At 35.1% G+C, this 144,179-nt stretch overlaps 3 protein-coding genes across 3 annotated transcripts in view; 2 read left to right on the top strand and 1 right to left on the bottom strand.

Moving 5' to 3' along the window:
• The first annotated feature begins 11,498 nt into the window (after positions 1-11,498).
• Smp_063420 (putative chaperonin containing t-complex protein 1,epsilon subunit, tcpe) lies at positions 11,499-16,361 on the top strand. Its single transcript, XM_018799401.1, has 5 exons — positions 11,499-11,629; positions 11,666-12,090; positions 12,127-12,468; positions 14,537-14,900; positions 15,897-16,361. The coding sequence occupies exons 1-5, from the start codon at positions 11,510-11,512 to the stop codon at positions 16,281-16,283; spliced, it is 1,638 nt and encodes a 545-aa protein (XP_018651193.1). The 5' UTR covers positions 11,499-11,509; the 3' UTR covers positions 16,284-16,361.
• A 34,271-nt stretch (positions 16,362-50,632) lies between these two features.
• Positions 50,633-116,186, bottom strand: Smp_156360 (putative pyruvate kinase; the record flags this gene model as incomplete). Its single annotated transcript, XM_018799400.1, has 11 exons — positions 50,633-50,907; positions 51,742-51,860; positions 56,318-56,496; positions 58,323-58,626; positions 60,858-60,976; positions 61,010-61,116; positions 61,149-61,380; positions 61,417-61,628; positions 93,414-93,983; positions 114,623-115,673; positions 115,926-116,186. 11 exons carry the CDS (start codon positions 116,184-116,186, stop codon positions 50,681-50,683), a joined length of 3,381 nt encoding a protein of 1,126 aa, XP_018651192.1. The 3' UTR covers positions 50,633-50,680.
• Positions 116,187-140,217: 24,031 nt separating this feature from the next.
• Smp_156370 (hypothetical protein) overlaps positions 140,218-144,179 on the top strand; it is a gene marked incomplete at both ends in the record, with an annotated part of 11,572 nt that continues 7,610 nt past the window's right edge. Inside the window, 5 exons of the mRNA XM_018799399.1 lie at positions 140,218-140,244; positions 140,278-140,355; positions 140,399-140,760; positions 143,157-143,309; positions 143,986-144,160. Of these exons, the coding sequence (XP_018651191.1) occupies positions 140,218-140,244; positions 140,278-140,355; positions 140,399-140,760; positions 143,157-143,309; positions 143,986-144,160 (795 nt within the window). The remainder of the gene's footprint in view (positions 140,245-140,277; positions 140,356-140,398; positions 140,761-143,156; positions 143,310-143,985; positions 144,161-144,179) is intronic.

Below are 144,179 nucleotides of genomic sequence, written 5' to 3'. Positions count from 1 at the left end.
ACGTCCACTACACACTATCGTTCCCATATTTGTATTAATTCATCAAATATTTCTGAAGTACTGCTACTCTGTCTGGTCTACCCAGTGTATCACAGAAACAGAATATATATCACGATAATTTAAGATTGTTAATTATTGTTCATAAGCTTAGTAAGTGTACAACATCTGATCTGTTCACAAAGGAAACTTCATTGATAAGTATAATTTATCTGTATAATACGTTGACTTTCAGCAGACGTTAATTTAGTCACGAAATTTAAACTGCCAAAAAGATCATGGACACAGTGTATCTAAGAAACTAGGAGTGAATGTAATACAAGTTCAACCAGATTATTCAGTAACAATATCTTTGCTGTTCACTGTTTCTATATGCTTCCATTTCTCAAGGCGTTTACTCGTTCAATTCTTTGTATCATACTTCCTGACCAGCATAATAATAATTATTATTATTGTTATCATACCAACCTCGGTGAATTGTTGGAATAACAAGTTAGTTGACGAATGTATTCATGTTAGTTTCTTCTTTGTTCTATGTCTTATTACTTGGTTACTTTTATTACTCGTGCCAATCCCGGATTTTATTAGCTGGATATTTGACAGTAACTATTAACCAAAAACTATTAGCAGATTTAACTCTCTTTCATGTAAATGAGTTTTGTTATATGAGTATAGTGAAAGCTTATTTATAAGTATCTGAAAGTGAAAAGAACAATAGCAAAACTGAAATCAATAACTCAGTGACTAAATGCTATGGAACTACTTTTAAGACTAAAATCAATAAATCATAATTACTAGTGGATTAGAAAGGAATTCAAGACAGTTTAACCATTGAAAGTAGGAACAGTTAGGTTTAAGTCTTAAATATACTGCACAACCCTTGACCTGACGAAGGTCCATTGTCTCAAGGCATGCGTGTGCGTGAAGTTTGTCATGGCTATTTATGGTGTGAATACGAGGCTAGTGAGTCAAATAAAATGAGATGACTGAAGTATATTAGATAGTTTTGTGATTTCTTGGAAACACACATGAGAGTTGATTGGTCAGGAATAACAAATACAAAGACTATGCTAAGTCAGACTTCTTTAAAACTGTCTTTAGATATAATAAGTAAATGCTATAAATTCAGTTCACACTTTGATCAATATTGTATTTTCACTCATATATCCAGGTTGAATTATAGCCTAAACATATCACTTTCAATGCGTAACTGATTACGTACTATGATACAACATATACTTTTAAAGACTAGATTTTCTTCGACAAAAGGTTTTCTTTGGATTCTGGACCTTTGGATTACTTTTTGCAAAATAGCATTTTTACTACTCTCTTGAATGGATTTAGCTAGTTCGAGTACTCTGAGATAGTTTTTTAAATGCAAGGATTTTGTTATTTTTCTAGACAACATCATTACCACGAACTTTAGACAGATGTGAGCTTAATGAGATTTTCTACAAGCTGTTTGTTATTCGTGGAGAAGTTCCAGTAGCTTACTTGTGTCTGAAATTCTCATTGATAATAATATCCAGAAAGAATAGTGTGGGCTTCTGAATCAAAACTTCCACCGAAAAAAAAAGCAGATTCACTGAAATTATTCTCATGAGCTAGAAATCTCCATTCTCCATCTTCTGGTTGACATGATGAAGAGATCGCAGTAATCTCTGTCAAAAACTTTTCATAAAAATATATGCTACTTACAAGTAGTGATAGAATATATGTATATAATTTCAACCTGCAAATTGATTGCAAGTTGTGTTAGTGACACCAAGCTCACTGAGATTGATTGTTAAGTGTTCATTGTCTTTCTAAACATTAGCATTAACTTCTGCATTGCATATATGTGAAGTCCTTGGATATTACAGAATTATCAAGTCATTCCTTTCTTAAGGATTAGTAAGAGTTGGTTGTTATGATTTATTCCTTTATTAAAATTAACTGTCATTTCCAGTTAACCTCTATGTGGTTGATTGACATTTTTCATATGAATTAATAGATCTGAATGTAGTTCTCCTAGAAATTCTTTGTTATCCTTAGACTTCCCTTGATCTAGAATCTTCACATTTTCCAAGTGGAACTCATGCTAATAGTTGTCTACGTTGGACAAGGTGAGAACAAAGGAATATGGAACATAAAGAACTACCCATGAGTGATAAGACAATTTGAAAATTTCTGATGAGTATTTATTGAATAATTGTTTCAAGGCGTTTCATATGATCCTAAATGTAAGCACTCATTTAAGCGTTGTTAAATAGTTTTTCGTTCATAAATTACGGTCGAGTAACTTTTAATATATTACTGAAATTTGTGATAGAAAAATATTCTATTGATGATCCTATGGAGTTTTATCAATCTTGATGGTTTGTTGCCTTCTATTTCGACCGTATGTAATCACGGTTGTTAGTCTAAATGATAAAGATACTTGTGACCAATTACATGACTTCCTAGTATTCTGGTTGGAGGTTTGATAGTATGAGACCTTACATGGTCTATCGACCACATGCCGAATGCAAACACCTAGTTATTGAAAATTTTGTTCTTATGGATAAGAACACAACAGCAATAATCTTATAGTATGGTTTGCAATAATTCAAATATTATCGCTGATAAACTCAAACAGACAGACAATACACCAAACCTTTCGAAACTGCTCAACTGCTGTCGGCCGCTAGGAGCACTCATCACTATCCTAAAAATTTATCGAGTGAATCTCACAATCTAAGTGCGACTGTTTTTTGTGTACGTATTGACCCTGTTTGGACAAATATTTCCGTCATTGTAACTAAAGAGGAAAATTCATTAAGGCTGTGGAATCGAGTACAATGTCTTTGAATCCGTCTTCGCGCACAGACAGGTATGTACAGATCTTTAGAAAACTTAGGTCTCCAGTATTCTAAAGGTCCGATTTTGTTGAAGATATTTCTGGTGTTGTGATAGAGTATATTAGTTAGTGTATCAGTATTGTTTACAGTAAAGAGGGTTCCCCAATCAGTGCTTATTAGGTAATCGTGAAAGTTTTTCCGATAGACCTTGCGATAGTTTCTACGAAGTTTTGCAATTTTACGTCTACCGGCTGTGGTTTCTATATTGAGGCTACATATGACAATGTTGTGATCGCTACCTGGAAACCTTTTTCCAATATACACAGTAATGGAGGTGCGGTCAATGGCAAAGACTAAGTTCGAGATATTTCAATGTCTGGTAGGGCTACTGACATAATGACTCCACTGTCCAAGCTCTAGAAATTCAACAAATGATTCATAACGTTTCGGCGCCTTGACTGGAAATCAAGAAGTTTCAGTCATATTGAAGTCACCACAAATAGGTTTACATGTAAATGGGAAGGATGATGCTAGTGTGAATACCTTTGATAATATTGCTATCTCACCTGTTGATGCGTTAGGTTGAAGGTAGACACAGCCGGATAGTAAGAAGATAGAGTTTGAAGGCTTTAAAACAATTCACACCGAATCTTAAAGTCTGTTTAGTTCAGGAATATCGCATAATAGTGTGTTTAAGCTAGATTTAGCGTAAATAAGACATCCTCCGTCTCGTCTTTTCAACCTATCACTTCTATGTAGGAAATAGTTAGCATGAGATATACTTAGGTCATAATGATTACTATTAGTCCATGCTTTAGATATCATTATAAGTGGTGGTTGATAAATGGATACAAACAGAGACAAATCCGTCTTTTTATTACAGATCGACCTAGCGTTAATAGGACACATATTTGTAGTGACTTACTTTTCTCGACGAGGACACGATTGGAATAATGGAGACAATTATTATTATAACCAATTGTACCAGTGATTGTTTTACCGTACTCGTTGTTGTTTAACTGCATCAAAGTCACTTCTCGTTCCGCTATCCATCTTGTTGGTTCAAACTTTCTTACGCTCTGTTCTTATTGTCTGTAATCTTTGGTACGTCTCGGTATTCATTTGATAACACGACATTGCCAATAAATAAACTCTATCTGGACGAGTTAGTCTTCTGGTTTGCGAGTTATCAAAGGGTCCAAGTCGTTTTCGGGCGCGTAATCTTACTGTAGTGGTGATCATAGTCAATCGCGACTCGACGCCATCTACATATTAAACAAATGGTCTTCTAAGTTAAAATGCGTGAGAGTATATTGACTAAAATTTTCATAACCCTTAAGGGTGTGATACGGGTTTAAAGTGAGAGATTGGTTGTTCTTCAATAGCTCGTTATTTTGATAGATATAGCTAGAGGAGGGTATGTCAAATGAGCTAGTGAAGTTGCTTGGAAAGTTTACCCAGGAGGAAAGGGTGGGAATTCTCTCTGATCATAACTGAATGGAGGAGGCAAGTTTTGTTCCGCATGTGGCTTGAAATGGCTTGAGCTATATGATTCAACACAGGTGCCACTAGGGGCCGTATTCCATAAAAAATACTGTTAAAGGATGACTGCGAAATGTACCGTTATTTGCAAAATGGTCTTGGTAGTTAAGCTTGTAGCCTCGGTTGCCCGAGTCAATGAACTTTTTAGCATCGTTACAACAGCCAAACTTAGACAGGAGGGAGCATGTTGATCTATGACTTTTTTCAGGTGCACGACTTGGCAGTTGACGTTTAGCATACTGCATTCTCTAGGGCAAATATCTCTTAATTTATTGAGTGTGTGAGGCCAGGAAGATTGTATGCAACTGCATTGTAGGAAACCATCACTCGTTTCGTCACTTCTTCAACTACAAACTCGAAAATACACTCAGTCTTAGTGAGTCGTTCAAGAGTTTTATAAGTATTAAGGCTCTATATATGTGTGAGGGGTACTAATTTGTTAGGTCGACTATTAATTTCGGCTACAGAGTTTTGTAACTGACAGATATCAGTGCTATATCGACCAATATTTTCGTATGTGTGAGATAAACCATAAGATTCTTCGGTTTTTACAATTTTCGGTTCACGCTTTAAAAAAACGTGGTCTGATAGACTGTGCTGATTTTTGATGCGCGTGTGCATTGTGCCTTTTATGTTAACCATTCTTGCCATTGGCATACTGCACGGAGACAAAGGGGTAGTTGTAACAGCTTAGGTTGATTAGTTAAGAGTTTACCTCAAACAATTAAGTATAGGTCAAAACATTAGAGCTCAACTATTCATTCACTTTCTTATTTCCTATAGGTATCATATTTCCTATTATCTTATATTGGATGTTGAAAAGCTTTATGTGTTTGAACAGCTAAACCATCGTTCCACGATCTAAATAAAGACCTATTTACTAAAAGTCTGGTTTCTTCTATCAATAGGACGAGGGTTACCTACAGGCACAAAATCGTTACTCGGAGAATCAGGTAGTGACTGTGATATTTGTGGATAGGACTTAGGTTCAGAAGGCGTAGGCTTAACATTGCCAGTTACTGAATCGTCAGACATAGGGGTTACAGATTTTGACCTTTTAGTTGGCTTAGAAGTTAGTGAGATTTCCCTTTTACCACAGTTATGGGCTATAATTTGAAGTTGCGTGAGTATAGAGCCCGTTTAACTAAATAGAGCATATAGTTATTATCATTGTCATTATTAGGTATTAACCAGGTTGATACTGGGATCAGAGACTATGGGTATATAATGTATTTCAGATATAAGATATAACGTAAATAAGTAAGAATCAGTTGAATATTTATATTTCAATTGGTATAACCTAAAGATAAAGACGCCTCAGTGTCAACCTCCGGGGCTTATATAAGATATATGGGAAACGAGGTCCACGATAGGTATGTATTAACTGGTAAGTGTCCGTCAAAATTATTTCCCCAGGGTAAAATATTCTCGATATACAAAATAGGATGATAATCTCAGTATAATACACCCTACAAAAGAACAAGTCAAAAAATTCTTAAAACGCGTGAAAAATATTACCATTTTCAAATTTTTCAGAAGTTTATAAACTGCTGTTATAAATTGTTATTCATGCCCGTAAGAACGGCATGTAACTTCTATGTTAAAAATATATTATTATTGTTAGCTGTCACAGTATTAAAGCCTGTTGACTAATGATTATTTTCCAATTTATACTTTTGAATATTTACAGCATGGTAAAAAAGCCAGAGCCTTTCAAAGCCGCCCGCCGTTTCGTTTTAACGACCTTGAACAGACTTACAAGAGGCGGTCATTCTGTATTTGAGATGTTGATGGTCTGTTGGGTGTCCGTTGGATTGCACGAATATCAGGTTTTCTCATATTTGAGTCGTGTTTTGCTGCAGTAAATTCGCGAAATAAATGTGAGATGCAATAATTTAGCTTTCTCTGTTTTGTAGTATACAGTTTGGCTCCATTTTTGCTTCATAACTTCGCCTAGGATACCAAGTACCCCACTGAACCTCACTGTCCTTAATTAAAATTTGGTGGGATCCACAAAACAGCATATTGAGAATAACTTAACAGTCAAAGATACTCTGAGTTTGTGTGAACCGTTGTTTTCCTCAAGAATTAGTCAGTTTGCATTGATTCTACGTACAACACCAATAATAAAAAGTATTCATGTTTTTTTTCAATTCTACCTTGTGAATATTCATTATTCCAGTTGATAATAAGGGATAATTTCGGACTGGGGCGTCCTGTTCAGTTCGCATGGACGTGAAAAGAATTTCGAGCAGATACAACCTGGATAAGTTCAGGAGGCGAACTCTTAAAGGTAAGTTTAATCAATTACGAAGTAAATAAACTAAGTAGCTCATCATATTCTTAGACAACGCAGTCGATGGAACATAAATAACACATAACTTCCATAATAACACAACGAAATCATTTCCCAAACAGAGCGAACAGTATATATATGGATTCAGCGAAGCTAAACGATGCACAAACAACAGATTATTGAGAAATATAGTGAACAATTTGGGATGATGGTGGAGAGGGAAGTCGACAATTTTTACTTGAGAATTATTAAGAACTTGGTAGGACTGAAATTTTTCAAGCACTTATCTTTGTGCAGTCTCCTTTACAATCAAGAATATGGTTCAGAATGTAACAAAGTGCGGAGACGTGACAAGAAATGTTCACTGTAAAACGTTCTTCGTGTTTGTGCTTTTGATCTCACTATATATACAACTCGTAAACTGATTTCTCTGCATCAAATGTTGCTTTTTTGTACCAGTTGTAATGATGCATCAATAAGCTTTTGCCCAATTTTTATTTTCGTCTTCATACTTTTATGGGGAGGTATACCGACAGTTTTAACGGCTGACTGTTTGTGAGAATAAAAAGCCACCATATGTGTGCTTTATTAGTACCAGTTTCGTTACGAAAACTTGTAGTATTGCATCAGTTTAGATGTTTCGCTACAATGTTGCGTTGTATGCATAAGTTTTCGCACTATGACAGTATATTCAGATGAATGCTTGTAGTGGCATTGTTTCACAACCACATGGTTTCCAAAGCCAAGCATGTAATGGCTGAAAAAGATGTATATCCGATATGTACCGCTTGGAAAAGCTCGGCAATGGTGGATGTGGAGACATTCATTCAATCGGATGGCATGGCTCAACTTTGCAGACGTGCTCATTATGTGTAACTTACTATTATTCGCATTAAATATATTATTCTATCCCCAACACAGATATGTTCTTCATAAGTACTAAGTATCATTGTTAATTGTCACAATACGATGAGTCAGTGCGCATAATGATGCGACTTGCACGTAAAATCTTACAGATTAGCCAACCACACGATGAATTTACCGTTTTCGGACTAGTTCTATTATCAAATTAGGATTAGTACCGAAATAGACTATAAGTACACATACTAACAAGATTTATAATGCAGAAAAAACCGTACAGTTGTTATTTTTAGATAATTCATTAGATAAATAAACATGGCAGTAGTCAATATAAAACACAGTTATCGTCAATTCGTAAATTGTTTTTCCTCATAACCTTCCATATTCAGAAGTTCCCTAAGTTGTTTACCTGCATAGACTTGATTATTAGGAAGGTTTGAGCCTTTCAATTAGTTGGCAGAAGTAATTATTTGTATAAAAGAAAACGTATGGATAGCTTCCTAGCTTACTGAATGCAATTCTGAAAAACAACAAATCAATCGTGAAACAAACGATTAAACTTCGTTATCAGTATCAAATTCGATAAGTAAATGACAAGATGTACTTATAAGTGTCTTTCTTGCTGTAAACAGTGCTCTTCATTTTCCAACCCTTCTAGAATTTCATCCAGTTATTTTCTGCTAACAAACAAACTGCAGGCACCAAATAAACGGATTTAAAAACTTTAATTAGCAGTATGAAGTCTGATAAAAATCCAATTACAACGTTCATAATGCTGTTAGCAGTTCACTGTTTACATACAATGATGAAATAACTGGTAATCGCTATTTAGGTTTTACTCGTCAACATGCATTAAGACTTTGTTTATGATTTCGCCAGTGATTTCGAATTCTGTTAAAAGAACTTTATTTGTTAACACTATAACAGTCATCAAAACTAGTACTAACCACGACATGTTTTAGTTACAATGCTCATAACAAACACGCGTCGCTTCACTTATGAAGAATATTTGGCTAATTTATGTGGCACTCACAGTAATGTTATACACAATTCCTATAAATGCCCAGAAAGCGGGCACAACATACCATCAACGTTAATCGTTACTCATATAATTTTTCTTCCTCAGATACCTTACGTAATAATATATCAGTTCAGTCGAAAACGATGATACTTATAATGGATAGAACTGTTTACGGCTGTCTATTACTTAATTATATAATATTCATAAATAGTTTAACGCTCAATTGTTTCAATCTACAATTTATAAACAACTACCAACACCCATGTTCATCACTACCATGATTAGGAAGGTGAGTCATATGTATATGGTTTTGAAGTTCATTTATGCTTGAAACTCTGATTTCGGTTTATTTTTGACTTCATAAATGGTGAATTTTACTTGCCTGAGTTTGCATTGTTGCAAACAACCAACTTAGACTTACTAAACATTCACCCAGGTTGTGAGCAACAAATACGTCAAGCTACTAATAGACTGGAATAAACGCTGTGCAATAAGCCAAAAGATTACGAAAATTGACGTGACGGAAAAAGTGCTGTGAATAGCTGATAAATAACGACATCTAAAATCTTCGACAACATGTACTATGTGAGCGAGAACCAGTGGCACGACTTTTTGACTATGCCAATATTTACTGAAGTTCATTTTCGTGTTAGTCGTTCAAACATTTCTATTGACGCTCAGGATTGAAACTGATCAGCTCTTATTGGCATATATGCATCCTGTGCGGATTGTCTCGATGTAAACTTAAGTTATAAGTATTATATGAAGAGATTGTGATGGCTGGCAGTGGAATTTAGAATGCATATTTCGTTCTACTCTGGACTTGTCAGCTGAATGTACGTGCATCTCAGAGTCAGCGCTCGATACGATGGTGTGTTCCAACGCGCTGTGGATTCTACTTCCAGAAACCATCATCACTGCTTATTTACTGAACTGTTAATGGATTCATCTGAACGTAAGGTCCAGGTACTGGAGATGCGTTTCTCCGCTGTCGCCTGAGACAATACTGTTGTTCACTTGTGCACAGAAAGATCGGAACTGGAAAACTGCCCCACATTTTGTCTAGATCCCCTTACACCCACTTCATTGCTGCAATAACTCGTTGAACTACTTCTGAGCGATTTGGTCCCCACTAGATTTTCTAGAATAACATTACTATCAAAGTCAGCAGTAAGACGATTGCAAATCAACATTCATTCAAATATATGCTCCTACATTCAATACCCCATCGGATTGTGATCGAGTGGCTCAAGGTTGTCTGTATATTACAATTTAACCGAATGAGATTACTTAGGCCGATGTTGAGATAACAATACCTTTAGTCGCATGTAGTGATCGATTTTCCTCCACCCATTTGTCAACTGAACAACTCTCATCATATACTACCGGTCACATTAGCTGGAATAATGTTACATTTTACACAATTACTGCGAAGCTAATCAGCCTTTATGATGATATTGGTGGTGTATAACAGATAGCTTTATACATCATCTACATTTGCCATTGACGTTTTCTGGTGGATTTGTAGCAGTAGGTCTGAGCTTCAGTTAGTTGTAAGATTTTATGCACGCTAGAAACACTTTACTGTACATAATGTGGTACCAGCACTAGTCAGGTTTCGCATTCTCATGTAATTAGGGGGATATTTTAGGCAGAGTTTCTTTTGGAGTTCATGGCCGCTCGTGGCTACGTTCGTAGATTAAAAATTGTGTAAGTCGCAGCTGGGCTGAGAAGCACAACAACTGCTCAATCCAGTGTGTAGGGTGATTATTTATAATCCATCCTAACGCTATGATACATCTTAGCTGGTCATTTAGGAAATTTGACTTGACAGCAATACCGACTGTCGACAAAAGTTGATAACCAGATCAAACGATTGTCAGTTATTCACTTCAGTTTGTAGGACTCACACACTGCTTTCTAACTACCTCACAGTAAGTACTCTAGCGTCAATTAAAGCCCCTAAACTAAACGCGACCCAAAATCTATCCGTTGGTGTAGTTAGTTCCTTTGATGCTATTTCAGGATTTCAGGAGTGAAGTGCTTTCTGGATAAACCATTATAGGCTCTTTCGTCTGAAAAATCCCTTCAACACTGAAAACATTCAAGTTACCGGTGTATGTCTTAACTCTGTAAAGTGGAGAATTTCGTCTCAGCTAGACCTTTTCTTTTAGGGACAGCCCTCTAACTTGTTTAGTAGGACACTCTAAATCCGTTGGCCAGACACCATCAGCGACACCCTACTGGGACACAGAACAAACCAGCCTCCAGCTGAGAGGGGAATTAGGAAAAGGAGCTGAAGGTGGATAGGGTACACACCGTGAAAATCACCAAGATGCATCACAAATCAAGCTCTACCTTGGATTCCGGAAGGCTAAGGGAAAAGCTACAGAATAGGACGTGGCGAAAACTACAAAGAGTAGATAAGGACAGAGTAATTTGAAGATTGTTGACAGTGACCTAAAATCCACGACGGGTGACAGATGTATTCAGGTAATGGTGTCAAAATTTGGCCACCAAAAACATAAGGTGTAATGTACCTATTCACCACTGCAAACAAAGTCACATTTCAGGTTGTAATGTGAGGGACATAGGAGTTTGAATTCAACAGTGTTTGCAACCCTCAAATGAGCAGCAACAGGCTTATAAATTTCACAGAGATTAAGTTATATATGAATAACACCACGACCAAAAAAGAAGAAGGAAATGACCACAAAGCACAATGTATTTTGTGCTCTGCATGTTACTACAGAAATTAGCTAGTAAACTTGATAAGCAATATATAATAAAACTGATGCGTTCCGACGAAGTACATTGTATGAACGTATATATACACATTCAAAGTCACAAAAACTAAAGATACAGTATTCCAATGAAAAAAGAAAATTATTGACCTTTTTTCTCACTACAGTCTCAATGTATTGAATACAGAATGTAGTTCCCTTTTCAAATCTTGAGTCTCGTTTTGGCGGCATGGCAACATTCCCAGGGAGAGCACAAGGACAGCTAGCTTTCGATGAATATGGAAGGCCGTTTATCATATTAAGAGACCAAGAGAAAAAGAAGCGCCTATGTGGTATACAGGCTCACAAGGTAGGTATTATTATCGTTCAGTGGTTACAAAATTAGTCTCACATAATGGCAGCGAAAACAGTAGCAGGGACTCTAAGAACATCTTTGGGTCCGAAGGGTTTAGACAAACTTCTTGTTAGTCCGGATGGAGATGTAACTGTTACTAACGATGGCCGAACAATTCTCGACAAAATGGATGTGGAGCATGAAATCGCTAAATTACTTGTTCAACTTAGTAGGTCTCAAGATGATGAGATAGGAGATGGTACTACGGGTGTTGTTGTCCTCGCGGGTGCACTGCTGGAACAGGCTGAGCAGTTGCTTGACAAAGGTCTTCATCCAATTCGCATAGCAGATGGCTACGAACTAGCTGCTAAACATTGTCTTTCCACCCTAGAAGAGATCAGTGTTCAATTTGAATTTTCTGTCGACAATCGAGAACCCCTCATCAAAACTGCTATGACTACTCTTGGGTCGAAAATGTAGGTCGCTCTCTCGTAATAAGACTAATTATTTAGTGTCAACCGTTGCCAAAGAATGTTTGCCGAAATGGCAGTCGATGCCGTTTTATCAGTTGCTGACTTGCAACGTCGTGATGTGGATTTTGAACTCATCAAAGTTGAAGGAAAAGTTGGTGGTAGACTTGAAGATTCATTGTTGGTGAAAGGTGTAATTGTTGACAAGGACTTCTCTCATCCTCAAATGCCGCGTTCAGTAGAAAATGCCAGACTAGCAATTCTTACGTGCCCATTCGAACCACCAAAACCAAAAACAAAACATAATTTGTTTGTAAGCTCTACTGAGGACTACCATAAGTTGCGAGATTATGAACAAAAGAAATTCGAGGAAATGGTAAAAAGGTTAGTCCTCTCCGGTTTAATTGTATCGAGTCTCAAATCTTTCATCTATACTACTGCTCATTGATTTTCAAACGTGTTTTCCACACCACTCTACCTAATTACTATTTTAAAGTGGCAACTGTTGTCTATAAATTACTGGACATTCCTTAGTACTTCATGTAGTCCTGATTTTTTCAGTCACAAGTTAGGTCCTTGAGTTTAATGTATACGTAAACTGTCACAGAGACTAGTGCTTGCATTGTTGATATATTGTAAGTTTTGACGGATTAGTACTTGTGTATGCATTACTTTATCTGTCTATCGGTATCTTCTTTCCCCCGACATACCTGCTATGTGTTGAAATTGACCACTAGTGTTGAACAAACCAAACCAAATCAGTCCTTGTTTTTTAATCTGCTTTTACTCCCGAGAACAGCATAACATAAGCAGTTACTGATTTTGTTTAATATGCTTTAACCATTCCGGTGTACAGTTCGCATCTTCAGATGATTGATCACCACCAAGTATTGTCTAACATCGGAATTGATCACCTAAGGTTTTGGGCTTGTTTTAGCAGCCCTTCAAAGGTCCCGACTATCTGATACATGTAACAATTCTTTTTATTTCATTAACCCTTTTTGGCTGCCATGAATTGTCACAATGGCCCGTTTTACAGTTTATTTCTATCGTCTTCAACTGACGATCCTAATTGAATATGCAGAATTTAGTTTTCGTTTTCGGGTTATGCGACTTCACCTGTCCAGTAAAACTAACGACTCAAATGAAGAGTGCAGCAGTTCACCTTATCAATAACTTCGTTTTCTATGGTGAAGTTGGAATATAACACTGACAAGGACCCAGGCATAATTGTTTTCCGTCTTTGGGAATTGGTTATCTAGAGAGATTGATAATCAGAAATAGGCAGTCAATCCAGAAAAAGCCATCAACCCGTAGTCAATTTTTCGCCAAATTTATACGGAAAGTTGTGGTTATTTTAAGTTGCATTCGCAAGAAAATTAAAACTGGTGACTAATAAAGTGGGGTTGCCATAAAATCAGTTGCTTATAGAAACGTATTCATTTGGTGTTAATCCAAATTTTGAAGATAAACACCTTTATGTTCTGTCTTAATTAGTTTCCGCTTGGTTATGTGGTTAAAATACAGTTTTCAACCAGTAAGTCTCATATTTGAACCTTGGTGCGTCTACTACAGTTTGGGCAGTTGAATAGTATCTCTAGCCTTTACACATTATGTTCGGATCCAAGTACAAAACAGCTATACTTGGTTGACTAGTTAGGTACTTTTAGGTAGGGATGTGACTACCATAGATTACGACAATTGCTCGAATTTAAATCTGATTACTTCGCTTATCTCCCCTTTGTTACAAGTGTTGAAAATTCATTCATTAATTTCCTACTGAACTTCCTTTACTGTTGATATAATGTGTAACAACTTGAGCCAACTCACATTGGCCTTGGATCCTGTAATATTTCTCTTTATTGTAAATATTCAGAATCTAAGTGTGACTATCTGTACTATTTCTTCCTACCAGCTCTATAGATGCATAAATGGTGCTACTGAGATAAACGTTAGTCACCTGTCATAAGACATACAATAGAAGAGGCATAAGACTTTTCTTATGTGTCAAGTTCGTTTTTATCAAAATTGGTAAAAGTTATTCTAGTATAAGAAATTTATTTGGCTGTAGCATCTTATCATATTATCTTCAGTTAGGACAGTATTCTCTATTTAGCAGTCAGTAAAGATCATCATTTGTGAACTTTCACATAACATCTATTTCTAAGGCTACTAGCTTGAGTTCAAGCGCATCAAATCACCATGTAGCGGAATAAAACTACTGAAATTTCTTAAATTATCTAATTGTCTGTTGTGAGTCTTTCGATTCGATTATTTTTGCGCTTTTCTTAATGTCTTACATATTTCTGTTTCTATATTCTTGTCATGTCTTGGAAAGCAATTTTACCTAAGTGAGTAAATCTAACCTTTCCATAAAGTTGAAACATTTCCAGTGATATTTTGGCAGATTCAGAATAAAATTTAAGTTCCTGATCACATTTATATTTATCAGGGTCAAGGACACTGGTGCTAATTTGGTTATTTGTCAATGGGGTTTCGATGATGAAGCCAATCATTTACTTTTACGTGAGAAGCTACCCGCTGTTCGCTGGGTTGGTGGTCCTGAAATCGAGTTGATTGCAATTGCCACGGGTGGAAGAATTGTCCCCAGATTTGAGGAGTTAACCAAGGAAAAACTAGGGAAAGCGGGTCTGGTACGTGAACTTTCATTTGGCACTACTAAAGAACGTATGCTTGTAATTGAGAAGTGTGAAAACTCAAAAGCAGTGACCTGTTTTATACGTGGCAGTTCTCGAATGATTGTGGACGAAGCAAAACGTTCTTTACATGATGCTCTTTGTGTTGTTCGCAATTTGGTAAGCAGTATATATTATCTTTGGTCCAGCAAATTTATGGAAATGTATTTTTCACTTAGTTGTAACAGTGTCGCATCAACGTTAGTGTTTTATCCTTAGAATTACTATTTAAATTGTTTGCTCCAAAATAATAAACCATATATGGACGAATATTGACCTAATGAAGCAATACTGCTGTTTATCGTTGTAAAAAGATCGAACATATAAACTATGATTCCAGAAGGAAGAATAAAGTCGAGGATCAAGGAGAATAAGATGATGTTGAGACTCAGTATTTAATGAGAGCTAGAGGATACGTGTACCTAGTTTCTCAAAACAATTTTAAAGTTCATCGCCCATGGGTCCTTAGCCATTGAGCACGTTTATTGTATCAACTCCAATCAGTTATTTTGCGTCTCTCTAAATGACTCAGTTTCATGGATGGATGGTCATTCTTAATTTGGACGTCCCTAGCTTCTTTCCAATCTACCCTTTCGCCAGTCAGGATTTCCCTTCAACGTGGGCGTTAATTGAGTATATGCAACACTCAACTAAATTCGATAAAGATTCATAACCTCATTAACTGATTTGCTTTATTAACTGAGTACTCTAACGTTGTAAAAATTTTCTTAATCCTGTATTTTTCAAAAAAACGTTTTGTGTAATCGAAAAAAAATACACGAACCTTAAGTTGTTTAGCAGTTAGTTGATTATGTACAATTTATGGCCAAGTACTTTTTACTTCAGTTGCATGTGACTCATATCAGTTACTACCAGCAAACAGTTAACCAAGACAATTAAAATTACAGTATGTAATAGTATTTTGCAAGATTTACAAGTGTTTACTAGACTAGTTATTAAAAATGAGCACCAGTTACTTGATACTCCCATATTACTTAAGTCAATAACAGTTATTTTGTGGCATCCCTACTGTTAATATGATTATTTTACGTTACGCTTGAGATTAGTTTATAGTCACTTATTTCTTTATGTGATCAATTACTTTTCTACGCACAGGTTCGCGACTCTCGAGTTATTGCTGGAGGTGGTGCCTGCGAAATTGCATGTGCCTTGTCAGTTGCTGCTGAAGCTGACAAGATTGAAGGTCTTGAGCAGTATGCTATGCGAGCGTTTGCTGATGCTTTAGAGGCGATTCCAATGGCTTTAGCTGAGAATTCAGGTTTGCCACCAATTGTTACAGTCTCTGAACTGAAAGCACGGCAATTATGCGAACATAATCCTCGTCTTGGAGTAGACTGTCTGAATGTTGGTACTAATGATATGTATCATCAAAACGTCCTTGAAACACTAAGTTCCAAGCGCGCTCAAATCATGCTAGCTGTTCAACTTTGTAAAATGATATTAAAGATTGACGATATTCGTGTGTCTGTGGATGAACTATAAACATTTATTTTAGGTTTGGTTTTGCTATCAATGTGTAAAAGTTTGCTTGTGATCAAATATAAATGGCGAACGTAAATTATAGTTTTAATTTCTCAATTTGCGTAAAAGGACTTCATAGAACACCATTTTTCTGAAAAATCATTTTTGGCACCAATAATATACTAATTGCTCTTCCTGGTCAACTTGAGAAATTATTTCGTAAGGTTCCTGTTACATTTCAGATAAGTTGTAAACACGATAGTAATTGTGCAGTTCATCCTTCGTAATGATGAGCAAGATGTCATTTCTCTAGTAGAATGCATCCAACATTCCTGTTTCATCCATCCTATGTTTCACAAATAATCAAAATCACCTTGCTCAGTCAGTCACAACGTAGGACTTTCTATGTACGTACATCAGTTCGAGTTGCTATACCACATTAGCACAGAGATACAATCGTCGATTCAAATCCCATAGTGATAGAAGTAGTAAGAGTATAAGCAGTAATCCGAAAGATTAGCGTCTGAAGATTTTATTCAAGGAGCATAATCCAGTGAAATAAATTTGGAAAAAGAAAAAAGAGGAGCATGAAATAAGAAGATTAGAATTCGGGAGAACACAAAGAGTGGATGCACCTTCGCCATTCTAAACGATTTGGAGCCATTTCATTCAAGGTCTCTAACCATCGGTTGCTATCATCTCGAGGATCACAACCAGATAGTCTGCACCTACCAACATGGCTCAGTCCACTTGTCAGTGACTTCATGGATTTGTGCCACGTTTTGGTCTGGCCGCCCCTAGCTTTCTTCCAACCTTCTCTTACGCCATAAAACATTGCACGTCGGGACAGTCGGTGTTTGGGCATACGTAATACGTGTCCCAGCCATCTCAACTGATGAAGTTTCAGTACTTCATCAATCGATTTGTCATCCTTACCTAGTACCCGTTTCTTAACAACTGCATTACTTACTCAATTGTCCTAGGATAAACGAGCAATGGTTCGAAGACACCTATGATTGAATACTAGCAGCCTACGAATATCCTCTACTCTTACCGGCTATGTTTCACTGCCATAAAGTAGGATGGAACGAACTGCTCCTCAGTAAACCCTTATTTTGGTTGGTAGACGGATATCTCGCCTACACCATAAATGACGCAAGTTGGCGAAAGCTAGATGAGCCTTCTGTATCCATGTTGAGATTTTGTCACACTAGGCCACAAGGACTGATGAGACTCCCAAGATAAATGAAGCGGTGGACACGCTCAACTACTTCACTCCCCATCAATAGTTCAGGTGCCGATGCAACCCAATCCTGAAGTAATATTTTTGCACTTCGAAAGGGAGAATCGCATCCAAAACATGCTTGTATTGTTGCTTGCGGTGGTCGGAAGACGGCATTTTGTCAGTGTCTTCACCAAATAGAACTATATCATCGACATATTGCAAGTCAACAAGTGAATCTTTCGGTAAAAGTTCAACTTCTGGAAATTTAGATTAGGAAAGTGTTATTTCTATAAGCATGTCAACGACAAAGTTAAACAAGAATGGACCGTCCTGACAAACACCGGTTTAGGTAATCAATTCTGACGACAGTTCGCCATAAGCTCTCACTCGGCCACTTGTGTTCGAATAGAGAGCCTTTATGAGTTTAATGTACTTCTTTGATACTCCTTTCAGTGACAAACACTGCCACAGAACCTCACGATCAACAGAGTTGAATGCCGCCTTAAGGTCAAGAAATACTACTATTGTGGGACGTTTGAATGTGTGTGTTCTAGGATCTCAGTCAATTTCACTGCTCATACTGAACCGCCATCCTTAAAAATCTCATGAGTAAACCTGTCAGGGCCTGCTGCTCTCCCACGCTTCAGATTTCCTATAGTTTTTTTCCAACTTCATAGAGTTGGAGGACTTACATCAGCTTCCCATTCAGGTCAATTGGAGATTGTGGGGAACCAAAGTGTGGCTGAAGGCTAGTCGAACTTATCCCCAAAGTGTTCTGCCCATCGATCCAATCTCCTGGATTGAGAGCGAATATGTCAATCTTTTTCCGAGATAGTTTCTCTAATAGTTGTATTTCTAATACCAGTTTCCTTGACAAGTCTGACCAGTTGTCTGCTGTTGCCTATTGCCACTGCCTTTTCCATTTCTCTTGCTTTCGCTACTCACCACTGTTCGCGATCATTGCGTAGGCTTCTTATCAGCCTGTGCTCAAGCTGACTCCGCTCTTTGTCATGTTCAGAGCCAGGTAGGATGAGTTTTCGAGCATCTATCAGTGTGGTAGATGCTGCTAAAATCCAGTGTTTCTCCTTAACCTTATGGTTTACCTTACTAGTAGATATCACTGCTGTTTCCACAGCTTTTCGGATGTCATTCCACGCTGCCTCGGGGTGGGCACAACTTACATGGCTGCCTAACTGTTTTTCTAGTTGTTCCTGAAATATATTCTTAGCTTGCCTATCATTGAGTAGAACCCTAAAAGGCTTCCTTGCAGCGTCTTTCCTACATCCAGTAAGACGGAGACAGATACGTACTCACACTAGAGCATGATTTGAATATAAGAATGAGCAACGGTCTTCTATCGAGGCCCTCCATCGGTGGCTGATAGCGATGTGATCTAATTGGGTCCAACGTTGGGGCGAATCCGGGGGTCGCCATGTCAAAAGATGTTTTTCCTTATGCTTAAAGTTAGTATTTGCAAGAAATATACGGTTATCTGAGCACAGCGGCAACAGACGGTCGCCATTATCTGTTCTTTTAGCCACGACACCATAAGATCCACTAAGGTGTCTTTCCCTTTCACTTAGTTTACCTACTTGAGCATTAAAGTCACCTGCCACTATTACTACATCAGAACGCCTAGCTTTTCGGAGAAGGTCAGGAAGTTTCCTGTAAAACTCATCTTTTACATCGTCTGAGCTGCAGTCAGTGGGAGAGTAGGCAGAGACGACGAAGATGCAACGACGAGTTTCCCTATCTTTCCGAGTCCTTACTGATCCGTTTAGTCGGACAGCGCATAGACGACTGTCTACTGGGATCCAGTCTAAAAGAGCTAGTTCTGCCCTAGGACTTAATGCTATACCTACTCCAGCGAGTCCACGGGAAGCAGCATCAGGGCTTCCAGATACACTAAGCGTGAATTGAGTTGGTTTTTTATTTTGACGTTGTGGGATCAAATGAATGACGCTACTAGGATCCTGTATGCGTGTTTCGGAGACGCAGCACATATCGATGATGTGAGATTCTAAAGTTCTAGCTGAGGAGGCCTGTGTTCGGACATTAAAAGCTCCTACATGTAGTTTAGAGCGTGGTTTCATGAGACCAGAAATAACGTTCCGCGTACTTGAATCGTTTGCCCTAGCGGTGCGAGGTGATAAAGGAACGCAAGAAGGGTTAGTCGTGGAGATAAGAGAGTTATTAGGAGGTGTAGGAAGGATTCAATTGTGATCAACTTGGTCTCGTTTGCTGTTACGAGTATGAGGGCTGAGAATTCTATATTGTATCAGATTATAATATTGAATAAAGCCATTCATAATAGTAATATCACTTTCCGGTTGCCAACACTGTGGAAGGGTATTTCTTGAGAAACCTGAAAAGGAAGTTCGGTTAATATTGGTCTTAACGACCTGGGAGCGTGACCGCAGAGCCCAAGGGACAACTGCTTTAGGCCGGTCGCGCACGGCCATTTTGTGGAAGGTTTTTGACGTATTAGCTCCGTTCTTAAAGGGCCTTACTACCGGAAACGGAAATCCGTGAGGTAAGGTGAGGCGTAACATTTTTGGGGTCGACCTTTCTTAAACCCTTCCTTCCTTGTGAGAAGGTAGCATCGCTGCAGATGCTGGTTGTCCTAGGGAAACACCTTACTGCTGTCACACCCCTCTACAGTCGAGGTAGCAGGTACGGTCGGGATCTTGTTCAGTCTTACATGTGGTGATCACTTTTCAATAGTTTATGTAGTACTTTAGTAGCCATAGATCTGACTCCAGATAGATCGCTTGCTGCTTGTTATCGAAATATACATGTCGGCTTTCCTCATATATAATCATCAAATTAGATCGTGTTAGTGAATAACGGATGGATTTCATACAATCATTGATTCAGCCAAACGATTGAAGAAAGGAAATGATAGATGGTGGAGAAGGTAGTCAAGCCAACTCGATTTAAGCATGCGTGAATCGATATTTGTAGTCAGCAAAAATAAGTTACAGACATGTAATGAGTAAGATAAGAAATGCACACACATACGCTTACATAAAAACAGTCAAGGTCGGTAAGGAAATAAGTGACAAGGTCCAAATGTAGCTTGAGAAGAATGAATAGATTGATCTGTCCAGAGGCTAGAATAACCTACGTGAGTTTGACATAGTACCAGCCCCTACAGTACTGCTAAATTATTACGCCAATGACAGATGTTACGCAAAAAGCTTAGTTTAGAACAATATGTAAATTTGGACATTTTCCATAAAACAAGGTTTTATTGAAATTTATGTTGCCAAACGTCTAGTATTCCTTGGCCACTATACTTCGCTCAGTTAGCTCTAAATCAAAACATAATATATTCAAAATAACTGGACAATAAGAGATTGCATTAGTAAAGGGGAGCTTCTTGTATATTCGCAGTTCATTCTCTAGCACTGATTGACTGAAGGAGGACCAATCGTTATGTTACGATTGGGTTTGGATTGGACATGAAATTACCAGGATTCTATCCTGCTAAAAATGCCACATTCACTTTCGGATTTAATTGTAGAATTCAACATGTATGTCTGGATTGTCTTTCAAACTACATATACAAATAACATGACTAGTCAATTGGTCATAGTCGGTGTAGAACTCAGTATAGTTGTCCATCGGTTACTAAAGCACCACGACAAAAAGTCAATCAGACGAGAAATAGGATGTGAATGACTATCGAAAGCAGTATGAATCTTAACATTAAAAATAGCACACTGAAGCAGGAACAAATGCAATCGGAAGATTGAAAGTTCGTAAGAATATATGAATCAAGATTTAGAGAATGAGTTAAGCGATTCCATTCGGGACGATTTCGCATCATTTCATATGATTTCTAGAGCTATTGACCATGGGTATTACGTTGACCTCAAACGCGAAGTCTACACCTTAATATACAGATCCGAACCGACACTCAGTAACTTCGTGGACTGAGGCTATGTTCTTGGTTTGCTAACCTTTAGATTCTTTCATTGTAGTCCTGTTTCATTTAATATGGCACATTGGGATAAGTAGTGGTTAGTCATTAATATGTTAACTATCTCAACATTACTGATAAATCAATGCTCACATCAACTTTAACTGGATATTATATGAAATTCACTCGTCAGTTATTATTTATTTGGGCTGTTAGTGTTGTTACGTTTTTCTCAACGAAGCATATCGTTTGCATGTTATGGCCTCTAATCTGTTGGTTCGAAATGATGGTTTCTTAAACTAGTGTGAATCTTGAGTTATTTGCCAACAAGGTATGGCTTAGATTTAAGGGAGACCTCAGGTTATTCGTTTTTATCTCACAAATATTATTTAAGGTGAATTTCTTTCAAAATAATAATGTTTAAATGGAGTATCTTTTCATCACCAAGAATATTGCAATCATTTTATTCATTATAAGACTAATAGGTACACATGAAAAAAATTTAGGTCACCGTAATGTATGTAGAATAAGAAAAGCCGAATATCGAAAAGTGAAGAAGAATTAAGAAAAGTTCGGCGAAGGAAATTTTCTTTTCTACGGTATCATTTATTCAGGCTGTACAATTGTTACTTACGCCTGTTACCCCTCGTGTAGGAGCATAGGCCGCCTACCAGCATTCTCCATCCAACCCTGTCCTGAGCAATCCTTTCCAGTTAACATTCATCCTTTTCATATCTGCTTCTATTTCCCGGAGTAATGTGTTCTTCGGCCTTCCTCTTTTCCGCTTCTCTTCCGGATTCCAAGTCAGGGATTACCACGTAATGTAGTTTGATGATTTCCTTAATGTATATCCTATCCACTTTCAACGTATTTTTCTAATTTCCTCTTCAGCTGAAATAGAACGATTACATTTTATCAGGTGTCCCAGAAAATTGTTTAATAATCGAGAATTGAAGACAGATAATTAGATCAAATCAAATATGTGAATGTTAATTGTTCAGTGGACGATTATAAGAAGGGTGAAGAATAGATTAAAATGTGGTGAATATAACGAATAATTAAAATTAAGAATATGAAAAAACATTAGAAGAACATATCATAAACCGAATGATCATGTATGAAAATTAAGTGTCAGAGTCATGGGAGAATGGTGCCGTGCACGTGACCCTTTAGTTACAAAGTTCAGATTTGTAAAGATGGTTTGCTAGCGCCTCTACAGTGTTTAAGTTATTAATTTGCGCTCCTGTCAAATTAAAGTTAGATGGACAGTTTTGATATGAAACACGAAAATAATAATTTTGTCGGAAACCAGCTCCAGTTGATATAAACCGAGTAGGTAATGATAATAATTGGCAGTTGCCAAGGTGTGGCTAGTTGTACTCCATCTTTTACGTTCATATTGTTCTGATCAGTACATATATACAATTCTTCTATTGGTAATCTTTCTTTGTGCCAGCCAAAACCTTTCTGCAGTATTTTAGTCCTTTCAAAACTGATCTTGTTTCTAATGAATGCTATTCTGTTATTAGGCTCAAAGTTTACTGAGGAATCAGTAATATGTTTCAAACACTTTGTTTTACTTCAACCTCATATTCAGCTGTCAGAAAATTTCTTCCAAATATACTATATTACATTCATGGCACCGGATTTCACAGTGTTCTATCTGTAACCTATCCTTATATTTAACTAATGCCGATTTTGTGAAATCACTAGCACGGAAATGAACTCTTACGTCATACTGACTTAGAATCTTCTCAATTTCCTCCGATGTTTCTTTAGAACACAGGGTGACTGTGATATTTATCTATTTTATTGATAAACTTGGTATAGCTTATCAGTTTTGGTTGTGAGGAATCCAACTGAAGCCGATAATTAATTAAACAGTAATCCAGTGATCACTATTAGCTTTGTTTGTAAATAAATATCATGAAATTCCGGAAGAAAGCTGCACAAATAACCTGGAGAAGTCAATCTAGTCAACCTACCGTTCTCATTTTTTATGTGATTATACCGATAAACTAATTAAGAGCAATTTAATTATTTGAAAAATTCCCATATTGTGATTTAGAACAACATATATAAGCGAACAATATTGTTTTCGATTAGATCCTCACCAGGCTTTACTCTAATATACAGTAATATTTATATGCATATACGAAATTATTAAACCAATCATGGCAGTTTATGAGTCAATTATAACAGTGGAATAGATTACATAATTAAAAATAATAATAAGTAAAAAGCACAAATTGGTAGTGCAATGACAGGTGTACTATTTGTGATACCGCTCTTTACCTCGAACGAGTCAGTGAGTTGTCCTCCATGAGTGACTTGGCAGTTTAATCCATCATAGGAGTTCCGTATGATATTGACTATCTTCTCAGGTACCTCGTAGTGTCGAAGAAGCCTCCACAGTGTTGTCTTGTCCACACTATCGAATGTTTTCTCGTAGTCAATGAAGTTGATGTAGAATGATGAATTGTTTCACAATGATCCGTAGAGTTGCGATTTGGTTTGTACACGATCGATCCTTACGAAATCCAGCCTGTTGGTCTCGAAGTTGGGCGTCTACAGAGTCTCTCATTCTGTTTAACAATATCCTGTTGAAGACTTTTCCTGGTATTGAGAGAAGATTGAGAGAAGAGTGATGCCCTTGTAGTTGTCACACTTGCTGAGATCGCCTTTCTTTGGTATCTTGGTCAGAAGTCCTTTTTTCCACTTGTACTTCATCCCAAATCTTACTGAATAGAATGTGGAGTATCTTTGCAGTTGCTGCTTTATCTGCTTTCAGTGCCTCTGCTGGAATGTTATCTGGTCCCGCTGCTTTGCCGCTCTTGATTTGTCTGGTGGCCATGCTGATCTGTTCAATTGTTGGTGGGCCAACAATAATTGGGAGGTCCGTGAGTGCTACATCGATGTTGGGTGAATTCAGTGGAGCTGTTCGATTCAACGGTTCTTTGGAGTGTTCTACCCACCTGTTCTGTTGTTCTTCAATGTTAGTGATTACCTTGCCTTCCTTGCTTTTCACTGGTCGTTCTGGTCTACGGTAATTTCCAGCGAGTTTCTTTGTTGTGTCATACAGTTATCTCATGTTTCCTTCTGTTGCAACCTTTTCTGCCGTCATTGCTAAATCTTCTACATATTTACGTTTGTCGGTTCTGATGCTTCTCTTCACTTGCTTGTTTACTTCTGTGTATTCGGCTTGGGCCTTTGCTTTTTCTGCTCTTGTTCCTCCTTTATTCAATCTTATCCAGTGTACCAACAGTGATCCATTCTTCGTGATGGTGCTTCTTGTGGCCCAGAACCTCCTCACATGTTTAAGTGATTGCCTCTTTTATCTCTTTCCAGTTGCTCTCCATAGTAGTTTCCTCCCCTGTAAGTAGATCATGAAAGGCCTGGAACTTGTTGTTGAGGGCTATCATGAATTTTTTGAGTTTGTCAGTATCCCGAAGAAAGGTCGTATTAAACTTTTGTGATGTTGTCCACGCCGTTGCCCAGTGCTTCTTCAGTTTCAACTCATCTTGGCGACAAGCAAGTTATGATCTGAGGCTATATCAGCTCCTCTCATGGTTCTCACATCCTCCATCGTCCTCCTGAACTTTTTGTTGGTGCAGATATGGTCGATTTGGTTCTGTGTAGTGTGATCCGGTGAAGTCCATGTGGTTTTTCGGATGCGTTTGTGTGGGAATATGGTACCTCCTATGAACAGTTTATTGAAGGCACATAGGTTTGCAAATCTCCCACCATTTTCGTTCCTTTCTCCCAGTCAGTCCATGTCGTCCCATGATGTCTTCATATCCGGTGTTGTCCATTCCAACCTTGGCATTGAAATCTCCCATCAGAATGGTCAGGTCCTTTCTTGGGCACTTGTCGATGATCGACTGCAGTTTATCGTAAAATTGGTCTTTAGCGTCTTCATTGTGGTCGTTGTTAGGCGCATAGCATTAGATGACGTTCATTGTAATGCCCTCTTTCTTCGTTTTGAAGGAGGCTTTGATGATTCTTGGTCCATGAGATTCCCATCCTATAAGTGCGGTTTGTGCTTGTTTGGACAGCATTAATACAACTCCTTGTGTATGTGGGGCATTTTCTTCTTCACGACCGGAGTATAACAGCAGTTCCCCTGAAATTAGTCGTTGTTGTCCAACCTGCGTCCAATGTGTTTCACTGATTTCAAGCACCTCCAGGTTGTACTTTTTTCATTTCTGAAGATATTTGGAAGACCCCTCCGGTCCCCCACATTTTCCAGACGTTTCATGTACCTATGTTAATTGTTGCTCTGGTTGTTAGAAGTGGCATCGGCCTCGTGACTTCCGAAGAATCTCCGCTTTCATCATGAGGCGTCATAATTCTTCCTTCAACTCCCAGAGTAGATTTTGAATGGTTTGAATTATTTTTTCTGGTTAGTGTTTTTTTAGTGAATTAGTATTCTACGGGATGGGGTCGCTAACTCCATGTCTAACCCTCCTCCTTTATCCGGGCTTGGGACCGGCAGTAACCCCCGGAGGGGCGGAGTTATGCATTGAAGCTATTAAAATAAATGGATGAAAAATTAGTGTTTATGATTGACAAAAACTGATTAGATGAAATGGGATTTCTGCCTATCACAATAAGCCTGTTTTTGGATCACAAAGCATTGATCGAATACATGCTTTGACCTGTAAGTTGTGGTGATATGTGCTTCGAAAAATTAGAAGTAACAAGCACATATGAAAGCCAATATTTTTAAAGAGATTTTGTTAAGGTACTAAGCTACAAATGAGTAGTATCAAATGTTTTTTTTCAAATCTTATAAGCAGTGTATCATTTGTTTGTCTCACGGTAATTCTAACAATACGAGATCGATTACTATTTTTACGTGGTAATCGAGCTCTCCTATTTTGAAGACGAAATCAAGCTGTAACAAATGGAATTTTCATTCGTCAAGATATTTGGCTTTTCAGTATGTTAGTAACAAATTTCAGGCAAAAAATCAAAATCATAGAATTGACTGAGTGGAAACTCGGTAGTATTAAGTCGCTTTTCATTGATAATCAGCTACTGAGAATTTTCTTCGTCATCAGTTAAAGGATAGAAAAGTTTGCGTATCGCATACGGCCTTCGTTCTACAGATTTCTGGTACTGGAGGACATTTTTATGAACTGCAGGACCTTGGAAGTTTATCTTTTGAGTTCTGCTGCCCAGTTTACAAGTCAGTAGTTCTTCCATGAAGAAATAAATTCCCATAGTATGGGAAGCTTGGAGGCATCACTAACTAGTCAATTCTACTAAACGATCGCCTTACTAATTTTTTAGATTGCTTTGTCTATTGGACATAAGGCTTTTCTGCTTAGGCTCATCTTCCTCCACACATCCAGCCTCTATTACTGACTTCAGTTTGTGAAATGGTATTCTTAGGTTTTTAAAACAGCACTCAGAATAGTATATTGAGACTTTAGAAGAATCCAATGTGAAACCAGTGAAATAAAAATAAGATAATAATAGTTAAAAGTCATGATGAAGACAACTATAAAACGTAATTCTTTTGCATATTCAGATTAGACTTTATTTCATGAATGTTAAAAGCTTCTGTTTTAAGGAGTTGAATACAAAAAAATCTTAATGAACGTATTCCATAAACAACCTTGAAATCAACCTTTGGAGTAATCAGAATTAATTACAAGTTCAAAGATAGAACCCTAACCGTTCTCCTCCATCCTTTGTAGAACCACATTGGAATATTATTTGTGAAAATTATATATTTGAAATAATCTCAGCGATTGAAATTCAAATAATTCCAACTTTTCTTCCATCAAAGAGCATCTGTTTAACAATCAAATCAAATCTTTGCTGTGCTTATCCAATCATATTTAGATGTTGACTTTTGCAAGTAGGATAACATGAATCAGCTATATGTGGGTCATGTGAAAAGTTCACAATGTGGAAATAAATGAATGAATTGTGTAAGATTGAGTTAATAATAATTGATACTTAAGCCAAGTAAAAGTATCTATTTTCCTACAATTGTTGAACACTTTCGATCGATGATCATGATTAAATCACTGATTATTCGCTATTTAGTGAAAAACCAATATTTTATATTTGAAATCATGAGTCAATTGAAGCTAGACTACCATGGAGAACCTGGAAGCACTGGACGGCCGTTTCGTCTTATTGTGCGACTCCTCATCAGTGCGCATCCACGATCATAACTCGCGAGGCTCGAACCCAGCACCTATCGATTTCTCGCGCGAACACTTAACCTCTAGACCACTGAGCTGGCCGTCATCCAATGATATTAATGTCTAACTTCAACCAATCCACGAAATTGAAGCCAGTCACTAGTGAGAATATGATTATTATCAGAAGGGCTTCAAGAGATATTTCCCGCACTTCTAGTGAGAAGCAGTGACCAATGGAGTACAACCAGGTCTGTTGTGAGATATCAACTAACTGAAGACAATGGTGGACGGTTGCTCAATTTCGTGGATTGCTTGAAGTTAGACATTAACACCGTTGGATGCCGGCCAGCTCAGTGGCGTGGAGGTTAAATGCTCGCACGCGAGATTGATTGGTGCTGGGTTCGAGTCTCATAAAGTGGGATCGTGGATGCTTACTGCCGAGGAGTCCCACACTAGGACGAAACGGTCTTCCAGTGCTTCCAGGATTTCCATGGTGATCTAGCTTCAATTGGCCCATGATTTCAACTATAAAATTGCTAAAATCTCCACAAACCCCCTGATAAAAACCAATATTTGTGAATTAAGTAGTGTGTTAGTACGGATTTTGATGTGAAAACGGTATATACTCTTGAAACATTCTTAGGGGTCTTAACTTTATTATAAGTAAACATGTCACTGTGAAGATAAGCGAATAATAGTAACATAACGATAAAGAAAAAGGACCATCCTTAACTTTAAAAGTGCTTGAAAATAAATAATCCTACTTTTCTAGTGAGTCATTCTTTTCTTACTATGATCATATGATAGTAAATACGTAAACAATCTGGTATTCATTTTGTCAATCTTGTCTGACTTCATTGAACATATGAGACACAAACACATTAAAATGGATTGGGCTTGTGATAGTTCTTCGTTACATGACCTTTTTCATGTCTATGTTTGTCAAACCGAAGGAAACACATGAAATCAAAATTAATTAATTGAAGTACATCGTTAAAAATGATACTGAGTTTTGAAAGGTCGTACTGACCTTTTTAATTCATATGTATCTGTTGTTTGGCTCATATTAATTGTTTTGTGTAAATAATTGTGATTAGAAATAAGACGGTTCACTTAGCATTTTTATTTGGATGTATTTAGGCTTGTGTTAGGAAACTACGGATAATGATTAAATCAATATAAATTGGTAACAGAATAGTCTTGAGATTAAAAATATATGAGGATTATTTAATTTGAAGATACTTTATATTACGAATCGGTTTTAACTGAAAAAACCATTGGATGCTGAATAACTATTTTATCTTTATAAAGGACTTGTCCGCAGTGTATACAACGCCATCAGTGGTGGAACCTAGTACTTTCATGTTGAGATGAGTAACTTACCATGTCGACCGTGAAATTGCTGTCCACTGATTTATAAATATTTGCTTAGATGATAATGAAATTTAAGGTAGGGAGGGAAATGAAAATCCAGTCCTGTTGTTTTGTTCCAATTCATTAAATAGTAACTATCAAATATCAACTAATTACTACTATCTATCATGTCAATTGAGATCTGCCTAAGTATGAAGAAGCTTGGCTCTCTGATTTACTTTATATGACTAAAAAATGTTTTTAATTCAGTCACAATCCATTTTATGACTTATTTCAATGCTTCCAGGTTTTCCATGATGTTCTAGCTTCAATTGACTCATGATCTCAACTATTGAAATATAGAACTGTAAGCTAATTTATTTTGAATTTTTTAATAGTCAGTTAAAGTTTCGATGACCTGTTTCTTTACCTTCATGGCGAACTGTTCGAACACATTTTCTCCAGTTTATGTAATTTCATAGACTAAGATATACCATCTTTTTTTCTTCTCCTATGTGTTAGCTATAGATTTCATAAATACTGAACTCTGTAAATTATAAGAAAAACCAACTTCGATATCATACCGTTATAGTATGCTTCAAGGGTACTTTTATGGGAAATTCAATTTTTTTCACTAAACATTTTTAAGTTAATCTATCTTCTTTAACTTACCTAATATGTTTTGATATTCATATTGTTGACTGTCAAATGAACATATACGAAGGATATCTTTAAAAAGAAACATTGATATATGCATCCATTAGTTACTATTTAAAGAAAAATTAACTTTTTCAGTTAAATATTAATAATTTATTAAATTGAAATATAGTTTTCATTAAATTTGAACCAATGATCGAATGAGATGAGAGAAATAAGAGTGCAATTACAACTTCGATTCAATGTTCAGTAGAAGACTATATTGTGTATAAAGTTATTACTAAACTGAATCATGAATATTAATTTCAAGTTTAATGGAGAAATCTATAAACCCGCGGATAGAGTTGCAATAGGATCATCATTGGGTTCCATTCTAGCTGACATTTTTCTAGATAAACTATAAAATGGTCCATTTGAAAAGTTTATTCACAAATTCACATTTTACCGCCGACATATAGATGACGCACTCACTCTCTGCAAAGATACTACATCATAACTAGAGGCTCTTAGACAATTAAATGAAGTACACGCAGCCGTCACGTTTACTTCTAATGTATCAGTAAGAAGGAATTTAAACAGGAGATGTATCTGGACAGGGCAATACACACATTTCCTTAACTTTGTGCAAAAAAACCTGGTCAAAACTTAGTCATTGAATGCGTACTAGCTGACTGATATGTTTTACGAATATAGTTGAAGAAGAGCTAAACGCCTTGCGTAATACACTTGGAGAGAATAGATACCTTGGAAAGTTTGTAAACAAATATATAGTCACGAAGGTTAGAATAGACGAAATACAAATGGTGAGTAAGAAATTTCCGTTCATGAACCTACAATTCAGAGGGGGTGCAGATGGCGAAATATTAGTCCAGAAACTACACAGAACAATCCAGAAAACACTCAACTCCGGAAAACTACGACTAGTGTCTTCTACGTTCTCAATAGTGATACCGAGGCTAGAAGATGAATCACATTCAGTGACCACCTCATCTTGTATTTATCAATTTGATTATTCTTGTGAAGAAAGTTATATTGGTTGAAGTTCTAGGAATTTACATTTTCTTACTCGTGGATACCTCCCAGAGTGACTAAGAAAAGGTATAGAGAAGAAAGTGAACAATATGATATTGGCCCATTTACACCAAACTGGTCAAAATGCCAGTATTTGCGGATCTTTTTCACTTATTTATCGGGTCAGTAACTTCCTACCAAAGTTTATCAAACTCAAAGTCCTTCAAAAGACAGAAGCAGTAGCCATCCGGATAGAAAAAATCCCGGAGTTATCTGTACAAAAGAAACATATTTGACCGCTTATCTTACCTTGGCCAACCTCAGGGCCAATTAATCAATGGTAATCTTAACTATTGGATGATCTAACTTGATCAATGTGCTTATAACCTTTCTTAGTCAAACATAAATGCATTTGTTATCTTTATTCACATATCTTTGTATTATTATTATTATTATTTATACGAATATTCGTCAAGGTTAGAACGAATAGTTTGACAAAAATTGGGCGCCGAGTATAGAGAAGTCATTATATATGAAAAAATTATATTTGAAATAGTCTCAGCGATTGAAATTTAAATAATTCCAACGTTTCGTCCAGCTAACTTGTCTGGACTTCTTCAGGGAAATAATCAAAATCAAAAACATTATTATTATTATTAGCTGAACATCATTATTAATCTACTAGCTCCCAACCCACACTGTTATTTCTTATTTATTCAATAAGAAAAAGAGAATTCAGCGAAGAAAATTTTCTTTTCGACGAAATCATTTACTAAGCTGTACATTCATATATATATATAGGAGGCTAGGAAAGTTGGCATTATAAATTGATTCGAGAACAAATAACAAATGAGGTTACGTACTAATCAAGGAGTAAGGAAGAAAATAATTTATGGGTTAGATAATAGTCGAATTGTGACAAATATGAAGAAAAGCGACAAACACAAAGGTCATAATAATGAACTGAATAATAATCAAGAAAACTTGTATAAGGTAATAATAGTAACTGATTAGAGTTAAAAATGCAAAACAATAATTCAAAAAGCAAAAAAATCGATAATAATCAAATAAAAGTACGGAAAAAACAACAACAATCAGAAATATACCCATTAAGGGAATTAGGGCCAAGGAAGGGTGAGAGGTTGGATAAATCGTTTCCGCACGCATCGAGTGTGTTGAAATTCACTGTTTCATGTTTTAAGTTAAATTATTTGATTAAACTTTTTTTTACCTAGTGATTGGTTTCAGTTTCTATCATACCGTAACTTTAAAATCACTTGATATTGTTGACTTGAATCTTTTCATTGATGTTTGGGACCGCAATTGATCAGTCCCGGAGTGAACATCAACTCTGGGATGCAGCCACTATCCATCTTTGCTTAGTATACTGTAACTTTGTTTGGAGTTTTAGACGGGGGATGAAAATCTTTTACAGAAGTTACAGACCAACATCAACCTAGACAATCAATCGCTTCATATGTTGCACGTAGCTAATAATTTTCTATTATAGCTTATGATAATCACTTTAGTATATTTATTGGGGAAGAATAATCAAAATAGCCAGAAAAGTTAATGATCTCAGTCTACGAGGCCAACTGTTATCAGGATGAACCGGGACATATGAGTAAAATTTAAGTTAACTATTATGCAGTCACTCTTTGCTAAAATATCAATAATAATCATTGTGTGTGGATGAACACTAAATAGGAGCTACACACTAGGTCGGGACAGTTGCCCAATATATCCTGGTTACCAGTGGTTGTTTAAGATGTAAACTATGAAACACAACAATATATACTAGATGCAAATTATCAAACATTAGTAGTCCTATTTACATCGATCAATACCGAATATAAAAGAAGAGAAGATATGAGTGTACTTAAAATGAAGAAATTAATCAGTTAGTGATTCAATGTTAACTTAAAATACTTTTATCGAATTTTGGATAAATTAGTAGAATGACTTGATCTAAGTAGCCATTGTCAAATACGATTAATTCAACACATCTTAGGAGAATTTGATTGCAACTAAAATCAAGATATTTATATGAATATTCATCAAGATATTTGAACTAATAGTTTGGTAAAAACTGGGTGCCAATTATATAGAAGACATTATAGATAAAGTCTAAACAACAGTTTGTCATTTACCGTTCACGTATATTCATGATTTCAACTATGATAATACTGAAATCTCCACAAAACCCCTTCTGATCTATAATTATATGCTCACTGGTGACTGACTTCAAGAGATATTTCCTGGAGTTCTAGTGAGAAGCAGTGACCGGTGGAGTTCAACCACGTCTGTTGTAGAGATATCAACTCACTGAAGGCAATCGGTGAACGGTTGCTCAGATCTCGTGGATTAGTTGAAGTTAGACATTAACACCGTTGGATGCCAGCTCAGTGGTCTATCGATTAAGTGCTCTGGCGCGAGACTGGTAGGTGCTGGGTTCGAATCTCGCGAGGTGGGATCATGGATGCGCACTGCTGAGGAGTCCCATGGTGATCTAGCTTCAATTGACTCATGATTTCAACTATGAAAATATTCTAGATTGTTATTATTCATCTTTATAATTTCAATTAGAATCACCTTTTAAAATGTCGGAGAACTTATAGGTTATTTGGTGGAGATTAATGAATTTGTTGGCTGTTGTTTTAAAATTCTTTAATCATACTTTGATACCCATGTTCAAATGAATAAACATACTTGTGAAGTTTTAACACATGTATCTTCTCTCATGTGTAAATAATTTCGATAACATGGCCTTTCATATACATATTTACGAAATAATCTTCCCCAAATGTGTGCTTAGTAAAATGTTATATTGTTATTGGTATGTAAACAAATGTATTGGGTTAGCATGACTCACTGTTAGTGAATGTCAAAGTTAAATTTATTTTCCTTAAGTAGCCAGAATTTAACCTTAACACAAATCAATACTTGAAATATCAATAGGAATCCTATTGGTTAATTTTTAGAAAGTTTATTTTTCCACCTATTTTTCAGCAAACCCATTCTAATTCTCATAAAAAACTGGAAGTATAAAAAATTCCCGTTGTGTGAAATTAAAAACAGTATAATTGTTTACAATTAGACATTCATTTGGTCTTGGTGTATAATACTTAAGTAGTTTTCTTGGTTATTAGCTTAAAATGGTGTGACACTAAGAGCAGTTCTTGCCCATTTTCTTTTCTCATTTCTCCATGATCTGCTGTTTTCTACAATAAAAACTCTTGTTAAGTATGCCAAATATCTTATTGTATGTACTCCACTTTCTTCCTCTTTAGATTCCCTTGAGATGAAAGGGTTCATACGTCACATGGAAAGATAGTGTATTTTCTATAGTCTTACATATTTACCTACTTACGCCTGTTACCCCTCACAGAGGAGCATCAGCCGCTCACCAGAAATCTTCATCCAACTCTGTCCTCGACAATCCTTCCTAGTTCCTCTCAGTTGCTATTCATCCTTTTCATATCTACTTCCGATTCCCGACGTAGTGTGTTATTCGGCTAACTGTGTCCACCCGACGCGGATTGAACTCCACTGGTCACGGCTTCTCATGGAGAGACTGAAGCCAGACATTAACATTGTTAGATGCCGGCTCAATGGTCTAGAGTTTCAGCGTTTACGCACGAGACCGAAGGTATTTCAGAGAATAAAGAAATAAAGTTGTTAAGTGATAATCAGTATGGAGGATTTGTGGAGATCATAGGATTTGCATAGTTTATGAATTACTAACTGATCTTAGATAGACCATCATTGGAAACCTGGAAGCAGTGGATGATGTTGTCGAGTGTGGGACTGATCGGCAGCGAGAGTCCACGATCACATATCCTGGAATAGAACCATGGACTTCCTGTTGTGACTAGGAGTAACTCCGTTTGGCTTGGTGAGTTATGCTTACTCCAGATTTGTATCTGTTTGTTAGGATCTGAATTTCGACGAACTTATATTTATGCGTAAAAAAATTTGTAGATTATTTCCAAAGTGCCAACATGTGTGTTGACTTTCCGAGATTTGAAGCTTATCCTCTTTCAGTAAATAATAGAATTTTAGTCACTGTTAGATGTTGGAAGTGTTCATTAAGACTGCTGTCAGCTTGGAAGTCTATAAAAAAGGAATTGAGTATTCAGTAAATTAAACTGTGTTCCAAATATTTAGAGATTGAAAACTTATTCTTAAGCTCTAAAATCTGATTATATCAAGAATATAGCTGTTTGATTAAACAAATTATAACGCAGTTAATAAGAATCAAATTGAACCACTATAGAATATATTATACAAGATTTAAATATAATATTCGATGTTTCAAATAATTTCATGTATGAAAACTTTCAAACATCTTTCTGTATAATCTGATAGATTGTATTTTACCAGGTTCTGTCTAGGAAACTTGATATTCATTATTGTTAGAAATTTTTTCTTTTAAACTTACATTCCTATTAAAAATCAACTTAACATGTTCAATTTTGTTAAAATAAATTTTTTTAAAAATTAACATAACAATATGTTTATAGTAACTATGATTACTTTATTTTTGTAATTATTATATCCCGAAGAGAATTATGAATGGTAACTCGGAGGACTATTTATGGACCAATAATGATATGTATATTTCCTATTGTATAATTGTTAAGTAACTAAACTATTCATATTCGTATCCCTCTTATTATAAGCTTTGTTTTAACCTATGGACTATTACTATAAGATTTACCGTTCTTGAGTTATCCCCAGTCTATTGATTACTGCCCCCCACATTCACAGCCACTTCGGGCTGAGTCTTGTGGTACGATGTGGTCTATTTGATTGGTATATAAATCCAGTATGTTTGAAATAAACGATTTATACTACAGAGGCTGTTATTGGTGTTCTGGACTTAACTGGCTGGACTAGGCAGATAGCAGGACCGACAAGTGCTCTAAACTGCTCGTACGGATTTTGTGTGCCACTGGTCCGATCACTAAGTCGCTGCTCTCTTATAGGCGGGTACAAGATATAACAATTGTCGGCACAATATATAACAGTAATAGAACTAATGATAAACCAGTTTCCTAAGTAAATATTCCGTTTGGTTTAAATCATTTAATTATTAATTTCATATATTTTCACTATTATATTTGTTAATTATTCAATTTAAAACTTTATAAAATTTAAGGTACCTATTTCAAATAAATAAAAATAATGTTTTATAATTTTTTTAGTTTCAATGAATAATCAACATTAATACAATTCAAATTTAGTGCTAAATAAAATGGTCAATTACATTATTATTATTATTATTATTATTATTATTATTATTATTATTAGTAGTAGTAGTAGTAGTAGTAGTAGTAGTAGAAGTAGGAGTAGTAATAATAGTAGTAGTAGTAGTGAAAAACCATTAAATATGAACTTCAATCTGATTAATTATTCTTATTATTTTTTTAATCATTCATAGTCATATTATAGTTGGATTGCATTCTAACAAAGTTTTGTAATGTCAATTGCACAACACTATCAACAGTAAATGTAATGAGAAACATTTTTCGGTATGAGCTTTCTTTTTTTTCAATTACATGTTGATACTAATCAGTGAACTAAAAAAGTATAAAAAATACCTGTTTCGTCATAGAATATTACTTGTCAATTGTAATGTAATTGATTGGTCGCACCTAATATTCGTGCTGCTCCGTCGTACTGTAGTAAACAGAACACGAGTGGGGACAATCAAATGTATTTAAGCACAAATTACAGACTATCTCACTAAATTCTGATAACCATACAATGAACAGTTAATTTGCAAAATAAAAATCAATTGTCTCAATCTTCACTGTTCCTTCTGCAAATATCAGTCCGTCTTCTCTGATTTCATTATTCATGTATTTTCATACCGATTGCGCTTCATTCCTATTCGTTCCTTATCGATCTTCTACCAAAATACATTCAACGTCTGACCATCACCATACACTACTTATATGGATATAAGTAAACCACACCACAGTACTATTTGAACTTCGATTAATGTTAATCTGGTTATTTATTCTCTGAAGAAGTGGCTTACACCAAGTCAGGAAACTTCAGAAAATCTAATTTTTCTACTCATTGGGATATTACAAATACATTAATTTATTTATAATAATCTACCCGATGCTCAATTTATTCAAAATTATCAAATCAAAACTTGATAATGATACCTACAATTGTGTTTACTGTTAGGATAAGATAATAGTGTAAGATTATACTTTCAATCAATGCAATATTTGTTCCATATATTAATTGTTTTAATTGAGTACAAAAAGTATTCAGTACAATATTGCTTTGTATTCAGTTATTCTTTGAATTTCGTTTAATGTAACATGCATGATGCGTTTTTTTTAAAATATTTGTTCCATGTAAAATCTATCATTTTATTTCCCTTATTTCAGTTATGATTGATATTCGTTAGTCAAATACCGATACAATCTGTATAGAAATAAGTAAATTTGGTTAATATATTCTTTTCGTAGTTGAAATCAGTCAATTGAAGCTAGACCACTATGGAAAACCTGGAAGCACTGGACGGTGGTCTAGCTTCAATGGACTTATGATTTCAACTACGAAATGTCCACAAAACCCCTTCTGATCTATAATATATTTTTGGCATGTTTTTGAAGAGTAAATAAAATTTTCACTTAACATTAATGTTTGCTTTGTTTCATGGATTGTACAAATCTCAGTGTTTCCTTGTTTTAAGTACCTGTATACCTAATCCTATTATAGTATGGTGTTTCAAATTTTCTCTAATAAATGTAATCTTCAAACACTGTATTATTGACTATGAGTTGAAAGAGGTTACTTTTACCATTATATGATGTAAAAAACTTGGGTCTTTTGGAGAAATTAAAATAACTTACTGGGAACGTATTTATTCATTAGCTTTGAGTTACTAACACCCTTTTATTTAGAACAACACATATAAGCGAACTATGTTGTTTTCAATTAAATTAACAATAGGCTTTACCCTGATATACAATAATATTTATATGTATGTATGAAGTTATTACATATCCATGTGTATCTATGAGTCCAGCTGCTCATGAGGAGTAAGCTAGATTGGGCGCATAACCAAATAACTGAGCCAACTGGTTGAACCCCTCCCTTCGTGGTTAGGAAAGAGTATCATCAAAGCAACAAGCAGCTCTGTTCTAGTACATTTGATTGAAAGCAATCATGTAGTAGACAGAAATAGGTTACTTAAGGTGATTTATCGTATTCCTAAAAGTTCTCTACATGGAGTTCGATTTCGTCTCTTATACATAGCAGAAGCGATGAGGATTTGTGCTAACAATCCAAGTTTTTATATCCAAAAAAAATTTATAACATAGTTATCTCTTCATTGTCTGAATTAGCCTCCACAAACGACTTTATTTGTTGTCATTTTTTTATAATCTTTGTCCATTTATTTTTCGTAATCCCTCATTTTACAAATATGTTCTTCACTGCCCAATTATCTGAACATGTATTACTAAGTATTCTTATAATTTTAATGGATGTTATTTAAGTGTCTATTCTCTTTAAGTCATTTGCCTACTTCCTAATATGATTGATTCAAACCTTCTCATCACGACTAGTACACCTGTCATCACACTATCAATTTCCAATTACTTACTTGCTTACTTACTCCTGTTACCCCTTACAGAGGAGCATAAACCGCCCACCAAAAATCTCCACCAGACTCTGTCCTCGACAATCCTTTCTAGTTCCTCTCAGTTTCTATTCATCCTTTTCATTTCTACCTCCAATTCCCGACGCAGTGTTATTCGACTTTCATTCCTTTCTCCTGCTTCCCTTCAGAATTCCAAGTTAGTGCTTGCCTCATGATGAAGTTTGATGATTTCCGAAATGGATGTCCCATCCACTTCCAACATATTTTCCTAATGTCCTCTTCAACTAGAGGTTGGTTTGTCTTCTCCCACAGTAGGCTGTTGCTCATGGTGTCCGGTCAACAACGGACATTGAGTAACTTACATAGATAATTGTTTATAAATACTTGCACCTTCTCGATGATGGTTGTAGTAGTTGTCCGAGTTTCAGCTCCGAACAATAGAACTGTGTTGAGGTTCGTATTGAATATTGTGACTTTGATATTGGTTGACAGTCGTTTTGATTTCCATATGTTCTTCAACAGTGGGAATGTTGTCCTTGCTTTGCCAATCTGTGTCTTTATGTCTGCATCCAGTCATCCTTTTTCATCGACAATACTGTTGAGGTACGTGAAGGATTCCACATCATCCATATATTCTTTCTCAAGTGTGATTATGTTGGTATTGTTCGTGTTGTAATTGAGGATGTTGCTTTTGCCTTGTGTATGTTGAGGCCTATTGATGTAAAGGCTCTTTGCCATACTAGTTGTGTTCATCTGTATTTGTCCATGTGTATGGGATAGAAGGGTCAGTTGATGTACGAAATCCAAATCTTTTAATTGATTCTGAGATGTCCATTGTATTCCATGCTTTGTCTCAGATGTTGAGGTCCTCATAATGCAGTCGACCACCATGAAGACGAGGAAGGTGTAGAGTAAGCAGCGTTGTCTGACTCCGGTCCTCATTTGTAATGTATTTGTTAACTGTCCTGTATGCACGACTTTGCACTGTAGTACGTTTTATGAGTTCTGGATAATGTTGACAATCTTCTCAGGAACTTCATAGTGTCGAAGAATTTTTCATTGTTTGGATTATCTCTAGGGACAGCGTTATGTTATAATTTTCAGTATAGTTGGCATGCGGGTATCAGTGAAATCTAGGACTCTCGCTTTTTCCTATCAGGGACTCATCCATTGAATGAACCTACTTCTCAGTGTCTATGTTCACATTGATACTTGATACTAATTCATCTCACATCAAATACCATTGCTTTATCCACGAAGCTACAGAGTATGAATAGCCAGTAGCCTGTTCAGTAGGTATGATGGTGTTGGTAAGGGTCCTTGCTTTCATGTTGTTTATTTTAGTGATTGAAGTCATTAAATAGCACGTTGATGTTTGAAGAAACTGGCGTTTCGTGTCATCATAGATACCAATAATGTGTTACAGCTTCATCCAACTATTGAATTACAGATTCCACAGAACGCATTGTTGCTAGCCACTATCCAAAAATCTAACAAACTCATAACCAAAAGTAACATCATTACATCCATTTAAAGAACCATTTGAGACAGCGATTGATTGAATCCGATTATAAATACTAACAATTAAAGGACACAAATTCCGACGAGTAATAACAGTTTATCTGATTTCTAAACTACATATCTTCCGATGATACTCACTAATGGAATTTTAAACGCAAGTAAACAGTTTTTTGAGGACCTGATATGTGACCTCAATAACTTTAATTTTTATTGTGGTGGGGGTTGAGTATATTTCTTTTAGACAAAATTAATTCATATACAGTCAGTTCAGTGGAGAGTAGGTTAACCAGAGTATAGCTCTATTCTACAAATAAAATTTATCAATTAAATACCGAAAACTAGTCAGTTGTCTAACGATCATATTTCCATAATTACACATAGACTTATTGGCACACAAAATAACCTGATTGAGTGTAATAAATCTATTAATGTGGTAAGGTATTTCATTTTAATGACCAAATTAATCATTCCAATCATTTTTGACTGATTATTTCATAGAATTACTATTAAAATTTTGGTTTATCTATAAATTAATCGATAAATTATTGGTGGCCAATGTACTGGTGATCGATTTCTATTGACCGAGTTGTAACGTGACCACACGTCCAATTGATTCGACATCTGAAACACTATGGTTTGATGTCAAGCGGTTGGAGGTAGTCAGAGGGGGACTGTGGACTTAGTTTTCGAACTAGGTGTCACTCGTTGGTAAGGCGTATCTTCAGTCTTTGAGGAACTGATACATTTATTTGGTTCTTACGGTAATTTATCTTAATTTACTGGTCATTGGATATTGACTTAATGGTTAAAGTACTCGAGTTTTAGCTAACGTGTGGTAAATTAGAATACTGGTCAACTTATTTTGATCTGAACACGTGGGTAGAATATCGCTACCTGTTACACAATTAAAGGCTGACTGAAAGCTATATACACAAACCTATACTCGAGAAGTGAATTCCATCAAATTTAATTATTACTTTGATGTTTCATTGCATAATCCTTGGTACCAGTCTATCAAGTTTCAATGTAGCCACTAATTTAGGTGACTAGGAATCGTTTACCTAGCGTCTTGGTATTAAGGGGTTATAAGCGACTGACGAAAAGCCTTTGATCCAAATCATGTTACAAATTAAATTCATCGGCAAAAGCATCCATGTTTTTAAGAGAACTGATGCTTTGGTTGGGATTCAAATCGGCTTTCGACTGGTCACTACCAACCAATCATATCATACTTACAGAATCAATAAAACATGCATAATTAATGTAAATTAGCCTATAGTTTGGTTTTTCTCACTGATTTACAGTTTATCTTGAATTTGGTAACATGCAAATTGATATCAAATGTCATCATTTATGAAAAGGTTGATGAATGTGTTATTTATTTTTTTTAAAAAAACTAATTTTTTTATTAAGATTTAAAAGATTGATAATCGAAATAAATAACACCGATCATCTAAAACATTCACGGTTGTCAGTAATAATGACGAACAGAAAATTTGTTGTTAGCTTTGATGAAAGACTATAATAGGCTACAGAACCACTGAAAGTTAGGGATGATTGAAAAGTAGTTTTTTTTAGTTTCGGATTCCATATGCACTACAAAGGACAGAATAATTTTAAGTCTCATAGTGAACACGATCTCTTGAGATAATCAAGTTGGAATTCAATGAACTACATTTTTGGTTTCAGTTGATTAGCAAGTGTGGTCAATCACTAGACCTCATCTAGTCAGTACAGAGAATCTAACGGATTTGCCCTCCATGTATCTGGAGGCTTGACTTCAACTTCTCATGGCCTCGTTACTGTTGGTATGACACTAATTTCAAAAGCAGAAGAAGCTCTCCTGATTAGGATTCGGGTAGACAGTAGTTTGTGCTGTTTAACTACGTGGGAAAGTGAGCACACAGAAAGATTCTCTATATCACCTCTTCCGTGTTTCCACTTTCTTTCTTACTAACTGCAGCTCGGATAAAGTAAAGGATGTTATACTGACAGCTGTTTGTTCTCTTACAAAAATGTAAACGCTCAGACGCCGTAACTGTAGCAAGAGATTTTAACACTCAAAAAGATTGTTTAAAATAAATTGAAAAACACTTTGGTGGCTCTAATGGTGTCCTAGCTTAACCAGCAGACAATGACTACTGGCTGCTGCTACCAACTCCGAGGTGGATAGGGATGATATCTTAAGAGCCGTGGAAATAGAAATGATATCTACTGGTGATTATAACCAAAACGTTAATAAAAACAAGTGGATTTCAGCAGTTTTTATGAACTGATAAATACTCGGAAACCTATCCCGTCAGGCGAATACTAAGAGAAGCGAAGGCAACTTAAATTTAGACTGTCAGAAAGTCTACTCACTGGTCGTGAATAGTATTGGGCAGTTAAGACCGAAGCAATAGGGAAGGTGGGGACTATAAAAAACAGTAAACAGCTTTTCAGATATACCAAAGAAATGGGTATTAAGAATTCGCAAGTTAGTGAGATTATGTCTGAAAATTATAAAATAATCATTTACTCTCAATCCAGGAGATTGGAAAGATAGATCAATTTTAAGGACAATTTAACTACTTTCTAGATATTGTCTAGTTCCCTGTTTATGCCAAACAACCTGAACGCGGTGCCAACGTACCCCCCCACCTCTGATTTTTTAATGAAGTATAAAGAGCTATAGCTAAATTTAAACAAGGGAGAATGACATTTCCTGATGTATTAAGCTCAGAGTTCTTTTTGCATGGTGATATAGTTTTAACTGTTAGATTAATTGAGATTGTAGCTGGAGCCTGGGAACTGGACATAATTCCATCTGACTAATTGCGGTCGCTGATAGTTCCAGTCTATAAGTAGGGACAAACATGCTTTTGTGATGACCAGTTTGACTAATGTAGTATCTAAAATATTACCCTCAGTAACCATCTAATGCTTTGCTAAGGTTTGTGAAAAGCAAACGAGAGAAAACTAGGCTGGTTTCAGACCTGGATGTGAATGTGTACGCCAAATATGCTCAAGGTTTAGACTCACCTACCGACTCCCGATCACAGATGTATTTCTTGACTTTAAGTTGGCGTTGGACTCCGTAGATCAGCAGGTTTTATGATAGAGTCTGTCATTGAAAAATGTGCCAAAGAAATACACTGACTTTTTATAGAATCTTTACTCAAACAATATTGGTTAAGTCAGAGATTATGGCAAACTGTCATCTGGATTGGTAACTTCGAGTAGCGTTCTTCAGGGAGGAATTCAGAAAATAGTTGGTTTTTGCCGACCTGCATTACTTATGGCGTGAGCAAAATACCCACTCACTGAAGGACGAGTATACTGGTCAGTATTTCAATCCATTCTGCTTTATAACTATGAAATGTAGCCCTTAGAAGTAGAGGACACTAGATGACTTCGAAGCACAGATCATATAGTTTAGTACCATAGAGTTAGCAATTCTGAGGTAAGACGTAAGGTACTAGGTAAGAACTGTAAATCGATTGATGACGTGGTAAGTATTTATCGACTGACTAGAAAATGTATTACATGTGTCTATCCATAGACTACTTCCTTTGGCTATGATGGCTGGTGTAGAAGTAAGCTGAAAGAAAGCTAATGAGGCGGGGCCAAACCAAGATATGAAATCAGTCCATGAAGACGCTGACTGTTAAATAGAGCTAAGTGAATAGGTCTAGACTACCTGGCTGGGATCAGAGTGATTATCTCAATCTTTGGGTGAAATGGCTCAAAATCGTTCGTAATGGTGCAGATGCACTCGCTCTATCTGTCCTTAGATAACAGTTTAGTGTTTACGTTTATACAGCAGATTGTAGTATTAATCATTATCTTTTTCTTGTCCGATGACCAAATTAACTGAAGAGATGATCGGGTTATTTATAAACGTGAGGAGGGTTGTGGGATTGGGTCAGCTTTACTGACTTCGTATAATTATTTTTTATCAATGAATGACATAAGCTTTATATTTTTTGCTTTATTCTTAGCAGACTAAATTAGATTACTGTTAATTATATTTGTTTTGACCGCTTAATCGACCTATAAAATACTGGGGGAACTAATTATTGATTATCACTATAGTGAGCTAGTCAATGAATATTTTCTACTCATTACGTCCGAAATCATATTTTCAATGGATAGATATTGGAAGAAATAATGTTTGGTCGATTAATTAAATATAGATCAAGAAAATAAAACAGTAGTTTACATAAAAAGTATTTAAGGTTTCTGAAAATATTATCAAAGAATCGTGAAAGTCATTTAAATCACGAACTGATTAAAGGTAGAAACCTAGAAGCACTGGACGGCGACTTCGTCTTGGTATGGGACTCCATAACTACAGGAGGGCATTGAACTCAGGACTTCCAGTTCCACAGTCGAACACTTAGTCTCTATACCACTGAGGTGGAATCCAATGGTATACAAGTTTAAATCCAATCAGTCCACAGTGGTGTGGGACTCTTTTCCATAGTCTTCGGTGGGTACACTCCTCATATCCGAAATTATTTTGAAAAGAATTGATACATTTTAAAAAGCATAAAGGATTAAGAAATGAGTATTCCTATCTAACTAATTTCGATGGAAGTTAGTGATCTGAGAAACCACGAGCTACCTATAGATATGATCACCATTGGCTTTAAGAGAGGCTTCGATAAATCCTTACATATCACATAAAGTATGGGACATTAACATCAGGATAAACGACTAAATACTTGGACTGAAGCAAATAGTATTAGTAGTTTGCTTTTATCGCAACGCCAATCACATACACTTATAATTCGGGGACTTCTGATTAACGCACTGTATCTATAGATTAACATCAAGTTGTCTCGCACTAAGACACTATCTAACGCCATTCCTAGGAGTACGGATTTTGGCCCAAGATTATTCCTTTTATGTTAAGATGCTCTTCCTAAACTTCTTATGTCCTCGGTCTTGCTTTATCCATATGAAGGGCAGGTTAGTGCAAAATGAGGCGAATGTTAGGGCATTTAAGAAGAACGCAACTAGATTCGATGAACAGTTCAGCATTCGACTGATGTTAGTCAATGACTCAAGGTATATTAATATGCATATTGGCCATCGAGATATAAATAACTTCATTGAATTCTGTCAAATTACACAATGGGTAGATAAATATTGTCCTAAGATTAAGTATCGTTCGCGACTTTCAAATCATTATACATTATCAAATAGAATTTGATAAAGGTTTCAGGACCCTTTGTAAATGCTATGGTGTCCAACTACTTTAATATCGAGACGCTTATTAGGCTATATACAGTATTTTTTCTACTCGAAATTCCCTTATTGGAGACAGACTGGTTGGTCCTTATATTAGAGAAAAACGATGAACCACTTAAAAAAATTCAAGAAAATTTAACAAATGAATAACTAATAAGTTGTACGACGTTAAACTGTTTGAACTTAGTCAATTCCACTTATTTCATAGAAATACTCTGATTGTCTTGATTATAGCTTTCAAATTTTTTAAATACGATATGCCTTTCTTGACTATCGAAGTGATGAATTTTCAGTAACACACAAAAGTGCTTATAGGGTAAATGTTAGCTAGTTTCCATCTGACTAGGGACTCTACCTCTAGTTATCAACTGGTGGAAATCTCTACCTTAGCATGTAGATGCTTTCGAAGAAGGTAAAATCAACATGCAGATACAAATATTCCGGATTTATATCCTTATCATGTGAAAGCGAATCATTTTTAAAGCTATATAATGAATGGATCACTAATAGTTGCACAAACCATTTTCGAAACGCTAAACTAAACATCATTCTGCCTGGTTATCTAAAGCACTATGAAAGTTAGTCGAAAGCTCAATGCTAAAATATTTAGCTAATTATGGTTAAGCTACTTGACCAGAACCTTTCTTCAAAACCATTTATAAAGTTAGAAGAATCGATTCGAAAGGAATACAAATTGAAAACCAATGTATAGTAGAAGCTCTAGCTATCTGTCAATTTAAACTTAATCTTTGCTCACAAAATCAGTATGTTCAATATATTACTCCTTTTTATAGTCTTTACATTCCTTTCTGTCTTTCATAATTTTTCGTCTCCTCTATTATTGCCTAATTATTTTTTCACAATTATTATTTAGTCATTATTACAACAATGAATTCTTCTGTTCTTACTATTTATCAAGTGGACAGTTATCGTTCCTCCCTAAACTATCTTCATCTTGACGTTTCTTAGAAGCCGTTGACTTATTATATAGTTGCTTTTCAGTACTTGATTTTTATGCATAATTTATGACACAATATCACAGCGAACTATTAAAATTACACAACACCTATTTTACAATAGACTACTATGTTTAGTAAATAAATGAACTGTAAATAAGATTGTACAGATGAATTAAATGAGAATGTCGAAAAGTAAGTTGTCTTTACTGAATTATCCTTAATCTCGTTTATTAACAAACTTTCAGTAGTATGAAAAGATTTCAAAGTAAAATTGAGAATAATATTTAAAAAGATATTTATAATACGCATTAAGATAATAATTGTACCTATCAAATGTGACTGAAACAGAGAATGGGTTTTATAATGACCCTGTGGTAGGTGGTTATGGGGAGGGACTCAGATATACCAAGTAAATATTTTTAATTCTGATTATATATATCTTAGTTATGTGAGGATAATCATACAGTTCTAATTTCAATAAAAGCGTAATATCTAGTATTTCGCTGTACATTTATTGGGGGGGGTGTGCTAGATAAAAGAGCATGATTTTCACTAGGGATCGTATTTCAATCATCTGAAGCCATCTACTTAAGTCTTGTATAAACAAACCACTGTAGTGTATTCCTACTTCCCAAATGATAAAAGCAAGTAGGGTCAAAGTTAGAGCTCTGAATGAGATCCTTAGTGAAAATTATGCCTTTACATGCACCACTCGCCTACTAAATTAATGGAAACTTGCTGGGAAATGCCTGATACTGCACGCATATCGAACATTAAAAAGTGGAAGCACTATAGATTCGCAGACACGTGTCCTAACCCGTCTTAATAATTGTTTTCTAATCATGTTTGTATACGAAAATACACTTGCAGTAAGCATAAACTTCCAGCAAGATTTGAGAGGACAGTTTCAAAAAATTGTAAGTCAGGTACACACATATGGGAGATTCGATTTCAACAGTATTTGTAGACATTTAATTTGTAACAGTTTGGATTACCCCGTTGTTAATAATTTTAGCCAAAATTTGATCAGTCTAAGTTGATATAGGTGAAGTTTCCTTCTGTTTAGGACTCATCAGCTGAATGTACCTATAGCCAATGTTGAACATTGGCTACCATGGGACTGTATCTCCTAACGTTGCTCTACTGAACTGTGGATTAGAAAGGCTCATGAAATATCCCCCTAGGAAAATCACCTGCTTCAGTTTGAGCATCCAGACAGTATCTCGGCCCACACATAAATTTGATGAGAACTACTTTGTGTGGCGCATATATATTTTGGTGCTCCTTCGTACCAATGTTCATGTCTAATTAGTAAGCTGATCCTAAACCTACTAAAATACAAAATCTTTGGGAGCGAATAACTCTTTAAAATGAACATTTCGATTAGTATGCAACACTTGTTATTAACATACTTAGTTATAATGTGTTGAAATACTTAAATGTGCAGCGTCAGGCATTGATAACATTTTTGCTAATCCACCGTGCATATAAATATCTGGCTGCTCGCTCTCCCCATTTATCCACTGTCACCAGCAAATAAACAAATGGTTATCTCCATGTCAGTGTTGTGTACAAAATATCAGGGTATAAAATATCATTGGATTTTACCAAGCTGGCAATAAACCTAACTATCAAATTCTGTCCAGTACCTTGTTTCTCATATGGTGATTTGAATGGGACATAGTGGGAATCTTTATGCTAACAAATGTTTTATTATTATACTGATTAAATAGAATGATTATATGAGGATATGTCTCAGACATTTATTTAGTCCGTTTTGTTTTAACTCCTTTTAACTGCTAAAAGCAGTAATAGTAATTTTTTTCAAAAAGAACGATTTGTACTTATTATAGAAAGGAATTTTGAAATTTATCCTAAATGACATATTCCAGAGAAACTAAGGTGACAACAATATAGTCTTCATTATCTTCTCTTAAGCAATTCGGTTCTCAACTAACTGATAACTTTTAAGATCATCCTAAATTTTCAACCTGGAAAGCACAAACCATCTTGTTACAGATTGTTGCACAAAAGTGGAGATTAGACGTACGCGATTTTATAAGCGATTGTAAACCATTTTGGGATTATCCTTATCCATGGTTTAAGATTTTGGCAACATGACTCAAAACCAAAACCTTCCTCTAAATTTCGAGATTCAATACTATCTCACAGTTATCATTTCCTTATTTTCACTATTTGGTATTAGCTGGACGAGTATTTAGGAAGTATAACTCGTGGGACTATCATTTATATTTTTCATTATCTAGTTAGTAGATGCTTGTATTGTCATATTTTCCTATTTTTAAACTTTCATTTGACTTATAAATCGTTTTCATATTTCATAGTATTTCAGAATTATCATCAGTTAACTATTTATCTATCATTTCATTTTCGTATCACTTATGTCTGAAGCACGTACACATTGGAATCCCTTAATTGTATCACTGTGTGGTCAGACATCGCAAGTATATTTTTGTATGGGTTTTGAGTCACGACTGAACTAAGTGTAATGGAGAATTGATCACCTTTCTGTCTTCGTCTTCTGATTGGTTAATGGGTTAGAAAAAGCTCGAGGATCAATAAGCGTTAAGATCGCGGTTACCGTTCATTGATGGTATTTGGTACATAGGTCATTAATCCTATAGGTGAACTAATTGATAATCGAACTGGAGAGAGAACATACAACTGGTTTTCTGTCATTACTACCGGTAACCAATATCAATCCAAGCAATATATCTTCTTCCGATATAACACAATCCTTTCTGAATTGTTTCTCAAGTTCAGTTGTTCACTGTTATTGAACTAGGGATCTTCTTACTTTCCTTTAGCAATGCTGTTATATAGCCTGTGACAACTTGAACTATTTTAGGTACCGGATTTCAAGTTGTTTATGATCAACTGATTAATTCTCTCTGATAGGAATAATCCGGGTTTGATTGTGCAAATTATGGCATACTTAACGATTTGAACATGGGTAGATGTTGACACTTATAATAATAATGATCAGGAATGTTGATTGAAATAAAATAGATATTAATGAAATTGTGGCTTAACCGTTTTTCTCTCATTTAGTGAACAAATTTTCTGTACTATTATTAATTAGTGTAGTAATTAAAATAATACACTAAGACTTCCGGTATGAATTCTTCTCTAGTGACATTTTTCGTTCTTTTGTATTGAATTAAACTTTCTATCATAATTAAATCAACTTACCATCAGATATATACACTGACATTATTTCACTATTTTTGATGATTTAAATGTAAGAGACTAACAAAGTTAATTATAAGTAAGTCTTTAGCATCTACGGTTATTTTCGGATAGTGCATAAAAGTATTTCTTTACTATCTGAAACAATTTCTTAATTAAATTAAAAATATTTTTTTAAATTACCCTCCATTTAATAGTAAGTATTTAATCATTATATCTAAGATTTCATCCATGGCATCGGGTATATTGATCATCGAATCAATGGTCGTTACTAGGTAGATTAGATAACATTATCCCATCCCCAACACTAAACACCAGAAGTGTTGTAGGATATGCTAATGACACTAGTCTCATGTTAGTGTAGTTACAAAGCCTACTTTACATCCTTCCTTTCATTTTGAGGACATCTAATCTAGATGTACAACAGAAGCTTGTTTAGCTCTTTTGTCATTGTACCTTGAATTTTGTAAATAATCTCATGTATTGCTTACTTTCTCCATAGTTGACTTCTACTGTTCCTCTTGCTGATCTGATGATTATGTTATCATTAGATCGGTTTAAGTTGTTACCAAATTATTAAAACGATGTAAAACTCTTCAAGAAGATACATATTCGAAACCAAGTTCCCAAATTTTAAAGCTTGCAGTAACGGCAAGCATGTGGAATAATTCGTAAATCCATTTAGATTTATACACTACACGGTGGCGGAGAGGCGTGTGAAGAACAGCAAAATTTAAAGTATATACTCCTTCAAACCAAGATTGTTGTTGGTACGGAATAGATGGAATGTGAGTAACAGTGGGATCCAGGATGAGAATTTCGTTCTATTTGGGACTCATTAGACGGATGTATCTGTATCCAAGAGTTGATGTTCGCTCCGGAGCTCCAACGCCATTGCGCTATCCACTTAGCTACTCTTTGAGCAATGTGTCCTGTATTCCATTGCTAACTAAATTCCATCTACTTTACACCAACTTTTTTCATAATGGCTATATCCAGGCAATCCATACAAGGTATCCATAACCCAATCAAGACTGACCGAATTCCAGTCAAAAGTATTAACAACGGGATAATCCAAACAATTTAAAACGATCAAGATTACTTTTATTTCACGAAGCATATTGAATATCGTTTCAAACTTCCCTAGAATAACTTGTGAAATATAACTATAGATACTTACAGTTTATGACTAACTATCATCTGGCCCTAAGTTTGGACTGGTATAACAGTCAATTGAGAACTTAGATATATTTTTTACTTGAGAAATAGTATTCAAAAGTAAACAAGATATTTTTCAAAATATTTTTTAGATAGAACATAATCCAAAATATGTACTATCAAGTTCACTATTTTAAAATTTATTTAAGTACAAATCTAAAAAACGAAGACAAAATTAAGTACTAAAACATGGGAATTCAACTTATCAAAATTGTCAGATTATGTTAGTGTGATAGCAGAAATAGGGAATGGTAAGCATAAAAGTACTGATATATTTTCATTTCGGAAAGTAGAATGAATATAACTCAAACAACTAGTTTTCAGAAATGAAAGAGGATTGTGATTTAACAACAGATAGAGGAGCATTTTCAGGCGGAACTTCACAAATGCGCACAGTATTGGTAGAACCACTTCCTGCCTTTTGTCCAGTAACCACTATAATTTGATCACCAGCACCAACGAAACCTCGCATTTTGGCAAAATCTAATGCTGCATTCAATCGAACATCCATATCATGAGACCATTCACATAATTTCTCGCCTATGGAAGAAATAATTTGGTTATATTACATTGAAATGGGAAGAAAATCAATAATTCATTCAAGACACGGTGAAAGTGCCTGTTTTAGCATAGTAAAATTGGCAAAGTTTACAGAAATTAGGGAGTATTTTCATCATTTTTGTGTAGAACAACTCTTTGCTGCAAATCTGCACGATATATAGACTACAATGTTTTCTGGTCAGTAGATCAGTCCCTAGTGCAATGACGTATGGTTACAGACTTTTTAAATATAATGCTCACTGTCAGAATCAGCTTTGTAGGAACGAACATGAAACTTTATTATGCCGAAATGCAAATTAAACGAGATTCGCATGGAAAATATCTCACGTATATTTCATGCTTACTATTCCCCTTTGTTAACACATTTCAAATAGCTAGATTCACCTTGGTGCACTGGGTATTAATAAAACATCAGTTACAGGTGAATTATAAATTGCCGTTGGTGCACTAAGACTATCTGCTTGTGCATTGTAGTCAGGTACATAAATTAAGAGTGTGGGATTTTTCGAAACACGATCATTTTAATTGAACAAAAGTAGTTTAGGTACTTGTTCACCAAAATACTTGGACCATTATTAGTGTGTGGTGGGACTGTTGAATGAGGTGTCTTGTGGAAGAAATCTTGTTGGTTTGGGACGTTTGACTTCCTTTCAATTAAATGGTTTAGTAATCTATACTTAACTATCATAGGAGAAAGTCACTTTTAAGTTATCAAGACATTTGGGTTATGAGTTTTAAAAACTTGGCTGAAGAAAATTAGATATGAACAATGAACTAAGGGTACAGGAGGTTGATCGATTTATAAATACTTACCCGTATAAACAAATGGATGTATGCCACGAATGGAATGACATTTTCGTGCTATTTCAGGTCGTCTCATGATTGCAACAACTGGACAAGAAGGGTGAAATGATGCTATGGCTAAGGCAGAACTAAAAAAATAATATGAAAAAGTAATGTATAAATTAACTGGTATATTCACCATAAAGCTAGTTGACTTGTGAGAAGTAGGAATTACTAAACCACAGACAACTGCTATATTGAGTGCAAAAATTACAGTTATGAATGACATATAGGCTAGGGTTAGGTCGATAAATAGACACCATTCACCGATAACGAAGAATTTCTAATAGTGCGTGAACATCTGGTTACCATAGGGTTGGTTGCATTTAAAAGGATCGTTGAGTGACCAACTTTTGAGAAATGGATAGATCTCTTTAAATAGAAAGGGTCACGTATGTGCTAACCGTTGATACTTAAAAAGGATTCCATGTTAAACAAAATACTAGCGAAGGAATTTTATGATCATCAGATGAATTTATGGAACAACCTTAAAACACTCCATAAATTTAGTGATAGTTATAAAGTTAAAGACTGACTTTTAAAATACTGTCTGAAGGAAACTATGGGTTACAATGGAATGTCTCAAGTGAGATGAAGAATCCCGACCGTTGCTGCTACCTTGACGTGGTGGTCGGGCTTGCCTATCGTGATGAATCAACCGAGCTATACTGGCTGGAACAATCGTTCCTCAAGGTCCTACCATGCCAGGCAGGTCGTTTGAAGAGCGGTGAGACTAAAAGCAGCAAACCCAAGGTCGAAGGCGGAGTCGTACTGCTGACTGTACAGAGGTGTGACAGCAGTAAGGTGTTTCCTTCAGACAACCAGCATGACAGCGATGCTGCCTTCTCACAAGGAAGGGTGGGTTTAGAAAAGGTCGACCCTAAAAATGCACGCCTCGCCTTATCCCACGGATATCCATCTCCGGCGGTAAGGTCCTTTGAAGAACGGAGCTAACACAAAAACTACCCACAAAAAGGTCGTGTGTGACCGACCTCAAGCAGTTGTCCCTTGGGCACTGCGGTCACGCTCTCAGGTCATTAAGACCACTTCTAACCCAATTTCCTTTTCAGGTATCTCTAGAAGAACCCTTCCACGGTGTGGGCAACCGGGAAGTGATAACTGCCCTCATACCTCTGAAAGCACTCAAGACCACTGTATTCATAATCAATCTCCTTCTTCAATTCATACTATTCCTTCTACCTTGACTTTCAACACTAAACTTCCTCTCTCGGTTTCCTCCTCAAGTGTCACCATGGCCAACGATTCTAGTGCGCGAAACGCTGTTTCAGGTCTACTAAAACCTCGCTCCAAACTACACATTGGAGCCTTCAACGTACGTACCCTATGCCAAATCGGTCAACAGGCCTCCTTAGCTAAAACCCTAGAATCTCGTACCATCGATGTATGCTGTGTCTCCGAAACACGCATACAGGATCCCAGTATGGTCATTCACTTGACCTCACCTCGCCAAAATGGACAGCCAACGAAATACACCCTCCGTGTATCTGGCGACCCGTTGGCTAGTTCTCGTGGACTTGCAGGTGTAGGCATAGCACTAAGTATAAGGGCAGAACAGGCACTACTAGAATGGATCCCCGTTGACAGTCGCCTGTGTGCTGTCCGGCTAAATGGCTCCGTAAGAACTCGGAAGGATAGGGACACACGTCGTTGCCTTTTCGTCGTTTCTGCCTACCCTCCCACTGACTGCAGCCATGATGAAGTGAAAGGTGACTTTTACAAAAAGCTCTCTAAGCTTCTTCAGAAAGCTAAGCGCTCAGACATAGTAGTCGTAGCGGGTGACTTTAATGCCCAGGTAGGCAGCTTAAATCAAACAGAAAGACATTTAGGTGGGTGTTTTAGTATTCCGGCTCAACGAACCGATAATGGTGATCGTCTGTTGCAACTATGCTCAGACAATCGTTTATTTTTAGCAAGCACTAATTTTAAGCATAAGGAGAGACATCGTCTAACATGGCGACCACCTGCACCAAACCAACGATGGACTCAAATAGACCATATTGTCATCAGTCATCGTTGGAGAGGCTCAATAGAAGATTGTCGCTCGTATTGGAATACTTGTTTAGACTCTGATCACGCTTTAATACGAGCGCGCATTTGTCTGCGCCTCAATGGACGCAGGAAAAGTACACTAAGAAGACTCATTAGGATTGAACTGCAGGACGAGAAAGCCAAATGCGAATTCCAGAAACAACTGAGTTCACATCTAGGCAGTTCTGTAAACGAGACTGACCCAGATGCTGCTTGGAAAGACATACGAACAGCTGTGGAAACAGCAGTAACATCTATTAGTCATTTAAACCATAGGGCTCCAAAAAACCAGTGGATTTCCTCTAAGTCTATTTCACTGATGGATTCGCGTAAACTCATCCCATCAGGCTCTGAACATGACGAAGAGCGTAAACAAATTAGATCTAGGTTAACTAAAAGTCTAAGGAACGATCGTGAGCAGTGGTGGGCAACGAAAGCAAAAGAGATGGAAAAGGCAGCGGCTGTAGGCAACACCAGGCAACTATTCAGACTAATAAAAGAAACCGGAATTAAGAAGTCAAGTGTAAGTGAGACAATCTCGGAAAAAGACGGAACCCTTATCTGCTCTCAACCCAAAGGTTTAGAACGATGGGCGGAACACTTTAAGGAGCAGTTTAGCTGGCCTTCAGCTACTGCACAACTACCCTCTATTCCCAGAAAACCTGAATGGAACATTGAAGTAGGCCCCCCGACCCTACTTGAAGTTCAGAAGGCTATAAGTAATCTGAAACGAGGAAGAGCAGCTGGTCCAGATGGATTGGCTCCAGAGGTCTTTAAATATGGTGGTCCAATTTTAGCGATTAGGTTGACTAATATTCTGGCTAAAATCTGGGAGACGGACGTAATCCCATCTGACTGGTCACAATCTCTGATTGTCCCAATATATAAAAAGGGGTCAAAATCATCCTGTGATAACCATAGAGGGATTAGTCTGACTAACATAGCATCCAAAATACCAGCCTCAATAATTATCAGGCGCCTAACTAAGACTCGTGAACTGCAAACACGAGGAAATCAGGCTGGCTTCAGACCTGGTCGTGGCTGTATCGACCACATATTCACCATTCGTCAAGTTTTAGAGCACAGACACGCTTATCGGCGTCCGACAATGATAGTTTTTCTTGACTTGAAAGCAGCATTTGACTCTGTAGACCGAGAGGTTCTGTGGCAGTGTCTGTCATTGAAAGGTGTACCTCAGAAGTACATAAACCTTGTAAAGGCTCTTTACTCGAACACTATTAGTCGAGTGAGAGCTTATGGCGAACTGTCATATGATTTTGCAACCTCAAGTGGTGTCCGTCAAGGCTGTCCACTATCCCCATTTTTGTTTAACTTCATTATAGACCTGTTGCTGGAAATAACACTCTCTTCGACTGAATTTTCAGGAATTGATCTTCTACCAGGGGGACCACTAAGCGACTTAGAATACGCAGATGACATAGTCCTGTTTGGTGAAGACGCTGACAAAATGCAGAGTCTTCTGTTGGAACTCAGTAATAATGCCAGGATGTTTGGGATGCGTTTCTCCCCATCCAAATGTAAATTGTTACTCCAGGACTGGCCTGCGTCAACACCCGAACTAAGGAGTGAAGTGGTCGAACGCGTGAACAACTTCACTTATCTTGGAAGTCTGATCAGTCCTAATGGGTTGGTGTCTGACGAAATCTCAGCACGGATTCAAAAAGCTCGTTTGGCTTTTGCCAACTTACGTCACCTATGGCGAAGACGAGATATCCGTCTATCAATTAAGGGACGAGTATACTGCGCAGCAGTTCGCTCTGTTCTACTTTACGGCTGCGAAACATGGCCATTAAGAGTAGAAGATACTCGTAAGTTACTAGTATTTGACCACAGATGCCTTAGAAATATTGCTCGCATCTGCTGGGATAACCGGGTAAGTAATAGTAAGGTTAGACGCAGGGTATTAGGAAATGATGGTAAATCAGTTGATGAGGTCATGAATCTTCATCGACTGAGATGGTTGGGCCACGTGTTACGTATGCCTGAACACCGATTACCACGACGCGCAATGCTGACTAGTATTGGGGATGGTTGGAAGAGAGTTAGGGGCGGCCAAACCAAAACATGGCATCAGTGCTTGAAGTCACTAACTTCTAGCCTGAGCCATGTTGGCAGATGCAGACTACCTGGTTGGGGTCCGCGTGACTATCGTAACCAATGGTTGGAGACTCTGGGTGACGTGGCTCAGAATCGATCACAATGGCGTAGGTGTATACACTCTTTATCTTCCCTTAAACCTTGAGATTAAAATTGCTTCATAACTTTCTTCCTTCCTATACTATATCCTTATAGACAACCTATAATTTATATACTACCACCACCACCACTAAATTAACTACTATGAATCCGGTGTTGATCTTGTTGTACTAACGAGGTATGGCAACTTGGACCGATGCATATATGTGCCTGGTCCTACGTTGTAGCTGACTGACTGATGAAGAATGAAAATTTATACTTTATGCGACCTTACACTTACCGTCCAGAAGTAGTTACTACAAAAATGGCGGATGAATTTGACGTCGTGGAAGCCTCAACAGCAGCTAAACATGCAAAGTATGCTGGATCCCATGTTGACAATCCTCTTACTTCTCGAGCTGTCTTAAGGTCTATCCAAAACCTTTCATGAAAAATAGTGGACTCGGCTTCACGACAAATCTGATCAGAAAACAATTTATGAAAACGTAATCAAGATTGGAAGCAGATGAATAAAGTTAATTTTACGTAGTTTAGGTGAACCGACTTGTTGGAATAAAAGTAAGAGACACTTTGATACAAATTGTCATAAAAATATTTTTAAGAACTTTAATTTTTCACTATAGAACTCACCATTCTGTCTTTTTAGATATTAGATAAAAAAAATTAAGGCTTAAAAGGTTTCAACATAGTTTTACGTTTAATTCGTCAAGTTAATATGTCCCAAAAGCTAATTATAACGAATTTTTAACTCAATTTACAACTAAACACCAAGTGAATAAGCAATCACCGAGAAAAGCAAGAAATCAGAGACGAATCCTGGGGTCAAATTTATGGTTCTGAATTAATCATTCGGTAGAATGCCACAGATTTACCAAGTAACCACATTCGTTCTCACGAAAGTGTGTTGAATATTCTTTGGTTACTTTTTATAATTACACGTCCAGCTGAATATGTAATAATTACACTATTCATAGAGACATCATAGTGAGTCAATTTATATAATATACCCTCTTGAACCAGGGTAGTTTTATATTGATTTTCAGAAGAACCAGACACTATCCAGACTTTCACATCACATTCCAAACAGTACAGTTCAATCCTGTTTTACAGGAGAACGAGACACTACCCAGGACAGAGTCCGATGGAGAATGCTGGTGGGCGGGCTATATTCCTCGACGAAGGGTAACAGGCGTAAGTAAGTACGTAAGTAAGCATAGCAGGTCGAAATAAGGAATGAAGTAATACCCATAAGGGGATACTATACATCGCTAACTAGGAGTACTGTGATATCAGTCAGTTTTAATAGTTAACGGGCAAAATAGAGACGAGAAATCTTCCCACATATTACGCACATAGCATTTTTAGGGGTGATAGTGGACATGACAGGGAAACCGATAAACGTCCCATACTTATACAGTGATCTCAGCTATAATACCATAAAACAGCACAATCAAGTACTAAATTGTTATTACTAAGGCAGTATTATTTATTACTCTCATTAGTCTTTTTGGTACATATTCTCTTGTTGTAAACTGCGATTCTTATTACAGTGATTAAAAAGGCTGGCTCCTTTGACATGCACTCACAGTTATCCTGTCTTTCAAACACTAGGTTTAGCTAGATATCAATAAACTTTTATGTAATAAACTATTCTACTAGTGAAAAAAATAGACGAGACAATTATCAGATCCAGTGTCACTTTGGCACGTTTTGTACCATAAAAAGGACGATGAAGTACTTTTTAAAGCTAAAATACCAAATTCCGAAATAAATGTACTACTGTCTTATGTAAACCGGTCTTTGAAGAGAATACTGTATTCGACTCCAATAAACAGAAATTAGAAACACTGTTTATGTAGGGTGTCATGCAAATAAGACACGGTTTACAAGACTAACTTTAAAATCATGGTCACGAGTGAGTATGCACTAAGCTTAAACAGAAATCTCAAAAATTAAAATAATCCAATGAGTAAACATACGAAGAACTCAGCAAAGAAAATTTCCTTTTCAACGAAATCATTTACTTAAGCTGTACATTCGTATTTATACTTATATGGAAAATAAATGTCTATAGAAGGATAGAAAAGATTACATCACAAATTGATTCGAGACTCTTATTATCAGATGAGGTTGCGCAATAATCAAGGGGTAATAGGAGGATATAAATTCGAAATATCAGAGGTGTATAAAATCAGAGTAGTAAATCGCGACTTCGGTAACTTATTCAACTATAAGGCTCTACTGAAATCGACAAAATGGCATTATAAACGTACAAACTAACATACCTTATGTAAGACTGTCAGCGATTCTTTGGGAAACAATCCTTTGGAAGTTTCAACAGTCAGTATAAGTCCATCGGCACCATCGAGAACGGCATTAGCAACATCGCTTATTTCTGCTCTGGTTGCACGTGGTTTAAACCTCATTGACTCAAGTAAGTGAGTTATAACAAACACAGGTTTTTGGAATATATTACATTTGGCAATTATTTGTTTTTGTAACTGAAAGACTTTTTCGTTTGGATAACATAAACTGAGGCTACCACGCCCGATAATGATTCCGTCAGAACATGCCATTATATCATCTAAGCTGAAAACGAGGATATTGATTCGAAGTAGAAGTTAGAAATTACACTCACTATTATTATATTAATTTGTTAGGAAGACAGTGTAGTAGTACCATGTTTAGTAAATGAGATTACCTTAGGAATTTTAGTACGCAAAGCTTAACTAACGAAAATATGATCAAAAAACGTGCTGTAATTCATACTTGTCCAAAGGTAAGCGATATATTTTTAACGTGTCAAGTAAATGGAATGGGTATGAAACGACTTTAAACAATGAACTACTGACAGACATGGTTAATCACTATAATAAGATAAGGATTACTAAGTAATGGTTAATTGATTGACTCTGATGAATGCTGTTGGCGCGATTAAGCTTATGATATATTATATGTTCGAATTTCATAAACATCTTTACACAGCAAAGTATAATTGGACAGACTGATGTGGCTTACCTCATTTAGAGATGATAATGAATAATAGCATGACATGGGCAGCGAGATACTGAGCAGTAATTATTCTTGACAAAATAAACTAAGACATTCAGGCTAACTGATTTGATGAGGTGGAAAGCAAGTGCCCAACATACACTGAACTGTTTATTGATATATATATATTAGCGTTATGTATGGCTGTAAATAAATAAATGGCTCTGTAAGTACTGGATATTAACTCTGATCTCTTTAATCTACTGGATACATCTCTAGCTGAAGGCACTTGGTCAAACATCTGCACCAGACTACGTTTAGGTACGTCGTGATGCTCATCCCTTACAGCTAGTTAGCTTAGATTACATACGTCTCGACTTATCGACTGTCTTCTAAATATATCTTCGAAACCCTTCTTTCCTGACTTCTAGTTTGACTGGCTTTGGAACCCTAGACTACAATGGTGTTCTAGACAACAGCGTTGTCAAACACTGTGTATCCGTGACATCAATAAGTAAGAAGGAATTTATAGGTTTTGAAATTACAACTATTGTTGTGAAAACCACGATAAAAATTAGCGCTGCGTAAGAGATAGTTAAAACTGGATTAACTTGTGATAGGTAAATAACATGTAGGCGCTACACATTATAAAGTTTTATGTAGCTGATTCTAAGATGCAATTAATAAAGTGTGTGTGTGAATGTTGGTCATTTTGTTCCTTTCAAGAAACGTAGTAAAATACTAGTTCCACCATTTGAACACCTAAGCAATAGGAATAGTAGAATCATGATACATTGCCTATATGCAATTTAAAGAGTCTAAAATATGCAGAAGTGGCGATAAGTTCTTGGACTAAACTTTGACTTATTTATTTATTTGAACAAAAATATTGGTACAAAGGGGGTGCCGAATACATATGAACCACACAAGTCACTTGATTTGTGTGTGGGCTATGATACTGCCCGGGTGCCTAAACCGAAGCACGTGGTTTTCTTAGGAGACCACACTCGGGGCTTTCGACCTAATTTATTTATTTAAACACATAAATATTGGTACATGGGGGCAACTAAAAGCCTGATCCACAAGGTATTGGACCAACGTCAGGGGATGCAGTCCCATGGTAGCCGGTGACCAATAATTGGTTCGTACGCCATTTGTTCCCATGCGCACCCTTGGTTTGGAACCAAGGTTTTCCAACTCCCCTAGGTCGACCCTCCGTGTCTACCAACCCGGTTAGAGCACGGACATTCGCTCTTCGTCCTCTAAATTTCGTAAACAACACCGTGGACTCGAGAAGGCAGTGAGTAGGACTTCCCTGTCAGTGGCTGTATACGCGTGATCACGTGAGAGCATTTCGAGAGGTAGAGTTGGCTCTTCCCACTGTCGGTTGAACATAGCATTAAGGGGCCCGAACTAAACCGAATAATTGTCACAGGCAATGTGAAGACATTGTGGACGTATACTGAAGCCAGGTCTAGAAACAGAAAAGCGTTAAATGGATGGATAGATTTAGGACTTGTTTTAGATGAAATTTGTGAACTGTGTGCCAGACTTCTAGAATAAAGAAAAGGTTGATGGAAGAAGCCCTATGTAATCATCAAGATCGAATCGTTATCTTGGATTAGAAGTTTTAGTTATTAATCTAATTAAATAATGAACGAAATGAACTCTCATAAATAGATTGTTTTCGTAGAGAATCTATTAGTTAGAATTAAATGAAACAAATATGTAGATCTGGATAGATGTTAAGTTTATTGTAATAAACTATTTGAAATATGATATTAATTACACAATCACATATGGCAACGGAGATTACGAAAATTACTTACTTTTTAACTGAGTTCTTGGTTTCTATCTTTGCAAAGAGTAAAATGTCTTTGCCCAAAATATTTTTAGCTTGAATAATATGGTCGACGTTAGTGGAATAACCGGTAAAAACATAATCAACCTAATTATAAGACTGTTATTATTTGGATACAACCTGGCACTGAACAGCAAATTCTAGGTCACTTTTATAAATGCTATTAAATGTTGCTTCGTACATCCTTTCACATGGGAACTGAACTCGTTTGTAACTTCCAACCTCACCTACAAAAAATTAGGTCCGGGTGCGAAATTACCTCCTTGTTCAACAAAACAGCTTATGCTATCCACTTCAACATCACGAACAATCAAAGATATTATGCCTTCATCAATATAAATTCGATCCCCGGTTGCGATAGATTGAAAAACAGATGGAAAATATAGTGAGTTTATCCAAATTATGGAGCTCGTCGTCTTATCTTCATATTGGCTGTCGATTGTTAATTTGACCATCTGACCCTTCTGAAGGACTATAATACCATCAACACTCTATCAAGTTGGTAAAGTAAAAAAAATGTAACATACTTGATTCACAAGCCCTGTACGCACAGGAGGAGCTGACAGGTCTAGTGCGATTCCGACAGATGGATTATGTCCATAAGATTTCTCTAGACTCCGTACTCGGCGAATAACTTCTGCATATTTTTCTTTCGATCCCATACTCAAGTTCAGACGCAAGATGTTCATTCCACCTTTAATCATCTGGTCAATTTTTTCATCCGAGTCCCAAAGTTCACCTAGTATAAAGCCCAAATAACGACAGTGACGTACCCAATGTACAAACTAAAGTGGTATGTCTTACGAAAAATGGGGCGTGGTCTATACTTTGTCTGCTTATATGTTGCATCCATGAGCGAGCGTGATCCAGATGCTGCTGTTGTTGATATTGTGTTATGTACGTATCTGAGGGAACTTTCAACTCCATGTTGATCGTATCTTATTGATAAAGTAAATTTTTAAAACTTTTAGGTCGTTCCGTCTGGATTTTAGTAACTGGACTGCAATATGCAATTGCTGTGACCCTCCGAAATTACCGCCAAAACCAATGAAACTTGTCGTGTTGATCGTCCTTCAAATAACTTAATTTTAACAAAACGGCTAATTTTATTAAAGTGGCACAAATGGTCGTGAACAAGATACAGTAGGCTTTTGCCCAACGGCCTTTATAGGATTTCAGGTTCATCCGTAATTTATGTAGCGTCTAGTACTAATACACTGGTGATTTACCCAAGATTTTGAACAGACACTAATAGCTCAGACAGCATGTGATTATCGGTTCATTCTTACCTCCATAATAACTTTATCTTTTTCCAGTGAAACTGAAATTTTCATCTCGTATACGAGTCTTATTTTAATGCCTAGGCGCCTTATATGTATTTGTTTGTGTACGCAAATCACTTATTTTTTATCCAGTCTTTTGTAGTGGATGTCGAGTCGTGGACGGACTATGATCACCACTACTATTCGATTACGCGTCCAAAAACGACTTGGTTCCCTTGATAGCCCGTAAATCAGAAGGCTTTACTAGTCCAGATCAAGTATATTTATTGGCGATCTCGTGGTATCGAAATAATACCGAGACGTGCCAAAGAGTACAAGCGAATAAGCAGTGCGTGAGCAAGCTCGAACCAAACAAGGCGGATAGCGGAACAAGAAGTGAAACTGATACAGTTAAACAAATACAGTAAAACAATCTCTGGTACAATTGGTTACAATAATAATAATTGTTTCCGTTATTCCAATCGTGTTCTTATCGAGACTGGCCGGTCACTACAGGAGCCCCCCGCTAGAAAGGGTTTACACTTTCGATACGTAGCGGTTTCGTTCGTGGGACTGATCGCGAAACGTGCATTGTAGGACGAAGGCGTTGGCAGAACAGGAAGTGATCGTTGATCCTCGAGTTGCCACCAAAAGTCTTTGACGTAGAACGGTACCAGAAGGAACGTACTGTGTTGATTGTTTGGATTAGCATGCTACACCAGAGTGGTTTGTATCCAGAATCTGAAGATTGCGTTCGTAGAGGTCCGGACCAGAAACGCTGCAGACGTAGGACGAAACCAGATTGAGCTAAGGAACCAGATGCGACCAGGATAACCATGTTCGGGACCAAATGTATATCATACGTATTTGGAGTCAGAGAGATCGACTGAGTGCGTTGACTATAGCGTGGGTGATCAGGCCAGCTTTCGCCAAGATTGACTAAAGTCGACGATACCAGAACAGCGATGGTCAGAGGCGTAGGCTCGGGGTAAAGAAAAAAATGAAAGAAAAAGAGAAAAGTGTAGCTTTCGTGTAGTATAGGGGTAGATTCATATACTGTATCCGTAGTTGGTTATGAGGTTAGTCGAGAAAGCGTACGGGTAAGCGTACTCGGCGACCGGAACGTGAGACGGTAGTCTCGTTCGAACCTCGTGAGCCTGCAATCTCATCCGCAGTCAAGGGCGGTGTGGTCTGCAGGTCTGGACGTGAGACGGAAGTCTCGTCCGTAGACGGGGCAGATGACACGTGCTGTTGACTGGGACGTGAGAATGAGGTCTCAGGTGCATCTAGCGTGGGATCCGAAGTAGATGTAGAAATCCCGCTAGAAGCTTTGATGGGTCTAGCATTAAGTCTCGGCTTATCAGGTATAGCACTGTCATCGACGTGTGCTGGCTTGAGACGATCAATGCTGACTGTTTCGATGCGGCCACGTCGATCAACCTTGAAGGTCTTTTCGTGACGGAAAATCACGTGAAAAGGTCCCTCGTAAGGCTGTTGTAGAGGTTTGCGTACCGAATCTACTCGTATGAAAACATGTGAACAGGTAGATAACTCTCGAGGGAGAGCGACCTGTCGATGTTGTATACGAGTTGACACCGGAGTCAGTGTTCGCATGAATGCAGACAGTCGTTGGACGTAGTCTGATTCGCCGAACTTAGTGCTGCTCCGTGGTGTGAAAAATTCCCCAGGCAGACGCAATGTCGTGCCGTAAACAAGTTCAGCGGCGGAACATTGAATATCTGCCTTTAGACTCGTTCTGATTCCCAGGAGGACGAGCGGAAGGGTTTCGTACCAATTGTTGTTTTCGTGTGCTCGAAGAGCACTTTTAAGTTGGCGATGAAACCGTTCAACTAAACCGTTTGATGCTGGATGGTAGGCGGTAGTGCGTATGCGTTCCGTACCAAGCAGCCGTGTTAGTGAGGAGAATAATGCGGACTCAAATTGTTGTCCTCGGTCAGTCGTGACAGTCGAGGGACAACCGTACATAGCTATCCATCGTTCTACGAAGCGGTGAGCAACTGTCTCCGCCGTAATAGACGTGATGGGAATAGCTTCGGGCCATCTTGTGAAACGATCAATGCACGTGAGTATGTGATCATACCCGTGCGATGACGGTAATGGTCCTACAATGTCTATGTGAACGTGATCGAAGCGAGCATCAGGCGTAGCGAAAGTGCCAATAGGGGCAGCTACGTGCCTGTGCACTTTTGATCGTTGACATTGTAAACATTGTTTTACCCACATACGGACATCTTTATTCATTGACGGCCAGACGTATCGTGCAGCGATGAGGCGTAGTGTGGCTGCGATACCAGGATGAGATAGACCATGAAGGGCATCAAAGACGAGACGGCGATAAGCGGAGGGTACGATGGGTCGAGGGAGGCCCGTGGAAGTATCGCATAGGATAGTACCTGAGCTAGTAGCTAGGGGTACTGCCCGGCACTGAAGGGACGTAGACTGTTGTGCTTCCGTGCATGAAGTATCGTTTGCTTGGGCGGCGGCTATAGCAGGTAGGTCAAGCATTGGCAAAGTAACTGCATTAAGTTGGATACGTGATAAAGCATCAGCAACACAGTTCGACTCGCCTTTGACGTGACGAAGGTCTGTCGTGAACTGGGAGATATAGTCCAAATGTCTGCACTCTCGTGGTGAGTAGCGGTCAGACTTGGTATGCAGAGCATACGTTAAGGGCTTATGGTCGGTGAATAAGATGAACTTACGACCTTCTACAGCGTGCCGGAAATGTTTGATGGCGCAGTAGGCTGCTAGCAGTTCGCGACCAAAAGCGCTATATCTCGTCTCCGTGGGAGTGAGGCGTCGTGAGAAAAATTCGAGGGGCTGCCAACTACCGGAGATATTCTGTTGCATAACGGCTCCTATGGCGAAATCCGATGCATCAACCGCTATACTAAGCGTGGCTGATGGGTCAGGATGCACGAGAAGTGTGGCTTGAGCTAGGGCCGTTTTGATATCTGAAAATGCAGTACGTGCGGCGTCGTTCCATTCCAGTTTGCGTGGATTACCGCGAAGTAAATCGGTTAACGGTCGTAACTGTTCTGCCGCGTGCGAAATGAAGCGTCGATAGAAGTTGACCAAACCGAGAAATGCCTTCAGTCCCTTGAGTGTGGACGGTACAGTGTACTCCATTATAGTACGTACTTTATCCTCACAAGGTAGAATACCCTCATGCTTAATAACATGACCTAAGAATTTTATTTCCTTCTTCCCGAGTTCACACTTGTCGGGGTTGACTATTATTCCATTATCCGAAAGGCGCTGGAATAGTAGCGTCAGGTGTTGGTAATGTTCATCTACGTTTGATGATGCGATTAGCAGGTCATCAATATAGACGTGAACAAAATCTAGGTCTCGTACAATGCTATCGATAAACCTTTGGAAAGTTTGAGCAGCATTCCGTAATCCAAATGGCATTCGTAGGAACTCAAATAAACCGAAAGGAGTCGTGATGGCAGTTTTCTCTATGTCTTCAAGAGCGACTGGGATCTGGTGATATGCTCGTACCAGATCGATCTTGGAAAAAATTGTCGTGCCCTTGAGTGATGCCGTGATGTCATGTATGTGGGGGATGGGATAGCTATCGAAACGTGTAGCTGTGTTTAACGCTCGGTAGTCTCCGCATGGTCTCCAACTAACCCCATCCTTTTTTCGAACCATGTGGAGAGGTGAGGCCCAAGGACTGTGAGAAGGACGAATAATACCAGTAGCTAGTAAATTGTCAAACTCACGTTTAGCGAAAGCTAATTTGTCCGGTGCCAGTCGGCGAGGTCCTGCCGTGACTGGTGGTCCGCGGGTGACTATGTGGTGTACCACACGATTGGTCACCGATGGAGTCTCCTCTAGAGGTTTAGTTAATTTGGGGAATTTCTGAAATAAAACGTGGAATAAATCGTCACGCGAATGAAATACACCTGTGATTCGGTACGCGTTTGTGTGGGCTTTAGAGCCCATAAAGTTGCTGTTCGACGAAATATCAATTAGCTGCAGCCTACGTGAATCGACTAGCAATTCATAGTGCTGTAGGAAATCGATAGCGAGTATAGCTGTGGGAACATCGGCAATGATGAACGTCCACAGATACTGTCGTCGGTTGCTCAGGTTGACCGTAAGTTGTCGTGTACCATAGGTGGGAATGACTGAGCCATTCGCAGCGCGTAGTCGAAGCATAGTGGCTTGAGACTTACTGTTACCGATAGGTACGACAGAAACTTGGGCACCCGTATCCACAAGGTACCTAGCGTTGGTGCGATAATCGTGCACGTAAAATAAACGGCCAACCTGAGGTGAAGTGCCGGCGAGTACGGCCGCATTTATTCGCCGGCTGAGAAGTTTCCCGCCTTGTATGAGCAGGGAGCTCGACAATGACGGGCACCGGCTCCGAAAGCACGGTGAAAACAGCACCAACCTGGACTCGCTTCCGAAACCGCCTTCTGGCGTGGCTTGGAAGATGCCCGCTTGGGGCGAGTCGTTATGGCTTTTCGAGATTGTGACCTGGGTCGGGGGACGTAGGGGGCTGGCACATTTGCGCGGTCTCGAAAACTGAGACGAGTATGGATACATCTGTCCCTATCCCCATGAGCCGGAGGTCGTCTAGCATCGAGATCAATGTTAGAACGGGAAGTACTAGCAACCAAATAGTCGTCTTTGGTGTTAACTCGTGCTAGAATCTTATCTGCTATGAGGGCCACCTTGTTGAGCGGGGTGTCCTCGAGCAGAGCCGTAAGGGTTGGCTGGATACTGACTGGTAAGGCTTCGAACCACAACTCTTTGACTATCTCAGAGTCAACTGTCATGTTTCCTGCAAGGGATTGCAGGCGCGTGAGGTGGTGGCTCGGCTTAGCATCACCCATAGGGTGACGTGCTAAAAGTGTCCTCAATCGTTCCTCTCTTGATGGGAGGAAATGTCGAAGGATGGCATCCTTAAGACGGTCATAAACGTTTGGAACGTTGGGATTGAGGACAACCTCACGGACAGCGGTTAGGTGATCCCCGGGCAATGATTCCAAAGCGTAGGCGTACTTCTGCCTTTGATTGGTTATGCGGCGGATCTCAAATTGAGATTCCAGTGCCGCGAACCAGACTTCTGGATCATGAGGGATGAAAGGAACCGGTCGAAAACTGATAACCTGTATCTCGGAGTCTATCATATTTATGTTATTCTTATCGTTATCTACCATATTAAGTTGCCAAAATATTATATATTGAAAAATATCAATACGAATATATGCAACAGATGTGGATAGATAAATAGACTCACCGGATTGATCTGGTTTGGAGAATTGGCCAAGTTTGACTTGTGCTCGATGGATTGGGTTACCAGCTGTATTGCGTGTTCCAAATACGGCTCACCAGTTGTAGTGGATGTCGAGTCGTGGACGGACTATGATCACCACTACTATTCGATTACGCGTCCAAAAACGACTTGGTTCCCTTGATAGCCCGTAAATCAGAAGGCTTTACTAGTCCAGATCAAGTATATTTATTGGCGATCTCGTGGTATCGAAATAATACCGAGACGTGCCAAAGAGTACAAGCGAATAAGCAGTGCGTGAGCAAGCTCGAACCAAACAAGGCGGATAGCGGAACAAGAAGTGAAACTGATACAGTTAAACAAATACAGTAAAACAATCTCTGGTACAATTGGTTACAATAATAATAATTGTTTCCGTTATTCCAATCGTGTTCTTATCGAGACTGGCCGGTCACTACACTTTCATTTTGCCTGACGATAGATTATCTATTCTGAAGTATAATAACGCTGGTAACATATGGTCAATCGATTTCGCGTGTTCGCTCTCTGTGGTCTGCTTTTTCACTTCGTTTCTCTCACTGCCTGTCTGGGGGAACGAATCTATGAAATATGCGGATCCTTAATTCATACTCACATTAAAGATATTTTATTCTGCTATTAAGTAACGCGAACTAAGTCGATAATTATATACGAGGGAAAGCGGCATGTATATTTCGTTGACATCATACGATGAAATCGGAGTCAGATAAACAAGCCACTATAGGTACTTTGTGCGCAAGTAGAGAATGAAGTGCAGCGTGAGTGAGGAGAACTGGAAAAAACAAGAGTAGAAGGGAAAATATGCTGACGACCCAAAAAGCCCATGCATCTCCAGAGACAGGAGTAAGGAATAGCACAGATCTCAAATTGAGACTATTTCGAATTCAAACTGGAAGAAGATTGTTTGGTTAGCTGTAGATCAACAATGCCCCCAGGTAAGCGGGGAAATAGGTGTGTCGAACATTAAAAAAAGATATATCAATGAATAAGAAAGATATACTGATTTGAGTCCGTAACTTTGTAGTACACTTCCTCTTGAAGGTCATCACCGAACTGCTTTACTCTAATGGATGAGGATCCAGTGATTTAAGCTTGAGGATGTCACGGGTACACAGTGTTTGACAACGCTGTTGTCTAGAACACCATTGTAGTCTAGGGTTCCAAAGCCAGTCAAACTAGAAGTCAGGAAAGAAGGGTTTCGAAGATATATTTAGAAGACAGTCGATAAGTCGAGACGTATGTAATCTAAGCTAACTAGCTGTAAGGGATGAGCATCACGACGTACCTAAACGTAGTCTGGTGCAGATGTTTGACCAAGTGCCTTCAGCTAGAGATGTATCCAGTAGATTAAAGAGATCAGAGTTAATATCCAGTACTTACAGACACATCTATTTTGTTGCTACAATTTGTTTTTGGTAAACTTTTAGATTTGAATCCTAGATTCAGTTATGTGGGCCACCTTTGAATACATTCCAGGTTGTTCATATTCTTATGGAATGCATAAGGGAATACTGTGCTTTCGTCCTCTAAATGATTTTGAGTGAAGCTGTTAAAAATCAAATGTAAATTTCTTTTCTAGAGGTGACCGAAAGTGTGCTACCTGGGTAATAATGAAGCCTTTTTACTTCAAGTCAATTTTAAAACATTCGGTTCAAGACTTTGTATCATATGGTTACAGGATATTTAGCTCTTTTTTAATATCCTAACACTCCTAAAAGTAAATCGTCAGAGTTATGTGTGTATTTTGTGACATGCCCTAGGTGGACTGTCTGACATTCCTACGTCATGGAGGTAAATTTGTCGTTTTCGGCCCAACTATGAAGTCATGTAAGCTTGAGGTGTTTGTGCGTTAGCAGTCATTACGTTCGGTTCGAAACAAGTTTCTCCGTGTTATTTTTCATCTCAATGGGCCTAGTGTGTGTGGGGAGGAATTCTTTTTATATACAGACTTTTGAATGGGTGTCGGCTGACGTTCAGAAGTGTGATAAGCGGTCTCATTCTGTTCCTGTGTTTAATCGTGGCATCATATGGCTTGTTCAGGGGTACGTGAATTCCAATTGATTTACGACGTCCGTTGATCTGATACGCCTGAGAAGTTTCAGACACCATTTTGGATAGAAGGAACATAGATTTCATTGGCTAGAGTTTGATATCCCCATCCTTTTTATATTGTTGTACCACATCCTGGATCAGTGTATTATTAAGCTGCGAAAACTGCTTTAATAACGCCCACTTTTGAATACAATAGACTGCATCTTAAAGGCGTGTATTCTCTCGAACACTTTTCTAATATCCGTTCTATTAAAGAAGGTCTGTTGAGTTTCTTTCGGGAACTTTCCACTGAGACCGAGCTCTGAAAATGGAATGTTCTGCAGTTTTTCCATATTATTCTTTGGCGTCGGTGAGTGGCTGGGTTATAAAACATCTTTCAAGTCATCACTACTGATAAACGTTGATGATGCAACGTATGTTCTAGTTTTACAACTAGCTACCAGTAGCACCTTCTATATTCGATCGTTCCCAGTCAGGTAGAAATCAGAAGTCAGACGAGAAGAGGCAGGAAAGATATATTTGATTCGTTACCAATATATCGAGGACCTTTTCTATAAGCTGGCTAATGAAACGTAGGAGCTGTGTCCCACGCCGTGTTGCAACGTGATCTGGTACGGATGCATGACCGAAAGCCTTCAGTTAAACAAGTCCACTTAAACAACATGGTCAGCATCTAATGTCGAACACTTAATGAGCTATTGATTTTGGGGAATTATTTACAGCTACAGATCACTCCCCCTAGTGAGATAGTGATGCCCCTAAGACGTGACCAGCCAGAAGTTTAAACCCAACGAGTTTGTCGTTGGTGAACACTCTTCTGATAGCTTGCTTCGTTTAGCAGCGTCTGGTCGTCTTTCCTTAAACTATGGAACCAAAATGTACAACATAGCAATAAAGAAATAAAGTACAATGAAAAATTCCGGTTCCTTGCGAAACTTCGTCGTTCTTTTCCAGCCGTCCTGGGAAAGAGGAAAAATAGAACGTGTGAGTGCATGTCAAAAATACACTCGTACTTGCGTAGGGACACAAGATGAGCGGGAAAAAAATGAATAAACTAATACACTTACAAAAAGCGTAAAAGCGATCGGAAAAAATGGTTTTCTTTTGGTTTTTTTTTATATATAAAAATATATATATACGCTCAAAAAAAAAGATAAAATTGTTTTTTTTTATATAAATAAAAAAAATGAGCATATTAAAAAATTTTTTAGAATAAACTATGCAAGGTTAATTCAAGATAAAGCTTATGTCCTACGTGCAATATTCGTTAAGATGTTCTGGAAATTTTACTCGTCTTCCAGAACGCGTTGTTTTAGGTTTATTTATCGACGTTGACGAAGTATCAAGTTGTGTGTCGGCTGTCGTGTAGGGTACTACGAGTGTAGTAGCTGTGTCGTTTGCTTGTACCGAAGGAAAATCGACGTAGCTAGGGTTTCCTTCTAAGTACGCTGCTTTGAGTCGGTCGATACTGATGCTATCGTTCGTACCGTTCTTATCTACTACATAGTACTTAGGTTCGCGTTGAAGAACTTTGAAGGGTCCTTCGTATGCTGATTCGAGGGGTCGTCGATGTGAGTCTCGACGAACGAAGACGTGTGTACTATGTCGTAATTCGGGTTGAACGAAAACATCAGTTGATTGAGGTCGAGTGTGAGCAGGTTTAACTGAACGCATAGCGTTTGAAAGCCTACTCGTGTAAGAGTTTAGATCCATGTTCAATGAAGAAGCTGAAGGATCCACGAATTCTCCTGGGAGTCGGAGTGTCGTTCCGTAAACGAGTTGAGATGCCGTGTATCCAATGTCAGCTTTCACTGCATTGCGGATACCTAGCAAGACGAGTGGAAGAGCGTCTGTCCACTGTGAAACGTTTGAAGCTGATAATGAAGCTTTTAGTTGTCGATGAAAACGTTCTACCAACCCGTTTGCTTGTGGGTGGTAGGTGGTCGTTCGGAAGCGCGTGATTCCTAATAGTGTGGTCAGACAACGGAAAAGTCCAGATTCGAACTGGCGTCCGCGGTCTGTAGTGATGGTTGAAGGGCAGCCGAAATTTGCTACCCATCGTTCGACGAAAGCGCGAGCCACTGTTTCAGCAGTAATGTCCTTAATCGGTACTGCTTCTGGCCAGCGAGTAAAACGGTCTACGCATGTTAGGAGATATGAGTATCCGTTCGAGTCGGGTAAGGGTCCTACCAAATCTAGATGGACGTGGTCGAAACGAGCGTCAGGGGTCTTGAAAGAGCCTAAGGGACATTTGTTGTGTCTTATGACCTTAGGTTTCTGACAGCTTACACAGGAGCGTGCCCACTCCCTCACGTCTTTATTCATGCCAGGCCAACAAAAGCGTTCGGCTATAAGTTTGACTGTTGCACGAGCACCTGGATGAGAAAGATTGTACAACGTATTGAAGACGTTGCGTCGATAATGTTTTGGTACTATTGGACGATTCCTACCCGTAGATGTGTCACAAAGTAAGGTTTCCTTACCTGTTCCCATCTGCTTAATACGTAGTTTAAGAGTTGTCGAGGATAACTCATGCTGAAGATCAATGTCTTCTTTTTGAAGCTGAGCGAGTTTAAGAAGGTCGATTCCTTGGAAACTGTTCAAGGAGCTAATTCGAGACAAGGCGTCTGCGGCTACATTGTTAGCTCCAGAAATGTGTTGTATATCTGAAGTAAACTGCGAAATGTAGTCTAGTTGTCGAGACTCTCGCAGTGAGTACTTGTCTGAAGATGAACTTAAAGAGAAGGTAAGATGTTTGTGATCGGTAAAAAGCGTGAATTCTTTTCCTTCGATGGAATGTTGGAAATGTCGTACAGCACAATACATAGCTAGGAGTTCCCTACCGAAATTGCTGTACCTAGATTCCGCGTCTAGCAACCGTCTGGAGAAAAATCCTAAAGGTTGCCACGAGTTGTTAACCCATTGTTGTAAGACTGCTCCGATTGCTGAGTCGGATGCGTCTAATGCGATACTAATGGGCGCCTGAGTGTCCTGATGAGCAAGCAGGGTTGCTTTAGCGATGTGTTCCTTAACTGTGGAGAATGCTTTTCGAGCAATGTCGTCTAAACTAATTGATTTTGCATTTCCACGAAGCTGATCGGTTAACGGTTTCATAAGGGATGCGCATTTGGGTATGAACCGTCTATAGAAACTTACAAGTCCGTTAAAAGTTCGTAAGTGCTTGATCGTGGTCGGTTCTGGGTAATCCAGAATGGCCGCCACTTTGCTCCTAAGGGGTCGGATGCCTTGGGCATCAATAGTGTGTCCTAAGAAGTCTAAGGAGTTAGTCCCGATTTGGCATTTCTGAATGTTGACAGTAATGCCACGCCTTTGGAGTCGATCGAAAACAATGTCCAGATGCTTGAGATGCGGTTCTCTGTCCGGACTTGCTATTAGACAGTCATCAACATACGCATGTACGAAGTTGAGACCTCGGAAGACATCGTCTATAAACCTTTGGAAGGTTTGAGCCGCATTTCTTAAACCAAAAGGCATTCGTAGAAATTCGTAAAGACCGAAGGGAGTGATGATGGCGGTTTTAGGAATGTCGTCAGGTGCCGTCGGGATTTGGTTATAAGCTTTAACCAAGTCGATTTTCGAAAAGACAGTTGTACCTTTCAAGGTAGCTGTCAAATCGTGAATATGAGGCAGCGGGTAACGATCGGGAATGGTTTTAGCATTCAGACGCCGATAATCACCAGTTGGCCGCCAATCATTGCTGTCCTTTTTAGGGACCATGTGCAATGGGGATGACCATGGACTATTCGATGGTCGAATTATCCCTAGGTCCATCATGTGGTCGAATTCGTTTTTAGCTAACCTAAGCTTCTCGGGAGCGAGTCTTCGGGCTTTCGAAAATACGGGTGGTCCTGTAGTCGAGATGTGATGTGTAACATTGCTGGTTACACAAGGCAATTTCGATTGCGATTGGTGTATCCCGGGGTATTTGTCGAGTACTGATTGGTATGAGGGGTCTATGGTGTGCTTAATCGTGACTGGGGATAACCTGCAACCAGAACAAGGAGTTACGCAAACAGATAGTTTAGTGTTTCCATCTATTAACCTTCTTGAGCGTGTGTCGATGAGTAGATTGTGGTGTTGTAACAGGCCTATACCAATGATTGGCATAGAGACATCTGCAACCATGAAAATCCAGTGTATGGGTTTGCGTAAACCCACGTTAAGGTAGACGTACCTTTCACCGTAAGTAGCGATCGGCTTTCCGTTTGCCGCCTGTAAACTTAAAACAGACTCGTGAAGTCTGTCGTCGGGATTTGCTGGAAGGACGCTAACTTCTGCGCCAGTGTCGACGAGGTAGCGAACTTTCATAGTCACATCCGTGACATATAAGAGGCGGCTATGTTCGCCGGCTACGGTTGCCGTTAACGCGTGCCGGCTGGGAAGTTTCCCGAGCTGTTTTTCGTGTCACTCGATTTTGGGGTCGGATAATTGCAGGGCTTCCTGCAATTTCTGGAAGACTTACCGTACTGGTTATGATACCAGCACCAGTCGGGGTTGTCTGTCTCTCGACCACGAGAGACAGATCTCTTACGTGAAACGCTCCTACGTGGGGATTTTGACCGACTACGGTCATTACGAACTCTAAGATATCTTGTAAGCGTGTGACATAGTTCGGCCATGTCAGTCGAGGTTGATTGGGGTTTTTCTTTGATGGAAAAACCTCGGCCTTAGAAAATTTGGTGATTTCCAAGATTCGATCGGCAGATGCAGCTAGTTCATCTATGGCATTGTTTTGAAATGAAACAAGCACTGCCTGCACCTGTTGAGGGAGTTTAGACAAGAAAAGTTGTCTAAATAGGCCATCATCGAAAGTTCGTTGGCCGATGACTTCTCTCATTCTAAGCAACATGTCCGTCGCAGAACCATGTTGCAAATCGATATTATTAAGGAGTTGGTCTAACCGTTGTCGATCAGTTAGGTCTCCGCGTTTTAAAATCGATAGTTTGAGCGTTTCATAAGGTTCGGGAACATCACTAGTAAACATACTAGGTGTTACGTACCTGTTAAACTCGCGCGGTAACGCCTTAACTACCGCGAGGAAACGTGTGCGCGAGTCCGTGATTCCGTGCATGCAAAAATCGGCTTCTGCATAGCAGAACCAGGACTCGATATTGTCGGGCCAAAATGGCGTTAACTGAATGGAAATAGGGGGAATAGACTTAAACTTAAGAACCTTAGGAGAGTGTTCCGTCATAGTAATATAGATAACGAAAAATGTCTAATTAAAATATATCCGAGAAAACAAATTCGCCAAAAAAGGTATATCACAATATATAAAATTTAAATAAAGAATAACAATGAATAATAATATTCCAAAATGGAACAGACTCACAGTATATTGACTTGGTGTACCAGATCACGTCGGTCTCACCAATGATGATGCAACGGATGTTCTAGTTTTACAACTAGCTACCAGTAGCACCTTCTATATTCGATCGTTCCCAGTCAGGTAGAAATCAGAAGTCAGACGAGAAGAGGCAGGAAAGATATATTTGATTCGTTACCAATATATCGAGGACCTTTTCTATAAGCTGGCTAATGAAACGTAGGAGCTGTGTCCCACGCCGTGTTGCAACGTGATCTGGTACGGATGCATGACCGAAAGCCTTCAGTTAAACAAGTCCACTTAAACAACATGGTCAGCATCTAATGTCGAACACTTAATGAGCTATTGATTTTGGGGAATTATTTACAGCTACAACGTCATACAGTCTTAAATGATTCACGTGTTTGTCAACCTTCTTTTGACTAAGTCATATGACTGTTGATGGTTCGATTTTTGGATGTTCGAGTTTTCTTGCTTGAGAAATCCTCCTGTTTTGGTCCTATCGACTGAGGAGCAAGTCATAGAGATCTTTTAAGCTCGTTATGATTAAGAAACGGTCAAAATTATTGGTTTCTTCTCTAGGCTTTTGTTTATGTCGGGGTTAAGATAAATTTTCGACTGTTAAATTGCTATTCGGAATTCCGGATATTTTTTGTCAGTTTAACAACCCATGACTGCAACATCAAGTGAGTTTCTGCATATACCAAGGCCATTTGTCCCTTTAGACGGTGACACTTGATCATATTCAAACCTTTTTACACGAGTTCAGTCTTCCCAGAAATCATAATTGCATTTGTAAGGACTAAGTTCAGAAACATAAGTCTAATGAGAGAGTTTAACACAGTTGATCTTATTGTAGTGCTGGTCTGCAACATATTCCTAATGCTGTTGATGTCTAGCCACCATTTCTGGTGAATTTATGGATCCTCTTCGCCTTAGAGCTCATATTTGTTTAATTAACCGTGTTGGAACTGTTTTGTTTCGCTTTCACTGACAAACGTTTCCGCGGTTATCAGAATACTAGATATATTGCCTAAAGTGTCTACATCATTTGAACTGTGTGCTACACATCCACTCGGGATATGAATTACATAGTCTCATGTAAGCGGTTACTATGAAATCTGCACACGTTTAATGAATCCATCTCCAGCATTTGTCATATTGCGTACTAAGGGTGTTTGGGAAGAAGTCTAACTCCTCATTTATCCCCCAACCTGTACATATAAAATATAATTAAGTAACACGGGTGACTGATATGCTGTGAAGTTATTGTAATGAGTTGAAGTATTTGAATTATAGTATGAACTAGTAATCCCAGCAATAACGTAATTTAATCAAGAAGTATTAGATGAGCACGAATGAATGTACTGCATTTGGAATTCAAAATCAAAACAGTAATCAATACAAGAGAATCATTGGTTTATTCAAACACCACAGTTATTCTTACCTACAGAATATACTTTTACACATTATTGTCATGCCCTTCTTGATTGCCTTCCTTGGTTAACACTTTACGACACAATAGTATGCCATTGTTTTCAGATTCCTCAGTGACTCTTCTTCAGGAATACAAGAACGTCTGGTCTACGACATACAATTCCAAAGGCGGATATATCTCATGGAACCTAGTCAAACATATTATCCGCTAACATTCCTTTCCTGGGTACAAACAAGAAACTATTACTTCTTACACCTAACTTAACTACAGGGAATACAAAATAGAGGTATATATCATAGGATTTTCGAATTTCTTTATAGTAACAAACTTGTTCATTTAGGCACGGATGGAGATTCATTGTGGTTCATGCTCGTCTACGGTCATGTTAACTGGCACATGACTTGTCCATGAAATAATCTTAAACCTTTGAAATCTGATCACACAAACCTATTCAGGAGAGGAAATGAATCTTCAAAATGCTTATTTTTTAATATCGCTAGTTTCCTTTTGCATAGTTATATAATATGCCTTCGTGGGCCAGGGTGATTTTGTATTGGTTTTCAGGAGAACCAGACACGATCCAGACTTTCACGGGTTAAGTCAGAGGGCGGTGTCTGACTCTCTTGGATTGTCACGTGAAAGTCTGCATGGTGTCTGGTTCCCCTGAAAACCAATGCAAAATTACCCTGGCCCACAAGGGTATATTATATTATATAACTGTTTCCTTTTGCCCTCTACGTAAATAATGAGTGTAGTTTAAATATAGAAAACTGTGAGTTACGCTGGAAAAGATGTTGACGTTTTCACTTCGGGGTGCCAATAGCAACTGAGAGGGAGTAGTAAAAATGCAAAAGGTTAATATGCCTTCGTCATTAACAGGACTTCGAAAAATGAAGTACAGTATGTGTCAATCAACAGTAAGAGATACATATAAGCGAAACAAATTCGTAATTGTAAAATATGTTTTGATTAATAATCATCCATGTAATAAAAAGTGTCTCGAAAACAATGTTGTATTAACGCCTTGATGAAAAGAAAATGTAAGTTGTATAGCCAACGACAACAAGTTGATTTATACCTAGTTAGATAGTAGAATATATGAACCGGAACTATGAAGAGAGTATGACAATAAAGGACGGGAATCTATTGAATAATGTAGTTAAGGACAATTAGTTGGCTTTCGGGACTTCGAACCAAGCTCTCGATAAGTTGATCGATAGCCGTTTGAATATCATCATGAGAAAACCAATCTAAAAGATCTTGTATTATTCAGCACATTTGAGTAAACAGAAACGTACATAAGAGTTACAGAGGTAGTTGACATAGATTCAGTAGTGCAATAAGGAGTAATAATGCTGCGTAGAATTGTGGTGATCCAAGTTTTAATCCTAAAACAAGTGTGATTTTCCAACCATAGCACCAAATTTACATTCTGTGACACGTGGTGATCGAAAAACTATCTGGTGAACAACGTTGCATCAACAAACATATTCAGTTTTCTAAGAATTGTACACCAACTTCATTTTATGCACTTTCAAATATTTATCTTAACTCTTAAAAAATGTACGATTGTTTGCTTGGTTAGTGATTGAATAATTACCTTCTTCATTCCTACTTTGAATTGTGTGTCACTGCGTGAAGGATATGCTTTATAAGCCCCTCACAGGTGTATTTGAGTATTTTATGTGATGTCATGTTATCTGTTGAAAAAAGTTAGTAATAAGCAACCGAACGAGTGTACGTAGTTAGATTTCAGTCTTTAAAATCTAAACACTTTTTGCATGGCAACTAATCAAACTATCTTGTAGAATAACAATTTTTGTCAAAAATACACAGCTAGTTCGATAGAAACAGTTGATGCACCAGTAGTACCACTAACCATAGATTGAAAACATCAAAACATAACGCTGACATTATGTTATAACGGGTTGAATATTGGAAAAGTTGAAACTTTCGGAACTATTTCTCGGATTATTATTGTTCTTAATATCTTTATTGTACAATTAGTAGGTAACTTTATTATGGCACTTCTATATTATTCTTATTGTCAGCTTTCAGTAAATTTATCAACCATTGTTATGCGTTTTATTACTCCGTAATTATTGTCAACTAATTACGTACTGTTTGCCCAGGACTCTACTTCTTGCAATATGACGTGTTTAGAGTATGACTCCATATATGATGTGGTATGTAGTCAGGTATTATAAGTTTATTGAATGAGCCTTGAGTTATATTTAAGTACAATAAAGAACCCATATAGCTCCTAACTTCATCTGATTGGCGACTGAATTATAAGGAGCTCGAGGGTCAATAAGCGTTAAAGTCATCCTCGTTGCTCATTAGTTGACTTGTCAATCAATAAACAGAAGAATACCTATCCTGCCAACAGTATAGGTGAACTAATTAATAATTGGAATCTTGGTTGGACAATATCGCATGCGATATCATTTAGCAACCATTTTATTTAGCTATAAAATGTAAAATAATTAACGATAGTTGAGGTGATCTAACAATAAGAATATTTTTCAAAATTTTCGTCGGTCGAATGGATGTATACTAAAAAACAAAGGAGTCTAAGATACACTAACCACCTCGAGTTATTCAAATACAGAATGCCGGCCATCAATTCAGACTCTCAAGGTTGTGCAAACGATAGGTGATTTCAATCAGGGTGTGATTTTTATTTTGTGCTTGGGTCGATTTGTATGTACTATTGTGGTGTGTGCTACTTATATAGACATAAGTAGTATATAACGCTAGCCTTGCAGCAGAAGATTGAGAAGATCGAGAAGGGAAGAACGGAAACAGAAAGCAATTAGTATGGAAATGCATTAACAATAAAGTCTGAGACGATTGACTGATATTTGGAAAAAGGAACAGTCAAGTTTGAGACAATTGATTGACATTTTGCAAATTAAGTGTTTACTGTATGGTTCTCATATTTTACTAAGATGCTCCGTAATTTTATGTTCAGATACTTTACACAAAATACACTTTCCAGTAAGTCTTCCTAGTTGACTCTTGGTTTCAAACTATTTGAAAAGAGGTAGATTAGCAGCATTGAGACAGAAACCTGAATGATAGCACTTTTTGAAATTAATCAGGTCAATAGATGACAAATCATAGCAATAATGTTATATATTTTTTCACAAGAAGATATCTATAAGAAGCGTTTGTGAGGAAAGTAATTCACCAGCTTTACAATTCTTATCACATTATTTGCGGGAAAATCACATCAATGTTTCCTTAAATTGTTAAAGAATTATCTTAAGAATGAAGCAGATGCCAACAAGATATTTGTTAAATAAACTGATATAATAGATAGTTTCAAATATTTCCCTATGGCTTTTAGGTATACAACGATAATACGTCAATACGATAATAAGACTAGTCACGTTATATCAAGTCTAGGATGCACGACTCGGAATAGAGAACCAGAGTATAGACTAGATAATACTTTGTCCAGCACGAATTACAAACAGTCACTATCAGTGAGTCAGGAGTTGAAATCAATGACAGGAAGGGAAATCACATATTTAACAATCAGTAGTAGGCTGTGCTTGTTTGTTCACGTTTAGTGATCAATCAAATTTTACTCTCACTACCACACGTCATAAAGTCAAATGGTCATTGAGACTTCGAAAAAAGTAGAAAAAAATATAGATAACTGAAACCTGTTAGTCAATAGTGCATTTATTACATCTCAATTAGGATCTAGTATGAGAGTGAAACAAGAAAAAAATGCAGGCCATAAACATGAGAAAAAAAGAATATGACTGGATGAACTGAAAATAATCACCAGTCGTTTGTTCTACAACGTATAGGTAATCTCACCGAAGCGCTGAATTCAAGCAATCTCGTGTGAAAAAGTAGGAATATGTTATGAAAAGTGAACAGTCGGAATCACAAATAGAAGTTGAACATAATTTCAAAGTAACTGATTTGAGTCATTTAAGAGTAGTGAGATGAACAATTCAGCGAAAGATTTTGATTTCCTGGAATTATTCTGTGTTCAAATAATGGTCTGTTTAGATATTTGGGCTAATTACTTGTTGTTAAAACCATGGTTACGTAATGAAATGAAAAATTGACCAAGGAAATTAACTGAGAATTCAAGTTCTTGAATCACCCTCTATATAGTTAAAGAAATCGTTGTTTTCAAAGAGTAAGGATGTAGGTGTGAAAATAAAAACAATTCACAATGGTGCATAGATCAGAACGACTGATAATGATCAGGTAGTTTAAGCAGAATCCCGGTCACGTTTGTGAGTATAATTGCGTAAAAGATACTGTGTTAAGAATATCCTTGTGACCATTCCTGACATAATTCCTAATGATACACAGCTTCCAGAAGGTGAAGCAAAGTAAGTAAAATATATTTTCCCTACGATCAGCCTAAACGATGAGACTAGTAAGCATTCGGAAAGGGAGATAAATAAATAAATATTATAGCTTAATGTGTATGTATATATAAATAGGTCACCCAGTGTTTAAGTAATTATTTATCCGGATATGAGAATCAAATGTGTAGGCTAGTACAAGCTGTAAATCATCTACTTTTATATTTACAAGCGTAAAAAAATATATTCAAAAATATAGGGGAATCATTGTGAAATAAAATAAAACGATCATTCTGAAAAATAAGTTAAAGTTTCAACATATACAAGGTTAGATGAATGTAAGGCAACAATAAGCGAACAATTATAACGTTCGAACTTGGGATCGTGTAAATTCTTGAGATTGTCAAAAGTATTTTCCTTGTCCTGTATATTATTTAACATTGTTTTCATATGAATAGTATGAAGACAGAACAATAAGAAACATCGTATATGTCTTAAAACATCAGAATTTCAGGTTCATAACAGGTAACCATATGAGTATTTGACTTAACCTCTTTACTCTGCTATCCTTAGTTAATCGAGTTAAAATCAATTCCAGATTGATAACATGTTTACTACAATGAATAGGAAGTACTAACGACGTGTTAACAGTTTGATAAGCAATGTTTCTTTAATGGTACACATTTCTGATAAAGTTGACTAATCAAACATTTTATCGTTTCCAAAAAATGCTAATTTCATCTGAACATATGAATTTACACTTATACCATGACAAAGATTGATGGTTTGGTCCTATTTTTAAACAAAACAATTGAAGTAAAGACGTTGAACATGTGGTGTACCAAAAAAGATTATAAAGGGTGTAAGTGTTTATCTCTTCTTAACTTAAATCATAATACCAAAATCTATTTTAAAAAAAGTAAATCTCATCATTAGAAAAACATTTTGATGTAACATTCAAAGTTCTTGATAATTATTCATTTGATTATAAATTTTGGTATTATAACTGGTAATTCTTAAACGGAAAAGAATATAGGACTATAACATAATGGTCCTGTTTAATTATCTTTATTTCTCTAAAGAATATGGCTGCCATACGTCTCAGTTTGCTAACTCAAGACATAGATTACTTCTAGCTGATCTATCTAGTCTATGATTGTGACACCATGATACTGGTGCAATTCTTTCAGAAACAGTCATTGCATTAAGTCCGAACACATGTATTATTGATGAGTATTAACTAAGGTGAAGCCTATGTTCGGGGTTTCTTGATGGTGGACTCCAAATACATAATATGAAACATAGTTCATCTCAACATCGAATTACTTTATCTATTGGTAGCGATCCTCATTGATCAATAGAATTCGATCAGCGCTGAAGACTACGTAAAATGATAGTGGTTATTGAGTCCAAATTCCTCATTTCTTCACAGTGTCGATCATAACTCTCATTGATCGATATTAAAATTTCAGAATGTTACATTTGATAACGTAAAGTTCATATTTATGAAGGATACTAGTTTCATCGAGATTTTATGTCAGTTTTGCTGATAAAAATCAACCTGTATAAATTCAAATACATAGCTCTTTTTTTATTACCTCCAATTATGTAACATAAATTGAACTTGTACTTAATACAGTAATCATATTTTAGTTATAAGGATGAAAATTCTCCGAACTTTTCTTATAGACTCTTACATTTTATTTTAACTGTATTCCAGTTTCATGTATGGGAAAGTTCTGAAATAAATTAATGTTAAAACTTTTAGTGAATGATCTTTAAAATTTTATAAAAAATCATGTTTATTTCAAAGAAATATTTATTTTAATAGTTGAGATCATGAATCATTTGAAGCTAGACCACCATGGAAAACCTGGAAGCACTGGACAGCTGTTCCGTCCTAGTGTGGGACTACTCATCAGTGCGCATCCACGATCCCACCTCGCAAGACTCCAACCCAGGACCTGTTAGTCTCGCGCGCGAGCGCTCAACCACTAGACCACTGAGCTGGCCGGCATCCAACGATGTTAATGTCTAACTTCAACCAATCCACGAAATTGAGTGACACATCCATCATTGTCTTCAGTGAGTTGATATCTCACAACAGACCTTGTTGAACTCTACTGGTCACTGCTTCTCATTATAAATGTAGGAAATACTTCTTAAAGCCAGTCACTAGTGAGCATATATTGGTTAATATGAGAAGAGGTTTTGTGGATATTATAGTAATTTTAATAGTTAAGATCATGAGTCAATTTATTTATTTTCTTCCAAAAATTCTCAATTTAATTCTACTTTTTTTATTTAGTTGTCAAATTTAAATTTGTTTGAAAGTGTTTTTTCTACTTTTCTTTTTACTTCCATTAAAACAACTTGTATTGAAGTTAGTTAATCATATTCTGTCAAACAAAATATGATTTAATTCATTTAAACGAATATATATATATTTGTTCAGGGATTAAAAGTTTATTCAATTTGTCTGTGATTTTAAAAAGGAAAATTAAATTGACTTTAGTTAGGCTTGAATTAATACAAGAATTTACTTTAAAAAAGAAGAATAGAAAAGAAAAAAAGAAAAAACTGAAAAATGTCTTTTTAAAAAATTAAAATTATTTTAAAAATTAAATTTTATTTCATTGTTAGAAATTGTAAAGAATGCATATGTATATATTTGTTAAGTTATTAATATATAGTTGAAATCATGAGTCAATTGAAGCTAGACCACTATGGAAAACCTGGAAGCACTGGACGGCCGTTTCGTCCTATTAATACTTATTAATACTTTTAAGATTATGAAACAAACAAACAAAGTCCTTTCATATAATCCAATTCAACTAAATAGACTAATTATCTTCGTTTCAGTTTGGGCACCCGGGCAGTATCACAGGCCTCACACAAATCAAATGAGATTTGTGTGGCGCATATGTATCTGGTGCCCCTTCGTACCAATATTTATATGTTTAAATAATAATAATAAAACTATTTAATTTGGTATAATCAAAAATGTCAATATAAACTACAAATCTAATGTATCTTTTCCAAATCTTATTAGAAATTGAATCCTCCCATCGTATTATTTATAAAACGTTAAAATATTAATCAGTAGAAGTTCATTAGGTTAAACTTTTATAAAATTAATAAGTCAAGGTTAATTTCTTATTTTACTTTCAAGTTTTCAATGATGATTTAACATTAATTAATTCATGATCTCAGTAGAATAAATTTTTATATTAAATGATAATCGCTTACTCAATCTTATCACTTCAGTAGTATCTTATTAAGAAAAAAATCACAATTATTATCTAACATTGTTGATAACAATTTGTAATGGACGGAAATCATAGAAATTTCAACTTATTAGCAAATTCTGAATTCCATATATTCATTTATTAATTCATTCGGAACAATTTTGAGTTTTATTTCGTGTCTAACAACGAAGGAACTATGTTCACAATGTCATGATTTATTTTCTTCCTTTTCGAAGTATCATCATTTTTTTAACAGGTTCTATGATAGATTAACTACTTTTTGTTTGACTTAAGTAGAATTAATTTTGACTGATTTATTCTATAGTTCATCATAAATAACTAAGATCATTTCGATTATAGATCGCTTGAAATTAATTTCGTCTGAAAGGTTAAACGTTCACTTTGTGATCTAAATGTATTGGGTTCGACTTTCGGTGGGTTTTTGTATGTGGTCTGTTGAAAAGTCCTATATGAGAATGAAACAACCGTTCAGCGCTTCCTGGTTTTCGAGTATTGCATAATTAAGGTCAATCTGTAATATAAACTATAAATGTTCATTTTGAAGTTAGTTTTCAGTATCGTTTGAGATTATATAAGGTACTACTTAAAAATTCTTAACAGGGTTTATATAACCTCACATTAGACCAAACACAAAATCTCAGTTTTTGAAGAATGATCCAATAGATCATATTTTAGACTTCAGTTTATTCATGATATTAAGCGTAGACCGTTCAATACTTAAAGTTGTTGATATGATCAAATGTATTTTTGTAATAAAATTATTGAAGTTAAGAATATAAATCATATAATCATGGTTAAAACTTGACTGCCTGAATACTGCAAAAGATGCTGTTTGAAAGACTCCAATTTATCTGTTGTAATCACAATGTGACTAACATACGAAATAGGTTCCATCACTAAACAGTAGAATACAGAGCCAATATGAATAGCTACCGACAAAAATATATATACATATACTTAAACATAGACGTTTGACCGAAGTAATTAAGATCACAAATAAGTAAACTGGATAAGATGTACCAGTCAATAAAAATCCAAGCTGATTATTGTATAACAGGAGATATTATATACTGATATTCACGTAGACTGAACAATTCAATCAGCTTCAGAGCAATTTGATTCTTTTCTTAGTATACCATTATGGTTCTAAAATACCCACCCTTTCTCAGTTGAATGAGAAATATTAAAATTTACATATTTATTATTCTTTTTTGAATTTTAATACATACTCATTTTGACTAACCTATCCTCTCTGTGTTTTATTTTATAATCAAGAAAGTTTATCAGTTACCTATTCTTGCATTGTAAAGTTGAAGTTATGGTGGTTAATACTGAAATAATAGGAATCATTTTCAAAGTTTAGTTGATAATTACGGAAGCATTGAATGTGTAACAAAAGCACCTTTCGTGAAACACGAAATCATTTTTCACATTTTACAAACAAATGATGCTAATCTTATTCAGTAAAAAGAAATTAATTTTATCCTAATAATATTATCCTAACTGATTTGTTCAAGTTGATTGAAAAGCTAGGTACATAAAGTTACATAATTCTTATCTGATATAAAGAATAAAATCTCGATAAATAAAACTACCAGAGTAAAGATGAGAAATGTAGAAATACATTTATAACTTTTCTTTTTTACTTTAATTTCTATCATACTAACTATGAGACTTAAATGAATCTAGTTCATTCGTATTGGTTGTTTAAATCTTTCATTTGTGTTAAGGACTGCTGTTGATCGATATCTTTTGGCACATATGCATCCTATTCAGATTACGTCCGATGTTGCCATTACATTACAAGCATTATAAATAGAATTGGTTGATGATCAACATTGGAATCCAGGGTACGCACTTGTCCTATTGTAGTGAACAGAACACGATTGGGGACAATTGAATATATTAAAGCACGAATTACAAATTATCTTACTAAGATCTGATAACCATACAACAAACAGTTAATTTGCAAAATAACAATCAATTGTCTCAATCTTCATTGTTCCTTCTGTAAATATCAATCCATCTTCTCTAATTTCCTTGTTTATTCATTTTCCTACCAATTGTGCTTCATTTCAGTTTTTTCCTTATCGGTCTTCAGCCAAAATACATTCTATATCTGACCCTCACCATATACTACTTATGTGGATATAAGTAGACCACACCGCACTATTTGAAATTCGTCAGTTGGAGTTGTTGTTCACTCTAAGACTCTAAACTAATCTCAACCTTTAAAGAACTAAAACCATTCATTAGTATGGAAATTTAAACACTTCAAATGAAAAATACTGATACATATTTATAGTTTTTGAATTATTCTTCAATCTCTTTCAGTTCAAGTTAATTTTTGAGTCTTTTAAACTAGACATTTTAAAATTATAGTTGAAATCACGAGTCAGTTGAAATTAGACCACCATAGAAAACCTGGAAGCACTGGACGGCCGTTTCATCCTATTATGGGACTCCTCAGCAGTGCACATCCACGATCCCGCACTCGCGAGATTCGAACCCAGGACCTATCAGTCTCGCGCTGGAGCACTTAACCGATAGATCACTGAGCTGTCCGGCATTCAACGGTGTTAATGTCTAACTTCAACCAATCCACGATTTTGAGCAACCGTTCATCAATTGTCTTCAGTGAGTGAGGAGTCCCATAATAGGACGAAACGGCCGTCCAGTGCTTCCAGGTTTTCCTTGGTGGTTTAGCTTCAACTGACTCGTGATTTCAACTATGAAAATACTGAAACGTCCACAAAACCCCTCCTGATTTTAAAATTAATTAGCTTTTTTGTTTTGTTTTTCTAAATGGAACATATCACATAAATTCTTTAATACATAATTTGTTTTCCATATGTATAGACACATGGAAAACTAACAGTTTTGTCACAAAAGAATGTTATCAGTATATAAAATAGTTTCGGCATTTGATTTTTCTTTTTTTCTTTTTTTAATTTGCATAAAGTTTTCATTCATTTTCTTTTTTTTTTACTTCATTTTATTCTTTTGTTACTATTTTGTTAATATTTAATAAGTAAATTTTGTTGAATTCACTTTTTTAGTTACGTTTAGTTAAAGAGAAAATAATCAGCAAAAAAAAGGGAAGTTTTAAAACGGTTTATAAAAGTCATTTTAGACAATTCTCATTTAGACATAAGTTTATTCATGTGTGTTTTGTATATGTGCATATTTGTATATTTATGTGTATGTTTGTATTTTAGATGAAGAATATATAACATTCAAATATACGTAACCATACTCACTATTAGATAATAGTTTAGTTTTGACTTTTGACTGACCAAAAAATGATGGATGACTTGATAAATTCTTTTCTTTTTTATATTTTATAGGCGGGGAATTAATTTCTCGGTGTCGAACTAAGTTGATATGTTTAAAAGTTTATTGTGAATAGGGTGAGACAGTGAAGATGTGATTTTAGATGAATAAGAAAGTGGAAATTTTTTTCAAGGATGGGATTTATGTCTTAAAACGTATTAAAATAGGAGACATTTGTAATGTGGGGGGGGGTGTATGAAGAAATAAATCTATAGATTCTGTGTCAGTCTAATAAGGATAAGTTCCGAATGAAAAACCTGTCATTTATTTAAACATTAAGGTAAATAACGTGTATGTATGTATGTATCTATGTATGTTAGTGAGTATGTATGTATAGTAGACATGTGTATAACAGTAAAAGAAAAGGAAAATAAATTAAATTGAAAATTTTAAAATAAATCTTAAATAAAAGTAGAAAGAGTTGTTATCTCTGAAAAAAAAACTTTTTGATTTACTCGGATTAGTTTTCTAGTTCTTTGTTAAACACCATAAGTGAACTCACTTTAATCTCCAAGTAATTAAGTTTAATTTCTTTAGGTTTCCTTTTTTAAAAGAAGAGAAGATAATTATGAGTATTTATATTTTGGAAAATTTTAAATCTTGGGATAGGTCAAGTTTTCATTTTTCATCTATTCTGGAGTTATTCTATACCGCAAATGATGCATCTCTTATTAGAAAGAGGTAAAATCGACTGGTTGTCCGTCTAATTTTTCTTTATAGAAGCCTGTATTTAAGGGGAAGAAGCTTTGGATCAAATTACCGAGTCAAATATTAGACTTATTGTTAATTTTAATCGCTGAAATGTTCACAGATATATTTTCTTTTTTAAAAGTCTTCCATGCACTCAGTTTCCAACTGTTGTGAAATTATTAGCTAAAATGTAGGTGAAAGTTCCTTATTGGGAAAATGATTTCAAAAACAGCACATATTGTCTATTTCAAGGGAATGTAAAAGTAATTTCATATCTTCAATAGTGGTGAAATCGTTTACTTTTAGCTCAGTATAGTTGCTGGTAATCAAACTAATAAATTAATAGAAAATCTAAATAATGTTATGACGTGCGGTGTCCAAGACTAAAAGCGATACACAAAACTTCCAAGTATTGAAGCCCCAGTTGGTAACTGGGTGACAAGATTAGGAGTAAGAGACGAAGTTTGTTGGGCTGAACTGAATCGAAATGCATAAACACTCATTTGTATATATATATATATATATATATATATATATATATATATATAATTCTTAGAAAATGAAACTATTTCTTGGTCAGCACAACATAGTTTTCTCATTTAGCAACCTTTGATTGGCCCACTGTATTGAACATCATTTGTAATGTTTCCAGAGTATGATTTCACCACGTCCTAGGAATACAATTGCAATAAATACGTTTCCCAAATGTTTCATTAATTAAATAAACATGAAATAGAATAGTAACACTTTAACCAACAAATACGTTAAATTTATGTATCAGTTTTTCATTACGAACTGAATCATTGTGAGTATAAGTACTGTTTTCCGTCTCTATGACACACATGCTACCATCGAGCTAGGCGACAGTTGGTTCACTATATTGTATAATTAGGTGTTAACGAGTGAATTCCCCCCACCACACCATAAAACCTTTGTAGTTAAGTTGTTTGATTTCTAGGTTGATTTATGGCTAGATGTTACAAAAAAGAATGTTCTAATTACGAGGAGGCAAACTGATGTTACCCAATACTATTTCAAAAAGTGTCTACCATTGATTTATTTCGATTTTCGTTTACATTCGAAGATATTTTTGCTGTAACAAATTACTCAATCCGCAAAACGTTTGTTTATACCCATACTAGTATCAATAAAACATCATATTATTCACTGGGTCAACTTAAATTTTTTTTACATATTCCCAACATATTCATCTCTTGATTCTTGTATCAAAATATTTTATTAATTCTCTTTTTGAATATTATATAATTGTTGTATACGGAGATTAAATTATGGGTAACTTCCGGGAACTATTTATGGACTGTTATTATACATATATTCTTATTGTATAACTATTAAGTAATCATATTATATGTATACTCATATTCTTTTTATTATAAGCTTCCATTTGACTTCTTGACTACTATTATACGATTTATCGTTCTTAAGTTATTCTCAATTTTTTGGTTACAGTATCTCACACTCACAGCCACTTTTTGCTTGATCATGTATAATGGTTATACCCTTATATATGGCATGATGCGGTTTGATTTGCTTGTATATAAACTGCGTTTATTGGAAATATATGATTCATACAGCGGAGGCTGATATTAGTGTTCTGGACTGAACCGACTGGGTTAGGAAAGTAGCTACTATTTTAGAGGACCAATAAGAACTCAGAGTTTACTCTACACTGCTCGCACTGGTTTATGCGTTATTCGTCTGACGTAGTGCCAAGGTCATATAGGTCGGTGTTTCTAATTGACGATTTAGTCATATGAAATATTGGCAGATCCATAGGACATAACAGTAATCTAGTAATCAATTAAGTGAACTTCTCAATTTTAATATAATTTATTTTGGTAATTATAATCATCTTTCTTTCAGTTACTCAATTAACCATTCAATATTATTTTGATAGTTACTTGGAAATTGTACAATTAGTATGTTACATCGTTACTTGGTTAGTATTACATTACTGTTGTGATTTATATAGGTATATATTAGTGTAGAGCCGTGATAAAAAAACTAATTGAAAAGAGTTTTCTCCGCTCTATTCACCTATTTATTAATCTACTTTAGCCACTAAATCAACATGTGATACTAAATCTAATGAAAAGAATCAAAAAAAGATTTGTCTGTTTTTGTAACCATGATCCTAAGAATTTAGTTGTAGTGAAAAACAATGTTTTTTTGGTGTAGTTACTAGTTACCCTCAACAATACTAAATTTCAGATTAATATCGTCGAAGCCCGCAAACTAATTAGCTAACAAGGAATTGTAAAGCTGCTAGGAAGAAGTACGCAAATTTAAAAAAATCAACGCTAGTTGTTTTTTAACAAGTTAATTTGTAGGATTTTAAACAGTACTTACTGGATGCTTATTTATATATCGTATTCGTTATAGATTAATCTCATTTGAGGTACCACTGAAACCAGATACCAATAAACGGTCATTTCGTCTTAGTTCTCAGCAATGTGTACTGACTACTCCTATAGGGATTAAGCTCGGGATATTCAGGTGTTGGAGTAGACGCTTGACCATTAGAACCCTGAGTAAAAAACCAATGGTACAAATCCATCTTCAATCAATTAGCGCTATGGTGTGATGATTATCCGGTGCCACTGTAGACAATTGTTTCACTCTCAATACATCTGGACTCCATATTTCACTAGTTTTCACTAGAACTCCTTGAATATCAGGGAGTAGGTTGCTGGTCTACTGGTAAGTACAGTTTAACTGAACAAGTTTTGTGTATATTGATTTATTTTTTTAGGCTTCATTGATCAAAGACTGATTTTAATTACGGTGTTAAATCAAACTAGCCTTTAATCAAGATATTTTCCTTAAAATATTCTTAAATATTTATAGTTATATACTGTTTCCTTTTTTTGAATTCTTTAAATATTATTTTATATTTTACTGACTAATAAAAATAACAGTCATCTAATTGTAAATGAATTATTTGGTTTTGTAGGGAAGTGATTTTTTTACAACTGATTAATTACTGAGTAATAACCAGTTTCAAGTATCACAGATACGATTTGCTGACAAATGCAAAACAGCATGAAACTTAATTCTAGGGCCTATTGTCGATCGCCTCCAGCCACCATCTTAACAATATAATTTTAGTTAGGCATCTATTGAAATTAATCAGATTGTAGTACAATATAGTCTGGTAGTTTAGGTGTTTAATCATATGACGTAGGATGTTCTTTTCCAAATTACAATGCAGTACGCTTTTATGGGGTTACCTCTGTTTGAACTATTTATTCAGTAAACATTGATTGCATTACATCACCCATTTCTTAATGACACTTTCATCAATACAACCAGTTTTTCCTTCCTTCATTACATGTTCTATGAGAGGTCTTATTTCTAAATTCAATCTTTACTTGACTTACACTTAGAATTTGATTTATCTTAATCTTTCGTAAAATATTTTCAGTAATGATTAATACTTGGTAGCTATATTTTCATTATTTCGTATTAACGATAATAATTCTGAGCTAACTCTTTAAATATTTGAAGAATATTTTGTCCATTCCCTTGTAAATAAAAAGAAACGGTGAATTTTTTAAAGTTACCAGTTATAGTGTTATCAAAATTTTCTTTTAATTATTTGCCATTAATTAATCAACGCTAATTACATATTCGCTTGCTATTGTTTAATTGAATCTTCTCATTGATATTTAGGACTGTAATTGATCAGTCTCTTATTGGTATACATGTATCTTATGTGGCTTAATTCAATCGAGCAATTCAGATAAACAAATACAAAATGAATTAAACTTCATGTCATTTTACAAGCTAGTAGCTATCTGGACTCAGTAGATAAGTAAATAACGCGATGACGTTTGAAGTGAATAGTAATAGGTTCGAATCTTAAATCTTGAATGTAATGCATCCAACTAAAAAGTCCTAAATAAGACGAAGAGTACGTCATGGATTCCACTGCTATCCATCATCCATATCTGTTTATAATTTATTTTATTATTTTTTTCAGTACAATAATATACATTTTAAATATATTCTTATGAACCGTATTAACAGTTTTGAAAAAAGTTTTCTTCATGATTGATACATACCTTATTAAGTAATCTATTAGACTTTAATAATAAATAAATAATAAATACTAAATAGATTTATAGGAACTTTCGTTTAAATTAGAGCGAATAGTTTCATAGTATTTGGGCGTCGAGTTGATGTAAGACATTAAATAGGAATAATATATTTTTAAAATCTCAGTGAACGAATTTGAAGTAAATCCAACGTTTCGCCTGTCAATATGGTTCAAGCTTTTTCAAGGAAAAACTATATAATCATTGATATGAGATTAATTCATTTCTAATAATAAATTTACTGATTATAATTTTTAAGTAGTATTAATCGGTTTTTTTTTAAAGAAGCATGAATATTTAAAAAAAAACTATTATACATGAGTCATTTGAAGCTAGACCACTATGAAAAACCTGTAAGTACTGGGTGAGCACTGTTGAGGAAACGGCCGTCCAGTGCTTCCAGGTTTTCCATGGTGGTCTAACTTCAATTCATTCATGATCTCAACTTTATAAAATTACTATAATATCTACAAAAACCCCTTTTGTTATTAATTATTATACAGTTTATGAATTAATAAAAAGTTAAACAGAAAAATTATTTTTTTTTTGTTAAAATAATTCAGTTGATTTTTTAAAATTTTATTTCATCATTATTTATTCATCTATTTATTTATTCATTTATTTAAACAAAACAAATTGTATATAAAAATCATAATCATCATAATAATTTGAATTTGTGCGCGCTCAAATTTTGAATAAATTTATTATATAATTAAAATGTAATTTAAAATGAATTATTTTAATTATAATCGATAAGATTTTTTTCTTCAGTTTCATTTTGATTTATTTTTTTCTTTCAATTTCTTCTTCATTCAATGAATTAGTAATAAGAGGGAAAAAAGAGGACAAATTTCTTTTTTCTTTTTTTTTGTTACTGAAAGTATATGTCAATAGTAGATAATACACAACATTATTTTTATTTGAAATTCAATGAAGATTGAAATCAAAATGCAGTATATTAGTATATAATTTGAATTAAATGTTCATGGGATTAGTTTCATTGTTTGTAGTATTAGTATTAGCATTATCGGTGATCATATTGGAAGCAATCGTAGTAGTAGTAGTATAAACTGTAGAGGGATGAAATGTTAAACGATTACGTAACCCTTGAGTGTTATAATCCATAAAAGGTTTATTATGATAATAAGTACTTTGATTATTATTGTTATTGTTAAGAGTAATGATATTATCATTGATATGACTTAATTGTTTATTTTCTTCTAGGGATAATTGATTATTAAATGTTTGTGAACTAATTAAATTCCAAGATTGATTAATTTTATTATTTAAATTATTAGATATAGATGATGGAGGACTAGTTGTTATTGATGTTGTATTCTCTTCCATTTCATGATAAGTACTACCTAAAATTTTATCTCGTATACGTTTCTTTTGTTTCATTCGACGATTTTGAAACCAAATTTTCACTTGAGTTTCTGTTAAATTTAAATCAGCTGCAATCTCAATACGTCTTGCACGTGATAGATAACGATTAAAATGAAATTCTTTTTCTAATTCAGTTAATTGTCTAGTTGTAAAATTTGTACGTCCACTTAGTGAATTATTGTTAATTATGTCGTATTTTGATTGATTATTGCATTCTGTACAATCGATAGAACGTTCATTATTATAATTTAGTGTAGTTTCATCTCGATGTAAATTATTTATAGAATCATTTATAGTTGTACACGGCAATGGATCATAATTCCTATTAGCGTTAAACATTCTTTGATTAGATTCCATATGATCTGATAATTCAGACATCCATACAGATGAATTTGTCTCAAGAGATGATATAGCACTGATTTTATTCATTTCAGAATTATCTTGAAATTTTACATTATTAGTGAGTAGGAAATTATTTGAATTCGACGAAACAATGGATTTCGATGAATTAGATTTTTTAATTGTATTTGATTTTGTTGTAAATGTATCTATAAAATTAAAAAAGAAAAATGGAAATTACCAGTATGAAAACGTAAAATGTTCAGTAATCTCAGTACAGTGATTAGTCACTGAGATATGACTGCTGTCATGTTTTTTGGTCATTTTAGGGATTTTGAAATTCAATTGACGATGGAGGAGCATAGGACGCTCACTAGCATTCTCCATCCAACTCTGTCCTCGGCAATCTTTTCCAGTTTCACCCAGTTGCTACTTATTCTTTTGATGCTTCTCTCTGATTTTCGATAAAATGTATTCCTTGGTCTCCCTCTTTTCCATTTTTCTTCAGGATTCCAATGTGGAGCTAGCCTCGTGATGCAATTTGATGATTTCCGAAATGGATGTCCCATCCACTTCCAACATATTTTCCTAATTTCCTCCTCAGCTAGAAGCTGCTTTGTGCTCTCCAACAGTAAGTTGCTGCTCATGGTATCCGGTCAAAAACGGACATTGAGTATCTTACGTAGACAATTGTTTATAAATACTTGCACCTTCTCGATGATGGTTGTAGTAGTTGTCCGAGTTTCAGCTCCGAACAATAGAACTGTGTTGAGGTTCGTATTGAATATTGTGACTTTGATATTGGTTGACAGTCGTTTTGATTTCTATATGTTCTTCAACAGTGGGAATGTTGTCCTTGCTTTGCCAATCTGTGTCTTTATGTCTGCATCCGATCCTCCTCATTCATCGATGATGCTACCTAGATACGAAAATGTTTCCATCTCTTCCAGAGTTTCCCTAACAAGTTTGATTGTGTTGGTGTTCTTCTGTGCACGACTTTGCACTGTAGTGCGTTGTATGAATTCTGGATAATGTTGACAATCTTATGAGGAACTCCATAGTGTAGAAGAAGTTTCCACAATGTTCTCCTATCGTGCTGTCGAATGCTTTCTCGTAATCAATGAAGTTGGTGTATAGTAACTAGTTCCACGCAACTGATTGTTCAACGATGATCCATAGTGTCGCGTTCAATCTGCGAACTACCGATCCTTACGGAATCCAACCTGTTGATCTTGAAGTTGGGCGTCCATTGAATCTTTAATCCGGTTCATCAACACTCTGTCGAAGACGTTTCCTCGTATGGATAGTGGGGTGATACCTCTGTAGTTCTCATATTTACTGAGATTTCCTTTCTTTAGTATCATGATGAGGTATCCAAGTGGTTAGATAGGAAGCCCTAAATATTGGTTTCGTTTTACTAAGCACAAGTTAGTGTGGACGACGACCGATATACTGAAGAGCTGAGATATCTGTACTGACTGATTACTGACTATTGACCAATACTACAGCCCTTAACGGTAACGTTTCATTTTGTGAACCTGTGTGGCATACGTTCAACTCCACATGGGAGCACCATTTCCTTGGAGATTGCTGATTCACCATGTCGATGAGTGTCATCCAGCACGAAACCAAAATCCTGGATTTTCTGCTGACTCTATGGCCATCTAACATCAAATACCATAGCAGGTTTGATACAGTAAGCAACTGAAATCTTCAAGTTGAACTTTCATTCAATTCTCAATGATTTGTTTCATGTAAATAAATCTACAATTATCATACTCATTTTATCATGGATTAATTTTTAGAACTTTTATTAATGCGAGTGGAAGGTTAAAATCAGTTATGTAATTTTTTTATTGTTAAATGGGTAGGTCAACATCAGTGTATATATCAAAGACCTAGAAAATCTAGTTCATCAATCGTCATTGACATTTATAAGGTAATGTAATTTGTGTTCTTAGCAGAAAAAACCCATAAATGTATAATGAGATGAAATAAATGATTTTCATGGTCTTCCTTCATATATTTTTGGTTAATTTCATCAAAAACAAAGTGAAATATGTCGGTAACCATTGAGAAGTAAGGAGCACCAAAGAACTATTTCTTCATAGATCCAATTATATTAGCAGCGAGCATTCATGACTCCGCAAAAGATCGCAATGAGAGCATTCAGTTCCTCCTGCTAGTACGATAACAATAAAAAACTAAGTTTAGAATCAATAACAGCCAGTAAGAAAAGCTACCTTCAGAATCTATTAAAATACTAAATGTCCACTCAGTTTGATAGTGTAGGAATTAGAAATTGTAAACAATTGTTAAAAGTAACCTTATTTTATTTTCATGTGAATCATTAGTAGCTTGTCTTTTATATAGTTAAGTAGAATAACAGATTTATTGTTTCCCATGTTCATGCTAACTGACTTGAGCTACAATGAGTGTTCAGTAATAATCTTACTTTGCTAAGAAGTTAAGAGTTATTATTTTAATGCTAAAATACATAGTTATTTCTTAAGATTGTCATACATTTTGAAAGGTAAACTCAATGCAGTTGTGATCAGGGTTATCTAACAGGCGAGATGCTATAATACGATGTTGAATTATTTTATTGAATTCCTCAGTCATTTAGTTGGTTATCTTGAAAGAATATGTTTCAGCAAAAGTTGACCAATTCCGCTTCAGGATAATGGGCATAGAAATTAAGGAGACGGCAATCAATAATGTGCAATCATTAACTCCAATGGAAATGTGAGAGATATAGTCCAAATAAATAAATAAATAATATAGAAGAATGAACAGTCTGACCTAACACTTAACTCAAGCCTAACATTAGGTAGACAATAAATGAAAGTGGATCAAGGTAACCAACTTAGTTATATATCACTCAGTCACTGATTACAATTATTAGATAGAACTCAACCAAAAGTCAATAACTTAATAGATTGATTTTATGCCCTTCTTTTAACACACTCATATACCAACCAGCATTGGACACAAGAGTATACATTTATATATATATATATATCAATAAATGCTTCATTTTGTTAAAATCTTCATTGTCATAAGTATCTCATAGAAAATCTTAATAAATTAATATTGTCTACAAAGGAAAACAAACAAAAAATGAACATTTACACCACAAGACAAATCTTATTATAAAGACCTTTTGTACCCAAAAACTTTATTGTTTTAATTAATATTGACAATTTAATCAAAAGTGTTTAGTAAATTTGTTATCATAGTAACTACATTGTGACTAACTAATTAACGAACTGACTGATCATCTGTTGTTTTTTTTAAACAAAGAATTCATTGAAAAGTGTGTCTATATGATGTATAAACTATTGAAAAAATCGATAATATTTTGATTAGTTTTCTTTTTTATAAAAAAAAAGAAAAGAAATAAGGAATAGGATGTACAAGGGAAAAAAAACCAAAATTCAATCAATTTCTAAATGTTAAATTATTGAAAACTGACATACTTTCTAAATGAATAATATTTTCTTTTTCATTCATTTCACTTTTTGAAAAATAAAAAAAAATGTTTTACTAACTGTGAAATTAAAAAAAGAAACACAACAACAACAAAAAAAAAACAGAACAATAAAAAAACGTTTATTTTTACTATATTGATAAAAATTGACCAATATCATTAGGTTTTTTTTATTCCGTTGAATACTTATTAATATCATTTAATCTTATTTAAGTAATTAGAGAATAAAAATAGATAATAAAGATACAATTGAAATGATAATTGACAAATGAATATTCGAGAAGGGGGTTTTGTGGAGACTTTAGTAATTTTATAAAGTTGAGATCATGAGTCGATTGAAGATAGATCACCATGGAAAATCTGGAAGCACTGGAAGGCTGTTTTATAATATTGTGGGACTCCTCATGCAGTGTTCATCCACGATCCCATCTCGCGAGATTCGAATCCAGGTTCTATCAGTCTCACGTGTGAGCATTTAACCTCTAGACCACTGAGCTGGCCGGCATCCAACGGTGTTAATGTCTAACTTTAACCAATCCACGAAATTCAGCAACCGTCCACCATTGTCTTCAGTGAGTTAATATCTCACAACAGACCTGGTTGAACTTGCGAGGCGGGATCGTGGATGTGCACTGCTGAGGAGTCCCACAATAGGACGAAACGGTCGTCCAGTGCTTCCAAGTTTTCCATGATGGTCTAGCTTCAATTGACTCATGATCTCATCTATATGAAATGAATATTCATTATTTCCGTTTGCTTATTTGTATATACATCGATAAACAAGGATATACGAAAAATAAAAAAAGAAAGAAGAATTCGTCTAGTCTTGCAGATATTTTGTTAATATATGAAAATAAGTGTAAAGTTAAAATTTACTTTAACAATAAATACATACATAGAAACATGAAGATTAATTAACATAAGCATGTACTAACAGTTTTAAGTAAAAATTTTGAGTTTTTTCTTTTTTAATTAGGAATTCAACAATCATAATATGAAAAACTAATAATACATTCATTCTGTCAATTATTTTGATTTAACCTATTTTTTTCTTAAAATGGGAAATAGGTTATAAGAAAGAACTTTCGTCTTAGTCAAATACAACGAAGAACCTAGAAAATATATGGATCAGTTCAATTTGTTACAATATATTAATTCAGAGAAATGTTAGATTATTACATGTAGTTGTAGTGTGGTCTACTTATATCCATATAAGTAATATATGATGATGGTCAGGCATAGAATGTATTTTAGCAGAAGATCAATACGTAACGAACAGAAATGAAGTGCAATCGGTATAAAAATGCATGAACAATAAAATCAGAGAAGACGAACTGATATTTGCAGAAGGAACAGTTAAGATTGAGACAATTGATTATTATTTTGTAAATTAACTGTTTGCTGTATGGTTATCAGATTTCAGTCAGATAGTCTGTAGTGTATGCCTATATATATTCGATTGTCCCCACTTGTGTTCTTGTTCACTAAATAGTGACATTATTATTAGTTATAAAAAAGATTAGACATAGAAGATATGATTCGAAAAGACAATATGAATTCATACAGTAAAGTTATTTGTATTATTAAATGGACACGACAATTTATAATATAATCAGAAATAAAGAGATTTTAAAAATATTTGATAGCCGATCAGAATAATGTAGTTATAATAAGATTATGAAAACTATTAGTGGAGTATCAGTGATATCAATTATATTCATCACTTCATTATTACATTGACATTTACAGAACAGATGACAATGTAAATTACCTTAAATTAGATTATTCTGTGAATTCTTAATTAGAATATCAACTCAACTACTTTTAACTATCCTAAAAAATTTTAAAAATCTATTTTTCTTTTTGTTATATCCTAATAAGTAGAAAATTATATTTCTAACGTCTCATAACAGTGTAAGCTAATTCTTCAGAGTAAATAAATCTAAAGAAGTGGCTTACACCGTCATGAAACGTTAGAATTATAATTTTCTACTTATCAAGATATATAAAAAGAATATTGATTGGTAACTACCCAAATCACAATTCATTTGAAACTATCAAGTTCAATCTCATTAATAACCGAATGAAATTATAAAAATCTGTGATGAAAATCAACTAATATTCAATACTCATATAGTAATAAATAAACAGAAGAGTGATCAGAACTTTTAGTTATTTATTGAACATAAAAACATTGTAGTTAGTCTTGAAGATACCACGGGTATTGTAGTTAGACAACACTTTACCAGTAACACCTTATATAATCCAATCACGCCCACCCAGCTAAAATCAGAAGTCAGAAGCGAGGAGGTTGGAAGATGTATTTGATGCGTTATTAATATATCGAGAGGTGACTTATCTAATCTGGCTGATGATCGCAGGAGATGCTACCACGCCGTTCTGTAACGGGATCTGGTAGGGATGCATGACCAAGCGCCTTCAGCTAAACGAGTCCACTAAAACTAATGTGGTCAGCATCCAATGTCGAACACTTACAGAGCTATTGATTTTGGGGATTTATTTACAGCTACATTCTAAGTCAAATAAGATTATTCAAAAGTTTTTAAAATGTTATTCAATCAACAATAAATACAATAATTATTTTAATTATGCATTTACAATTATTGTGTAGTGTGGGTTACTTATATCCGCACATGTAGTATATAACAATGGTTGGGCATTGAATCTATTTCAGTAGAAGATCGATAATGAAAGAACGGGAACGAAATGCAATCGGTATGCAAATGTATGAACAATAATAATCAAAGACGATGGACTGATATTTACAGAAGGAACGGTCAAGATTGAGTCAATTTATTGATAGTTTGTAAATTAACTATTTACTGTTTGGTTGTCATATTTTACTGAGATATTCTGTAATTTTGTGCCTGAATACATTCGATTGTATTCACTCGTGTTCTTGTTCACTACAATTGTGAATAATATAAGTATAGTCATTATCCTAAAATAAAATAAGCTGTAAAGTCATAATACTTTTACCGGTACTTATAATAACTAAAAGCAAAATATAAGGAACTTTCTATCCACATTATCTTTCATATAAGAAGTTACGAGATAATAAGAGTGAAAGTTACTTTAATTTAAGGTTAATTTTCATCATAAAATGATATGAACTAAAGAATCCTTGAAAAATAGAAATCAACAAACAGATGATTCATTTTAATTTTAGAGTCCTCAATAAAGCAATCCCTAATATTGATATAGCTGGATACCTTGTGTTAATTTTGAGCTGACAATCAATCCACATTATCCGTTTCAGTCTGTTTGTGAGAAAGTATGATTTTCACTTAATCTTTTCCAAGGAGAACTGATATCTAGTGTTTAAATATTAAAATAGACGTAGTGTAGATGTTGGGACTGTTGTTCCTATAAGTGAGTTTACTTTTTTCCTCCGATTAATTGTGTCTGTCCACTAGAGTTAACAGGGAATAATATGGTTTATTGACACCAGTAATCTTACATTAAAGTCGCATAATGCAATAGTTGTTAAGCATGGTCAACTCCAACCTGGTTGGCTCGATATCATGCTTCCATAGCATACCCAGAGAACAACTAAAATCTCATCAGAAATAATCGTAAATGTTTAGCCGAACAGAAGCAACTGTTATAACTCACATTAATATTCCATGAAGCACATTGATTAGTCTGATTTAATAATCTTCAACAATGACAAAGCCTGATAATCAGTTCAACGTAAAATGATTACTCTTTTGAGGTAAGGCTACATTCAGTTCGGTGCAAAATTTGGTTATGGTTCAATGTTTTTTCTTTAATCTTGAAGGAGTATTAGACGTAAATTTATCTGTAGTTCAGAATCATAATAACAGTTCTGTTTGGTTCTTAATAACTGTTTTCCCGACATTAGCTTTCAATGAAAATTAATTTTTGTCAATTAATTACTTTTTTTACTTCATATATTTGCTGCATCATGTTGATTCAGATCAATTAGCAAAAAACATCAAATAGATTATTTAATCTATTTATAGTATAAACTTCATAGATGAAAAGTTAAAATACAATGAACATTTCATTATGAGATGGCGGAGAAGAATTGTAGCTCAGATGGATGATTTTGATGGAGTTTTATTCTCTGAGCTGGATAGTTTGGAGCTTTCATCATTAACACAAACCATCCAGCTCAGAGAACAAAATTACATCAAGTACATTTCATTATTTACATCAGTAGAATAGTAAATGATTATAATTATCATAAATAATATTTCATATCTTATGTCCATTACTACTGTATTTGCTTTATTATTTTTACTGGAAGCCAGTTTTCTTTGAAGGGTTTTCACATTTCTGATATCAATATTCACATATTTGGGATCTATTAAAAAGAAAGATCAACTCATTGTAATATTCTCATTTGAAAGACAATAATCTCAGGAATATCCTCTTCTATTATGTTTTCATCCACTTATTTCTAATGAGATAATATCCTTCGATATAAATATACATAGATGCATACTGAAGAACATTTTATTAAAACCAAAATGATTATTTAAATATAAAGTAAGTATTTCCTGTATGAATGACAAGTTTCAATTAATCTACTTAACTACTTTTATTCAAAAAGATTTTATAGTAGTATCGAATAATTCAAAAAAATTATCAGTTGTATATACCCTCATCTATTTCTAATTATCAATGCTAATAACTATAAGGTAATTTACATGATAAACAAACATTTTAGTTAATGAATTGTTGATTGTGAGACAGTGTTGAATTGATATTTCATCTCAGATTGTAATTGTTCGGTTACATATATCCATAACATCACTTAAAGGGATCAAGCTTGATTTTTTCCTTTTTTCTAGACAATGAAACTTATATAACAACTTGGGATATTTTATTTTATTTTGTTTACAGTGGTCTATTGGTTAAGTGCTCGCGCGCGAGACTGATAGGTCTCGCAAGGCGGGATCGTAGATGCGCACTGCTGAGTAGTCCCAAGGACAAAACGGCCTTCCAGTGCTTACAACGGTGTTAATGTCTAACTTTAACCCATCCACGAAATTTAGCAGCCATTCATTAATGTCTTCAGTGAGTTGATATCTCACAACAGACCTGGTTGTTTTAGTTAATAGGATATTATCGTTTATTGCAAGTTAATTTATATGTTAATCATACTTGTTTGAAGATAATTAAAGTATTATCGTTTGTAAAGCAAGATATTTCAAATGATACATTTGATATACATTTCATGTCAACTTTTTTTTCACATGTAAATAATATCCCAATCAATCACTGACAACCTCTTTACAGTTTGTATTGTCTGTACTACTAGGAATGGTCTCTCTAACTCTTAAAAAACGAGTTATACGTAATTAATAAAGGTGATGGGATATTAATTATAGAGAATTATAATGTTCTTCTATCGGACGAGATTTGCCTGAAGTCTTTTGAATTCGTCCTCATTAATGAAATATCTATTAAACATTTATATCATTCTGATCTAGTAAATGAAACTTACTGCTCGTATAATTTTAGTGTATTTTCATGAGTGATTGCCCCCAAATGCCCTGGTACGACCGAGAGTGGGAAGGGCCCGCCCTATCTCTCGAAATGCCCTCATACGGCCACGCGTATACAGCCTCTGCCAAGGAAGTTCTACTCACTGCCTTCTCACAGTGGCATTACTGTTGTTTACGAAATTGAGAGGACGAAAACCGAATATCCGACGCTTTAATCAGACCAGTAGACACGGCGAGTCCACCTAGGGGAGTTAGAAAACTCTGATTTCAAACCAATGGTGCACATGGTTTCCAGGATCTTGATGGAACAAATGGTGTATCAACCACCGGCTACCATGGGACTGCATCTCCTTACGATGCTCCACTGCCTTATGGATCAGATCTTTAGGTCAAAGGCTCAGGGTGTGGCCCTCTTCAGCAAACCACCTGCTTTGGTCTGGGCACTTGGGGAGTATCAGAGCCCTAACACAATTAAAATGAAATGACAATTTTTTGTGTGGCGCATATATATCTGGTGTCCCCTTGTACAAATATTTTTGTGTTCAAATAAATAAATAAATGAAAATCATGAGCAATTAGATGATAAAAAAAATTTAGGGATTTTTCGATAAAAACATACAAACATGTTAGTTGTGAACTTCAGCACCACTTCTTAGGATCATCTAAATAAAACAATGTTACCTTCCTTGTTAATTTAATTTTTTGTTGTTGTTATGAATTCATTTTGTTACAGCTTTTAAAAGATTATATCACGACAATTTAAGCTTATTGTATGAAATAGGAAAACAAATTTTTCCAAGACGACCCTGCTTACTAAATTTTTTTTAAGGAAAAAAATAAAATATCGTCAAATATACTCTTTTAAATAGGACTCATCAACCAAATAGTAATGTGATTTTTATATTGTATTTACTTCAATAATAACAAACAAAAAAAACAAGCAAACGATATAATATAGAATTCCTCGTATTATTTTGATATATATTCATGCCTAGAGCATCATCATCACCATCATAGCTGTTATGACTTTAAGGTGTACCATCAATAATATTATTGTAATGATTCCATCATATACTCATACCATGATGAAAATTGTTGTCATACATAATGAAATATGTAAGTGAATAAATAAAGAAAAAAAGAATTTTTTTTATTGTATTCATTTACAGTGAAACTACGTGTGCATTATTCATTATGATCACATGATCCATACTCTATACAGTTTGATTATAAAGTTTAAAATGAATACTTACCTTTTTTTATGAGTGAATAATTTAATAAAGAAATAAATTTTGGCATTAAATTTAATTTAAATAAAAATCAAATATGATGAAATCAATATTGATGAAGATTAGATTTTTATCATTTTTAAGATTTCTTTTTTTCTTCTCAATATTTGTCATAAAAAATTAGTAGTAAAGATTAATAAATCTCATTAAAAGGGGGGTTTTGTGGAGATTTTAGTAATTTTATATAGTTGAAATTATGAGTCAATTGAAGGTAAACCACCAAGGAAAACCTGGAAACACTGGAAGGCCGTTTCATCCTATTGTGGGTCTGCTCATCAGTGTGCATCCTAGACTGGCTTCAAGAGGTATTTCCTGGAGTTCTAGTAAGAAGCAGTGACCAGTGGAGTTCAACCAGGTCTGTTGTGAGATAGTAACTCATTGAAGACAATAGTGGATGTGTCGCTCAATTTCGTGGATTGGTTAAAAGTTAGACATTAGCACCGTTGGATGCTGGCCAGCTCAGTGGCGTGGAGGTTAAATGCTCACGCGGGGGACTGGTAGGTCCTGGGTTCGAGTCTCGTAATGTGGGATCGTGGATGCGCATTGCTGAGTAGTTTCACACTAGGATGAAACGGCCTTCCAGTGCTTCCAGGTTTTCCTTGGTGGTCTATCTTCAATTGACTCATAATTTCAACTACATAAAATCTGATTAGCATTGAATTTTCAAAAAGGAACTGTAATGTTATTCTATCAGTATAAACGAACAAGATTTGAGTAGGTAAATGTTTAAGTATTTTAGATGATCACAATATTCCATCCCTTTTTAATGTGTTTTACATTGAATACTTAAAGTTTATCAAAACTGATACTATTTAATTTTGTTACTAGTCTCATTCATCTAATAGATTAGAAATAAATATACGGATAGATTTCTATCACGGATTACTATCCGTTAAAACGTTACTGAGACAACTGTAAAGTATCTGTTTAGTACAAAATTAGTCAATAATTTACAGTCAACCCTATTAAATTAGATACGTAATATCTTGTTTTGTTTAAGACAGTTAGCATAGAAAAAAAATTATGTGATGTTAAACTACGTGACTTTTCAAAGTACTTCATTGGACTAAGAAACAATTAACTACTATTTATTTAATGGCTACTGGTGACAAGATTCACGTGAATATCTTTTCAATAGTCTTTTATCTTTCAAATACTTGATAGCAAACTAGGTAATGGTCAGTTGTCATGGTCGCAGTTCAATGTAAAATATCATGTAAAAATATCTCATAACGATCATCAGATATCATTAGAAAGTAAAGGCTGGTGTCATCAGAAATGAACTAACAGATAGAAACTGTTATATAATACGTTTAAGATTTTCAAGCTAACATTATTTCATACCATGACTATCTTAATAAGACTTTTCGATGTTAACTTGTTAGTAAAAACCGTTTTTACTACTAAAACAACCTCTAATCCATTAGTATCATTCATAACATTTATATACAAAATTTATAAAAAGCGCTTCATAGGTAATCAGTAGGGTTAATGAAAATCAATCACTTGGAGATGATACAATACAGTTATGACTGAACTTCTGATTTGTTATAACAAGACTAGTGCTGCTCACTGAGTTGCATTTGGATATCAAGAAAAATTGTTATATACACTGGAAAGAAAGTTCAGAATTATTATTGGTAAATACTACTAATATGCTACCAATTGGTTAAATATATATGGAGAGTGAGACTGATTAATGGTGACTAATTTCTACGACGAAATAAACTATTGATAAATGACAAGTTAGAAAGAATGCGACAAAATAAATTTTTTGGCAAAATCAAATATTGATTCATATTAACCTTTGGAGATCTTAATACCCAAAGTGAAAACAATATTGTCAACAACGATACATTCTAGACTGAACGAAATATTCTTTCTAAAAACAAAATTATAAGAACACACACAATACATGTGTGTATATATACATGACAAATATGTCAACACTCAGTATAACCCAACAACGTAAAAACAAAATATGTAATAGACGCCAAATTTCTTAAATTGTTGCTTAAACTCAAATTTAAATTAAAGTATGTTTCTTGATTATTAGTTCTAAGCAGTTTATACCACATACTAAAGATTTTAATGCATATTTTTTAAGACAAAAGACTAAACGATGTTTTAACGAAATATTTAAGTAATAGCCAAATGAATTAAGTTATCCATAAAAAATATGATTAACATTGACTCCATACCGTGCTTTCAATGAAGATAATTTGACATAAGACAGTTTATACCAAGCTCGATCAAATGTTATTCTGAGATAACACGCACCAATCAAACATGCTGTAAATGGAGAGACAGATAATATCAATAGGGAGGACTAGTATAATTTATTATGATCGATGACTGACTATAAAGTGAATGGAAGTGGTGTTTCGTTAAAATGATGCAATACCAAGAAATGACATGAGTACATGATTATATGTCTGCAATTAGTAATTTCATTTAGAACTAAGGCGATTAGCTTCAATGTAGAATACCGATTGAAGTATTGATTTTGAAGATTTGTTTGTTTTTACAAAACCATACTAAAAACTTCCAGTTAGTCAATTTACAAACTTAAAGTTGGTATGTACCATAAGTCAAGTTAGCATATGAAGCGTTGGATATTATAAGATTTTTGAACGGTTATTCATTGTATGATCATATGAAAAATAAGTAGATATTAAAGCTATTTAAATTAGACTTCTTGTTTACAAAAAATGATTTATGATTATTTCATAAACCTTGAATGAAGCTAATATCATGACGATATGATTTTCAAAACAAAACAAGCAAAGCAATCAGTGAACAGCAGATAATCGATTTTATCTGTAATGAAACTTTTCAATAATAAATGTTGCTTTTCTTCTATACGTCAGGTCTTTTATATATCAGATCAGATTAAGAACATCCAAATCAACAACCACGAACTAATGATATCCTTCGACGTGACGGCGCTATTCACTTCGATTGAACCAAGCTTACCAAAAGAAACTCTATCCTTGCTTCTGACCAACGACGAGAATGTCGCAAAATAATAAATGTTCTTGAAGTAAATGAGCGTCGTTATACTAAATGAATTACTGTATATTAGTTTTAATTATCTATGAATGGCAACAAGTCGAGTTAATAGACAATTCTCATGAATTTAGGATTATGGAAGTGAATATACACTATCCGTTGTTTCTAAAGTTCGTAATAGTGTTCTGTTGAAGAATAATCAGATAATTATTTCTTATCAGTATAGAGGTTTATGACGATTATTAAATATTTGATTTAGTTTAATTCGTGATAATAATAAAATTATCACAAGGGGGGTTTGTGGAGATTTTAGTAATTTTATATAGTTACGATCATTAGTCAAATGAAGCTAGACCACCGGTAATGTAATAGGTCAAGATTTATTGATTGTAATCATATTGATACCTAGAATAAACATTAAAAATGGTTAGGAACTAATTTCGTTTAATGTAAAAAATATTTACATGAAATTTTGTATTAAGAAATAGTGAATAGGGGAAAAATAATGTGACATATCTGATTTAGTAGAAATGTTAGTAATAATATGATATTGAACAATGAAGGTAGATAAGCTTGACGTGCGCATATACATACGCACGAGTATTTACATGTAAGTACGTGGGTGCATAAAGAAAGTGGGGTAGGAGGTGGAGGAGAGAAACGATATGTAGATATTTTTTATCATAACAATCCTAAACCTTTCTCTTTATATTTGTCTTAGTTGCCAAATTGAGAAAATATATCAACGATAATTAGAAGCTAGACAACAAATAACCCTAAGCGTATTTCAATATACGTTTTATTTATTCATTAGAATAACAACTCTCGGGGATTGCGAAATTTCATTCTTCCTATTTTTTTCTCTTTTTTTTACAATATTTGCTGACAATCTATAAGCTGATGAAATTTACTATGAAGAAAAACAAATAAGTAATTCATTTCAGTAGTGAAAAAAAGAAGAAGGGAATAGTCAAAACTGGCGTCCAGATAAAAAAACAGAATATGAGCTAGTAAGTGAGCGAGTGAATGAGTGAGTGGATTAATGATTGAGATAACATAAAAATAACAACAAGGCTAACACATAGTGAGTGTGTTTAATAATTAAAAAAAAAACCGACTTTTCACTACCACCACTATTGTCACTACCATGTTTGATGTTTGTTATTCTTTCCGTTAAAATAACAGTAATAATATCAATACATTTACCATTGAAATTCATGGGATATTTTGAAATAATGCCTGAGGCAGACGAATTATATTTGGCATAAATCCAACTACAATACTACTTCCTTATCAATTTATGAAATAAGATGTTATGAGATAAACAAGAGTGAATACATTTAAATATATAACGTTTTTATTTGGAAAAAATCGAAACATTTTAACGCAGAAATTGATGTTGACTTCTTACGATTTTTGTTGTTATTTTAATTAAAATTTACTTAGTTACGCTTGTTACTCGCAATAGAGTATAGGCCATCGACCAGCATTCTCCAACCCACTCTGTTCTGGACCTTCCTTGTCTGTCTGTCTCCAGTTCTCGGAGTAATATGTTCTTTGGTCTTCCTCTTTTCCTTTGGCCTTCAGGATTCCATGTAAGGGCTTGACTCGTGACGCAGTTGTCTGCTTTCCTCAATGTGTGTCCTATCCACTTCCAGCGTTTCTTCCTGATTTCTTCCTCCACTGAAATCTGGTTTCTTCTCTCCCACAGTAGAATGTTGCTGATAGTGTCTGGCCAACGGATCCGAAGTATTTTGTGTAGATAACTGTTGATAAACACCTGTATCTTCTGGATGATGGCTTTCGTAGTTCTCCAAGTTTTCACCCCATATAGTAGGACTGTCTCGAGATTCGTATTGAAAATTCTGACCTTGGTGTTGGTTGACAATTGTTTTGAGTTCCAGATGTTCTTGAATCGAGGAGTTTGTCTGCAAGTTGACTTGTGTACCTGGCTTGCCACCTGCTCTGATGTTAGTTTTATGACTTTCGAGTTATGTAATCTCTTCAGAAGTATGGAAAAGTGGTGAACATCATTGTTTTATGCTCTGTTCCGAGAAATTCGCATACTATATGTATGATGTCTGCCCTCTGATCGTTTTAATTAACAGCCCAATTTATTAGTTGATACAAGTTAATACCAGTATTTAAAGAATTATTAATTCCAGCTTTTACTAAAGCTACTAGACAATAAACGAATATTAAGTCTGTCGTATTAATATCTTTTTTTTCAAAGAAAAAAGCTTTCAAATACCTGTGTCGTCCTGTCATCAATTCTTAACTGATCTGACAGGATTTTTTAAATATTGGTCTGTCCTTTTGAGGTAACCTTTAATTCACTGAATTAAATTGTAATCACATCGATGATACTAGTATCAATCTAAACATAGCTGAATAAATAACAGGCTATTCAAATAAACTTCACATTTGCTTTGTTTTTTAATATTAGTCCCAAAAAAGCTAATAACACTTATTTTTTCGGACCGAAAATATAAAATTCTCACAGAAATCCATAATGCTCAAGGCTACAGGAAAGTATTATAGAACGACGAATGAAATTGTACATGTTTGATGATTTTTTCTTTTAATGAGTTTGATGTACTCCATGTTAATCTCCACACGAAAAAAATATTCACATGGTTCATTGGAGATTGTAATATTGTGGTGTATGCTACTTACGTTGACAGGTATAAGTAGTATGTGGGTTCAATCGGAAGTGGAATGCATACCAGCAGAAGATTAAGAAGATTCAACTGAAGAGAACAGAAAGGGATGCAGAAAGTAATTGCAGTAACAACAGAATTAAAAGAATTACGAAGCATGCAGAGGACAACCAAAGGAAGATGTGCAAATTAAGTATTTAGTGTATGATTTTCAAATTTTACTGAGCCAATCTGTAGCTGCACTGTTAGGTAATTGTAGCCTGGCGACATAACTTGGAGACATTTTCCTCTTAGTGATAAGTAATGCCATATTAAATCCTATACGTGTTGTATATAAAGTGTAGAATTTTATTATTCACAGCATCAGATATGTATTGATGATAATTTCAATCCCTTTTTCATAAGTTTCTGCACCATTGTGAATTCTTATCACATTTCACTTCAAAAACGGGTTTTTTTCCTATATTTGAACAGTCTAGTGCAGAAAAGAAGCGTATTCACAGTACCCTTACTAAAGTCACATCTAATTAACATCATAGATGTAGTGACATTTGTTTAATTAATCTTAGGATCGGTGTAGTTTTTGATTGTTTCTAGAATAAAGTGTACTAATTACGTAATACAAGTGGTATTACTGAACTAAATAAAATGAGAAAGGAACCTTGATTATTTTGAAATACGAAACAAAGATATTAATTTTCTAGGCTCTACTATCTACTGATGGAGTTATGTAAACCACACGTACAATGAATTGATTTTCATCATCAGGTTTAGTATAACACTTAAATGAAATGTCAACGGTTGGTAATATTTCGTTTGGCTTAGCAAATGCTTAACTAAGATATTTTATTACCACTTTTAATCAATCTGACCACCTTTAATACTGTCATATAGTCATTTGTTGTATTTCATAAAACACAAAAGATTCAACTATCAGTGATTGAAATCTGATCGTGATTTAACTTATAACCATGACCATCATAAGGCATTAAGAATCATCCTCAACAATGATCTTGGTATCCCTAACATTTTTTTCATGATTGGGATAAAATCTCAACTTTCTAGTGTTAAATGTCACTTACGTTTGTTGAAATTCAGTAACCATTAAAACCAAGAACAGTTTTCATCATTCTTCTTCTTATTACTATTCTTTTTGGTCAGATTGAAAGTTTAAAGCTGATTATTTCACATTTAAGTTTTTCAAACTGTCACAAATGATGTATCATATATTGACTTAATAACGATTACATTTAAACGACACAATTTAACTTGACATTTCATCACATAGTTACTAAACAACATGTGATCAACATATGAACTGTGTTCCCTATTGACCACGTGTTACCCTAGTGATCATGCCCATCAGAGTAAGTATTTATTTCTAAAATAATAAACATATGTTGTGCCAAATAGGATGAAATCAGTTAAGATTATTTAAGTTATATGTATCAACATAATTAAACGTTCTTAGCTGTTGTCGAAGATTAGATTAAGTAATATGAGGAAAAAAATCTCTCCTGCTGTGTCTAAGCACATCTTGACTAATTTTGGCACTGATTAAAGCGTAAAAACAATAGTTACTAAAGGGAATGAAGTATGCAGTAGTAAAAAACACCTAGTTTGAAAATGATGTCGAACTCAGATACAGTGGAGGGATTATTCTATTTAATAGTGGTCATTCAGCACTTTTCCTAAGAGATGAAGTGAATGAAGCTAGTATTATTGATTAAATACATTTTAGATCTATGAAGTTCCTCCTTAATTGTTCACAACATGATAATGAAATTGAGATATGAATTTTATCTGAATTTTATTTCCTATAACATAGGGTAAGAAAAATGTTTAAAATTAATAGCGTGTAAAAAGAATTAATGCGTTAAGTGGTTGGTACAAGGTAGTTTTAAAATGAAGAAAATCACAATTTAGTTCAGTATACTGAATGGGTCTTAAATCTAGTTGTCAGAATAGTATGAAACTGATTTATGACTTTATTAACTCTTATGTGCGAAACAAAGACATGTATCCTTGACATTCGTATGGACAAAATGACATAAAGTAAGAGTATTATACACGTGGAATCCATAAAACCAATGATCAAGTCATTCACAAAATTATGGTTTTCTGCCCTAAATCAATATAGGGTAATGTTGAGTGGACCGTAAAACACTCAGGCTGATAATTTATTTCTTAATTATTCGTAATTAAAACTAGTCAATAAGAATGAATTACTAGAGTTTAGTTTAAAAAAAGAGCAGTCAAAAATTTAGACTTTTTGAATATGTTCCAAAAAGCCTTAGAACAAGAGAAAGAACGACTTTGTACAATGCAATCACTAAACATCTCTTGGATACAGGACATCTGGTCGATACCTTGCAATCTTTCAAGATGTTTAATAAGCAGCCAAGTTCCAGTCTTCTGAAGTTTGCTGAATTCAAAGCTATCAGGCGTCAAAAACCTGATATATTTGTTCAAAAGGAGATAATTGTTAATCTTTCTTTGTCTTGACGGCAAACATCCCTTCATTGTATTTAAAAAATGTTTTCAACTCCTTCTTTCAATTAAATACTTCATTACGTCTTTTAATTTCAACTGTCATCTAGACTAGTAATCTTATTAACTGAGCTTTACTCATTTTTATGATCAGCGTTCGCTTATTACGTAACCACTTGTTTCTAGTCCTTTGGACTTTAGTTACAATCAATATTGTAGAATTTTCTTTTACATATGGTATATATATATTTACAATATTTCATTTAGTCTATTAGATTTACTTACACTGTTGCTTACACTATACTGATGTGTCTCTAAAAAACTTCCAAATAAACTCTTTCATGTAAACAATTTAAGCTTATTTTGTAATTATGAATTTTAAATATCACAGGTTGTCAGCAACTGACGAGAGTCAAACGAAATATAATGAATTCATGCTTTTCTACTCAAATCTTTATTTTCGCTCTCTTCAAAAATTTAACCTGTTTGCTTGTCCATAGTTAAGAATATGAATAATGGTTTTCACTGAATCAAAACAAATGTATATCATAGGTATCAATACCATGGTTAAACTTTATAGTTTCAAAATTAATTGAATATTGGATAGAGTGTTAACAATAAATAGATTTTTATAATACATCAATGAGTAGAAAAGGTGTGTTTCTGACGTGAGTAAATATTTAACTGAAGAAGTGGCTTACACTAAGTCACGAAACGTGACTATTAAATGTATATTATAGAAAAAAAGCCAGTGTTATATTATTGGATATTTTTTAAAAATTAGATAATGCTGTATGTACTGTAATCAGTAATGGATTCCCATCAGTCAGTCAGTCACAAAGTAGAACTTCTTACGTACGTACATCAGTTCGAGTTGCTATACCACATTAGCACAGAGATGCAGTTGTCAATTCAAATCCCCTAGTGGTAGGAGCGGTGAGAGTATAAGCAGGAATTCGAAAGATTAGGGTTTGAAGATGTTATTCAAGCAGTATAATCCAGTGAAATAAATTTGAAGAGAGAAAAAAGATAGAGACATGAAGAATTCAGAAGATCAGAATTTGGGAGAACACAAAGAGTGGATGCACTTTCGCCATTGCAAACGGTTTCGAACCATGTCATTCAAGGTCTCTAACCATCGATTGCTATCATCTCGCGAATCCCAACCATGTAATCTGCACCTCCCATCAGACTTTGAATATTTCAAAATGATCTGTTGTGAAAAACCTATATATATATATATATATATATATATATTAGGGCGACATCTTTTTATTTGAACATAGTTTTAGGTGAACAATACTATCATTTATAACCTATAAAAGAGCACATTGAAATAAGAAGATGGATTTTGTTGGGACTATGATGTTATAACTTTAGATAAGGAGAAGTATAAACACAGTTTTGTAATTTTATTAAATCTCTTTTGACAATATTGATTTTAATCTTACTAATCGGAGTAGTGAAATTTACATTGTTTGTTATTGTTTTTATATTCAAATTAGCCTGGTTTGATCCACTTATTACTTAGATGGATATCTTAACAAATTAATCCCTGATCGGATTTTAATAAACGTTTCAGAATAAAATATATAACATAGTTTTGATAACCAGAGTCCTGTCATTACACATTAGCAAAATTTATCGGAGGGATTAATAATCTAATATTTTTTAAAAGACCACTACCTTCAAAACACTGTAAAGATATTAGAAACACCATTACTCTAGTTCCGCTAAAATAAAATCAAATAATCTGGTTTCACTCAATTCGAGATTCATTAGTTAGATATATCTGGATTGCAGTTTTAACGTTTACACTGAGATTGAAGTACAATACCTATCCTTTCAATTCTAAACTTATTATCCACTAGGCTACTGAGTCAAAATAACCAATTACTTGTTCAATTGGTATGATATTTATTCATAAGAATTGATGCTGTTGACAACGGAACTTAAAAACATAAATATTATATATAATTGGATATAATAGGATATATAATTGTAGAACCTGAGGAGAATTTATCGAAAAGAATACTCTTCGTTCAAATACGGTACAACGTACCTTATAAATTTTGTTTTTAGTTACAGTCTAAATTTACTTAATAACTGTAACAATAGAAAATGACTGTTAAATGATTTAGATTGAAACACACATTTACTAATAAATACTTGTTCAAGTTTTGTTATGATTTATAATTGTATTTATTCACATGTAAATTTCTATGATAATACTTTTGGCGGAAATTTGAATAATTCAAAGTTCAATTCTAAATGAAACATAATTTCTATATTACCATTAATGAGTGATAAGATTATGATGTTTGGATTATCAAATCAAGCTTTTAAAGAAAATTAGTTATCAAATTGAATCTACACTTTTGAAAATGATAATAGTAATAGTATACTTACTGTTATTTATTATATTTTGGCGTGGCTGTTGTCGTTTTATTTGTAACCATTTGTAAGGTTGTATAGATTTCATATTTGTCGTTGTTATTGTCGTTGTTGTAGTTATTACTGTTGTTACAGTTGTTGATATAGTTGTTGTTCTTGGGTGTATTACTCCAGGCATTGATAATATGTTATTTTCTAATTTATTCATCTCCTTAGTATTGCAAATATCTTGTGGATTATGTAATAGATGACTATTAATTTCTTTCTCAATATATGAATTACGATTTTGGTTATGAGAATTGTAATAACTTAAATGATCCATTGTTTCTCTTGATGCTGAATCACAAGATAATGAAGTTGATGATAAATAATGATTATTTTGTTGTTGTTTTAATTCCTCATGAATATCTGTCCAAAATGAACTATCTTTCATAGAATCAAAATATATTTTTTCCATTTTTATTTTTGGCATATCATCTATTTTGGCATCATCTATTTGTAAATTTAAATCATTTTTTGTTGATTTAATCAATAAAGGTAAATATGTTTTACATGATGATAATTCTTTTTTTATTATATTTGTTTCATTAAATTGATAATTGATTGATTGATTTTTTAAATGATTTCCACTGGTTACATAATTGTTTCCTTGTATTATATTACAATTATTATTATTAGTAGTGGTAAGATTGTTGAATTCTATTGTAGAAGATAAATGATAGTTTTTATCTATAATATCATATTTATTTTGTCTTTTTATAGATGTATCTGTTACCTTTGGTATACCATTAAAACAATCTAGATTATTTTGTTGTTCATATAATTTATTTGATATATTTGAAGATGAAGATATTACAGTGAATGGATCTGGAATTATTGAAGTGGATAAAGGATATTTTAATACATCAGAACATGATGATGATGGCGATGACGATGATGATTGATGATATATACTATTATTACTATTATTATATTGTTGATACTCAAATAGGCAATTATTTAATTTTTCTAATGAATTATTGATAGGATTTAATAATTTACTTTCTTGTTTATGGTCTGTTTTAAACTGAGAAGAGAAATTTGATAAAAATGTATTATTATTATTATGTAGATCTATTATATTTAATTTATTATATTCAATATTATAAATATTATTATTATTATTTGTATTATTAATATTAGTATTATTACTTAAAGGAAATTCATTAAATAAATTATCAGACCAACAGGTGAACATCGATGGTGAAGATGATGTTGGTGTAGAATCATTGATTTTAGTGTTAGTTATAATTGGTGATGTACTCGGTGTAGTGCTTACAGTATCACCAGCTTCAGAAGAAGATGATGACGATGACAATGATGTGGGTGTGGATGATAACGATAAAGATGTTGGTATTAAATGATTATTAGTAATAGTAGTTGGTAATAATACATTATAATCAGTTTCATATTCCATACGAGTAGATTCATTATTAGTATTATTATTACTATGACATGAATGCAATAATAATGATGTATCATCAAGGGAACGTGTTGATGAATCACTACCACTATATAAATTATAATGTAATCCATTCATATCATAATCATTTGTATTAGTTTGTGTATAATATGAATCAATGTAAAAATGAAATGGTAAACATACACTAGTTGAAGATACTAATGATGATGGATTGTTAGATGATAATAATAATGATGATGATGGTGATGATGATGATGAATTATTCAATGAATATTCATAAAATGGATAATACCAATGTGAGTTATTACTTCCATAAGAGTTTGTATAGTTTTGATTATCAAAGTTAGATATTGGATAATCAGCTGTCAAATTCATAATATTAATTTTAATTCTTAAAAAAACAAACAAACAACAGTAACCACTTTTGTTTTATTTCAAAGTGAATTTGTTTACATAGAAATTGCGGTCAAATAAATAACCAATTTTATAGTCTTAAATATGTTCTAAACTAGTCTAATATAGACTAATTGATATTTGTACATTTTTCATATTGCCTTATTATTTTGCTTAACCTAAACATGATGCGATTGAAACTTTTCTCACCCTAGAAAGGATGACTATATAATGAAATACTGTTTTTTTTTAATAGAAAAATTGTCTAAAACAAGCAACAATAGAATTCGATTAGTTAACGGGCTATTAAATGTGTCTATTGGTAATGAATGAATAAAGGGAGAGAATGGGAATTTTATCAGACTAAATCTGATTGGTTATTATTATGACAATTTCTCCTTCTTTTTTCCAAAGGGATAAGACATTTATAGGCCTAGAGATAGAAAGATTGAATTCTCTAAACTATTGAAATTTTCATTATTCCTATACAAGTAGTTGGGTACAAAAATTTACTTTCATACATAACACAAGCTAGCTTGTGGGTATATTAATTAGACACGAAAGAATGTTAAAATGTCATAAGTTAAAACAATGACAGACTTTTTGTAGGAATATGTCTATAAATGAATTCTAACATTTTTTTAATGTTTATTGTAGACGTTATTTTCGGAAAAAATTTGATGAGTTTAGCAAGTTATATTCATAGGGTTTTGTAGTGTAATTAACCGAACTAATCTCAAAACCTATGGATCGACTTATCTTCAAAGTAGTTAATAAGCTCTACTTTATCATAAACTCCGAAATTTTTCTGCTTGCAACTATCTGCTTATAGGTAACACCATTGTCAAAGCTAAAGGATATTTTATAAACCCGTTTACATAAATGTGGGAAGATTCAAAAAACCAATACAAAACTTAATTAAACATCACCCCATTGCACAAGCTAGTGGCTATCAGGACTTAGTACCTAAGTGGCATTTGAAGCAAACAATACTGGAACCGAGTACCAGAGTAGACATCAACTCTCAGATGCAAGTATATCTAGCTGAAGAGTGCCAAATAAGACGAAACGCGCTTCCTGAATTCTACTACTAGCCACTATTCACCTCTGCTTACAATGCTTATGACTTAAGACAACATAGAGGCGATCCTCACATAATGCTTATATGCCAATAAGAGACAGATCAATTGCAGTCCTTAACACTGATGGGAAGATTCAAACTGGTAAAAAATGTATATAGTTATGTTTGTGAATTTGTAACCCATCATTTCTCATAGATCTACTAAATTCATAATAGTTTTGTTAAGTTGTTTGACTATCCTATTTAAATGTTTTCAGCTTAGTCTCAATGGAATACTTTCTAAATGAAATTTTATTTAAGTGGGTTTTTTTGATTTGGATGAGAGGTAGTTTTCAGAATTAATGATTGTGAAAATGTATTTAAGAATCGGTTAAACCTATTGCACATTCAAAATACATTGAATCACATCTTATATGTAAAGAAGTTTCTTAAACTGAGTGCAGTTTACATAAATTTAGGAAAATACTCTCTAATTTATAGTAAAATTTAAGTTCTCACGTAAAACACGGGTAATGTAAGCTTAAGGAATGTATATGAAGTTGATCTATGCAGATGTAAACTGATTAAATCTATTGCTTAGAATATTTTAACACACAGTGGAACAGTGGAACGTGAAGATAAATTAGTTTTTTAAGTAATGGCTTCTCAATAAAAAGACACACTTCTTTGTCAGATGGTGAAAGAAGATGCCTTAGAATATCTATCACAGGAAGATGGTTTAAGATGAGGCCTAAAGTTCATCACTTAATATTAAATAAATAAAAACTATGTAGATGATCACTGATCACTGATTAACAACCACTGACTATACCTAGAAAAGTGAGTAACCCAATACGAAAAAAGTAATACATTAAGACTATAAAATAAAAATGACGAAATTAATTATCGAAAGTCTTAGTTTATTGCCGATATTCTTTGATCATCAATTATCATACATAAGGTATAGAAAACTGTGCTAACTTTATAAACACTTATCACAATCATGACAAATTTCGATTTTAGCGTATGAATTCAAGAGTCGATCTAAGCTACATCAATATCGGAAATTTCAAAGCACTGGACAGCCGTTTTGTCCTAGTATGGGACTTCTCAGTAATGCACATTTACGATCTCTCAATAATGGGACTCGAACTCAGGACCTACGGTCCCATGGGCGAACAGTTAACCCTTAGACTAGTGAACCGGCATCCAACTGTATTAATGTCTAACTTCAATCGATTCATGATTTTGTGCAACCCCTAATCTATTGCCTGAGGTGGATGACTGTCTAACATACGACATGGATTAGACTTCACGGCTTCTCCAATGCTTCACATATATTACTCACTATTTCATTTTCAATAGTTCTATAATAGTTTTGTTTTTAAATAATTTAAAATCACATTCGAAACACCTATTTTCTAAAATGCATTTGAAAAAAATAATACAGACATTAGGGATAATCTTTTAATTAATTTTTCTTCTTAAATAGCCGAAACAGTTACTATAATCATTTTAAAAGTATATAACTATTGAAATAAATTTTCTTATTTGACAATAATTTAATGAAATTTTATGCTCATAACATTTTGTGAAAAACCTATAACCTATCAAAATTATAAATACTAAAGAATAAGATGGTGGTTGGAGGTGGTCAACAGGAAACCCTGGACCTAGGTTTCGTGCTACTTGGCATTCGTCAGCAAGGTGTACTTGTAATCTTGAGGGAACTGATGCTCTCTAACGGATTCAATCCTGTCACCCAGCTTCATAGTCAGAGACGTTACTATTGAGCTATCCGGGCTGCGACTGACCTTCTGTAGGACTGAGATGTAATCACAATTGATTAATCACTGGGTGGTGATCAATCAATCGTAAATACTAAAGAGTACATGATAAAAACACCATGGCTGTCGTCATAATTTCCATTTTATCTATTCTCTGGGGAAACTTGGGTTAGAAAATATTAGTTTTTATATAGAAATATATATTGTGCAATGTGGAAATGATCCACCATTTATACTATTAAGGATGAATGATTGATAAGTAGTGTTGGAATACATTTTAATGCATGTTTTATTGGTTACAAATGATATGTATAATTTTATGCTAAGAACCTACTTACTATAACCATACATATAGTTCATTTTGTATTGTTTGTTTGAATCTTCCTATTGATGTTTAGGATTGTAATTGATTAGTATCTTATTGGCATATGTGCATCCTGTGTGGATTGCCTCGATATTGGCTTAATTCAATCGAACAATTCAGATAAACAAATACAAAATGAATTTAACTTCAAGTAATCTTACAAGCTAGTAGCTATCTGGACTCAGTAACTAAGTGAATAACGTGATGTTTGAAGTGAATAGTAATAGGTTCGAATACCGAAGTAAACATTAAATCTTGAATGCAAAGCATCCAACTGACGAGTCCCAAATGGGACGAAGCATGCGTCTTGGATTTCACTGTTAGCCACCATCCATCTTTGCTTACATATATTGTAGAATAGAGGAATTATTATTTAAATACTTTGTTTTGATAAATGCTTTACTAGCTATTAGAAGGGGAATGGACACCACACGATCAGATGCTTACAATAGCCTGTTCTAATTCTTTGTTTTCTAGGTTAAATGAATCCTTTATTTATAATCTACGGTAAATGAATTTATAGGTTCATAAACTGGGAGCTATGTAACAAAACTGTTAACGATAGCAAATTCATTTTGAATTTTTACCAACTGTAAACTTGTTGATGATCATCCACTTGGATCGATAATATAAGAATTAGGTTTCAAATCCATTGTTTCTTTAACACATTCACGTCAACGCAATGAAAAATAATTAAAAAAATAATCACAGACTACTATGTAAATAATGTTAATATTTTGTTTACGATTATTATATCAAGATAAATATAAATACAAATGAATCATTTCAAGATCAGAGAATAAATATCACTTCCTTCTTTTCTTAGAATAAGTTCCTAATTTAACTTTCTAACAATCTTGAACAAAGTGAATTATTCGTGTAAACTATTAAGAATAAAAAAAACACAAAACGAAAAATCACCAAATAAATAGACTTTATAATATGGATAGTGGCTAGCAGTGGAATTCAGGACTGATCAATTGCAGTCCTTAATAACAATGGGAAGATTCAAACAAACAATACTAAGTGAATCTCTATAATCGTCTTTTCAATGTATGAAAATTACCAAATATTTAAACATTATCTAAAATGTTTACTTACATTTATAGTATCAGATTTTAAACTGTACATGTAATTTATGAATTCTCTTTTTCTTTTGTTCACCTAAAAGCACAACAACAAACAAACAAACAAGTGTTACTAATTATGTTCTTGTTGTTGTTATGGTTGTTTTATCCATCTATTTAAAGAATTTAAAATGATTCTATTTATATATAATGATATATTATTTGATTTAATTTATTTACCGGTAATCATTATTAACATTTGTAATTAACATTGATATTGTATATGGTAACTATTGATATATGCATTAAAACAACAACAACAACAAAAAAAAAACATGTTTTCCAATGAAAACATACTTTCATTCATTGAAATAATTGAGTTACTAATTGATTTTTGTTTTGTTAAAACTATATATGATTTTTTTCTCTATTTGTGAAATGCAAAAAAAAGAGAGAAACAATTGGAATGCCGGTTGTCTGACAGTAGTGGTATCTATAAGACTTTAGTATTGAGTAGTTTATTTTTTTTTATTCTTAAGAAATGTAAGTTATTTTAAAAATATATCATACTTTAATTAGAAACTAAAATGATTATTAGATAATATCTGTGTAACTATGTGGATAACGATGATAGCGATAATGATGATGATGATCACGATTATTGGGATTAGCATTTGAGTTATTTGTGAAGTTCTACAGTTGAATCTAGATCTTTTTTTGATTGAGATCATGAATCGATTTATTTTAGACCACCATTGAAAACCTAACAGCATTAGACAGTCGTTTTGTCCTAGCATGAGATTCTTCAGTAGTGTATATCCTCGATCCCTCACCATAGGGACTCAAACTCAGGAACTTCGTTCTCGTGCGCGAACACCTGACCTGTGGACCACTGAACCGCCAGTTTACGGTGTTAATATTTAAACTTCCTTCGACTCATGAATAGCTGCTGACGATTCCCATACTAAGATGAAACGACTGTCCAGTGCTTCCAGGTTTTCAGTGGCAATGTAACATCAATCAATTCATGATCTCAATTAAAAATTGAACAATCTCCACAACCCCATACTGAATCTAAATCTATTTAAATATTTGAAAGCATTTGTAATAAAGTTCGGTATTTAAAAAGAAATTTTCAGCTATCGATTTGAATACAGTTAAAAAATAATATTTTATGTTATTATTATCAAGTGATATAATGGACTAAATGATTTTAGTACTTAAATCACCACTTAATACATCAATTAATCTACATGAAAAGATGATCATTTCAATTAATTTTCGAGTCATCTATGAAATCAATCAATCATTGTTACTTATTCTATTTTATATAGTTGAGATCATGAGTCGATTGAGGTTAGAACACCATGGAAAACCTGGAGGCACTGGACGGCCGTTTCGTCTTAGTGTGGGACTCAACAGCAGTGCGCATCCGCGATCCCGCCTAGCGAGATTCGAACCAAGGACCTACCAGTCTCGCGCCACTTAACCGATAGACCACTGAGCTGGCCGGCATCCAGCGATGTGAATGTCTAACTTCAACCAATCCACGAAATCGAACAACCATTCATCAATGTCTTCAATGAGTTGATATCTCCCAACAGACCTGGTTGTACTCCACTGGTCACTGCTTCCCACTAGAAGTGCAGGAAATATCTCTTGAAGCCAGTCACTAGTGAACATATGATCGTGGATTCGCACTGCTGAGGAGTTACATACTAGGACGAAACAGCCGTCTAGTGCATCCAGGTTTTCCATGGTGATCTAGCTTCAATTGATTCATGAATTCAACCATAAAATTATTAAAATCTCTATAAAAACCCTTCTTATAATAATATGTTATTCGATATACACTAATTGACATTTTAGAATCACGGATAACACATTTTTTTTATCAGTCATAGAGTATAACTACTTAAAACATACTTCAATAAACTAGTACCATTATCTATTCAGTGAACGATGGATGATATACAGTTTTCGTGTATAATACGTTTAGATTATTGAGAGAGGCTTATTTTAGCCTCATAATTGACAAGATTTTTTACTTATGATATTTATTAATATCAGATTTATGTACTGGCAATATGTGAAAGGATATTTTTAATACTATAGTACAGTAGCCATTATACTTATAACTCTATTGAGCCTTATACATTTTCGGAAAATTAGTTATGTATTTCTACAACGAACACAGCGGTTTTAAAATAACTTTTAATTTTTATAGAGTTGAGATTATGAGTCAATTGAAGCTAGATTACCATAGAAAACCTGGAAGCACCTGAAAACACAATTTATGTGATTTTTTTAGAAAATTTAAGCAAATAGGTGACCAAGTATGAGTCTTCATACTCAATTTCATGCCGTATTTATTTTTTAATGGTTAGTTATACTATTTGACCATTTTGATTGAAATAGATAAAATAATGTTCAAACTTACACAATTTAAGGGTTAAAAGTTGACTTTTTAAAATAAAAAATCCATTTGAGATAACTTGCAATGAATCAAAAGATTCACTAATAATCAACTTTCTATTTTAAATGGTGTTTATTTATTTATTGCTGACAGCTGCCAAAATTGATTAACATCTGACTGAAAGGAACAGTTAGATTTTATGAATCTTTTTTTTATTTCACGGTCATTTTTAGATGGGATATTGATTTTTTAAAACTAATTTGTACTAAAGAAAAGAATAGAAGGTGAATAAGTTGATAATGATATTCTGGTGAATTTTTTCTCTTTGTTTTTGAAGGACGATGTGGAGGACTGTTGAAAAAGAATTGAAAAGTTGTATTAATAAAACAAGCATTATATGCTATCTTTTTAACATAGCTAAAGTGAAATATAGTTAATTCGTCTAATGGTTTTCCGGAGACTTTTGAATATTATAGTTTATGTGACGACCTGATCTTAGTTAAATAACTATTGAAAGATGGAAAGCATTGGACAGTTATTTCATTCTGGTATTGGACTCCTTAACAGTACTCATCCTTGGCCACACTGGAAATGGAATCCAGAACCTTTGTTCTCACGTCTAGTGCTTAATCTCTAGACCTATGAGTCACAGTCTAATGGTTTATATCTTCAATCTATATCAATCAATTTTGAGATATTTACCTACCAGTGACTGTGGAAGATAGTTGTGCTATGTCACTGATTGATTGTAGATAAACATGCACACTATTAGATTCCGGCTAATAGGTCCAGAGGTTAGGCGCTAGCTGTGAAACCGAGGGTCCTGGATTCCAACCTCAGTGAGGCTGAGGATGAGTTCTGCTAAGGAATTCCGTACTAGGACGAAATAGTTGTTCAGTGCTCTCCATCTTTCAGTGGATATTTGATTAAGATCATGTCGTCATATGAACTACAAAATGAAACATAATTCTTGTTTAACAATCTTACTGAACTATTTACAATTGCTATGTAAGTTTTTTGAATACAGTGGTGGTCAAAATATTTATTAAACGATATGGTTTTATCAACTGGTGATTATTTATAAGTTTTTAGGCTACTAATTAACTACATTGAGCCTATGGTAATATTTCCAGGGTTAAGTGAATAATTAATGACAGAACGATTATTTGAGTAACTAAGTAACTTCTAAATGAAGTAAAACAAACAGATATTCAAAAGCACATATAACGAATAGAAATTATTCGGTTATTTATAAATTTAATAACAAATATTATTATACAACAACTATCTAGTTCTCCGATGCACAATGTTGATTAAACTTTATTGGCCAGGTTAGATTGTGGTCATTAACTAGTCTACATAGTTTGACGATACGCAGTTGAAAGGTATCATGAGAATGATCAAGAATTTAATATCTTACTGGATAGTTGCTATTGCCAAGTCGTATGTATCATGCAGAGCAGTTTCACTTAATGCAATAGTTAGAAAGGACACATCTGAACTATTTATTTCCTTCATTCAAACGTACTTCATGAATTATCATCCTTAAATAGCTCTCTTAGTGGTGGATGTATTATTTTAAAACAACAACACTAGCTGAATAAATTGTTTTGGCTATATTTAAGCATTATGTAATCAGTAATAACAAAACGTTTGAAAGATAACCTCTATATCTATTAGCTGCTAAATTTTAGTTTGCTTAGAGCATTAAAAATCTTATTATTAACTATTATTACATACTATTATAATGTCTGTCAGTTATTCACACTATTCAAAGTTGACTTTTATTTAATGAAACTTCTAACAATGGATTATTGGGTGGCCTATGCTCCTCCACGAGGGGTAACAAGAGTAACCAACTAAGTAAGTAAGTTACAATGGATTCACAATCTAACTAGAATAATAATTTAATCATATATATTGTAGCTGTAAATAAATCCCCAAAATCAATAGCTCTGTAAGTGTTCGACATTGGATGCTGACCACATTAGTTTTAGTGGACTCATTTATCTGAAGGCACTCGGTCATGCATCCGTACCAGATCACGTTTTAGAACGGTGACCATTAGCCAGATTAGATCAGTCACTTCTCGATATACTGATAACCCATCATATATATCTTCCAACGTCCTCGCTTCTGACTTTTGATTTCCCTGGATGGGCGCGATTCGATTATAGAAGGTGTTACTGGTTAATAGTTGTCAAACTACAATACTGGTGGTGTCTTCAGTGGTGAGACCGACGTGATCTGGTACACCAACCAATAAACTGTGAGTTTGTTCCTTTTTGGAACTTCATAAATCATTACTTTGCTTTAATTTTTTTATATATTGTGATATATTTTTCGTATTTTGGGATAATTTTTTTTCCTCGTTCATTCCCATACTTTAAACTCGCCATGACAGATTAGACTCCCAAGCTCCTTAAGATTAAGACTCTTATACCACCGTCGTTTCAACTAATGTATTTTTGGCCGGGCAATATCGAAGCCTGATTCTGCTGCGCAGAAGCCGACTTCTACGAGCACGACATTATTGATTCACGCACACAGTTCCTCGCGGTTGTAAAGGTACTACCGCGTGATTTCAACAGGTACGTAACACCTAGTATACTTACTAGTGATGTTTCTGAACCTTAGGAAACGCTAAAACGATCGATTCTGAGACGCGGAGATCTAACCGAACGACAACGGTTAGACCAACTCCTTAATAACGTCGACTTGCAACATCGAGAATAGGTGTAACATTTAAAACAAAACGAAAAAGAACATTTTTAAAATTTTTAATATACAAATTCATTATTAACTATTATTCATGGAAAAATAAAATTGTAAATATAATCCTGTGAAAAGTCATTCTATGTAACATTAAAGGTATTCAGTATTAAATTCACTTAATATTACTTGTTTGAATCTTCCCATCGATGTTTAGGACTGCAACTGGTCAGTCTCTAATTGGCATATGTGCGTATTGCCTCGATATAGCCTTAATTCACAAGCATGGTAAGCAAAGATGGATAGTGGCTAGCAATGGAATCCAGGACGCGCGTTTCGTCCTATTTGGGACGCGTCAGCTGGATGTACCTGCATCTCAGAGTTGATGTCCACTCTGGGACTCAAACCCAGTACCTTTCGCTTCAAACGCCATCACGTTATCCACTCAGCTACTGAGTCCTGATAGCCACTTGCATGTGCAATGAGGTGAAGTTTAAATTCATTTGGTATTGTTTGTTTGGATCTTCAGTAGTTGTAATTTTCTTTTTAATCTACTTTTACCAATGACATGAAAATTTTTTTTGTGATAAAGATCTTTTTGTTAATAACTGAATAGTTTTACTTAAAAAAGACACTTCAAGTAATCATTATTATCAATATTAACTTTTGAGACGCCTGTCAGTTAGACTGTTTTTTTTTTGTTTTTCGTTTTTCTTTCTTTATTGAATATGATATAAACCATATGAATAACTGTTTTATAAGAGAATATGATATGAACATTACAATTTCAAGTGGTGATCTATTTCTTTCTAGTATGAATATTATGTAAGGTGAAAACGGATAAAGAAGTAGTCCCCACAATAACCCCCTTCTGATAATTTTCATATAATTCATTATTGAAATATATAAAGTGAATATATTACAAGTAGGTATACTTTAAATTATGGTATAATGGTTTAAAGATCCCCATCATATTAAAAGACTAATATGTGAACGAAGAATATTCTTTTCGATAAATTCTCTTTTCAGGTTTTCCAATTATATATCCAAATTAATAATCCTAAAAAATGGCCAGGTTAAAGGCAAAGTACATCGTTTAAAGCATGTAAATTTAGGATTGTCAAACCAAATAAAATAAAATTGTTAATATTGATATGACTCATATAGAATGTTAACTTGAATCTGTATATATGTTAAGTGAAAATTTAAGATCTATGATCAGAATAAATATGGGTCAGATAGGGTGAGAGAGATATGATAGTGCAATTACAATTCGATCAAGTGGAAGACTAAAATGTGTGGGAAATTAGTAAGACGTAATAAAGAGGGATCAATGCGAAATCAATGAATCATGTATAGAGGAGATTATTAATAACAATAATAATAATAATAATAATACAAAGATTTGCGAAAAAAGATAAGAGAGACAATTACATTTGACTACGAAAGGTCGTAAGTACATAGTCATATTAGGTCATCCAATAGCTAAGTGATGATCTGATGCTATATCAGCTCCTCTCCTAGTTCTCCCATCCTCCATCGTCCTCTTGAACTTTTCGTTGACGCAGATATGGTCGATTTGGTTCTGTGTAGTGTGATCCGGTGAAGCCCATGTGGTTTTTCGGATGCGTTTGTATGGGAATATGGTGCCACCTATGACCAGTTTATAGGTTTGCAAATCTCTCACCGTTTTCTTTCCTTTCTCTCAGTCCATGTCGTCCCATGACGTCTTCGTATCCAGTGTTGTCCATTCCAACCTTGACATTTAAATCTCCCATCAGAATGGTCAGGTCCTTTCTTGGGCACTTCTTGACGATCGACTGCAGTTTATCGTAGAACTGGTCTTTAGCGTCTTCATTGTAGTCGTTGTTAGGCGCATAGCATTAGATGACGTTCATTGTAATGCCCTCTTTCTTCGTTTTGAAGGAGGCTTTGATGATTCTTGGTCCATGAGATTCCCATGCTATAAGCGCATTTTGTGCTTGTTTGGACAGCATTATACAACTCCTTGTGTATGTGAGGCATTTTCTTCTTCATGACCGGAGTATAACAGCAGTTCGCCTGAAATTAATCTTTGTTGTCCAACCTGAGTCCAATGTGTTTCACTGATTTCAAACACCTCCAAGTTGTATTTCCTCATTTCTGCAGCAATTCGGAAGACTCTCCCACATTGTCCGGACGTTCCATGTACCTATGTTAATTGTTGCTGTGGTTGTTAGAAGGGGCATCGACCTCGTGACTTCCGAAGGAATTCGGTTTTTATGACGAGGCGTCATAATTCTTCCTTCAAACCCAGGGTAGAGTTTAAATGGTTTGAATTATTTTTCCTGGTTTGCGTTTTTTTAGCGAATTAGTTTTCCTACGGGATGGGGTCGCTAACTCCATGCCCAACCCTCCTCCTTTATCCGGGCTTGCGACCGGCAGTAACCCCCGTAGGAGCTACAGGCGGAATTAAAAACTTTGTCTTTGAAAAAAATTGTAACTTGTAAAAATTAGAATTTAATAGTTGAATTCATGAGTGAATTATAGTTAGACCACCATGGAAAACTGGAAAGCATTGAATGGCCGTTTTGTCTTGGTATGGAACTACTCAACAGTGGGTATTCACGATCCGGCCTCACGAGATTTGAACCCAGTATCTATCGGTCTCACGCGCGAACGTCTAACCTGTAGACCATTGATTGCTCTGAACAATAATGAAATAGAGTTAAATTTATTTAAATGAAGTGAGATGAAATCACATTATCAAAGAAAGCATAGAATATGATTCGATAACAAAATTCTGGGATAAAACTCGGAATAAATGGAGAGAGAAGAAAGTTAACTCCCTTCATTTCTTTAAGTGAATGTTTAACTTTATTCATCCTAAATTAATACAAATAATTTTATAGTTGGGATATTAGTGAAAACTACTTAAATTGAGAATAATTTGCATCATCAAATGATTTTAACTGAGATAATCACTGAAACTTGGAGAGCTTTGAATAATTGTCATGAAAGCATAATAATACTTCGGAATTTCGTACTAGAATGAAACAGATGCCTAGTGATTTTCATTCTAAAACGTGGCGCTCATTGAATCAACTTGGAATATTTTTTTAATTTGAAAATGATCACATCAATCTATTTTTAATTATTATCAGAAGGGGGCGTTTCGGAGATCTGGTATTTTCATAGTTAAAAGCGTGAGTCAATTGAAGCTAGACCACCAAGGAAAACCTGCAAGCACTGGACGACCGTTTCGTCCTATCATGGGACTCCTCAGCAGTGCGTATCCACGACCTCGCCTCGCGAGATTCGAACTCAGGACCTACCTGTCTCGCTCAAGAGCACTTAACCGATAGACCACTGAGCTGGCCGGCATCCATGGTGTTAATGTCTAGCTTCAACCAATCCACGAAGTTGAGCAACCGTTCACCAATTGTCTTCAGTGAGTTGATATCTCACAACAGATGTGGTTTGAACTCCACTGGTCACTGCTTCTCACTAGAACTCCTGGATTTACCTCTCGAATTGTTTTTTTTTTGACTAATCAAATTTATAAAAGGGAATAAATTCTGTACAGAAGTATTTAAACTGTTCTACTTCATAATGCCTTAAAGTTTTTCTAAGAAATTTCAATTTACCATTATACGGACTATGTAACTTTATTTAGTCACAATATATCTGCACTGGTAACCTTTCACATTAGGTGATAAACAGGAGTTATAAAATTCAACAGAAAAATGTTTAGTGTTAACTGTAGCGAATGTAGTCATTAACTAATTGGTCTAGTGTTTTAGTATCTAATAGAAAACTGAATATTTAATAATCATTTGATCACCTTTTTACATATATATTTTACATAACAAGTGGGTCAATCAGTTTTCGTTTAGATTTCTTTTCATTGTAGTAAACTCTTTAAAATGTCATTTCACTGATGGTTCACTGAATTGATCAAGGAAGAATGCTAGGATAGATATTGATGTTTAGGCATGGCTTTTTCTTAATAATATGGTGAAAATAATCTTCCCTTCATAATTTCGTCTTTGTAACTTATCAGAGAATTTGTTATTAAAAATTTTATAGATAATGACAAATTATTTACAAAACCATTTGTGGTTTTGAGAAAAACTGAGAAAGAAAACTTTGGACTCAGATTAATGAGGTTATCAGGCGATATTTCTACAAAATTAAACTAAGAAAACTGATTATATGTAGTGTAAAGCCAATAAACTACTTAAAACCACTAAAATATAACTGGTTTGGATAAATCTATTGAGACATTACTTTTGATTATATCAGATTCGTTGCTCATTGGTCGAAAAGTGACTTGAAAATCATGCAGTTAACTTCAGAATTGCTTAACAATTTATCAAGAACATTTCTAAACATTTTAACTGGAGGTATTTTATAATTGTGTAGTAGTTTAAGAAAATACAACAGACTGTCCATACTACTACGTACAACCAAATGGCATTATGAGCAGAAAGCAGCATTTTATTTGTTTGCGCGAGGGCTATGATACTACCCAGATGCCCAGACTGAAACAGGTGGTTTTCTTAGGGGGCCACACCTGGAGCCTTTGACCTGAAGGTCCAGTCCACAAGGTAGTGGAACATCGTGAGGAGATGCAGTCCCATGGTAGCCAGTGACCAAGGATTGGTTCATACACCATTTGCTCCCTCAGGATACTGGAACCCATGTGCACATTGATTTGGAATCAGGGTTTTCCAACTCCCCTAGGTGGAGTTTCCGTTAAAGCGCCGGACATTCACTTTTCGTCCTCTCAATTTCGTAAACAACAATAATGCCACGAGAAGGTAGTGAGTAGGACTTCCCTTGCAGAGGCTATATACGCGTGGCATTTCAAGAGGGAGAGAGTACTGTCTCCACTTTCGGCCGTACCAGGGCATTTGGGGGGCATCTTAATTGTCGCTTAAATATTATACGTTAGCTCATAAATAACTTCTCTACTTTTTAAAAAACCACTGTTCAGACTGATCTTGTTAACTATTATGGTACGATTAAAGTTAAAAGTAAAGTTAATGCAATTCACAAGTAAATGTAAATAATTTTTTAGTCGTAAGTTGATCTCATCACTTTTCAGTGCCTTCACTTATCATCTTGGGCTTGTATGGACTTATAAAGTTTACACTTTCACAGAGAAATTGATGATTATTTTATTGGGCCGTTATGAGTAGATCTGTGAGTGTGGGATCACAATAGATCAATTATTTGACAGAAAGACTTTGATTTTAAGTTAAAAATGTCATTTTAATCAATGAACGGAAGTCGCAGAAGACTACCAGGATGAACCTTATACATTTTTAAAGAAGTTTTTCATGATCAGACATTGGATAGTCAACTTGCTGGATTCGCGCGTTATTTATTTAACCCCAAATGTAATAAGATAATACTTAATTCCCAAGTAATTCCGCCCGTAACTCTTCTAGGGCTACTGCCGCTCCCAAGCCCGGGTAAAGGAGGAGGGTTGGGCATGGGGTTGGCAACCCCATCCCGTTGAAAACAATCTTACCAAATAACGTTATCTAGAACACATAATTTAAACTACTTAAACTCTGCCCTAGGAGTTGAAGGAAGAATTATGACACCTCATGATGAGAGCCGAAATTATTCGGGAATCACGAGGCCGACGCTCCTTCTAACAACGAGAGCAACAAATTTTATAGGCACATGGAACGACGTCCGGACAATGTGAGAGACCTGAATGACCAGTCAAATAGCAACAGAAATGAGGAGATACAGATTGGAAGTACTTGGAATCAGCGAAACCCATTGAACCTAAGCTGGACAGCAAAGGCTAGATATGGGAGAGATGCTGTTGTACTCTGGTCATAAAGAGGAAGAAGCTCCACACACTCAGGGAGTTGCTCTAATGCTGTCCAGAGAAGCACGGAAAGCACTTGTAAGATGAAAATCTCATGGATCCATAATTATCAAAACACATTCAAAACAAAGAAGCAGTGGATCACGATGATTGTTATCCAGTGTTATGCACCCACCAATCATAGCAACAAAGACAATGAGGATCAGTTCTATGAGAGGCTGCAATCAATTATAGCGAATTGCCCAAGAAAGGACCTCACCATCCTAATGGGAGACCTAAACGCCAAAGTCGAAATGGACAACACAGGATATGAAGATATAATGGGACGATATGGACTAGGAAAGAGGAATGAAAATGAAAATCCATGTTCATTCAGTAAATTGGTTATAGGTAGCACAATATTTCCACACAAACGCATACACAAAGCTACATAGATCTCACCGGGCCACACCATAGAAAACCAGATAGATCATATTTGTGTCAATAAAAAGTTCCGAGGGACAATGGAAGACAGGAGAACCAGGAGAGTAGCTGACATTGCTTCAGATCACCACCTGGTTGTAGCCAAGATGAAAGTGAAGCTAAATAAACCCTGGACAACTGAGCGAACAGCATCACAAAGGTTCAATACACTTTAATGACTCATATCAGTCTGCTTGTATATGCAAAAGTACTTTAGGTGCTGCTGCTCCTCTGCATCATAGTACAGCATCCACCCTGCGGAAGGGTAAAAAGTATGTTCAATACGTATTTATAGAATAAACCTCTACTGTTGATTATATTTCAAGACCGCTAATGCTTAACTGGTTTGTTAGCGTCAGCACCAAGAGCTAGATAACCAAATGGGTATGTCCTAACCTCTATCGAAGAGGAAAGTACATTGTGTTTTGAGGAAACTGTTCGACGTCTCCACTGACTCATGACGTGCCTTAAGGAGCTGTTCTCTGCCCTCTACTTCGCTCTTTTTTTCTCCATGATCTGCCATCTTCCAAAGACAAGAATAGCACTTAGATACCCTGCTGCAATCTCATGGTGTTTCTATTGTTATTATCATTATTACTATTATTATTATTAGTATTAGTATTATTATTCACAAACAACTTGCGGGTACATAAGCATTGTGAAGAAACCATTCCGGGTTTCTTAAGAAATGCACAAGTTTAAACATTGTCGGCATAACATTTACCATATTTAAAAAAAACGGTTTATCTGTAAAGGAGAAGAATAATGAGTTGACTTTAAAGAAGGAAATGGACAAAATAAGAGAATAGAAATGAAGGAAACGCAAAATACGTAAATAGTTCGATAAGCGCGATTGGGAACACAGAACAAAAATCAACAATTACATGTGTATCGCTGAATGAATAAAAAAGAAAAGATTAAAAAAAAATAAAAATAGATAAGAAAATAAATTATTATGGCAGTAAGATTTGATGGTAGAAAAAGTGTTTGTGCAATGATAGTCTGGAGTGACAAAAATCCCAATTAATTTCAAAGGATAATCAAATATCGATTTCTATGTGTTATATGCGTGTAATAAATATAAAATGGATTTGAAAAGATAATTTATTTAGGTATAGCCCAAGATAATTTGTTTTTAGTTATAAACTTTGGTTGTTTATGTTTGTAAAGAAAATAAGGGGCGAAAAAAATCTAGTATGTCGACGACCAGTTATGATAATAGTAACAATAATCACAAATATGGACATAAGGAGATTTTAGATATTAAGATGAATAGAAAGAAAACAAAATAAGATAGACCAGAAAAGTTTCAAAGGTTTTGCTTTGTTTTTCGGTCAATTAAACTTTGTATAAAACACTGTTAAATACATTGATATTCAACAAGTGAAACAATCCACTTTCGGAATTAGAATCATCAAGGAGACTTCTGAATCGGGTTATGGGTTCACTGCAGATTCTGTAGTAAAAACAGTTTTAAAAGTTTGTTATCTTGGTGTAGATTTTCCCTTTGATCTCATTTTGTTTTGTCATGTTTGATTGATATCAAAGAACGTTTTCCATATGACTTACTATATAAAGAGGCTACATGCTTTTGGAATTACTCGACATTTACTCTTATAACTTGTCAATTCTTGCTTATTATCTATTATACTTTACTGTTCTCCATTATCCTTTTCTGGGCTTTTGAGAAAAACTCCCAGCTGTATTGCATAGAGTGAAGGCAGTTTGTAGTGGATTTGTTGAGGTTATTATTAAAGTGGTCGTGAATAGACATTTAAAATCATGCAAAATCCTTGCAGGCGTTATCCTACCATCTAAAACTCAAGAATAGGCACATATATGCATCGGTCCAAGTTGCCATACCTAATTAGCACAACAAAATGAACATCAGATTCGCAGAGACAGTTGCTTCAGTGGTAGTAAAAAAGTGTCATATAAGGTTATGATGTAAGGAGAAGGAATTAATTTTCAGAAAGGTATGAAGTTATTTTAATCTCAGTGTTTATGAGAGGACAAAGAGGACACACACCTACACCATTGTGATCGATCATGAGCCACGTTACCCAGAGTCATCAACTATTAGTCATGATGATCGTGCGGATCCCGACCAAGTTGTATAAGTCTATTACCATGGCTCCGATAAGAAGTTAGGGACTTTTGGGTTTGGTCAACCCTACATTTCTTCAATACTTCTCCAACACTAGCCAGCATCGGGAGTTGTGGTAATCTTTGACTGGGCATGCGTAAGTCACAGCATAGTCTACACAGACTCTCCTTATCTTGACAATCAGCAGTATGACGTAAAGCGCTTCTGAAGAACACGTTAGGGCTTAGAAAAGAGTGATATATTTTACATAAAAAGCAAAAGGTTACACGGGGTGACCATGACAGCACTTTTCCACTATCGAGTTCACTATGTTCGATCTTCCTTAAGTATCATATGTTGAATAGCTACCAGAGCAGTATCACGAGTGGGTTATTAATTAATAGCATCTTTGGTTTTAATGAGTTTCATAAGAATCCTCTTACAAATTAATTTCTGAAGTGAAATTCATATAACCGAGATCAATTCTTTTGAAACCAGCTTGTAACATAGATAGAAATTGAATAAAATGATCAAAGAAGTGTGTCCAAGTTATCAATTAACCACCCTATCTTTTCCTCCCAATATTCAGTGAAGAATTCTGTCGTCTTAATTTATGCCGTTGACCTGAGAAAATGAAGAGAGCTCTTTGAAAACTGAAAGAAACTACGCGTCATTAAAGGAGTTGATGAATAGAAAATGGTCTAGTATCTAACTCGTTGAAATTTTAGGTTTCACTGTACCAGATCCCTGAAGCGCAGTTGTTCTTTCACTCTTGTAGCCATTACTTTCACAAAGAATTTATAGAATACGGTCGAGATCAAACAGCAGTTTGCACACCAAGATCAACCACTAGGAAGTCTTTTCAAAAGCTTGCCCTTAGGACTCTTTTATGAATTAATTAAAATTTGTGTGCTTATTTGTGTAAATATACCGTATGTGTACATAAATTTGGAATATAACCCTTCCGTTTCATTTCTAATTGTAAATGTGTTTTTTAGTGTTCTTCATTACATATTACATTGATCTTTTGGGAACATATGAAACTATTGTCATTCATTTTTGATTGTTTATCACCTTATTTCCTGATTTCTCACGAAATATTCCTAATGCTTATGCATATTTGCAGTTTGGCTTTTTAATAACAAAAGCATAACTCTAGTTTAAAACTAGGTCCCGGCAACTGGTATGGTAACGTTGCTATGATTTGAAAGATTCAAGTCAGAGATTCCTAATATGGTTTTTGAAGGGAGACAAATGTGAGATACTTCCGAACTACGAACCAGTGTTCTTTATAAGCTGTGTTCTACCAATGACAATCATTGAACTAGCAGAATATGAGTGACGTGATAGATAATATGCACGTGGTATGTTTTTGACCATCGAGTTGCCGGTTTAAAAATAACAAAAAATTGGTTCTAAATTCTATTCCAACCGTGGACGCGATTGTTGTGGTCGGTATTGGATATAATCCTTAAACTATGTATATTGTTCGTCCTGATAACGGTCTCTAGATAACGCCCCCAAAGGTGTATAAATCGAAAAACAAATGCGAAACGTTGATCACGTTTACTATTACACCACATGCAGATCACTGTATCCACAGGCAAGCAAAACAAGAATGAAAGGCTGATGCCGAAAAGCAAGCGAGCGAGTAAGTGAGCAAGTTGAATGAATAGGATTAAAATGTGCATATTTATCTAATTAGAGGGAAATGAATGAATCATCGAATCAATTGCGCGACTAAAACTAAAGCTAACAGAATGCATGTGCGCGTAGGCAGTAAGCAATGCTCAAGCATACATATTCATACAAGCGCAACAAGCAATGAAGGTACAATGGCATAGATGAGTTGTTGTTGTATGAATGACTCTCTCCAATAAATAAATTAACAAAAGGGCTTAACCGAATTAAGTGTGAGCAAACTCATATGTGCGTGAGCTGCTATAATAACTCCCCCCCGACAAATAAAACTGTTACGTCTGGCCGATTGTGAACGCTATATTCGCTTCCCTAGGCTAGTTCCGTACCCCCGAGCTAGAACTACTCAGCGACTTGAAGACCAGAGAAAAGGCACAAAGTGTGAGGGAAGCACTTTACTACAGGGTTCATTTATGTACAGAAAATATAGGGATTTTATAGTAATTTAAGAGTCCTTGAGTTTTACTGAAAGTTCTAGAATACTGCTAAACATAGTAGCGGTGTGTTAATCAGCCAATCAGGATCTCCACATGTGACTTTTTCATTCTCGTTATTTTAGTACCATAACTTCACATAACTTCTGATTAATCCCTGATTGGTTGAAATGCTCCTTGATGACTCACGAGCTTGTCATGTCGCTTGCGAGAAAATTACAGGGTCATCCCAACACCTCCCCCTTTTTTTTGAAGATTCGGGGTAGGTATCCAGACTGCATTTGCCGACTTTATCCTCCCCACGAAACAATGTCGGATCCTCATATATCCAAATTACAATTAATATGACTTTATTTAGAACATATTTCTCGCATTGAATAGAAAATCCACTAAGGATGACTAAATGATAATGAAGGACACTTGACTTTACGTCACCAGAATTTGGCTCTTCTGAAACATTCCCATCAAATTTATTAAGATTTTCACTAGAGGATATTAGATAACTAGGGGAATCATCTAATAAAATTGCATTAGGTTTTTGGTCACCGTTTGATTCGACCGACTTGTTTTTCTCATCTTCATAAGAATTTTCATCAAAATTATGTGCATCATTACGCGAACCCATATCTGGTAAACTGACATAAGAAATTGGATATGAAGCTGATTCGTTATAAACTTTTATCTCCCGATGATCTTGAATTTTATTTGGCACAATTTGGCTTACTGTACTGTCCCAGTCTTTTTCTGGATGTGCGTCATTCCAGCTTTCTTGACCGATATCATGTAACCCGTAGTTTAGTTCTGACTGAAGTTTGTCTTCAGAGATCGGAGGATTCAATGGTGCTTCATTAGACTCTGGGCTCAGGGCTTTGTCTACGGAGCCTTCTTTTTCTTTGTCATCTGATGCCATTTTGCCTTTTTCATCAGATATGAAGAGAGTTGAACCCTCAACTGGGCGTTCTTCTGATACGGCCATTTTTGCACCATTATCTGCATTACAAATAAATCCTTTATTTCCTGAAATACTTTGTTTAGTGAAAAACTTGTTCAAAACTATTTCAAATAGTTGCTGCTGGAAGGCTAGCATCTGCTGTTGCCGGTGCTCTAATATTATCAGAGCCTGTTCTAGAGAAATCGTTATTTTTTTACTGATAATAACAATAACTCCAAAAATTCGCCGGCAATTATTACAGCTTGTTTAATTCCGAAATCACGTCTCGATTGCTGTATTTCTTTTTGCCAGAATCCCCGACGACAATTGTTGTATTTTTTTTGCTTACCAAAATCCCCGTCACCACTGTTGTTATAACGTATGAGTTTCCTGTTTGCTATATTAACGCCCGATGATACATAAAATACGTACGAGCAGTCTTGTGTGCGTATCGGCCCTGCTTCCTACCTAGTCCAGCCAGTTAAGTCCAGAACACAAATAATAGCCTCGGCAATATGAATCATTATTCACAAGCATACTGGGTTTATATACTAACCAAACAGACCACATTATACCAAAAAAATAGAAAAATAACATTTGTACAATAATTGGCCAATGTGGCTGTGGATAGGGGGAAAATAATCAATAATAATAGTTCAAAGGTCAAAATAAAGGTTATGATAAGAGGAACACGAATACGATTAGGTCAGTTATTTAACAACTATACAATAGGAAATAGGCATATTACATTTGTCCATAAATAGACCTCAGATTTACCATTCATAATTCACCAGGGGATATAACAAAAACAAATCAAAAGTGTCCGTGTTTGCAAAGAAAAATGTTAAATTCAACTGGATGGTAAATATCGAAATTTGCGAAACTAAAACGTGTGATAGAACTATCGTGTAAGTTATTACAAATATGTGTAAGCCTGAGTTCGTATACGTCCGTGAGGCCAAATAAGATAATAACGGAAGATCAAAAGAGTGCCGTAGTGCTTTTGGAAGTTTACTCACATTGACACCAGAATATCCAGAATATGTCGAATATAATAATAGATAAGTTAAAATTTTTGATGTGCACATACAAAAAGGAGAGGTATGAAAAATCACATCTGAAGAGGTGAAAAAAATTAATAATTCAAAATCGTAGGTATGTATCGTTGCAACCACCTTACTCGTCGACTATATCTTGTTGCCACCGGAATCTCCTGTTTTTGCTGCGTTGGCGCCGCTCATTCTTGAGACTCATGTTTAGTTGGTATGAACGTCTTCGAGGGTTTTGTACTTATCGATTGAAAATCGCTATCGATTGAATCTGGTTTCACTTGATGGATGCTGATTATATCTATCTTCCCAGCTTTTTCTACGGTAATTGTCTTATACGTCCTCGTCATCATTTCAAATGGACCGTTGTGATTCGACTGCAGAGGTAGTTGTGTATTATTTATTCTAGTGAATACGTGAGTGCCATTATTTAATTCTTACGGTATGAACACTCATCGTTGTAGTAGTCTAGAAGGTGTTATTTTTAGATCGTTCATGTGCTTCTTCATGTGTTGCACGTAGTTGGCTATATCCGCTGAAACTCGTTTGCCTGAAGCGAACAATTCTCTGGATAAACGTAGAGTAGTTCCATATACCAACTCTGCTGGACAACATCCCATGTCCTTTTTAATTGTTGTTCCTAGACCCAACATGACTAGAGGGAGCTTATTAGCCCTTGGATTGTAGGATGTTGTTCGAATACGTTTAATTCAGTGGAGTTCTGTAAGCTGCTGGAAGAGTCGACTTTGAAATTAAGCTCCTCTATCGGTTATGATAAACGCTGGTACGCCATAATAAGGGATTACAATTTCCACAAGGGCTCTGGCTGCAGACTCGGCAATTGGGTTTTTTATTGGTACCACTACAGGCCATCGTGTAAATCTATCGACACATGTAAAAATATAGTTGCATCCATTTGTAACAAGCAGTGGTCCTACGACATTTATGTGTATATGTTCGAATAGAGTGTCTGGGTGAGAGAATGAACCCGTTTTGGAGCTAGTGTGAAGATGTATTTTGAATTTCTGACACTTCATGAATGCCTGTGTCCAATTATTCCTACCAAGACTAATTTGAGGACTGTAGAGTATCTTCTATTTCATTATCGTTTCACCGCTCCAATAGAAACTATTTATTATGAACCAAGTCAAAAGTGGGCATAATATGCGGGTAGAATTGGGAATAAAACTGGATTAAGATTCAGAAAGAGAAATTCATATTCGGATTTCTAAGATGTCCGTAGTTGAGTGCGGTTGAATCGGTGAGGCTAAGCGTCTCATATCAAGTTAAAACCCTTGATACGTTGCTTGAACGGTATATGAGATGAAGTCAAAACCGGCATTTTAGTAGGTCAGGGAAAAAGTTTCATCGTAGAATAGTTTAGGTGAATTTAAAAGCGGTTCACTATGGAACTCAGTATTTACAGCACAAAATACGATATCATCTTTGTAAGATTCAACAACATCAAGACTACTCGTGATCTGATTTACAGCCTTTTGGAATATCTCAGCGAGACATTAAATTCAAACGATAAAAATTTAGGCGTGTGAATTTCGAATGATCCTTTAATAGTATTTATTAAATCACTAAAACCTCACCGAGTAAAATTTGTAAATATACCTCTTTTAGGTCTATTTTAGAAAAGTACTTTGACCTTTGTCATTCATATAGCATATCTCCAGTCTTACAAGTGGTTCAGATGTAAACGGAATAATTAGTGGGAATGCTTGATAACATACTCATATTGAACACTGAAAGGGTTGGTCGACCTTACACTTATTAACAAGCGAATAACCGCATCAAGGTTGTTTGCATGACTACGAAATGTAGATTTTTTAAAAGTAGGCTACGAATTACAAATGAATCAACAACCGAATACATCTGATGTGAGAAATAAAGTTTTTTAAAATTACTTTAAGGCTGACGTCACGAAAGCAACAATAAAATCTGCCGTTGATGATGAGACCTACGAGACTCTAAAGTGTGATTTCGACGAGGTAAACCTTAGTAATTTTTAGGTGAATAAAAATTAACAATTAGGTTCTGAGAGAATTGGAAGGAAATAAAAATTTGGAGAAATTCAAGGATGGGTACGAAAAGTTAATGAGAGCATTTTCCAAATCACATGATAATGAAAAACTGTTAATGCGAAAGTGTAGGGAGCTGAAATCAGAAATAGTTTCAAGTTCTGCTAAGGTTGCACAGGCTGCAAATATTTCTAGTGATGATCCAAGTAACGTCGCAAGTCTCAAACGGGAAATCGAGCAGGCATGGAAGATGGTCGACGCTGCTGCTGACCGAGAGACTAAAGCTCATGCAACAATTAAAGATCTCAAGGAAGAAATAGCAAACTTAAGCAACTTGCTGGAACGCGGCAACACTGACGTAGCCGGATCAGAAAGGTAATGATATATACCGTTCTTTTTGATAGGCACCCAAGAAGTGGTTCTGTTTTACAATAGTTAATTCCAGCTGTTGTCTTGCTTACTGCCGGCCAGTTTAAGCCAGAAAGTGAAGCATAAAATGTTGAAATATAAGCGTAGTCGGGAATCAGTAAGGCTTTCAATAGTTCAGTAGCCTCCAAGTGTCCAAAAACTTCGAAATCATGTTTGGATAGGAAACTAGCGTTCGTTTGAACCACAGTTATAGTTTGCTTACTCTCAGTCTTCAGTCATGAAGATAGTAGGTTGGTGAACCTGTATTAATCCTGGCAGATCGCCTTCCAATGAAGGTCCAGCTTCTCTTTAAAAATGTTCACTGATGGGGCTGATACCACTTGTTCGGGTAAGGCGTTCTAGTCATTGACCACTCAATGAGCAAAACGGGACCCCACCTTTAGTTTATTAGGTCGCGGTTTGTGAACCTTATTGATTTGACGACGACGATTATCAGTGCTGGAGGGAACGAAGTGATAAGACATATTAACACCCAAATCATAATCAAAGATACGAAATGCCAGTATAAGGTCATCTCACGTCCTACTATAAGACAAGGGAAAAGGTTTGGTCTTTTCAAATGCTCATCGTAATGGAGTTTAGAAAGACCCTTCACTAATTTCGTCACAACACGCTGAATACGCTCAAGTGAGTTAATATTCTTCATCAGACATGGGCTAGCTGCTTGGGTACAGTACTTTAAGTGTGGTCTTACGTAGGTGGGATATAAAATTCGAAACATCTCGTCAAAGCATTTGAATGCTCGGCAAAGTGACCATGACATAGGATTACCTTTTAAAGCAGCTGCGTTGCAGTGCGTAGTTGTTGTAGCTGTAAATAAATCCTCAAAATCAATAGCTCTGTAAGTGTTCGACCACATTAGTTTTAGTGGACTCATTTAGCTGAAGGCGCTCGGTTTAGAACGGCGTGGGAAGCGTCTCATACGATCATTAGCCAGATAAGACCAGTCACTCTTTGATATACTGACAATCTATTAAATATATCTTCCAACCACCTCGCTTCTGACCTTTGATTTTACTGGTTGGGTGCAGTATAATTATAGAAGTTGTTACTGGTCAAGTGTTGTCAAACTACAATACCTTGGTATCTTCATTGTTTTCAAGTCGTGCCTTATTATTACTCATAAGTCTTTATGTTCATGAAGGCATGGAAGAGATGTACCATCAATGGTATAATGGTAAATATTACCGTGTACAATGTCCATGAGCATGCTCTTCCTGGAATTAACTTCTAATCCCCAACCACGAGCCCATCTAACTAGTTCGTCCAAGTCAACTTGGAGATGAAAACGATCAGCTTCACTTCTTATTGTTCTCCAGATTCTAACATCATCCGCAAACAATAATGTCGACGACCTAAGCAATAGCGGTAATTCATTAACATAGAGAAGGAAAAGTAAAGGGCCTACGATGGTGCCTTGGGGTACACCACTTTTGACAAAGACTAGTTAAAAAAGTTGATCTTAACTGAAGATTTCATTGTACACCTCTATTTTAAACAGGACGCAAATGTATCGCTACTTTAGCACAGTGGGGGCCATTGGTTGGAATTTACAGTCATTTACAATGTATTAACAGTTGAAACTACTTAAAAATAAGAATGTTTCGATAACTTTCTTCAAGAAAGCTAACGATCACATTAGGATGCCGATGGGCAAACCAGGTACTTTATGTGAATATAATGATAAGCATGTTTGACATAGATTTGTTTTTGTTCTCTTACATTCACTAATATGAAGCCGAGCCAATCTAACACAGTATAAATAAGCTACATTTTATTTGCGGTCGTTTGCAAGATGGTTGGGCATTTTGAGCAGTTTCGACGTTGATATGAGGAAGTAAACCTACTTGCTCTCATATTTTAAAACTTCGGGATCTTTTAGTCAACAGATTTTGAGAGAAGAAAGGAACTTCATGCACATGAAATATCGGGTGGCTTTCGGCAGATTACTTGGTTTGGTCAAGGAAATATGTACAAAACTGCACTAAGTGAATCCTTCGGATGAAAAGTAGAATAACTCTACTGTTTCGATCTGTAGTAATTCTCATAATGTAATGTGTAACTCTTTTATACAGCAATTTCAGAACAAGAAAAATAAGCAGTCGGTAATTCTTCATTTTTTAAACGGAACCAATCTACTGAAGTCTAAAACATCATAGAAATAATATATTTATGCAATAGTCAAGTAATAGAAAAATCTATGAAAAAACACCAAGATCTTACAAGTAGAACAGAAACATTTAAAACCGTTTTAGGATGAAGAAAGTGTCTATTCAATGATGTAATTTCTAAAATTGCTATTAACTGGACGTTTTTTTTGTTAAATATGCTATTTTATCAAGGTATGTTGTAATAAAGTTGCTTATCGCTGAATGGAAACTTAATTCTGTTCGACAAAAGCTTCCTCCAACCATTCAACAGAATTCTCTAAAACTACAAAACACCGAATTTGGTGTAGATGATATGGATACATTCAATGATTTCTACACATTTTCGTGGGTCGTAAACTAGTATTGAATAACCTGAAATCCTGTGGCTATCTAAATAACAAAATAGAGCGTCGGAAGGAAGAACGTATGAATAAAGCAACTCGGTTATGAATAATTCGTGTGTACTGAACACCTACTAGGATTCCGAAGAAAGTGTGAGAATAAAAATGAACGGGATTACAGATTCATTTAATCAATTAGTAACGTCAGATGACCATCTGGCTTAAACATCCATTGAAAAGTGACCCCTTTGTGATAATTAGGAGTATTTGAATTATAGTATAAACTAGGAATCCCAGAAATAATGCCATTTAATCAAGAAGTGCTATATAAGCACAAACGAATGTATTGTATTTGGAATTGGAAATCAAGCAATCATCAAGTACAAAGGAATCATTGGTTCATATAAACACCACACCCTTCTCTAAATTTTGTATTTTGATGTCAAAATGTGAGATAGAAATCGATTGAAGGATTTGATTAGCACATATAGAACTAAACAAACATGACAGTGGTTACTACTTAGTAATAAACAAACTGCTTTTTGTTATATACATTACCAGTTCATTCGACAGTAAAATGTTTGTGTTGATCATAAGATCTAAGAAGAAGTTATTTGTAATGCGATGAACACATTTAAGAAAATATTTGCACATGTGTTATACTACTTTATATTATTTAGTTTAGTTGAGTTACAAAGGCAAAAAGAGAAGTTACTTAAAGAACGTGATGAACAAATTTCCGACAATCAGAAATTAAGAGAACAAATTGAAGAAACTAGGAATCGTATTGCAGTTTATCAAAATGAGTTGTTGGAAGCACAAAATAAAATCACAGAATTAACTGTAGATCTTCAGGTTAGTTAACTGTAAGGAT

Source organism: Schistosoma mansoni, chromosome 3 (genome assembly GCF_000237925.1).
Source record: "Schistosoma mansoni strain Puerto Rico chromosome 3, complete genome".
NCBI lineage: Eukaryota > Metazoa > Platyhelminthes > Trematoda > Strigeidida > Schistosomatidae > Schistosoma > Schistosoma mansoni.
This window is presented reverse-complemented; position numbering and strand designations above follow the sequence as displayed.

Coding starts and splice junctions, on each gene's coding strand:
- Smp_063420 (XM_018799401.1), top strand. CDS start 11,510: ATGGCAACATTCCCAGGGAGAGCACAAGGACAGCTAGCTTTCGATGAA. Junction 11,630..11,665: donor GTGGTATACAGGCTCACAAG/GTAGGTATTATT, acceptor TTACAAAATTAG/TCTCACATAATGGCAGCGAA. Junction 12,469..14,536: donor TTCGAGGAAATGGTAAAAAG/GTTAGTCCTCTC, acceptor TATATTTATCAG/GGTCAAGGACACTGGTGCTA.